Source organism: Rana temporaria, chromosome 4 (assembly GCF_905171775.1).
Source record: "Rana temporaria chromosome 4, aRanTem1.1, whole genome shotgun sequence".
NCBI lineage: Eukaryota > Metazoa > Chordata > Amphibia > Anura > Ranidae > Rana > Rana temporaria.
The window spans coordinates 273,117,533-273,261,711 of record NC_053492.1 but is presented as its reverse complement, the minus strand read 5'-3'; the positions used below and the strand labels follow the sequence as shown (position 1 = coordinate 273,261,711).

Genomic DNA, 144,179 nt, shown 5'->3' with positions numbered 1-144,179 from the left:
AAGTACATTAAGAAAACATTGCTAAAGCTGCAATTAAATCTAAGTGCTTGTGTTTCCCAGGTAAACTGTCACTTTGTCAGAGGATGTTGATTTGCACATGTACGGTCTGCCCTCATATTGTAAAGTGCTGCACAAACTGTTAGCGCTATATAAATCCTGTATAATAATAATATGCAAGGTTTTCTTTCATGATTGTATTAGGAAGCTCTCTGTTCTCCACTTTGTATGGAGGAGCATATGACTCTCACATGACTTGAGATTACATAGGGCTTCCCCTTTACACTCCCAGTCGCTGAACAAAGCAGTATGGAGTACAAGGAACATATGCGCTGTTCTTGTAGCTTCTCCTTTCCCTGTATATGAAAAGGCACAGGTTCACTTCAGCTATTTTTGATCCACTGCAGATTTGTTAGTTTGCCACTTACAAAGAAATGAAGGGTCTATATTTTTTTTTTATCATAGGTGTATTTTAAATGATAGAGACAGAATATGGACCAAAAATCCAAAAAAAAAAAAAAAAAAAAAACCCACACACCACGATACAAATGTTATAAATTGAGTTGCAGGTCAGTGAGTAAAATAAAGTACTTGACCCTCAAGAAAAACACAACTTAGTACTTGGTGGAGAAACCCTTGTTGGCAAGCACAAAGGTAACGCGTTTCTTGAAGTTGGTGAACAGGTTTGCACACATCTCAGGAAGGATTTTGGCTCACTGCTTTTTACAGATCCTATCTAAATCCTTAAAGCAGAGTTTTGGAATCTACGCTTAATAGACTGCTCAACCCCCCCCCGCACCACATTTGGGGGGTGGACAGGTACCTGTCCTCACTTCCCTTCCAGGAGATGGTGCCATCCCTCGGAAGTTTGGCCCACCCTCTTCTGCCACAGGCCAATTAGAAACTGTAGCGCACTTGGCACATGCACAGTAGGGAACCAGCTGTGAAGCTTAAAGGCTTTACTGCTGGGTTCCCTTACTACAAATGGCAGCCGCAGCACCCGAGAGCTGATCTGAAAATCGGTGGGCTGCCAACATCGTGGGAATCCTGGACAGGTAAGTGTCCTAATATTTAAAGTCAGCAGCTACAGTATTTGTAATTTAGTGGGGGCCCAGAGCTCCTCTTTAAGGCGTCTTGGCTGTCGCTTGGCAACTCAAATTTTCAGCTCCCTCAATACATTCTTAATAGGATTAAAGTCTGGAGACTGGTTAGGGCACTCCAGAAGTTTAATGTGCTTCTTCTTGAGCAACTACTTTGTTGCCTTGATGGTATGTTTTGGGTCATGGAAGACCCATCTTCAGTGTTCTGGCTGAGGGAAGAGGGTTCTCATTCAAGATTTTACAATACATGGTCCTGTCCATTGGCACCCCAGTGTGGCAAAGTCTGCCTGTACCTTTAGCAGGGAAACAGCCTCAAAACATCATGTTTTTTACCTCCGTGCTTCACTGTAGGAATGGTGTTCTTAGAGTCATAGTCAGCATTTTTCTTCCTCCAAATACGGTGAGTGGAGTTAAAGTCAAAGAGCTTAATTTAAGGCCCCGTACACACGAGAGGATTTATCCGCGGATACGGTCCACCGGACCGTTTCCGCGGATAAATCCTCTCGAGGATTTGCGAGGATTTTGATCCGATGGAGTGTACTCACCATCGGATCGAAATCCGCGCCGAAATCCCATCGCGATGACGTGTCGCTCCGTCGCGGCGACGCTGTCATATAAGGAATTCCACGCATGCGTCGAATCATTACGACGCATGCGGGGGATTCATTCGGACGGATTGATCCGGTGAGTCTGTACAGACCAGCGGATCAATCCGTTGGGATGGATTCAAGCGGATAGATTTGAGAGCATGTCTTCAAATTTTTATCCGCTGGAAATCCATCCCATAAAAATCCGCGGAAACAGATCCGCTGGATTGTACACACCAGGGGATCTATCCGCTGGAGCCGGTCCGCGGATCAATTCCAGCGGATGGATCCTCTCGTGTGTACGGGGCCTTAGTCTCATCTGACCACAGCACTTTCTCCCAATTCTTCTCTGAATCATTTAGATGTTCATTGGCAAACTTCAGATGGACCTGTATATGTGCCTTCTTGCTTAGGGGAACCTTGTGGGAGCTGCAGGATTTCACTCCATGGTGGCGTATTGTGTTCCAACGGTTTGTTTGAGGACTGTGGCCCCAACTGCCTTGAGATCATCAACAAGCTCCTCCTGTGTAGTTCTGTGCTCATCCCTCACTTTTCTCATGATCATTCTTACCCCATGAGGCAAAATCTTGCATGGAGCTCCAGATCAAGGGTGATTGATGGCCATTTTGTATTTCTTCTATTTGCGAAAAATCACTCCAAATGTTGTCTCCTTCCAAGCTTCTTCTTGTTGATGGTCTTGTAGCCAATTCCAGCCTTTTGCAGGTCTACAATCTTGTCCCTGGCACACTTTGACAGCTCTTTGAGATAGATAGATAGATAGATAGATAGATAGATAGATGTTGTCGTTAGGAGCACCTTCTTAAATTGATAGGACAAATCTATGTACCGCATTTTGTAGCCAGTCTGTGGGAGCCAGAATTATTTTTGGTTGTTAGACCCCTTTCACACTGAGCCGTCCATAGCGTCGGTGGTAAAACTCAGCTATTTTTACCGCCGACGCTATGGGCGGATTTGGGGCGCATTTCGTGCGCTAGAGGGGGTTGTTTTACCCCCAGCTAGCGGGCCGAGAAAGGATTAAGCAGCGGTAAACACACCGTTCCTTCACCGCTCCAAAGATGCGGCTAGCAGGATTTTTTTTACCGTCCTGCTAGCGCAACGCTCCAGTGTGAAAGCCCTCGGGCTTTCACACTGGAGACAACGGAGCAGCTGTTTGAGGGTGGATTGCAGGCGCTATTTTTAACGCTATAGTGCCTGCATTTTTACTCACTGAACTGCAACTCAATTTAGAACATTTGTATTGTGTGTTTTTTATGGATATTGTGTCTCTATCATTTTAAAAATACACCCAAGATAAAAAAAAAAAAAAAAAAATGTATAGAATATGTTTTTTTTTTGTAAGTGGGAAAACTTGCAAGATCTGTAGAATTTACCCCACTGTATATGATCTTTAATACTTGGTTTAGAAAGTAGAACACTATACTGGGAAAAGTGACATCCAGTAGGTACATGCTCCTGCACACTTTGGGCTTTCTGCTTTGATATCATTTTCTTCATTATAAATGTATGTTAAACTTCTCACAATGAGAATGACCAACAACCTGTTCACTTAATCCTTCTACAATTCAATCATTGCTGGAGCAATTAGAGGGAAAAAAAATGAATCCTTCCAAAAAGCCAATTAGAGGTCAGTTATAGAAATAAACAGGCTTATAACATAAATGGCAAAATACACAAAACACAGAGGCTAGGCTCCCAGTCTAAACACAGAATACATACAGCAAGGTATTAACATGGGATTACCTATTCCCATCTTTAGAAATCTATTCTGCAAGAAGAAACATGACCGCTTTATGTAAATGGATACAGATATGTGCCAACACCGTCATCACATCCATACAATCTGGCACCAGTCAGGTGGGCCCTTGCCAGTTACAGACATTAATAGGAGATGCCAACACTATAGATGGGTTCACACATCCAGTGCGGGTCATTAACACACATTTATCTAAGCGTTAAATGTAAGTAAACCCTCCATTACAACTTTCACCTACAGGTAAGCCTGGATTAAGTCTTACCTGTAGGCGTTTGCAATATCTCCTAAACCGTCACGGTTTAGGAGATATTTGCCAAAAATAATGCACTGTTGTCTACGGTGCATAAGCGCCGTAGACAACACCGCAGGTGCACTAAGAATGATGGCTTTCTGAATGAATGCCGGCTCCCGCGCGCATGCACTTCCGGGAGATATGTCTGCGGCTAGAGGGGAAGACGAGGACGGCTTCGATCTAAGGTAAGTAAATGCATAATGAGCTAGTATGCTAGTCATACTAGCTCATTATGCCTTTGTCTTGCAGGTTTTTATTTATTTAAAAACATTCTTGGGGTTTACAACCGCTTTAAGGCAGCACATCCAAATGAATTGCAGTTTTTGGTAATGCCACAACCAATGGGAGTGCATTACTGTGTGTTGAGGTGCGCTATAATGCATGGGTGTTGGTGCTGCATTGCCTCAGCACATTGGGGTGTCATTCATAATGAAAGGCAAGGTACTGCAGCCTAAAGGCTTTTTCACACTTAAAGGGATATTAAACAAAAAACAAAAAAGGATTTTTAACACCTGCTGTATTGGAGCACCCCCACTCTGGACAAATGAGTCACCATTGGACGGGAGCATTGTCTGTGGGGGGAGGGGGGGTTGTGTGTACAAGCAGATTTAGATATACTAACAAACTGAAAGTAGTTCTAAAGTCTAAACTTTTTTTTTTTACCTTAATGCATTTGCTGCATTAAGGTAAAACATGTCCCACTAGCTGCTTTTCCTCCCCCCCAGCACTGACCTTGTCTGCAGCACTATTGTTCTCTCTTCCTCTTCTCATAGGAAAAACCAGGGTTGATTTACTAAAAATAGAGTGTAAAATCAGGTGCAGCTCTGCAGAGAAACCAATCAGTTTCCAGGTTTTATTCTCAAAGACTAAATTGAACAAGCTGAAGTTAGAAGCCGATTGGCCATCATGCAGAGCTGCACCAGATTGTGCACTATCCAGTTTTAGTAAATCAACCCCACTGAAAGCAGCGGAAGCTATTGGTTCTTGCTGCTGTAAGTCAATTACTGTAAGCAAGGAGCAGGGAGATCCCATGTGCGGTAAACACTCAGGGATGCCAGCCATAAAGATGGACAATACCCTCCCATTCTGCCTATTGATCAGACACTGAATTAAGAAAGGCCATCATTTAGCGATTACAACCATATGGACTGACACTATCCTCCCATTTTGCCTAAGGTCGGGGTGTACCGTGCACATCATAGACACTGACATAGGAGACGTCACCATTTAGTGATCACAACCATACAGGCTTACACCAAGCTGCTATCTTGCCTAAGGTCAGGGTGTACCTTGCTAATAACAAACACTGACATATACAGGTCAGGTGTCAGCATTTCAATTTTTTCCTTGGCTACAAATCTTTCCATTCGGTCTAGATTTAGGCGACAACTTTCTCTTCATATACACAGACCTAGGAGATTCCACGATTTAGAAATCACCCCTATTTACAGGCTGACCCCCCATGTTCTAACATTAACTAGGTTAGAGATATGCAATTAGCGGACCTCCCGCTGTTGCAGAACTACAAGTCCCATGAGGCATAGTGAGACTCTGACAGCCACATGCATGACACCCAGAGGCATGATGGGACTTGTTTTGCCACAGCTGGAAGTCCGCAAAGATAAGGCCACCATTCAGCGATCACATCCATCCAGTCTGACACTGTCCTCCCATTCTATCTATATTCAGGCAACACCTTCCTCCTCATATACACCGAGGGTCAGCAACCTTATCCTCCACTGCACATTAATCCTCACAGCGAGCGCAGGGGAAATTGGGAGGCAGCACAGCTCAGAGTAGTGGGTGGGAGCTGGCCAAGCTAACCTTTCAAGTTAACTGGCAGGTGATTGGTTGCTAGGCGGTCCTAGCAACCAATCACCAGCTTGGTAATATGGAAAGTTATCTCTGGCAAATTCGGATGCAGAGCTGTCAAGTGTTCCACTTCTGTTCTGTGTACACCTGTATCAGTAGGAAAATTATTCCACTGCTGCACTGGCATCGAAACTGCGGTGTGTTGGGAGGGGTAGTGGGTGATGTAAAGAGGCAGAGCACGGGGGGGGGGGGGGGGGTGGGCACTACCATCCACTACACTACTGCCACCTATCCTACTGAAACCAGCCACTGCCCTATTGACACCCTCCACTTTTAAGGTAGGCAAAGCTTATATTTTTACTGTGACTTTTATTATATCTTTTATAGTTATAGTTGTCCTTCCTATTTAGTTAGGCCTTGCACAATCTTCCTTCACCCGCAACTTTTCTTTTTTTGGGGGGGTTCCATTTTCTTTTGCAATGGTAATTCTAGGCAATATATAACGGGGTTTGGATTTCGAATATATATGTGCCAGGGTTGCCAACTGTCAGGAAATTCACAGACCGTATATAAAATCTGGGACTTTTACATCTGTCTGTGAAGGTCTAAGAATTTCATGATGGTTGGCAAACCTGGTATGTGCCGTACGTGAAGGTAGAGGGTAGGTTGTTGGCAACCCACCCAAATGACACCCCCCCCCCCCCCGAGATACAGCAAAATGACAATTACTTGCCCGGCGCGATTGTGAGTCACTGCTGCTATTACAAACTCGGCAGCCAGCATCCCCTTATAGATGCTTGTGCCTGGATTCGAATTGAAGGCCACTGTGGCTGCTATACTTCCACGGCATCCCTCCACACGTGCACATCTTGTCCCCGTCCACTGAGGTGGCTTCTATGCTTGCACCGCGTGCTGCACTCTCCTGGTCCATAGGCTGGACATCCCTGGCCTAGAGTAAGAGGGTATCTTGCTCATTACGGACACTAACATAGGTAGAAGTCACCATTCAGGGATCGCATCTATCCATTCTGACACTAACCACCCCTCCATTCTGTCTAGGGTCAGCTGACACCTTCCTCTTTGCATACACAGACCTGGGAGATGCTACCATTTATCACACCTCCTTACTGGCTGACCCCATGCTCTAATACTGGCTAGGGTAAGGGGGTACCTTGTTCATCATGGACATAAGAGACCACCATTCAGTGATCACACATCCTCACAGGCTGAACCCCATGCTCTAATACAGGCTAGGGTAAGTGAGTACCTTGCTAGTCATAGATAAAGCTGAAGCCACCATTCGGATAACATCCTCCCATTCTGTCTAGGCTCAGGTGACACCTTCCCCATCATATACACAGACCTAGAAGAGATTACCATTCAGCGATCACCCCTTCCCCATCATATACACAGACCAAGGAGATATCACCATTCAGTGATCACCCCTTCATCCATCCAGACACCATCCTCCCATTCTGTCTAGGCTCAGGTGACACATTCCCCATCATATACACAGACCAAGGAAATATCACCATTTAGTGATCACCCCTTCATCCATCCGGACACCATCCTCCCATTCTGTCTAGGCTCAGGTAACACCTTCCTCTTCGCACACACACACAAATCTAGCAGATGCCACCAATCAGCATCACTTCTCCGTCCAGGATAGCTCCCCCCAATCCTGCCCATGGTCAGAGGTGTACCTCTCTGGTCGTAGACACTGACATAGGAGATGCCCAGGGCCATACACCACACCACCAGGCTAGCCACGTCCGTGAAGCTGTGTTGTTCCTCTGCGAAGAGCAGTGCCAGGTGGACGGGCATCTTGTGGAGCTTAGCTCGGTCTCTCCGATGTTGGAGGAGATCCCGGTGCAGGTAAGAGCAGTCACAGCGCCGCCTCAGAGAAGAGCTGTCCGCGGTGTCCCCCAGGCATTGGCACCAGTTCTCCTCCTGTCGCAGGTGGCAGTCCCCGTGCGGGCCTTTCCTCCTCTGGAAGGCGATGTCCGGCGGTAGGAGAAGAGCGCCCGCCGCCCTCCATACTCTCCACTGCCAGAGCTGGAGCCAGGCCAGCAGAGCCCGCTGTGCCCCCAACACCACGTGTACGAGGCGCCAGGCCAGCGCGTACAGAACAGACATGTCTGCCGCTCACTGACACCGGCACCTCACTCTGCTACCATCCGTCAGCCATACAACTGAAGCACACAGCACCTCCGGCGCCGCAATTGGCCGGAGTAATGTGTCGTCACTTCCGCGGGACAAAAAGCTGAGTGACGTGGCCTGCGCAGGTTGGATCCGGAAACGGTGTAGATGTAGAACAAACGAGTATGCGAGTATGAGTGAACTGTGTACAACCGAGCCACACTGACACCTGCTGGTGTGTGCAGGAACTAACTATAGGGTGTATGGGAGACTTGTAAAATTCACTGGGAAGTAAAGCCATACCTCCCAACCTTTTGAGTTGGGAATGAGGGACACCTATTAGCAAAATGCAAATTACATAAACCCCTGCCACACCCTCTTAAAGAAGAATTATACAAAAAAAAGATTAGTTTAACCCACGCAGGTTTTTTTTTGTTTTTTTTTACATCTATTATTCCTTTATATTGGCTTTTGGAATTTGTAAATGCAGCAATTCAGAAATAAGATGAAATGGTTAGCAATGGGAAAAACTTTTTGAAAGCTAAATAGTGCATTTTATATACAACTACAGTTAGTTCTATATATCTTTGGACACAGGCACAATTTTCATACTTTTGGCTCTGTATGGCACCAGAATAAAATGAAAATGAATTTGAAGTGGACACTTTCAGCTTTAATTGAAGGGGTTAAACATAAATATCTAATGCAAATTTTAGAAACTGCAACCATTTTTAGTCCCCCAATTTCAGGGGCTCAAATGTAACTGGACAAAATGAATATAATCATGAATAAAATGGTAATTTTTAATATTTTGTTGAGAATCTTTTACTGGCAATGACTACCTGAAGTCTGGAACCCATGGACTTTACCAAAGACTGGGTTCCCTCCTTTCTGATGCTTTGAGAGGCTCTAACTGCAGATGTCTTTGGTTGTTCTTTGTTTGTGGGTCTTTCTGCCTTTAGTTTTGCCTTCAGCAAGAGAAATGCATGCTCAATTCGGTTGAGATCAGGTGATTTACTTGGCCATTGCAGAATATTCCACTTCTTTTCCTTCAAAAGCTCCTGGGTTGCTTTTGCAGTGTGTTTTGGATCAATGTCCATCTGCACTGTCCAATCAACTTTGCTGCACTTGGCTGAATCTGGGCTGAGAGCATATTTCTAAACATTGGAGAATTCATCCGGCTGCTTCTGTCTTCAGTTACATCCCTTTAACACAAGCCGGTTATCGGTTTTCTTCTTCTGTCGTCACGCTGACAGTGCAAGGAGAAAAAAGTCGATAACCGACTTGTGTTGACATCCAGGATCAGCTGTCATTGGACACAGCTGATCACGTGGTAAAGGGCCTCTGCGATCACAAAGTGCACTGCCCTCTCGCAGGGGGCGAGCGGGAAGCATGATCATGGGAGGACATCAATAGATGCCCTCCTGGCAAAGTAAGCCTGCGCTGTAGCCATCATTCAGCTATAGCGCGGGCAGTAACAGGTTAAAACTCAACTCCAGTCAAAATGGTTTATTACATTTTGGACAGAGCGGGGGAAAGGGCTGGAACCCCTGGCAGGCTTTTACTGTCTGTCCTTATCGGGAATGTTTCTCCTCACCTGCAACTAGGAAAATAAAATTTAAGAATTCTCTCCAACATGGACAAATAAAAAAAGCTAAAAAAGCTTTTTAGTAAAGTGATTAAGGGTTAGAACTCCTGGCGTTGTTTCATTGCTGTCTGTGCCTTCCTGCCCCAGTTATTATCTCAATTTAAAGGCATCACATGGACAAGGAGTGAGATGACATCTACTCTATTAGGTTGCAGATGGAAATATAAACTGACATTATAAACCTATCTGTACCTTGTATTTTCCACCTGCATAAGATATGCATTAATCAAGTAATTTTTAGGCTGTTTTTTTGTCCTGTATGTATACCCTATAGTAGAGTAAATCTTCACATTTCTATGTCAGAGGTTTCTGTTTGTGTTCAAACATGGGGCATACGGCATTGCACTGCGCAGGTCGTGTATGATCTCTGTATTTTAAAGCGGAGGTTCACACAAAAAGTGAACCTCCTCTTTTTGGCACCTTTCAGGGGGAGGGGGGTGCAGATACCTGTCTGAGACCAGTATTTGCACCACTTCCAGGTTCTGAACCTCGCCGGGAATCCAGACTGTCAGCCCACCCCCCCACCCCCGCCCGCTGTCTTCTGGGAAACACTGTTCCCAGGAGAGAGCGGGGACCAGTGACGGCGCGCCGCGATCCTAGCGCATGCGCAGTAGGGAATCGGGCAGTGAAGCCGCATGGCTTCACTTCCTAATTCCCTCACCGAGGATGGCGGCGGAAGCAGCCGAGGACCGAGCGATTGCTCAGCCTTGGCTGCTGACATCGCGGGCACGCTGGACAGGTAAGTGTCCATTTTTTAAAAGTCAGCAGCTGCTGTATTTGTAGCTGCTGGCTTTTAAAAAAAAATCGCCCGAGCCTCCGCTTTAAATACTGACACTTTCTGTGAAGAAACTATTTATCCCACAATCCCTGAGTCTAGTGCTCTGCAGGTGAGGGCTAAGTAGTAATTTAATCTGACATAGGCACAAACCGGCAGAGTAATAACAGAGAGATTACCATACAGTCTTTCATCGCATTAGTACTCTCACATTTGTGATGCAACTCAGAGGAAATGGTAAGGCCTGTTCCTTAAGTGAACAGGAACAAGCTAGGTGAATGAATACATGGACATAGGGAAATGTCAGCCCTGACACTACAAACTTTAGCCACAACATGTAAGCCCATCATTACAAGGTAAAATAAACAAACAGCATGGGAAATACAACTACGCTAATATCTAGTCAAAACAACAAGGACATTTGTAAGTGTACAATGTTTTTAACTCTTCCTAATTTTATTAAAAACTAAACCAAATAAAAAAATGGTTGTACTTAAAAATAATTTGTCCGGGATACCAGATTTCATTATTATATATGTATTTTGTTAATTTTACTTACAAACATAAACATGTTCAAAATGATTACTTTATCTCATTAAATAAAGAAAAAAGGAACATTCCAAAACTAAGTGAGGTGGGCCTTCAAAGTATAAAACCCATCAGTGTATCAGGTCATAATCATAGTCTTCATCATTTTCCATGTCAAGCAGTTCATTAAATTTGAGCTTTTTCTTGTGTTCTTTACTTCTGTCAAAGGTGTAGCTGCTCCCACAATGCCGTAACATAGTTTCAGAGGACATCCATCTTTCACCACGGGAGTAACTTGGTTCGATACAATGTCCTTCTTTTATATCAGTTCCTTTATCAACTAATAAACTTCTGACCTTCAGAAGTTTGCAGGTGCAGTTCCAGGGGTTGCCATCTAAATAAAGGTGTTGCAAACGTGGCAAGCACTCCAAAACCTGGTGATCGAGGGAAGTGATTTTGTTATTTCGAAGGTTGAGAACCTGAAGCTGTTTCAAATTATTTACATCATGAACTCCAATGTGTTCAATTTTGTTCCCCTTGAGGTCTAACCGGGTAAGGGTCATCGGAAGCCTAAAAAAAATAAGAGTAGGAACATAATTATTATGATTTTAGCCAGCTGAGCCCCAAAAACAAACTGCATTGGATGCGCTATAACAGCATGAGCCTTATTTATTAATTTGAGGTATTTTTACTGTACAGCATTAACAATTTACTCAGCACTTTAAATACTGTACATCCATGTCAGTCCCTGCCCTGAAGAAGCTTACAATTCAAGGTTCCCACCTCACATACATACATACACATACTAGGACCAGTTAAGACAGGAACTCATTAACCTCCCAACATGTCTTTGTAGGGTAGGAGGAAACCAGAGTAGCTGAAGGGAATTCATGCAAGGACAGGGAGAACATGCAAACTCCATTTCCTGGATGGGGTTCAAATTGAGGACTTTAGCCCTCTTGCTGTCACCAGCCACTATTGCAGACAACACCCAGCTGTCAAAAATGACAACAGAGACTTGCTCTGCATTACAGCAGTGGCTGCAATCATTGATATGTAAAACAAAGCTTCTGAACAGGGTTACAGATCTTGTTTGGACATTTTAATGAGAAATATGATGTAAAAGTCATCTATTTACTTATATTGTTTCATACATGGGCAAAGGTGACCTTTGATCTGCATGTCAGTTAAAGTAAATCTATGGTCAAAATGTAAAATCATATATTTCCTAGTTATTTCCAGCCTATTCCTATTTTGGGAATTCTATGACACATATTCACTATGCCCTGAAAGTAGCAAGTAAGTGACTGCTGTGTCACAGATTTTATAGAGCCTGTCCTCTGAAGTACAGAGGTGTTCTGAGCATGAGCAGTAGTTTCAGGGGGAAGCTGCAAAGCATGCAGGGAGTCCAGGAAGTTGTGGAAAGAGATGGCCAGCAGACAGGAAGCACCCACAACATGTCATAAAAGGAGATTTTTCGAGTAAGCGTATATTGGTTTGTCAAAAAACACTTTTGTATGCATTGTTATTACAATGCTGATGTTAAAAAATGAAAGTGTATGCTGTGACCAAAGATTTTCTTTGAAGCCTAAAATTACTTAAAAAAAAAATAGAAAATCAGCACAAGGAATACATTACCTTCAACATGAAATGTCCCTTATGCTGCTGTGTCCTGGTTTAGCAGAAATATTCCTCCTCCTAGGTACCCCTTTCTCATCCTAACTTTCGTAATCTTCTGGTGGGACTGGGATTTAAGTGGATGTAAACCCTCCCCTATACCCAGTGAAGTGAACAGCCCAGATGATACACTGGGAAGAAAAACATCCTCCTACATAAGTTTTACTTGTATATCTGTTGTCTTTCTCTTTCTACATTCTTTAGAAAGTGCACATCATGTAACAAATATTTCTTCCTCTTCCAGCAGTGGTTGTGGAGTCCGGGAATATACTGTATGAGAGCTGATTGGAAAAAAGGCACACATCCCCCCTCCACATAGGCAGAGGAAGAAAGAAACATGCAGAGCTCTACTGTGAATAAACCAGCTCTCTGCTAATCTATCTTTAAGCACCCTCCCCAACACAAATTTCCAGCTGCCATTATCTTGTGTGTCGGAGAGCTGGTCCGAAGTGACTACTGATAACAGAGGAACGGAGCAGCAGAAAAACAAGGCACTCAGAGCTTTGGAGAGAGATAAGTAAACACTACAGATATATGTGCTTAGGTGAGATTTGATGAATGGGGTTTACAACGACTTTTAAGAAAGAAAAGCAGTCCATAGATTATGCGATTTTCTTACCACAGTCATTGTTGATAGGGGAATCCCTCCTGCTATAGTCGCTGGCAACAATAGCATGCAAGAAATCTGACATGCTGGTTGTACCCAAATTGATTTATGGATTGACAATCAGCCTGCCACTATATCAAATCTTAAGTTCCTGCGAAACCGGCTGAGATTTGAACCACCTATGGCTGGCTTATGGGAGCTGAGCTCATCAAGAGTGCCAAACTATGCCCACCCTTGGTTTTCACTGTTTGAAATGGTCCCTGGCCAACCAGGGGAACTAAACAAGTGCAATATCCTACTCGCCCACTACCCTTTTGTAGACACTTTATGCATGTGCTCTGTAGACTTGATTAATATAGCTACTGGCTCTTAATTTATGAAGAAGAGCAGTAGTTTAATTAATTTTATTATATTATATATTTGCCAATTTGACATCATTCACTGTCTTGTAGGTAACAAACTTACCCTTGTGGAATTGAGGCCAGCAGGTTTTGTTCCATGGCCAAGTTGGACAAATGAATACACCCTTGGAGTATTTTCTCTTCAAAATGAATCATTCCATTATTGTCCAGGAACAAATGTTTAAGGTTTGATAGTCCCTTTATGTCTTGTGCGGTCACTCTTGAAATCTGGTTATCACTGCAGTCAAGTCTCTGTAATTTGGTTGGTAGTTTATTTGGGAGAGATGAGAGGTGGTTCTTGGACAGATCTAAAGAGGTAAGATTGACAATAGACTGGATTCCATCTACCAAGGAAAGTTGGTTCCCAGAAAGGTTAAGTTCAGATAGATTTTCCAACTGTTTAACATCTCTGACTCGAACATTTTTTATGTTATTCCTCTCAAGCCTTAAAGAAAGCAGTGATCGTGGAAGTTGCGTTGGAATTTTAGTCAGTTGGTTTCCTCCCAGCTTAAGAAATTGCAAGCTTGGAAAGTGTGAAAAGAAATTTTCATGAAAGAAGAGAATCTTGTTGTTCTCTAAGCTTAGGTATCTTAGTTGTGTCAGCTTAGCTGTTCCAGATATGCTTTGCATTCCGTTACTGTCCAGGACCAGGCGCTGTATATTTGTCAACGTAGAGAACGTGTCAAAGGACAATGTCACCAGTATGTTGTTCTGTATTTCAAGCACCTTTAGCTTGGTTAATCCATCAAAATCATAGTGATGAACAGAACGAATGGAATTGTCTCCAAGTTTCAAAACTTCCATACTTGGTGGAAGTGAACTGGGAATAGTTGTTAACTTATTCTTCCATACTTCCAACACTATCAAGTTACTCAGTGCTTTAAAAGTGTTATTTTCAGTTGTCTCTGTGCCACTGGAAAAGAGCACCAACTCTTGCAGACCAGACATGCCAGCGAAGTCTGAAACCTGGGGAAAAAAGGAATTATAATATTAAATGCTATTAAATGACTTTTATGCCTTTTTATGTATTAAATTCAAAATGTTTGCCATATAAATAGCTGACTTTAAAGTGTATCTTTGCCTACAAGTAGGACCATAAACTAAGATTTGCCCTGTGCACTGTATTAATTCAGCTTCAAATTTCTGCTCAACGCAGGTGCAGTCTACTTTCTCAACTGCAGGTGGTGCTCTTTTGCAGCAGCACTGTAGTTGAAGAGGAAATCAAGTGTAAAATAGTTCCTCTATGGTTTCCTCTGTCACTGGAGAAGCGATCCAATTGGATGTTGCCACCCCATGTGACTCTAGCAGCCATCTTGGGTCAGGCAGAGCCTATTTAAGGCTCTTTCTCTCAGGGTTGACATGCATTTTGCGAATTGGTAGAGCAGGGACAGGTACCTTACCTGGTAGGGACAGTAATAGCCGCAGGGAAACGAGGGAAAGTGTAGAGCTTGCAAATTCCCTGGACATGTTCCTGCATGGGCACAAAATGGCCAGGCCACATCCTGCCTCTCTCAACAGGTTCTGTCAGTTTGGCTCAATCCTGATCTCTACATGCTGTTGGACCTGTGAGCGTTCCCAGCTGGGCTGCCTTCTCACTGGATTATTTGTGAACTGTCATTGTATTATTTCAATACAAGTTTGTTCTTTCATCGCACTGTGACGGTGTGTGTTATTGCCACCACACCATGCTGTACCCTACCTACATGTTACTTCAGCAAGTTAAAGGATAAATTCACTTTTTAGAAAAAAATAACAAACGCACATTTTTTTTTCGAGAACAAACACATTTCCAACAGTAAATGTGGTTTTCATTTTAAAATTGAATGTTACAAGCAAACAAAATTTTAAAGAACGTGCAAATAACATTTATCAGTTCATTGAATGTAACCTGACTTTTTGTAAAATCTACTTATGGATGACTTATTTATTATTATTTATTGTAAAAGCTTTTAGTCTGTTTCTAGATAAAAATACATCACTGGATTGCTTTGTATGGGTTACAGCTTTGAGAAAAGAAACAGAGAGACAATAAACTGAATTATCAGTCTAGGTGTGTTTACTGGTACTTTGTGGTACTAAAGATGGATACAGATGCAAATTAATAAAAGCATAAGAGGTCAGCACATCTAATACAATTTTTTTAACAGAACTGGTGATTTGCTGAAAAATTAGAAAGGGAGTAAAGGGGAAGCAGGTACAAGGCAGCAGAATACAGGGTACAGCGAACAGGGTAGGAACAGGATAACAGCTAGTACTGTAGTTTCTGGCAGCAAGCAAAACATTGGAGCAAGAGGCACTTAGAAGGGGAGGACCTAAATACCCTTTCAGCAGCCAGCATCAGGTGAAAACTGATTACAGTGGAACCTTGGATTACGAACATAATCCGTTCCAGGAGAATGCTTGTAATCCAAAGCACTCCCATATCAAAGCGAGTCTCCCTATAGAAGTCAATGGAAACAAGTATTTACGAATGTTTTCATGTATTTACGAACGGCTCCGAACCGTACCGAGTGTCTCCGGCACCCCTGCACCTCTTGTAAAATGCAGTACTGCACACCGCAGAGGCTTGAACCCTGCTAGTTTTGAGAGACAACACTCGCAAACCGAGACAAGGTTTAAAAAAAAAGTTGCTTGTCTTTCAAAATGCTCGTAAACCGCGTTACTCGTAAACCAAGGTTCCACTGTACTGGGGCCTTCTGGAAGACACCTGCTGGTGGACACTGGAATTACAACCCTCTGCCCAGGGAACCACAGTGCCACCAGCATGTGATTCAGGTCCTGACACAGCATTCCTCTCAGTGAAGTTCAGGGTAGATCTGGTAAGGCAGATGAACAGCTGGATGGATTCAAGGACTTAGGATACGAGTGTAGCACCCTCTAGTTAGTGAGTGCTAGAAGTGAGGATTTTTGACAGGGTAGATAAATTTAGGCAGGCATAGCTAATGGCTAGGCCTGTTTGTTTTGATTCTGGGCTAGTGACAGGTGGCATCACCTCCCTCTTCCTTCTAGAAGGTCCTGGAAGGAGGGGAGGAGAGATGGAGCTCCCTGAGGTATCTGGGGAGCCTTGACCAATACCCAACTTGGATTGGCAGGGGGCAGGCCTCCTTAAATACATGTGGTCAGCCCAGCTGAGGAGGAGACGTTGGGTGGAGGAGCTGGAGTGAGAGGGTGTGGCGGCTGTCGGGCCCACAGGGTGCTCCCTAGTCTTGGGGGGGGCTGACCCTGGACTGGGGCTTGGGTGCATCCAGGAAGAGATCCCAGAATTAGAGGCACATGAGAGAGCAGGAGAGAGGACAAGGGGAGAGAACACTCTAAGAGTCTCCAGGAGGACTACAGGTCGCAGCCAGAGGGACTGGGGAGGGATGCCTGAGAGAACAGGAAGATTGCAGTTTGAGAGATGGGTGCAGAACCAGTGGAGAGAGGACTGTGGAAAAGGGCAGTGGAAGGGGGTCTTTGCAACCAGGCTGGCTGGTAGGGCCTGAAGAGAGCTATCTGGAAGTGGTGAACAGAGGACAGCTAGCACCTGAACTATTCTACACCACAGGGCCCAGTGGTCCATGTCTGCAAAAGGCAGTTTAGTGAGGCCTGGCAGAAGAAGCATCAGGCCTACCCATGTGGTGCTAGCTGGTCTGTAGGAATGATACAGACCAGCAAGGGAAGTGCTGGTGGAGGAATAGTCTGCAACAAGTGAAGTGCTGGAGGAGGAGCAGTGTGCAGCAAGTGAAGTGCTGGAGAGAAGATTGAGTTGTATGTACAGGGAGTGTACACAGTAGTCCAAATTGATGGATCTACAATTCACAATTGATTGTTCTGCAATTCACAATTGATTGATCTACAATTCACAATTGATTGATCTACAATTCACAATTGTTTGCTCTGAAATCCTGGGCATTCCGTAATTCTCTAATACCCATCCAAGTTTCATGCCCTCAATAAAACAAAAAAAAAATAAGCTATAGACTGGTAAGTGTTACTGAGTGACTGTAAGATGGATGTTGTGCTGGGCAGGCCGACGGGTGAACCACAACTTTTAGCAACCCCCAAGGGGGCATGGCTACATGGGGGGGGTACCTCACTGGAACTAGATCACTCTAGCGATTAGAGAGGGGGTCCCATGTGTAGATATGTCTTCTAGAAAACCTGGATATAGGCTTTGGCCAAGTTGCCTGCACACTAGTTCTGACAATGGAGGGCTACTCACCTGGCTGCAGACCACTTACCCAGTGTAACGCCCTCGGCGTTACTCCATGCAGAACGAGCGCAGCTGTCCCTGTTTCTAACAGCTGCGCTCCGTTCTGTAAGACGTCCGCGTCACTTCCGGTGCGCGGACGTCTGCGTTCCACGCTGGAACGCGGAAGCGCGTCCCAGCGTGTCACGCTCGGCGCTCGGCACCCGGGCTATTTAAACCCCCCAGGATCGGCGGCAGGGTGTTCGGTTATTCTTGTTGGACCCTGCCGCCACCTGGAACCCGGTACCGTGCTGTAGCACCTTTAGAGAACCACTGCCCACTGGACTCGGCTTCCTGCTCCCTGCAGCCTGGACCCTGCTCCCTGGATCTCTCCTCCCTGGGCTCTCATCCCCAGTGGACCTCAGCTGAAACCCCACCAGGAATCTCTTTTATTGGGACTCATCCTCTTTGCCTCTGCATGTCACAGAACCCCTGCTGGATCATCTGCCTGCATATTATATATATATCTTTTAGGAGCACCAGCATCAACTCTCCTCTCACAAAACAACCAATTACAGAAGAGATCTCCTAACCGCAAGTATTCACTATCAATAGATGTATTGCTTATAGTTTGTGCTGAACTATACAGGACTGTATTCAACCCCATACTAACTGTCTAAAGGATATTAGTATACTTCTGTGAGCGTTGCCAGTCTCTTACTTTCTCAATTAAGTGTGCAGTTAACCTGAAACAATACCTACGCCAGCTTGTACTAATTAGTAAGACTGTGATTATGCTGCACTAGACAACAAGCTTATGAGTTAATAAGCTATCTATATTATACGTTTGTTCTCTGGAGGTTGTGATGACCTAACCCCAAACTCTCTATATCACTTTGAGAGTGAACCGGTGGTTGAGAGCTGAGTAGCCTCCGCAATTGAGATCCAAACTTATAGTCTAGTATCTTGAGTATTGCAGAGTCATAACATAATAACCGAACCCCTAAAACTTTTTTGAAATGGATCCAGCGGAGCTTGCGAATCATTTAGTGGGACTTTCACAGAGGGTAGATACCCTTACCGCCTCCATGAATGAATTGCGTTTAGACAATGACGCCTTACGCAATCAAAATTTTGAGCAAGCCAGAGAGAGACCTGAACCTAAAGTCTGCCCTCCAGAGGTCTTCTCTGGAGATAGGAAACAATACCGCCAATTTATTAGCTCATGCCGACTAATGTTTGAGTTGCGCCCCCGCACATATTATTCTGACAGGATTAGAATCCTCACCCTAATTTCTTATCTTAAGGGCGAACCCAGAGTTTGGGCTGATACTTACGTTGAGGAACTTGGGGACCTTCTTGGTGCTTTCGACACTTTTTTGGATGAGATGTCATTATTATATGAAGATCCTAATAAACAGTTGACTGCAGAGAATTCAATTAGGAACCTTAAACAGGGGAAAAGACATGTGGAAGACTACATCTCTGAATTCAAATGCTGGAGCAGAGAGACCCAATGGTCAGAGATTGCTCTTAGGAACCAATTTCGTTTAGGCTTAGCGGAAGCAATGAAGGATGAACTTGCCCGTATTGAGCTCCCAACATCTTTAGAGGATCTTATGCATCTTTCTGTTGCCATTGATCGTCGTCTTCGGGAAAGGAAGGCTGAACGTGGTAACACATATCTTCAAACACCTTTCAAAAGATCTAGATCTCCTCCCAAGGATGTTCCCATGGATATCGGTACTATCAAAGGTCCTTTATCCCCAGCCGAGAAACAACGCCGTAGAACCAATAATCTTTGTTTGTATTGCTCAGCTCCGGATCACATGGTATCCAGTTGTCCGCTTCTAAAGAGGAACTCTGAAGGTAAAATTTCCCACATTAGTAAGCCTAATTCAAATGGTACTACCTCTAACCGTTACATTTTTATCACTCTTACTTTACAGTGGGATCAAGAAAGGATTACCCTTGAAGCGATGGTCGACAGCGGAGCCTGTGGCAATTTCAATGATTCAAAAATTGTAGAATCCAATAAAATCCCCTGTGTGTTTAAGCAAATTCCTGTGTCACTCACTTTTATTGATGGGTCTAGTTCTTCCTCAGGTCCAGTCTCTTCCCAAACCTCTCCTCTCTTGGTTACCTGTGGAACTGGTCATACTGAGACCCTTGTTTTCGATATTATTTCATCTCCTGTATTTCCTATAGTTCTCGGTTTACCATGGTTACTTCTTCATCAACCTAGTTTCTTATGGGCCACAAACTCTATTTCCTTACAGTCTACCTACTGTAAAGAATTCTGTTACCCTTCTTGCACCATCTCCTGTACAGAAGTTCACCCGGTTAATCTGCCCGATTATTTACTTGAATTTGCGGATGTCTTCAGCAAGACCAACGCAGACATACTTCCCCCACATAGGACTTATGACTGTCCTATAGACCTTATGTCTGACAGGCCTATCCCTACCGCTCGGATTTATCCCTTATCACAACCAGAGCTGGTACATTTGAAAAAATACCTGGATGAGAATCTCGAGAAAGGATTTATTAGGCCCTCCACTTCTCCAGCAAGTGCAGCATTGTTCTTTATTAAAAAGAAAGATGGTTCGCTTCGGCCAGTAATTGACTATCGCTCTCTTAACAATATTACTATAAAGAATAGATATCCGCTGCCACTTATTCCAGAACTCATCGAACGTCTCCAGACCTCCAAGATCTACACGAAACTAGATCTCAGAGGGGCCTACAACTTGATAAGAATCCGTTCGGGTGACGAATGGAAGACCGCTTTCAAGACACGATATAGTCTTTTCGAGAGTGTGGTCATGCCCTTCGGGCTATGTAATGCCCCAGCAACCTTTCAGAGATTCATTAATGATATTTTTCACGATCTGCTAGACATTTGTGTTGTAGTTTACCTGGATGACATTTTAATTTATTCGGACACTCCGGAGGAACATAATAAACACGTGCGTTGGGTTTTGGCTAGACTCAGAACACACTCCTTATACGCTAAACTTGAGAAGTGTGTTTTCAGTCAAACTAGTATCTCCTTCCTCGGGTACCAGATCACCCCTAACGGAATTCAGATGGATCGTTCCAAAGTGGATTGCATCTTATCTTGGCCGATTCCCCAAACTAGGAAGGCCCTCCAGCGATTCCTTGGATTTTCGAATTACTATAGAAAATTCATCAAGAACTTTTCAACGATTGTAAAACCGCTAACTAGTTTAACTAGTTCAAAGACACCTTTCTCCTGGACCGAGGAAGCACAAAGATCCTTTGATACACTCAAGGTCAGTTATACTACCGCTCCCATTCTTCAGCTACCTAACCCACTATACCATTTCACACTGGAAGTTGATGCCTCACACTTTGCCTTGGGGGCTGTACTCTCTCAACAATCAACATTATCAGAACCATTGCATCCAGTTGCCTTCTATTCCAGAACACTTTCACCAGCTGAAAAGAATTATCCCATTGGGGAAAAGGAACTACTTGCTATAAGGGATGCTTTAGCTAATTGGAGACATTTATTGGAGGGTTCCACACACCCAATTACCATTCTTACTGACCATCGCAATTTGCAACATTTAAAGACATGTAAGACCCTCTCAGCTCGTCAAGTTAGGTGGAGTTTGTTTTTTGATAGATTCGATTTCCTCATCTCCTACCTCCCGGGATCACAAAATATTAAGGCCGATTCATTGTCCCGTATGCACGAAGACCAGACGTTGGAGGTTCCTCCTCTCTCCATTATTCCCTCCAATCGATTCATTGGGATTACGACCTCCTTCAAACATTTGCTTATTCAGACTCTTTCTAAAGAAGCTTCTCAATTACCTAAGGATCTAAAAAGACATTCAAATGGGGTGTATACTTTCAACAATAAGATTTACGTTCCACCCAAATTACAACTTATACTTCTCAAACAACTCCACGATTCTCCACTTGCGGGTCATCTTGGTGTCAGTAAAACCATCCATCTTCTTAAAAGAGACTACTGGTGGCCTCAGTTAACAAAGACAGTACAGGATTATGTCCGTTCCTGTGACATTTGTGCCACCAACAAACATTCAAGGAAGCCTCCCTATGGTCTTCTAACTTCCATCCCTATACCAAATAGACCCTGGGATGTCCTTTCTATGGATTTCATAGTTGATCTCCCTAGGTCACAAGGCGCTAATACCATCATGGTCACAGTTGATGTATTAACTAAAATGGCTCACTTCATTCCCTTAAAAGATTTGCCAACATCTCAACAAACAGCAAAGGTTTTCATCTCCAACGTTATTAAACTTCATGGATTACCTTCCCAGATCATTTCCGACCGTGGCTCTCAGTTCATTTCTAGATTTTGGAGAGGCCTCTGCCAAACCTTACAAATTGATCACCGTATGTCCACTGCCTATCACCCTCAAACAAACGGGCAAACAGAGCGTGTCAACCAAACACTTGAACAATATCTACGTTGTTATTGCACCCATTTACAAGATGATTGGTTCCATCTGCTTCCGCATGCAGAATTTGCATATAACAACGCCACCAGTTCATCTTCTCAATTTTCACCATTCTACGCCAACTACGGATTCCATCCCAACAGTTTGCCGTCCTCTTTTCTCCCTAACAATGTTCCCGCGGTGGAACACTATTTGTCAACCATAAAAAAGACTCTGAGTATATTGCGCTCCAATCTTGAAACTGCTCAACAAAAACAAAAAAGATATTACGACACTCATAGAACAATACCTCCCATTTACAAGGTTGGCGATTTAGTTTGGTTGTCCACTCGGAACTTACGCCTCAAAATACCTTCAAAAAAACTTGGCCGTCAATTCACTGGACCTTTTCCAATTTCTCATGTGATCAACACCAACGCGGTTAGACTTCTTTTACCTCCCGATTGGAAGATTCATCCGTCCTTCCATGTTTCACTTATCAAACCATACGTACCTAATCCATTTCCTAACAGACATCCTCAACCTCCTCCTCCAGTTGATGTCCTTGGCGAGGCTGAATTTGAAGTAGAGAAGATTCTCAATTCAAGAAAGAAAGGTTCTTCTCTCCAGTATTTAATCCGTTGGAAGGGTTATAGTCATCTTGATGACTCCTGGGAGGATTCCACAGACATTCATGCTCCCCGACTCATTAAACAGTTTCATCGCAGGTATCCTGATAGGCCGTCTCCTTCAGGGCGCACTATAGGTGCCCCCTTGAGGAGGGGAGTATGTAACGCCCTCGGCGTTACTCCATGCAGAACGAGCGCAGCTGTCCCTGTTTCTAACAGCTGCGCTCCGTTCTGTAAGACGTCCGCGTCACTTCCGGTGCGCGGACGTCTGCGTTCCACGCTGGAACGCGGAAGCGCGTCCCAGCGTGTCACGCTCGGCGCTCGGCACCCGGGCTATTTAAACCCCCCAGGATCGGCGGCAGGGTGTTCGGTTATTCTTGTTGGACCCTGCCGCCACCTGGAACCCGGTACCGTGCTGTAGCACCTTTAGAGAACCACTGCCCACTGGACTCGGCTTCCTGCTCCCTGCAGCCTGGACCCTGCTCCCTGGATCTCTCCTCCCTGGGCTCTCATCCCCAGTGGACCTCAGCTGAAACCCCACCAGGAATCTCTTTTATTGGGACTCATCCTCTTTGCCTCTGCATGTCACAGAACCCCTGCTGGATCATCTGCCTGCATATTATATATATCTTTTAGGAGCACCAGCATCAACTCTCCTCTCACAAAACAACCAATTACAGAAGAGATCTCCTAACCGCAAGTATTCACTATCAATAGATGTATTGCTTATAGTTTGTGCTGAACTATACAGAACTGTATTCAACCCCATACTAACTGTCTAAAGGATATTAGTATACTTCTGTGAGCGTTGCCAGTCTCTTACTTTCTCAATTAAGTGTGCAGTTAACCTGAAACAATACCTACGCCAGCTTGTACTAATTAGTAAGACTGTGATTATGCTGCACTAGACAACAAGCTTATGAGTTAATAAGCTATCTATATTATACGTTTGTTCTCTGGAGGTTGTGATGACCTAACCCCAAACTCTCTATATCACTTTGAGAGTGAACCGGTGGTTGAGAGCTGAGTAGCCTCCGCAATTGAGATCCAAACTTATAGTCTAGTATCTTGAGTATTGCAGAGTCATAACACCCAGCTACTTCTGCAACATCATGTGTGGCTGCTATGAGCTGCCGTCCAATAACCTAGGGAGTTTTGGGAAATAGAAGCTAAAAGCGCCTGCAAATGCATCTAAACATAGAGTAAATGAAACTCTGCTGCAATAGCTTCATACATGGTAATTTTTAGGCAATTTCAACCAGCTTACCACCAACAGTTTTTGTGAATACCATGGTAAAGTGTTGTCTTGTTTTGTTCAGTTGTTCTAGGATCATGGTTATATGTGTGTGTCCACCTTTAAACTGGCCATACACAACGCAACCTGAATGAACAATCTTTTTTTAGATTGACCATAAATGATGTAGTACAAATTACGTAGTACAAAGTGCGTTGTTTATAAAATGTTGTATTATCAGAAACAACTTGTCACTGGCAGCAGTCAGCATGTTTAAACTTTCTCTAGATGTAAATAGCCCCCAGCCATTGTTATAGTCAGGAGACTCTCCTGTGACTGTGAATATCAGGTAAGCAAAGAATATTGACAACAAATGAATGACAGTACAAAAGGTGCATGTTTATATGTAGGAAATTGTGATATTTCAACCTAAGGCTAATGTCTGATGGTGGCTCTGCCGCTAGCAATCCTGCCACTGACAATTTTTTTTTAAATCGCCAGGGGCAGGATCGTTAACAAGCTACCCGTTTGTTCTCATAGAATGGTTCCTTCTGTAGCTGAGGCAACACGATGTTGCTCCCAATGCTAGCGATCAAGATTCAGCAGTGTTCGGGGCAACGATAGAGGGACATCACATTGCATCTGGCTACTGAGGGAAAGATTTCATATGGACAGACAGGCAGTCATTTTAGTGATTCTGCCGCTGGTGACTTGTCTGTAGCAGTAGAATCATCTGTCTTATATCAGCCTTAGTTTAACAGAGTTTATTTTAATTTGTTATTTTCCTTAAAGTAGAAGTTCAGCCAAAAACAAACTCTAAACATACTAGCAGCCACATTCTAAAACAAATCTATCTAAACCTGTAAAGCAACAATCGCTATACATACCTTTTCTGCAGCCTATCCAAGCCGGTCTCCAGCGGCAGTAGCTGTGTACAGGAGACAGCCGACAACGACTGTAAAATGCCTGGGAAGTGATGTCATCCATAGAGTTACTATGAGGCTTCCTTCCGTTCTTGGCTGCCTCTCCTGCACATGCCTACACTGAGAAGCCACCCCTGACAGCTCATTGTGGAGCGCCTCACTGGAGCGGAGCGCCTGCAGAAAATGTATGTATAGAGATTTTGCTTTACAGGGCTAGATAGATTTGTTTTAGAATGTCTCAGGGAAGACGCCACATGACGAAACACGTAGGGTGGGGCTAGGTCGCTGTCACTGTGGTCGGAAGCGATAGAAACAAGAACAAGTGCAGTTTCCCTAGTGTTGGGAATGACACTTGTAAAATGTGTTTTTAAAATAAAGCCTGATTTTTAGACATATTCACACTATGGAAGCCTCCTTTGTTCTATCCTCCTTCCATGTACAATACATATAAGTTCTTTGTGAGGAATCGTGTCTTGAGCAGGGGATTTGGAGCCATTAGATGAGGATAACATAATTTCCTGGCCAGTCCTCCCGTCAGCACATCATGGGTTAATCCCCTCCTCCGGTCCACCAGTACCACCTTCTTTTAGCTAATAAGTAGGGGGCCCCTCCTCCCAGTCCTTGTTCCTTTTTTTTGGTCGGACGATCAGACCACCTAAGACTCTTCCAGACAATCAAGCTACAAATGAAGAGGAAGAAAGAAAACCCCCCTGCCGAACCATCCCCACCCAGGTTCAGCCTCTCCTAGGGTTGGAAGGTCCAGAAGTAATAAAGGTATGCCCCTTTATGACACTGGACGCTCAGGTGCATGAGCTGCGGGCGTTTTTAGCTTATAGGAAGCTTACTGTGATCATAGAGGCTGTGGTGTGTCTCCTGTCCTCTGCTAGGACATGCTGTGGCTCCTTCTCCTTACTCAGATCTGAGCTCCGTAGGAGCGCGCCGCCCCTCCTTCCTTCACTTTATGTTAGTCGGCGGTGACCTCACAGGGGAGGCGGGCCGGGGGCGCGCCGTGGGCGTGCCCAAATCAGCTTTAAAAGACTCTCCAGGACAGGAGGCTCAGTGCGGTCTGCCACTGTCTGGGAGAGGAAGCACTAGGTAAGCCTCCAGCTGAGGAGGATTGTGTGAGATTGTGTCAGCGCTGCACTATGCTTTCAGGTCCTCATTGTTTGTTTTTGCTTTGAAGTAGCTTTTCACGATGGGCTAGGCTGTCATTACAGTGTGTCTAAAACTCCTCAGAACCAATCAGATTCATTTTAAAAACAAAACACTGCCCTGGATTTGTTTGTTTTTGTTCTGTGTGTCTTCCCGACTCACCTCTCACCCGGAACTTCATGTATGTACCTTTGAAACCAAAAGTGAAACTAGAGGCACATTATATGATTGAATTTAATCTATTCTTAATCATTTTTAAAAGGAATCAGTTAACTTGTATGTCTCTATACCCTGTAAACAGTCATTTCAGCAAAAATAAAAAAATAAATAAATAAATAAAATAAAATTAGGTATCAATTGCTACACCGCCTGATGTGCGTATCCTGCTTCTTTACACAGCATGAGCTCACCACAGCCTCAGGATGCACCAAAGTCACTGGACAGGTAGGAGGGGTCAACGGGGGCCACAACGTAAAAGAGTGCAATACCAAGAGCTAAAGGTAGTGTTTCTTGGTTGTCTTTTTAGGAGCAGAAGCCCTAAGATAAGACAGGAACGGAGAAAAAAGTCCCGCCACCGTTCAAAATCTCCGCAAGCGTCTGGCTCTCGGGCAACGCATAAGTCCCATTCTAGTCCAGCACGCAAATCCAGTCACTCTGCGACTGTAGCAGAGCCAAATGCATCAAGACTCCGCCCAGACGATGGTCTTTGTTGGGCATGTTCGGCACCATCCGAACCTGGCAAACTTCTATGCACCGGCTGCATTAAGGACGTGGCTACAGGTGGCAGAGGGTATTCAGTCAGCCGCAGCCACCAAAACACCTAGAAGATCTAAAGTTAGTAGCGCCAATCAATCAGTGGGCGATGAATCACCTGCCCGGGAGACGCTATCACTAGGCTCATCGGACTCTGAAGAGCCCTCAGAATATATATTGAATCATTTGTCACAGCCGTGAGGGACACCATTGACTGGGATCAAGATGTTCAGCCAAGCTGAAGGGAAAAAAAAAAAAAAATTAAGGATTTTTTCCTAGCCGGAAAAGGCAAGGGGTTACTTTCTCCCTCTTGCCGGAAATCCGAGAATGGTTCGAGGAGGAACGGGAAAAGCCGGAAAAGAGGGCAAACATACAGAATCGTTTCTCAAGGTTGTACCCTTTTAAAACCCCAGAAGCAGACCTTTGGGACTCCCCATTGGGCATAGATGTGGCCTTACAGCGCCTGGCCCGTCAGGTCGCATTGCCATTGTAAGACCCAATGGACAGATGTGCAGACACAGACCTAAAAAAGGTCTACTCAGCTGCAGGTGCAGCGTGCCGCCCGGCTATTGCCCTAACCTCAGTCTCCAAAGCACTCAAGGTTTGGACCACGAGAACCCAAGCAGCCCTAAAAGCAGATACAGGGTCAGAATCAGTCATACAGACAATGGAGGAATTCGATCTTGCCGCCGATTTCATAGCGGAAGCCTCTATGGACCTGACAAAGTTACTCGCAAAAATCATGGCTTTTGCAGTGACGGCAAAGAGAGCCCTCTGGTTGCGACATTGGGGAGCAGACAGCACCTCAAAACTGGGTCTCTGCAATATTCCGTTTAATGGCAAGGTGCTGTTTGGAAAGACCCTAGAAGAAGCTATTAGTCGAGCTACAGGGGGAAAGTCGGGTCTAATGCCACAGAGACCTAGGAAGACACAGCAGGCCACCCGGCCAGCCCAACCAGACTACAAAAGGGCGTATGACGCCAGGTCATACAGGCCAGGACGGGAATATACAAGGCCCTACTGGAAAAATCCACAAGATTCTTTTCGGCGGAAGGTAAAGTCTAGAGCGGCACAGACCGCGAAAAAACCCCAAAAATCTTTTTGACGGGATAACCGCCCATCCCCCCCAGGTGGGCGCCAGGTTAATGTCCTTTGTGGAAGTATGGGCGGAAAAGGTCAAGGACCAGTGGGTCCGCAAGACGGTCAGATACGGTTCCAAAATATCCTTTCAGAAGAAACCACCCAATACGGTGGTCCACACAAAATAACCGACAGATCAGAGGAAACGGAACTGCTTACAAGAATATTTAGACGGCTTACAGCAAAAGAATGCAATTTCGCCGGTGCCCCTATCCCAACAAGGAAAAGGGGTATACTCTCCAATCTTTCTAGTTCCCAAAGCATCGGGGGATCTCAGACCAGTTCTGGACCTGAGAATTCTAAACCACTTCATAGAACCCAAGACGTTCAAGATGGAGTCTGTGTTGCAACCAGGAGACTGGTTGATATCAGTCGATCTAACGGATGCATATTTGCACGTCCCAATCAACGAGAGCCACCAAAGATATCTAAGATTCTTGGTAGGGGAAGATCACTTCCAGTTCAGGTGTCTGCCGTTCGGCATCAGCACAGCTCCGCGAGTGTTTTCCAAAATCTTACTGGCCGTTATTGCCGTCATTCGCCTGAAATTCATAAAAATATTTCACTACCTAGACGACATCCTGGTAGTAGCACATTCGAGCGGAGAACTGGCGTCTCAACGCGAGATGGTTCTAGAAATCCTATCAAAATTTGGCCGGATCATCAACAGGCAAAAGAGCCAATTGATTCCCTCACAACAGATGGAATATCTGGGACTGTTTTTCAATACAAACAGAGGCCTTGTCCTCCTACCCGAACGAAAGAAGGCAGAATTGGTATCCTGCGTCAGCAGCGTGATGAAGTCAACATCGCTAACGGCAAGAGATTGTATGACCCTACTCGGGATGTTTACTGCAGCAAGCCCAACCATTCCTTGGGCAAGATTCCACACAAGAGCCTTCCAGGCAACCTTCCTGAACCAATAGGACGGTACCTCTCTTCACCAGAGAATTCTCATACCAAGCCGGATTCGACAGAACCTAGCTTGGTGGAAGTCATCAGAGAACCTGTCGCGGGGCATGCCCCTCAGCCCCGGGCACTGGGTTCCGATAACTTCGGGTGCCGGTCTTCGGGGCTGGGGTGCTCACTGCCTCGGCAGGCAGGTGCAAGGAGTTTGGAGCAAGACGGAATCCCGACACTCCAACCTTTTGGAGCTGCAAGCAGCATACATGGCCCTGCAGGCCTTCGAGAAACTGGTACAGGGAGCTCGAGTTAAACTAATGTTGGACAACAAGACAGCAGTAGCATATATAGCCAGACAGGGCGGAACCAAGAGCTTGCCACTTCTGCAGGTGGCAACCAAAATATTTGTGTAGGCCGAAGCACATCTGGAAGCCCTAACAGCAGCCTACATTCCGGGCAGCCAGAATTCCATCGTGGATCATCTGAGTTGGGAGTTCCCCGACAAGAACGAATGGGCCTTGAACAAGAAGTTCCTAGAACCAATCTTTTCAGAGTGGGGGACACCCTCAGTGGATCTAATGGCGACCCGAGTCAATACAAAGACACCCCAATTTGTGTCCAGGTTCCGTTGCGAACAGGTTGCAAACTGACGGCCTGGCTGCTGAATCAACCAGACTCCAGGCACAAGGCATTTCAAAGGAAGTAATCTCAACACTGTTAAAGTCTAGAAAGGCCTCGACCAATGTCACCTACAACAGGATTTGGGCAAAGTTTACAACTTTTGCGTTACAGAAAATTTTTGCTTCGGTGGATCCGAATGTGGCACAAGTACTGGACTTGTTGCAATCTGCTCTAAACAAAGGCTTAGCCTATGGTACATTGAAGGTACAAATTTCAGCTTTGTCGTGTTTTACAGGATACAGGTGGGCAGACGAACCACTGGTAAAACAATTCTTAAAAGCGACCTTGAAAATTAATCCTCCAAGGAAGTCTTTATTTCCGGCCTGGGTCTTAGGCACAGTGCTAAGAGCACTACTTCTGCATCCTTTTGTACCGGCAGAATCTTGTCCATTCTGGTCAGTGGCGGCTGGTGAAGTTTTAGGATGGGGGGGCGCAATACCCCGCCCTTCCACGTTTGGTCCCTCCCACTTCTCATAAGCCACACCCCTTATAGAATCCACCGCTCCGTCCCCTGTATTCCACTTGCTTCCACTGAATGTCAGGAGTATACAGCTCAGCGTCACAGCACAGAGTATACAGCCCCAGCATCACAAATCATGGTATATAGCGCAGCCTTACAGATCGGTGCAAACAAACTAAAATATGACACTGTTAGTAATGAAGGACTCAAAATGGGCAAGAGATTACTAGAGACTGCGGACATACTGCACAAGATTACCAGAGACTGCGGACATATTGCACGAGATTATCATAAACTGCGGACATACTGCAAAAGATTAACAGAGACTGCGGACATACTGCAGGAGATTATCAGAAACTGCGGACATACTGCAGGAGATTATCAGAAACTGCGGACATACTGCAGGAGATTATCAAAAACTGCGGACATACTGCAGGAGATTATCAGAAACTGCGGACATACTGCAGGAGATTATCAGAAATTGCGGACATACTGCACGAGATTATCAGAAACTGCAGACATACTGCAGGAGATTACCAGAGACTGCAGACATACTGCAGGAGATTACCAAAGACTGCAGACATACTGCAGGAGATTACCAGAGACTGCGGACATACTGCAGGAGATTATCAGAAACTGCGGACATACTGCAGGAGATTATCAGAAACTGCGGACATACTGCAGGAGATTATTAGAAACTGCGGACATACTGCAGGAGGTTACCAGAGACTGCAGACATACTGCAGAAGATTACAGAGACTGCAGACATACTGCAGGAGATTACCAGAGACTGCGGACATACTGCAGGAGATTACCAGAGACTGCGGACATACTGCAGGAGATTACCAGAGACTGCGGACATACTGCACAAGATTACCAGAGACTGCGGACATACTGCACAAGATTACCAGAGACTACGGACATACTGCACAAGATTACCAGACTGCGGACATACTGCACAAGATTACCAGAGACTGCGGACATACTGCACAAGATTACCAGAGACTGCGGACATACTGCACAAGATTACCAGAGACTGCGGACATACTGCACAAGATTACCAGACTGCAGACATACTGCACAAGATTACCAGAGACTGCGGACATACTGCACAAGATTACCAGAGACTACGGACATACTGCACAAGATTACCAGAGACTGCGGACATACTGCACAAGATTACCAGAGACTACGGATATACTGCACAAGATTACCAGACTGCGGACATACTGCACAAGATTACCAGAGACTGCGGACATACTGCACAAGATTACCAGAGACTACGGACATACTGCACAAGATTACCAGACTGCGGACATACTGCACAAGATTACCAGAGACTGCGGACATACTGCACAAGATTACCAGAGACTGCGGACATACTGCACAAGATTACCAGAGACTGTGGACATACTGCACAAGATTACCAGACTGCGGACATACTGCACAAGATTACCAGAGACTGCAGGCATTACTTGTCCTGCGACTTGGGACTTAAACGTTGCATGACAAGTCGTACCCCATGATTTCCAATGAGAACCGTTCATATCTGTGCGACTTCAAAGTAGTCCCTGCATTACTTTGGTCCCACTTTGATGCAACTTGAGGTCCATAGACCTCCAGAATACACAGGCATTGCTTTAAATCGCATCAAAATTGCAGTAGAATTGTGCAACTTTCAGACTGCATTAGCCTGAAAGTCGCAAGATTCTGCCACAATTTTTTGGTGCGATTTTGCAGCGACTTGAAGCAATGCCTATGTATTCTGGAGGTCTATGGACCTCAAGTCACATCAAAGTGGGACAAAAGTAATGCAGGAACTACTTCAAAGTTGCACAGATATGAACAGTTCTCATTGGAAATCATCGGGTCCAACTTATCCTGCAACTTTCCAGTCCCAAGTCGCAGGACATTTTGCAAGCGGGGGGTGGTGTGGTGTTGACGGCGTATTTTTTTTAATAACTGGGGGGGGGGGGGTGGTCTGGTGGGGTAGTGTTACCGGCCGCTATTTGTGCTGTAATTAATTTTTACATAGAAAATAAGTGTTGTTAATAAATGGGTAAATAATTTATAAAAAGTTTTTTTTAATAACCGGGGGGGGGGGGGTTATTGAAAAAAACTTTTTTTATAATTAATTTACCCATTTATTAACGACACTTATTTTCTATGTAAAAATTCATAACAGCACAAATAGCGGCCGGTAACACTACCCCACCAGACCAACACCCCCCCCCCCCCCCCCAGTTATTAAAAAACATTTTTTTTATTACAGCACAAATAGCGGCGGTTGTTGCCTGGCATTATTTTCTCTGAATATTTAAAAAAAATTGGATTAAGCAGGGGGGGGGGGTGGAGGTTGGATGCCAGTAGCCGAATATTACATGCAAAAACGTTTGCATGTAACGTTTGCGGTTGGATGCTGTCACCAACGCTGGTGTTGTGTGGGGTGTTTTTTTGTTCCATACGAGATGTCTGGCAGGCAGGCATAGCTCAGCTTACCTGCTCCTCTCCTCGGTCGGGTGCACTGAGCTCAAGCAGTCCCGACGTCACTTCCTGTTTTGCCAGTGACGTCGGAACGAGCACAGAATCGAGCGGGTGCACACTGAAAGCGGGTTTGATTGCACAGACGTGGCGCTACTCTTTCTGCACTGTGCCCGGCGCGCGGACACAGTGCACATATGAGGCCCTTTTTTGGATTTTTTTTTTTTTTTTAAAGGGACAGGTTTAAAAAATTTTTTTTTTTTTTTTTTTTACTGACTGGGGGATGGGGGGCGGCACCTGGGCGCCCCTATGGACGGGCCGCCACTGATTCTGGTTCCTAACACTTAAACTGTTTTTTTATCACCGCCGTAACATTGGCAAGAAGGATATCCGAGCTAGCGGCCCTGTCCAGTAAGGAACCGTACTGTATCATCCTTCCAGACAAAGTAATTAAGATTTCACCTTAACTGGGAGGCAGTGCTACCTAGCTTTACATTACCTCCTAGGCAGGAAGAAAAACTGGACCTCAGACCTCTGGACATGGTCAACCTTTTCTCAATTTACCTGCACCGTTCTCAACAAGTGCGCAAAACGGATTCCCTTTTCATCTTACCATCTGGGCCTAAAAAAGGACAAGCCGTTTCAACAAAAATAATCTCGACCTGGATCACCAAAGTAAGAAAGCTCACGTACGAGAAACAAGGGCTGACGCCTCCTCAGGCAACTAGAGCTCACTCTACCAGAGGGGTGGCAGCCTCCTGGGCAGCATTTGACAAAATACCAGTTGAGGAAATATGCAAGACGGCCAGTTAGAGTTCCTGCAAGACCTTCGCAAAGCATTAGAAATCTAGACGTGACGTCATCTAAGGCGTCTAGTTTCAGAAATACCATGGTATTGGCACCTCCCATGATGTGCTGACGGGAGGACTGGCCAGGAAAACGGAAAATTGTTATTCTTACCTTCGGTAATTTTCCTTTCCTGGCCTGTCCTCACGTCAGCACAGCCTTTCCCTCCCTATAGTCTGTCGTCCGCCAAATTAGTGGAACAAGGACTGGGAGGAGGGGCCCCCTACTTATTAGCTAAAAGAAGGTGGTACTGGTGGACCGGAGGAGGGGATTAACCCATGATGTGCTGACGTGAGAACAGGCCAGGAAAGGAAAACTACCGAAGGTAAGAATAACAATTTTGCGTTTTTGCTTAAAAGCTGATTTATAATTTGACAGGCCATTCCCTTTGGTGAGTCGTTTTAGTGTAACCAGTGGTGGATTCACAGAGTTGGCATGTGACATGCACTGAAGGACTACACTTTTAAATATTTGGTCACAATATCATTTTATACTATTGATTTTATGCACAGGATATTGATTGCACTTTATTGCATGCTGCCACTATTTTTGGATATAGATTGTCTATATGCACGGCAGCACTTTTTTTCTCTGTTTTTCTTGATAATGTTTTTTATTGGATATACAATGTATTAATTTGTCTAGTGCTAGCACTTTGGATAATTTTTTCGTTCACAGTCAAAAAGATGTATGTAGATCAGCGCTAACCATTTTTTTATCTTTGCACTTTAATTGATTTATCAAGTTTGGGTGAGCAGCTGTCTAACATTAGTGACACCCCCTTTTCTCTGTGGCACTGCTTTCTTAATTTATTGATAGTTTTAGAATGTGACTGTGAGTAGGTTTAGAGTTAGTTTTTGGCTGAACTTCTACTTTAAGAATCAAATCTTGGCCGGTTCAAGCCGGTTGAGATTTGATCCATCTATGGGCAGGCTGGTTGTACTGAAGTTGAATCATCGATCGACTTTAGTACAACCAGCCTGTTTTTTTTTTTTTTTGCATGTGATTACTGCCGGCAGCTATAGCAGCCAGCAGTGATTATTGTGTCAGAAGGGAAGGCTTCCTGCTGGCAAAACACAATAATGCAGCGGGAGGGATTCCCCCATCAACACAGTCAGTGAGTGAGAAGTGAGCGATATTCTTTCCTTCCACAAGTGGAATGAAATCTATGGCTTGCTTTAGTAAATTTCTGCAGATTGTTTTTACATTTCATTATTAAATTGAGTATGTGCATTCCTGTGTGTCAGGCCTCGTACACACGACCGAACATGTCTGCTGAAACTGGTCCGCGGACCAGTTTCCGCGGACATGTTCGGTCGTCTGTACGGCTGACCGGACCGGATTCCCGGCCTAGCGGACAGGTTTCCAGCGGACAAATGTTTCTTAGCATGCTAAGAAACATGTCCGCTGGAAGCCTGTCTGTCGGACATGTTCAGTCGTCTGTACGACTCACCAGACATGTCCGCTCGGCCGAAAGCCCTCGCATGCATCGAAGTGATTCGACGCATTCGTGGAAGCATTGACCTTCCAGGGTCGCGCACGTCGCCGCGTCATCGTCACGCCCACGTCGCGACCACGTCACCGCGTTCGCAGTCCGCGGGGATTTTGGTCTGATGGTGTGTACACACATCAGACCAAAATCCGGCAGCGGACATGTCCGATGAAAACGGTCCGGCGGACCGTTTTCATCGGACCGTCCGACCGTATGTATGCGGCCTCATTGTCATGGCCTCTGTATGGCTGATTGGTGATGGGTGATTCTGCCACTAGCAACAAATCTCCAGGGGCAGGATGATGGATCACTAGAGGTTGCCTGTCTGTCCCTACTGAACGGCTGACTCCCTGTGCAGCCAGATGCAGTGAGATGTTGCTGGCCTGAATACTGCTTAATCTTGATTGTTACGTTAGTAATGTGAGCAAGATCTCACTGACCCAGCTACAGAGGGGCTATTCCATAGGGAAAAACAGGCAACCTCTTAGCGATCCTGTTGCTGGCTTTAGTGATCCTGTAGCTAGCCAATTTTTTCTAGCAGCAGAATCACCCATCTGATATCAGCCCACATAGTCTATATAACCTTGTAAAAGATGGTGTGGCTTTATAAACGATTATAATTATTATTACTAAGACCCCTTTCACACTGGGTCGCTTTGCAGGCGCTATAACGCTAAAAATAGCGCCTGCAAAGTGACCTGAAATATCCGCTGCTGTCTTTCCAGTGTGAAAGCCCCGAGGGCTTCCACCAAGGTAAGTATAAATGAATATATATATATATATATATATATATATATATATATATATATATGTATATATATTGCCTCTCTTTTAATCTCTAGTGTGAATGTATCCTAATACAATACCAGTTCCTGCAGTGTGAATAAGCTGAGGTCACCTGCTATCATCAAACATACATCCTAAACCCACAGATGCCTCTCTAGGAAAATCTAATAATAATAATAAAAAAAAATGTTTTATAGCTGTTAGAATAACTACAAGAGCTCTGTATTTGCCTGAATGTGTAAAAGTTTGTCATGCAGAACATGCATAGCATAGCATTGTTGATCAGTAGATGTGGTTGCAGTGACATTTCATTGCAGTACCTGCACTCACCTGTAGATGTCGTATCCTGCTATGGCTGATGTAGAGCTTTCTGGTGGATGCAGGGATCCCTCCTGGGATGTCAGAGATCCTAAAACATTGCATTGTCCTGGGGGAGTCACAGCTACATCGCCGGGGGCAAAAAGACAGACAATTGTATAGGCAGGAGAGCAGGCACAGGAGAGTAATGAGCAACATATTCAGCTAACCCTAGTGTAAGATGTGTCTGACAATATATAGTATGATCAGATCTGATTATGGAGTGCAATCACTGTCTGTGTATTTATCTAATCTAAGAGGTGACAGCCAACAATAGAGTCCCTGACAGTCCTGATGAATTATGAGTAAACAGAGGTGATCAGTACAGTGTTATGGAATGTGACCATCTGGGGGCTGTGTGTGTGGTCTGATAAACACATCTAGTTACCTTTATCACAAATCAGAGCCTGAAGGGAAGGGAATGAATGGGCCAGGTCTGTGAATAAAAATGGATGCAGTGTTTGATGCCTTCATGGTTGTTTTATTGCAATATAAAATACAAAATATATAATAAATAGACTAGATGTTAGAGAATAAATGCATATGTAGCACCCTGCTCCTGTTGAACGGGCGCTGCTGTAAATTTAGAGGGGGTCTGAGTTGGTATTTGGCTCAGACAAGTGTAATTATGGGCAATTTAGCCTCTGTTTCAGCCGTGGATGTGCTGGAAGTAACCACCATTGTTCGCCTGGGGGTGTTATTATCATCCCAGGCCAAGGGTGGCAGCAGCAAAGTCAGGGTGTATTGGGTGTTTTCCCCCTCGGGGGCAAATGAGAGGGAGTGATCTCCCCGCTGTGCATGCTGAGGAGGGGTACTTAAGGGACAGACGCCATTGGAGAGGGGTCTGTCATCCCACGCGCCTCGTGGCCCACCTGGCTGGGGGTGCATGTTCCTGAATCCTGACTCCGGGGCCACGTTGGTACGGGGTTGCGGCTTTGCCTGGTAGGCCCAGTAGTCAGACTGAGTCTGCATTTGCAAGGTGATCCTGTGCTGTCTGTCCTATGGGAGTAAGCCACTTGATGAAGGAAGCCAGGGGAGGACCTATCCTGGAGAGGACCATGCAAGAGGCTGGTATCTTGGGAGAATTCCTGGAGACTTCATCGAAGGATGCACCATATACTGAGAGGCTTGATGGTGATCGCCTGTCAGATCTAAGTTCTACAGAAGTTAATCTGGAGAGATTCGGGTGCTGAATCCTGTGGCAGGGAATTCTGGACCAAAAATGTCTCCTCATAAAGGAAGGTCTGTGGCAGAGACTGTACTTTATTCCGTGTGTCATCCCGGCTGCTAGGCCAGTGAGAGGGACCTATCCGGGTGAGCAAAACCCACTCTGACTAGAGTGGCGACGAGAACTGTGCATGCTGGAAGCAGGAGTGTTTCCTATTTGTGATTATACACCTCAACCTACCTACCTATTTACCCTTCCAACTTCTTTTCTACTAAGTTCTACAAATAAATCCTAGAAAAAGAGTGTATTGTGTGGACATTGGAATTCTTCAAACTCTCTTTACCACCCTGGACAGCGAGAAGATAGAGGTAATGTGCCACCCAAAATTACTCCTTCGGGGGTAGTGCTACTAGGGTGACCACATTTCCAAACTGCCATTCCCCTTCCTAAAAAAAAAAGACCTGCAGAATGCGGGACTGTCCCGGGCAATCCGGGACATGTGGTCACCCTAAGTGCTACACATACATTACAGCAGTGGTGCCCAACCTTTTGTGGGCCACAATAAACCGAGCGGGTGGCTGGCAGGTCCATGTCTGCTCTGCATATGCGGATCAGATTGGAGGTAGGACACAAGTCGGTTTACATCTGCCACTCCTTAGAGGTAAATGAAGGGTCCAACTGGGTCAGACTGACCGTGTAAAAGGGGCCCAATGCTGCTTTCACACTGATGCACTGTGATTTACCAACACGGTGTTCCTTACAATAGACATCTATTATATTCTGCATGTTTGGTGCATTTTCAAAATGTGTATGGCTCAGAGCAGGTAATATCAGAAGTCTGTGGCTCAGTGCAGGTAACCTGCAGGTGCGTTGCTCTGCATCTTTGGGTCAGTTTGAAAGCAGCCCAGTAACCACTGCAGAACAGATATGCCCATATGTACACTGTGATTTTAGTAATAAACTTACCTTTAATAAGAGTATTCTACTCCATCCCAGAGCAGGCGGTCGTGGGCCACATCAGAGGGCTCTGCGGGCCACATGCGGCCCCCGGGCCACAGATTGAGCACTCCTGCATTACAGCATTTGCAGTATTAAATATACTCTGTATGCCATTGCAAGTGTGAGGGGGTATAGCTCAGTGGTAGAGCATTTGACTGCAGATCAAGAGGTCCCCGGTTCAAATCCGGGTGCCCCCTTCTTTTGTGAATTCATTCATCTTGACACATATTCATTTGCAGAATTTTTTTCATTCTAACAAATAAATGCAATTTATGTTACTTATATTTTATTTGCGTTTATGTTCTATAGCAAATAAAATCTCTCTATATACACAAAAGTATGCAACACAAAGCACTGTGTGCGATGAACCATCTTTACTGACACCTAGCGGCCAATACTAGGAACTTTTTCTTTCTCTTTTTGCCTGCAGTTTACACAGATTTGTTCTTTATTAAAGCGGGGTTCCAACCACATTTATCATTTTTTAAAAGTATGTCCTTTCATCTGTCTGTATAGTTGCACACATAGGGTCACTTACTGGGTAAAAATGTGCCCCCGTCCCGCAGACTTCTAGCGAACGAACACTTTTTATTCCAGTCTCCAGACGGTTGTCATTTTGCTTGTGGGCATTGTGAAGCCCACAAGCAATTACTTCCGGGATTCCTCTGGTGACGAGCCTGAACTGACCGCCCGTCCCGCCCCATTCTCGTGCATGTGCAAAATAGCAGCAGCGCCGCGCCGTCAACCGCTTGGGTTGCCATCACAACGAGCGGTGGCAGCGGAAGTGAACGCCGTTGTGATGGCAACCCATAAACAAAAAACATGCATTCAATGAATCGCGTCACTTCCGGTATCGAAGTAACGCGATTCTTGCCCTAGGGGAAGCGCACGGCATCCTGGGAAATGCATCAGTGTTCGGAGGAGCCGAGGGAGCCGACGTCAGGATCCTCGGTGAATCCGAGGGCAGATTACGTGGGACCGCATAGCAAAAGGCATTTCGAGGTGAGTAAAACATTTTATTTTATTTTTTAGGTCTCATGTCAACTATAAAGCAAAAATGTTTTTTAGATGGAAACTCCACTTTAAGCATTTCACTAATCATAGACCCCACACACACTATACAACCTTTTGTTTTTGGATTTCCTTTAGATTTACCAAAACCATTTAGTGCAAGGGCCTGACTGATTGCATACAAATTTAAACTCTTAAAGCGGTTGTATAGTCGTTTTTTTTTTTACTTTTACCTACAGGTAAACCTATAATAACCCTGCATGCTGACCCCATTTGATCTCCGTGACAGAGATCCAACTGATCTGGTAAGCGGCCTCTCTATATTTTTCTTCACCTGCCGAGTGGAAGCATAGGATGAAGATTTGCATTTCTGCCCCTTTGATTTCAGCAAAACATTGGTAGCTGATTTAAATGGACACTTTGTTGCCTGTTCTATGGTGACTTTTTTTCACTTCTACATTGCCATATTGTATTTGTATATATATTGTATTGTATATAGTGTTTATACATCACCCAAGTATTTGCACTTTGTTTGCTATTTTATGGTTGCGCATCTATTTTCATTTTTAAACAAGCCTATAATAAGGCTTACCTGTAGGTAAAAAAAATATCTCCTAAACCTGTATGGTATTCCGCGCACAGGGGACTCTCGGCTGAAAGCACGGCTGGCCCTGGACCTTGCCGGAAAGACGGCTTCAGCCACTCATAGCGCTGGTGCCGCGATACCCGGAAGACACGCCGAGGCAAGATGTCAGCTACCTCGGCGTGCACCAGGTGAGTTACCGACGCCTCGTTCTAAGGTAGGTATTTCATAATGAGCTAGTATGCGGTGCATACTAGCTCATTATGCTTTTTTTCCTTACAGGGGTAAAAAAAAAAAAATAATCTTCCGAGGGTATACAACCGCTTTAACCACTTGGAGCCACGCCATAGACAAAAGACAGCCACAGGGTGGATCTAAAATTCCGGGAGGACGTCTATTGATGTTCTCGGCTCCTCCGGAAACACTGGAGGGCGTGCGCTGCGTCACTGAGGTGCTGATGTGCGTGCCTGGCGTCCGCGATGTCCACTAGTTACCCGCGATCGGCCGTTACACAGACAAGGACGTGGATCTGTGTGTGTACACAGATCCACGTCCTGTCAGGGAGAGGAGACCAATGCTGTGTCCCTTGTACATAGGGACACAGATCGGTCACCTCCCCCAGTCAGTCCCCTCCCCCCACAGTTAGAATCACTCCCTAGGGAACACATTTAACCCCTTCCTCGCCCCCTAGTGTTAACCCCTTCAGTGCATACTGTATTTATAGCACTGATCGCTGTATAAATGTCAATGGTCCCAAAAATGTGTCAAAAGTGTCCGATGTGTCCGCCATAAGGTCGCAGTCCCAATAAAAATCGTCAGATCGCCGCCATTACTAGTAAAAAAAAATAAAAAAAATTAAAATGTCATAATTCTGTCCCCTGTTTTGTAGGCGCTATAACTTTTGCGCAAACCAATCAATATACGCTTATTGCGATTTTTTTTTTACCAAAAATATGTTGAAAAATACATATTGGCCTAAACTGAAAAAAAATAGTTTTTTTTAAAAAAAATGTACTGTCGATCTTTTTGGTGATCAAATACCACCAAAAGAAAACTCTATTTGTGGGGGAAAAAAGATGTCAATTTTGTTTGGGAGCCACGTCGCACGACCGCGCAATTGTCAGTTAAAGCGACACAGTGCCGAAAGCTGAAATTTCGCCTGGGCGGGAAGGGGGTATATGTGCCCAGTAAGCAAATGGTTACAGGTGTTGTAAAGGTTCGTTTTTTTATTTTCTAAATAGGTTCCTTTAATCTAGTGCATTGTTGGTTCACTTACCTTTTCCTTAAATTTCCTTTCTAAATGTTTTTTTTCTTTGTTTTCTTTGTCTGAATTTCTCACTTCCTGTTCCTCCTCAGTAAGGTGTTCAGTAAGCTGTTCTAAATTACTTTCCACCGCTCGGATGATGGTGGAAAGCTTAGTGAGGAGAAACAGGAAGTGAGAAATTAAAAAAAAAAAACATTTATAAGGGAAATGGAAGGAAAAGGTAAGTGAACCAACAATGCACTAGCTTAAAGGAACCAATTTAGAAAATAAAAGACAAACCTTTACAACCCCTTTAAGGTTTATCCTCATATTATATGGTTTTGGCAAATTTTGGCAAATTGTAACGTGTATCCAGCTATAGTCTTGTGCTTAGAATATGTCTAATAAAATACAGCTAAGGGTTAACTCCACTTTAGTTATAATATTGTGTATACAATTGGGACACAAGTTGTAATTGAAAATGATTAGGGCTGGGTTCACACTGATGCGGCCGCAGGGAGTCCAGTGTGTCCCCGTTCACTTCAGGTGCGAATCAGGTCCGAATTTTTGCCTGAATTCACACCTGAAACGGAGCCAAAGACGCACAGGACCCTTTCCCAATGCAGACCGCGGCCGCCCCGGAGCTGTGTGAACAATAGAACAACAAAAGGTAGGAATAGGCAACAAATTTTGTTAAAAATCCCTCCGATGTACGTAGATAACCCAGAGGGCAATGTTTTTTTTTCCGCAACAAAAGTGGAATTACTCTTTAAAGCAACTGGTTTAGCCTGCCCTATAGCGAAATATTTCATCACCATTCACTGGCAGTTATCTTAACATTGATGTAAAGCCTAACTGGATCACATTTAGTTTGCTAATGCACTGTGTATTATAAATAAAAACAAAATCATAATATACACTTTACATTTTTCATATTTTGTTTGTATTTCAGTGCTGCTGCTCTCCTACAATGATTTTCAGTCACTTCCTGTCTATTTACACAGCGTCAGCTGTTTTCCACTAGCTGAAAAATTGTGGATCATGACGCCATATTTTGTGTCAGCTTGGCTACTTGTAGCCTCCACCAGGGGAACAAGTGGCAGGATGACAACACAGCAGCACAACTGGGAGACAGTTGTCACCTGGTAACATAAAGTACCAAAACTAAGAACTTTGTTGCAGAATCACTAGGTATTATTTAAACATAAGCTGCAGATTTAAACTTTTTCAAGATTTTAACGACTGGGTTTAATGCACACAAGGCACTTGTTTTTCTCCTCTAAATGCCATAACCCTTGGCAGGAGAAAAACGACCTAAAAAAAGCCTCATATTCACACGCACAGGGCCGTTTTTAATGCGGGACAAAAGGGTCAGCTGTCCCAAGCACCCTGTCATTGTTGTGGGGCCGAAAGCAGTTGCCCCTTGAGCCCCACAAATATTTTTTTGGGTGTAGCGGTGCAGTCGATCCCCCTCGCTTTCTCTGCCGGCTTCAAGCGGCCATGCTGTGACAGGGGAGAGGCACAGCTGTGGACTGTATCTGCTGGAGCCTGCAAGTCGCACTTCTCCCTCTGTCAGGACTGGAGCTGCTCTGACAAGAAGTGAGGCAGAGCACTCTGTGTTCCCCTGCTAATCAACCTACCTTCTCCGGTCAGCAGCGTGGAGATCAGCGGAGGGGCAGATTAACCACTTCAATACCGGGCACTTACGCACCTTCCTGCCCAGGCCAATTTTCAGCTTTCAGCGCTGTCGCAATTTGAAAGACAATTGTGCGGTCATGCTACACTGTACCCAAACAATTTTTGATCATTTTGTTTCCACAAATAGAGCTTTCTTTTGGTGGTATTTTGGTGGCATTCACTACTGCGATTTTTATTTTTTGCGCAACGTATAAAAAAAAGACAGAAAGTTTTGAAAAATAAATATGTTTTTATTTGTTTCTGTTAATTTTTTTGTAAATAAATACATTTTCTTCTTCAATGACGGGAACTGATATGGCTGCACTCATGGGCACTGATAAGGCGGCACCGATGAGGTGGCACTGATGATGGGCACTGATAGGTAGCACTGGTATGTGGCACTGATAGGCACTCATAGGCGGCACTGATGGGTACTTATGGGTGGCACTGATGGGTACTGATAGGTAAGCACTGAGGGACACTGATGAGTGACACTGATTACTATGGTGGTGGTATTGCTGGGCATCACTTTTTTTATGTACTATTATGGTGCCAGTCAGTGCCCATTTGTGGGCACATTTTGAAACATGTGGATGGCCATGGGGGATGTACCTGCCCATCCACATGTTAAAGGCTTCCCTGGTGGTCCTGGCGGCTTCCCTGGTGGTCCAGTGTGGGCATCCGAGGGGGAGCTGTGCTGATGAACAATTAGTAACGTTTTTGAGCCATAGACAGTTTGAATCATGTATAGGCTATTAGGCAGGCTGAATGTACCCAAGCTCATAGATCGATCAACTTGGGTACAACCAGCCTGCCAGATTTTAATTGTGATTATCACTAACAATAATCACTGTGTTCTCCTGACAGGGATGGCTTCCCCTGCCGGTAGAACACAATGGTTTCGCAGGAGGGAATCCCCTGTCAACGCTGAATGAGTGTTGATGGGAGAATCAAGCTATTTTTTTTTCTCCAAACCTTGGCTGCAGGAAAGAAAATCGCTCTGTCTAGGGCTGGCTTAAAGGGGTTGTAAAGGTAAAAGTTTTTTTACCTTAATGCATCCTATGCATTAAGGTAAAAAAACATCTGACAGCACCGCCCCCCCCCCCCCCCGAGCCCCCGTTTTACTTACCTCACCGTTCGAAAGTCCCGGGTGCGTGCTTGTCATCTTGCTCGGTTCCCAGCCTGGCCGTTGATTGGCTAGGCTGGGCGGATTGATAGCAGTGCAGCCATTGGCTGGCGCTGCTGTCAATCACAGCGGATGACGCGGCGCGCCGGGGGGCGGGGCCGAGTGATACAGTCGGCGGCTATGGCCGCTGCTGTATCATGGGAGCGCGCTCGCAAAAGCTTTCCACCATGCGAGGGAGCTCGCATGAACGTGGAAAGCTTTTGCGAGGAGGAGCCGAGACAGCCGCCGAGGGACCCCAGAAGACACAGATCCGGGTCACTCTGTGCAAAACGATCTGCACAATGGAGGTAAGTATAACATGTATGTTATTTTTTTTTTTTTTAAATTGTACCTTTAGTGTTCCTTTAAGTATGTGTGTGGGAGGGCCCAAGAAATGTTTGAATATAGTGTCCGATCAATATTAAAGATGGCTCTGCACATGCATATAGGTGTGTTTAGATGCATCAAGAATTTTAATTTATGTATGTATTAATTTATTCTGGCTATTGGAATGCATCAATACTCAAATGCACCTACTGGAAAACACATCTAAGCATGTTCAGTGTTTTTTTTTGGTCCTTGGCACCTCTCCTGAATGCGTTTTTTTTTTTTAATACCAGTAAATGCCTGTGTGTGCATGGACACATAGGCTACCATATAGGTGCTTTAACAGGCTAAAAATAAATGTTAAACGCCTGAAAAAACAATGTCGGACTGTTATTGGGTCTATGGTTTTTCCCTAAGCTCATTACAGTGGCTGACTGGCAACTTTTGGGGCAGATGACAGGGGGCACAGTGACAGCGCATGGGGCACAGTGGCAGCACATGGGGCACAGTGGAAGCACATGGGGCACAGTGGAAACATTTGGGGCACATGGGGCACAAGGGCAGCACTTGGGGCACAGTGGCTACTTTTGTGAGGCACAGTGGCTGCGTTTGATGTTTTTTTTCCAGAATTTTTCAGTTTGTTTGCGCCCCCGCCACTGCTGGACAGCACCTGCTGAACCGTCTCTGAGTTCCTGAACTGGCCAGAAGGGGGCGACTGGGTGCTGCTGGGGGGAGCTGGGCAGCTTTGTTGGAGCTGGCTAGGTAGGAGAGCCTCCGGTGGGGCACAGAACCGACCCCTGTTCGTATACTGCATACACCATCCATGCCGAGTGTGTGGACTGTGTTCTATCCTAGTCTTCACCCCGCACTTGGTAGGACACCGGCAGGGACTTTTACTCCTCTTTACCAGGAAGCCTTTAGGCATGTCTGTGGTGGAAGCAGTGTTGCTTTTTTAAGGGGCATCAGAGTGGCCCAGTCGGCCCTTGGCTCAGAACATTGTTTACTCCTGTTTGTTGCTGGATTATGAATATTACATTTACCTTGGCTATACTAGAAGGTTTAGTGCCAGTGATGTTGGCAGGGGAAGGGGATCCATTTTCAGGGAGCCCCCTAGAGGCTGCGATGCTTGGAAACGTGCTTTCCATGACAGTTTCATTAACGTATGACAGGCTGATAACATTGTATTACGTGGCTGCTCCATTATCTTATCACTGTTTTCCAGTAATTGTCTCAAAGTCACTGATGAATTGATCGCTCTTCAACCTCAGTTGTTGGCTTTCCCCCTATGATGTTAAATGCAGATATGTTATCCCGTTGGGAACATTTTTAAGGAGACATAGAATGTACACATATGTAAGGATAATTTTGCTTTGTGGGTATTTAAAGTATAACTAAAGGCAAAACTTTATTTTTTTGGGATAGAGTGAAGAGGAATTAGAACATCTGTCAGTTTTTAATGGTGTCTGTGCCCCCGTTAAGGAGCTTCACCCTCTCCATTTTTCCTGTTTACAATAATCATTTAAAGTGAAAGTAAAAGAAAATCGCACATTTTGAGTTGTCCCCAGAAAAGTGATAGAGGGAAAATCTTCCAATGGAGACTCTAGTTTTGGTGTCCTGGGGGTTCCAAATGAATTCCCTTTATTTGCAATGATTTCCTCTCACTTCCTGTTTGGCTATGGGACAGGAAGTGAAGGGAAATCTCCCCAATGCGACACAAATGGCAAAAAAATAAATCTGACAGGGGTTATAACTCTCCCTTGCTCTATCCAAAATGAAAAGAAAGTGATTTAACTTTTCATCCACCAAAAAAATATAGGTTTTAGGAGCAAGCGGCTAGCTATGAGGGCAGAAAAGAAAGGGAAGAGTCACGAGCGCTGGCGGGACTCAGTGAGATATCCAACACAGCTGGCTCCTAAACTTCTGCAAAGATCTCCTTCTTAGTATGTGGACATGCATATGGGGGATGTGATCAGTGCTAGCAGCTGGACTTTGAATACCCTTCACACTCTGTTTTTCTAGTACATATATATTATTATTATTTGTTTTGTTTTTTGTGTAGCTGGCAAAACTTAGGCAAGTATGACTGGTTTGTTATTTTCATAAAAAAAAAACCTTTACAAACACTATATTACATGAAAAATGATGCCTGATTAAGCTGTGTTAAAGTACCCATGCTATAGTGGAAAGACATCTACACCACGGCTCTTTTGTTCTAGGAGGGCATCCATGGATGTATTCCCGGAACCCCCCTTCGGACACAGAAAATCACAAATCACGATAAAAGGCCAATCACTGCGTCCTTTACCATGTGATCAGCTGTGTCCAATTACAGCTGATCACATGTAAACAAACTTGCTGGTTATCGGCATTCCTTTCCTCACATGGTGTCACATCGTGGGGAGAGGAGAGCCAGTAACTGGCAAATGTGACTAATAAGTTGCAGCCCAATCAGTATGGCCCATCAGAGCCTCCTCATAAGTTATTTATTAGAGCCCATTAGTGCTGCCTATAAGTGCCTTCTCAGTGCAGCCTATCAATGCCCATCAGAGCAGCCTCATCAGCGCACATCAGTTAAAGAGAAAAATTACTTATGTGCAAAATTTTATAACTGAAATTAACAAAAACTTTTTTTTCCTCCAAATTTTCAGTCTTTCTTCATTTGTTTAGGACAAAAAAAAGATAAAAATTTCATATGGGTACAGTATTGCATGACCGCGCAATTGCCATTCAATTTGCGACAGGACTGAAAGCTGAGCATTGGCCTGGACAGGAAGGGGGTGAAAGTGCCCTGTATTGAAGTGGTTACATAGAACTTAATACTTTCCCATTGCCTATATACTGCTGCTTCATCGAAGTGAAATCGTCTCATGAAGTCTCTTTTGAGATTGACACCTCTAGGAGTGATGATCACCCGATCCTCCGCTGTGCTCAGTGTTTTCTCCTTCTAGCTCCTACAGGACAGAGTAGTGACATGGGGACAATGAGGGGACCACTTAGGGCAGCGGAAAGTGTTTTATTGTCCCTCAAGTCTCCCCCCCCCCCCCAATAAATATATTTTTAAGCATATTATATACTTTAATTTGAGGAGTATTTCAATTGGTCATAAGTCAAATGTTGCCTTAATCCTCTTCTTTAGTATTAGGTGGCGTTCAATGCTGTACAGAACAACACTTATGTTGAGATATGTAAGCACTGTTCTTTCCTGCATTACACTGTAGGTCCAAGGCTGGTAGGCACCCCAATAGGAAAAAAGATGGATATTGCAGCCATGGGCGTCCGCTGAAATTTTTTCAGGGGGGGGCGCTTCGACAGCAGCGATACAGTCGCATTTAACCCTTTCTTCGACCGCTAGCGGGGATTAAACGTGTCCCCCCTCCTGCATCACTGGACCCCTTTACATTACACAGCACCCTGCATCACTGGACCCCTTTACATTACACAGCACCTTGCACCTCTGGACCCCTTTACATTACACAGCACCCTGCATCACTGGACCCCTTTACATTACACAGCACCCTGCATCACCGGACCCCTTTACATTACACAGCACCCTGCATCACTGGACCCCTTTACATTACACAGCACCCTGCACCGCTGGACCCTTTACATTACACAGCACCCTGCATCACTGGACCCTTTACATTACACAGCACCCTGCACCGCTGGACCCTTTACATTACACAGCACCCTGCACCTCTGGACCCTTTACATTACACAGCACCCTGCATCACTGGACCCTTTACATTACACAGCACCCTGCATCACCGGACCCCTTTACATTACACAGCACCCTGCATCACTGGACCCTTTACATTACACAGCACCCTGCACCGCTGGACCCTTTACATTACACAGCACCCTGCACCTCTGGACCCTTTACATTACACAGCACCCTGCATCACTGGACCCTTTACATTACACAGCACCCTGCATCACCGGACCCCTTTACATTACACAGCAACCTGCACTGTGCAGGACATTTACCCCCCCCCCCCTCCATGCTGCATATTAAAAAAATCACAGAAAGTCATCACTGTTAATCTTCAGACTGCATGCATGCAATCTGAAGATTATTAACTGTGAATGTGATGACTGTCTGTGATTTTTTTTAATATGCAGCATGGGGGGAGGGGGTAAATGTCCTGCACTGGTCATGGTAACTCATGTATTAATGTCCTGCACAGTGCAGGACATTAATACATGAGTTACTATGACCAGTGCAACTGTGTAGGACATTTACCCCCTCCTCCCCCCCGCCGTCATGCTGAATATTAAAAAAATCACAGACAGTCATCACAGTTAATAATCTTCAGACTGCATACAGAATGATGCAGTCTGAAGATTATTAACTTTGATGACTATCTGTGATTTTTTTAATATGCAGCATAGCGGCGGGGGGAGGGGGGTAAATGTCCTACACAGTGCACAGGACATTAATACATAAGTTACCATGACCAGTGCAGGACATTTACCCCCCACCCCGCCATGCTGCATATTAAAAAGATCACAGTCTTCATATTCACATAAAATAATGATTTTACTGGTCACTGATGAATTTTCAGAAGGAGAAAGGCCTCAGAGGCTCAACACACTAGAAGCCTAAAAACATTTACAGAACAGGTTTTCAATAAGTGAACTGGCAAACATCTGTCTACATCCTAAAAGCTTGAAGTTTTATCTATTTGCACCAATGCTAACTCCCAATGGACCTAGTACATACACGATTAGCTCAATTAGATTTTTACTATGTGAAATTGTGATTGTGTTATTATTCCAGCCAAGTGTTATGGTGCCCTGTGTGAGGAGAGTTAACTTTTCAGAACTTAACCTTTTATTTTTTGTCTATGCGAATGTGTTTATGAGACTGATTTTGAATAATGTAGATATATATATAGAATGAAATTGCAGCCGTGGGTCCTAATCCGAGCCGTCGTATCTATGCGCCTGATTCTTAGAATCGTTCACGCATAGATATCCATTAGATCCGACAGGCGTAGGTCTCTTACACCGTCGGATCGTAACTGCATATTTTTATTTTATTTTTTTCTGACCACTTGGTGGCGCTTCCGTCGAATTCCGCGTTGAGTGTGCAGATTGGCTGGATACGCGAATTCCCGAGCGTACGCCCGGCCGACGCATTAAAGTTACGTTAGGCTTTTCCCGGCGTATAGTTGCCCCTGGTATATGAAGCATAAGTATGGCTGTCGTTCCCGCGTCGAAATTTGAAAAAGTTACGTAGTTTGCGTAAGTCGTCCGTGAATGGGGCTGGACGTCATCTACGTTCACGTCAAAATCAATGACGTCCTTGCGGCATACTTTGGAGCAATGTACACTGGGAAATTCCACGGACGGCGCATGCGCCGTTCAGCAAAAACGTCTATCACGTCGAGTCACAGTAGATTTACAAAAAACACGCCCCTGATCCAAATTTGAATTAGGCGGGCTTGCGCCGGCTGATTTGCGCTACACCGCCGCAACTTACGGAGCTAGTGCTTTGAGAATACAGCGCTTGCCCGTCTGGGTTGCAGAGGCGTAGCGTAGAGCGGATACGTTACACCCGCACAAATTTACCCCGCTGACTGTGAATCTGGGCCTGTGTGCGTCTATGCAGTTGACCCTTTGAATGAGATTAGGCCAATCTTTGTGAGTGAAACACACCTATGCTTTTGTAAATAAACAGTGGGGCGATGGCGCCGCTATAATGATTAATATTCAATAAGGTGTGGGTGTAGTGGTTATTAAACCTATGTGACTCAGTTGGTGAACCTACACCAATAGTTGGTGTCCAAGAAACCTCCACGTTAGTAGGAGAAATAGATGAATGAATAAAGTCAGGACCCTGTGCAGGCCAGCAAAGAGAAGTGACTTGTGATAAAAAAAACATTTAAAATTAGAAATAAAGCAGTTCAAATGAATATCCAGGTTGAGGCCTCTAGGAACTAGAGACCCCAACCTGTGTATCCAACGGGTCTCATTTTGTGAGACCTGGATCTTTTTGTTGCCCCCCGCCAGTGGTCTTTAATAATGTCAACCCCATAGAACGTGAGGCAAGATGGATCCTTATGATGTTTTTCCTCAAAATGTCTAGAGAGACTATGTTTTGGGAATCCATTACGTATGTTTTGGATGTGCTCACGTGTTCTTACACGTAAGGGTCTGGTGGTACGGCCCACATACTGGAGTCAGCAGCGGCACTCTATGACGTAGGTCACATGGGTGCTATTACAAGTAATACGTTATTCTATCTGGAATTCTCTATTATGTACAGGGGACTTGAATGTTGTTTTTCTCAGAGGCTGGGGTTTATTTGTTTTGCACGGTGGGCATCTCTGGCATCCGTGGAGTCCTTCAGGTTCTGGACAGGTGTTCGCTTCCCTGGGGGGATCGAGTGCATTGTGGACGGGGTGTGTTAGTGGTGTTGGTGCTCTGCGGTGGGTGAGTCTGGGTCGTGATGGCAATACCGCTACTAAAGTTCTGTGCTCTTTGAAAATGGGCCAATACTTTTTGAAGATCTTTTCCAATTGTTGGTATTGGTTGCTGTATACTGTGATAAAGGCCAGATCCATAGTAGGTGCTTAAGGAAGCTTTTTCTTGTTGAGCAAAGCTTCCCTATCCATCTCACAAATGTTAATTTTCAGTTGTTGTCAGCACCTATGCTTTTGGGCTGCGTTTCCACTGGTGCAACTCCAATGTGGCCTGATTCAAGGTGCGATTTGGAAATGCAGCTTTAGTGCGACTGTGGTGTGGCTTTGAATGCATTTTTTTGATCCAGAAGTCGCATCAAAATGGTGCAGGTACCTTTATCGGTCTTTGGGTCCAAAGTCGCATGGCAAATCACATCAGTGGAAACGGAGACTAAAATCACACTGAATTATCTGGATGTATGTGAATCTATTCCTCTGTTTAAACAAATAACTGGGGATGGTAAGCGGTGTAATAAGATCTGTAAACACTGACTATATTGTAACTGCTAAAAATCATTATTAGGTAAGCGTCAGTTAAATTAGTGCAATTAGGTGCCTCTTGCACTGCAAGCAATCATAACAATCTAATAAGTAAGCATTTCTTTTAGAATATTGCAGAAAAGTTCACGGGAGGACAACTAATTTAGTTGGGAAAATCCCCGGGCTAATTTTTTGAAGGACTATAGTCAGTCATTGTTCTGACAAGTAGTGAAAAAAGATCAGCAGAGGGGCAGTACCGGTCAACTCAATCAGGGGTCAAAGCGTAGCTAGCTTTGGGAAAAAGCGACCTTTAAGGGTTTGCGGGATCAGCTCAAAGTCCTTCGTCCGCAAAAAGGATGGGAAATCAAATCGCTTCAAAACGGATGTCGAACCGTGGGGAGCCTTACCACTGGACTCCGAAGGAAGAAATGATAGATGAATATGGACCTTGGGTTGTGAAATATATAAAAGATTGGGATCAGTGGACAGGAAAGCAATATTCGAAAAAGGGTACTTTCAAGCCAAGCGCTTGGGAAGCCCTGTGGTACAGTCACCACGGGAAGATGATACTAACAAATGAAAAAGATGCTTGGAGGGCAGGGATGGTAGGATATCAGAACTGATGAGGTGAGTATTTTTAATAGTGAATCCACATCCCCAGAGAAGTGATGATGAACAGAGGTTATGGGTTTAAGTAGGATATAGAACATGTGGATCTGTGTAAGGTTGTGAGGTCATATTTGACCTAGCTAAACAGGTTTTGCGGAAAGGTGTGAGATCCTTCTATTCTGTGAGAGTGTGTGACGTGTGTTCTCTGCTGCTGACAGCCCAAACTACCCCCCCTCCTTTTTTTCTCTAGGTCTGGGAGAGTGGAAAAAGAGATCTTATTGACTTGCAAATGACCTGCATTCTGTAATGGTGAATTGAAATGGGCAATTACAAAAAAATTTGTTTGTTTTTCTTTACAGAAGGTTCTGCGAAAACGTTGTGATGAAGTAGGACTGTCTTGCAAGACAAAAGGGAAACTTATAAAAAATGTGTTTGTTTTAAAACTGCTCATTTTTAACCATGGTGAATACATTTTTTAGGGGGGAATTATTGGTATACCATAGAACGAAAATCCATATGGCATTAATATGTAATTTAGTAATACATATTAATGAAACGTTGAGCTCAACAATTTTTGGTATGTTAAAAGAAAGTGCACGGTTTATGTAATATATAGTAATGAATATTTGTGTTTTATATGCTAATGTCTAGTTGCAGATATATAACCATTGTTTTTTTGTTTCCAGGTTAAGAAAAAATTGAATGTTTATTACTAACTTTTATTCTGTGTTTAATCCCTCAGAATCGATAACTGGGTTTTCAGGACTTCAAAATAAGAGGAAATCTTTATGTTGGTCAGTCGGTCGGGTTTCACAAGGTTTAGGTTTTCATGACCATTATCTAGTTAGAACGTCTAGTGATCAGTCCATGTTTTTGGACCACCTAGTGGGGGTTACATGTGCTGATCCACTGAATAGCAGAACCAACTAACTGAGGTCCGCATATTAGTTTTTACGAAAAATTGAGTAAGACTGCAAGGGATAATTGGCACTCTAACACATATATTAGGCTAAGTAGCATTCAGAGGTACCACACTTAGTGTTACAAGGGTTTTGGGGTATTCTCCAGCGGTTGAAATGGATCGGCCATAGATCCGTGGCATATCTCTTTTCTTATTTACCGAAGATCAGCCATGCTGACACGTGTAGTTCCATAGATCTAATAGGTAAAATCCTGATGTTACTTTGGCCAGACTTGTGTTTTTAGGACTTCTTAAACTCCCCCCCGCTGTTAAGCCTGGCTGTACAAGGTTGCATTGCCTCAGTGCTACAAGGAATTTTTTTCTTAGTCTATTGGTCAGTTGTGTCTGGTAGCACCCGTTCCCTTGAGCTGGATACACTATATGCAATTCTTGTTTTCCAATTTCTTTTAGATTTACCGGCAGACATATAGTACGAGGGCCTGCCTGGTGGCATACGAGTTGAAAGTGCATAGGTATGGCCTCGTATTGTATAGTTTTAGGGTTGAGTCTGGAGAAAAGGCGCGCAGGAAGATTGTATGGGGTGATACCAGCTCTTGGCTGTTCCAGGGGCCCTCACTTCCGATATATATGTGGACATGCAGTATTCTCCTCGGTTAATATCCATAGGTGTCCTTTCTATCCTAGATTACTTGTGTACCTTAACTGGTGGTCTGTGACTTGCATGCCAAGAAGATCAGTGCCCCAGGGTGGCAGTAGACTCCTGTCTTTCATGGGAGTCCTGTCTGAATGGTGAAGGCAGCTTGTTTTGTAGGGGTGAAGGACAACATAGTCTAATTACTGAATTGATAGAGGAGGGAGAAGGTGTGCAGCCTCTATGAGGGATTGGGTGTACCTGGTGGCAGGTGGTTTTCAATCCGGGTATCCAGACTATTTCCCATACTTAAAAGAGGCTCAATGGCGCCTGTCTTTGGAGCGGGAGGTGGGTAATTGGATACCGTAATCACTATAGAGCTGGAGATAATCAAGAACACATTGGGAGGCCCTGGGCTACATATCAGGGAAGGGTTAGAAAAATCTAACTCATTCTATTCTCATCCCTAAGGGCAGGGAAGGAACTTTGGGCATGGACGGAACTTTGTGCATATATCACGGTCAATTTGGGTACTATCCTATCTGACTCTACTGGGTTATACCCTGGAGTCCATTCCTGTTCTGAGGGTCGTGAGTCCAGACAGGAATTGAAAGAAATATTGGAATGGGTGACTAGTATGACATAAATGTATGTGGTGCAGGTACCCAGGAGACTGGCATCTATGCATAATAGGGTGTCTGTTGGCCAAACTAGAGGGTGCCAGGTGATACATCAATGGGGTGAAAACTTCTTTGTAGAGACAGTGTCTAAAGCTCAGCAGTCCTATAAAGAAGCTTTCGCTTACTGGACATGGGAGAGGTACACCTAGTTGATGTCTCACCTGAGAGGTTGAATCCCTGCACAAGTAATGACAGTAACTACATACAGGAACATGCCCTGTTAAATAAAGGGAATACACGTGGGCTAACAGGGTACAGAGTGGTTGATAAGACTATTACCCTGTATGTGCTGAGTATACACTGAATCAAGTGATTGTCAAGTGACCAGTGGCTTTCTCCCAGAGATGTGCAGACACAGCATAAGGTTCACGCAGGACGCTTATTTCTGAGGAGTAACCCAACAGAGGAGGGGTGTATTCAGCACTATATAGGGGGAATAGGAGCTGGGATGGGTGTTAGTAATAGAGTGGACAGCGGTCTCCTGAGGAACAGACCCGCAGCCATGGCTTCAGACAATAAGCACGGCTTTGTTGCTCAGAGAGATTGGTGACAGTTGTGACAGCATGCAACAAAGTTACATAATTACCCAGTTTAATATGGCTCACGATTTTATCGACCATGTTAAGAGGTTGGAAGAGAGTGTGATAGGGTATAGGACGAAAATATGTCAGTGGCTCTGGCGTACATGCAGGGGCAGGCGGAGTTATTGACCAGTATCAGGCTGAGTGTACAAATCTCTGTATGATGGGCGGTAGCCTGAGGAGTTAGCATCACCACTCAGTAAGACTTTGACAAAACTCGTCGCGTACACTAATCCAAAATGGTAGTCAAATGCCGGGATGGGCTGTACTGGGTTGGATTGTGAGAGATGAGGTGCTGTATGATCCCATATACGGAAGTGCAGACTCGGTCTGTAGATATGTTAGCATCAATGAGCTTACTGACTGGGGATTCTATCTTGGTGCATTTGGGGCTAAGTGACCCACATGTGATCAGAGGGTACGGAAGCTGAGAGCAGGTTGATATTTCCCCCTGTCAGAAGGGTGACCACGATGTCTTTGGCATTCCAGGTCAATACCCGGTGGTGAAGGAGGAATGTTGGGAAGGTATTTCACGGTGGGTTCTGGATGGGGAGATCATTACGGGTAAGGAAACACCTAGGTATAGTTTAGGACATAGGTGAGTTTTGTTTCTTTGTCCTAGAGGATACCGATGGGGTGTTAGTCATGGAACTAGGGTGTTCCTTGGACCTACCTGGTGGTAGTGGGGCATGGTCACTGAAATCAAGTCACAGGGATGGAGTTTTTGTGGGTTTTGTCATTGTTTCAATGGTATATGTGCTGTTGGACTCAATACCGAATGATGGTATCACATGTCTAATGATGCACGGTTATCAGCACTAGGTTGAATTGTACCAAGCTGGGCACGCTACCTCGGGGAGTCTATTGTACCTATTCTCTTGTCCTTGGGATGGATATAGACGGAACCCCGGGTTACACCCCGAGTTGCCCTGAAGAAAGGTTTATAAGCAAACCTGACATCCCCTTTGCACTTACTGAAACTTCCGTTGGGATTCGGGGAGGTAGTCAAAGATAGGTAGTTAAACTTTGGGCAACAGGATTTAAATGGTGCCAACAGTTTGTGAAAGGCGTGAATAAAAAGGCCTGTCTCAAGGGGTTTGTAAGCTAAGGGGAGGGGGCGGAACAAATGTAATAACTGCTGGGAATTATCGGACATGGAGCTGGCTGAGAGAACATTTTAGGTGGAGGTGGGGTAGGCTTCCTGGAAAGGGTAGCGCCTGGCTGGACATATGGGGGGGGCTAGAATATTCCCCCATTAGAGCAAAGAGAGACCTAATAGATACTGCCTTAGGAGCAGGAGGTGTTGTCCTGAGTAGCCTAAACACAAGGGAAACAGGATAGGATCATGAGACAACAATGCTGGCACAAGGGAGGATCGTGTCTCCTGGATGCCGAGGAATTGTCCCAACCTTATGTAAAATACTTGGGGCAAGGGTATTGGTGCTGGTATCAAAGGTCCAATGATGCCCTATATTCTGCCTACGGGTTGAACTGTACTCAACGGGGTACATTACCTCAGGGAGTTTACTGTACATCTTCCCCGGTCCTGGGAATAGATATAGCCGGGACACAAGGACGTACCCCTGTTACCCCAGAGAAAAGGCTTGATATCAAACCTGACACCCCCATACATCTACAGAAACTTCCTCGGGGATTTGGGGGCTGAGTTAAAGGCTTGGCTGGTAGAGTTTGAACAACAGGATGAAATATTAAATGTGCTAAGAGATGCTGAGGAACAAACCACTATACGACTCACCCATGATCAAAATAAGTTGATCCAAGTATCCCACGCTTTAGAGGCAGACGCTAAGATTTCCTGGTGGGAGAGTATAGTTGGGTATAGTCCTACCGCTTCAGCTTTCCTAAACATTTTGCTCCACCCTGTTGTTGTTCTAATCTGTGTAGCTTTATTGCTCTCCCTGATGCAAGTAATGATGTGCATTACTATCAGGAGAATGAACGCCAAAACTATGAGAATGTGCACCTCAACGAGGTATCTTCTCTCAAGAAACAGAAAAGCCACTAACTCAGAAACAAATTTCTGAAGAAGCCTGTTCCAATCCAGACCAATACAAATGTACCGTTTTTTAATACTCCTCGGTTAAATTTTTATCACGTTCGTGTAATCTTTTAGTAATTTTTTATTTCTATTTTTTTTTTTATTCATTTTTTTTCCATTACAATTTTTTTTCACTTTTCCTTTTTATACGTTTTTTTAATTTTTTTTTTTAAAGTTATTTTGTTATTCATTTTTTCTCTCTCAGTTTTATTTCAATTGTTATTCATTTTTTTAATCAATTTTCTCATTTCTCATTTTTTTTTTCCTCTCATTTTTCTCCCTGAAGTGTTATGGTTATAATTTTTTGCTTTTAATTTTTTTGAAGTTTTTTCATTGTTATTGTTTTTCTTCCCTCTCATTCCATTCAGGTGAGAAAAGTTCCAAAAGGTTTGAACTTTTTCCACCTGAAGGGGGGAGTAGTACATAGACCTGGAGGGAAAAGAATAAATAATGCATTGTTTTTAATTGCCCTTTTGTTGGAGAATTTATTATTATTCTTTGGTTTGGGGAAGAGCCTCTAAAAATTTTTTTAGTAAGAAGTACAGTCGGGTTTGACTAAATTCTAAAAAGTTTGTTGGCAACCATTGTTTAGTCGCTCCTTTTTAATATTTTAATTTTTTATGTTTTTAAACCGACTTGTACATTGTTAAGTGACCATGATCATGTTCACCTGTTGATCACCAATAGGGCAGAAAAGTCTATTTTTTTTGTTTTGTTTTGTTCTTGTTTTTTTTTTAGAGAGGACCCTAGAACTGTATTTTTTTCCTGTTGATCTAGGAATAAGCCTCTTCAATTTGTAATAATAAAGTGCGGTCAGGTTTACCCAAATTCTACAAATTTAAATCATATCTCTCTTATTGTACCTGACCAGCAAAAATACTACCAATTACTAGTATGAGAGAGGAGTCGTTTTTTAAACGGAACAATGTTTTATTTTTTATCTCGCTGTCAGCTAAAATTGACAGGGCAACTAGGTATTAGGTTTTTTGAATACCGATTCAATGCTCTTTAACAATCTAAAGTGGAATGTAAACTGGAGATCTTGGTTGGAGCAGCATTAAATCTGTAGTTTTTATTTTTTTTTTCTATTTTCCTTATTCTTTTTCATTACTCACCTCTCTTCCTTTCCTCCTTTAGTATTATGCTCTCTAAGTTTTTATTTTTGGCTGCTATCATACATCTTCTCAGGATAACGTAACTAGGACATCAATCATATCATTTTGTTTTAAGGCTCGTGAGCATTAATTCTACCTCCCCTAGTCTACCTACTGCTTTAAAGTCGTAAAAGTCACCCCACTGCTCCTGTCTGACATTCCTCCAATAACTGTACACTGACGTTCTCCTTTCTCCTTTTATATTCATACATGGCTGTCCGGAGGCCCACCCAACCACCACCTGAAGAAGCAACAACAACCAAGTCATTCTTTTTGAGACAAACGTGCTACGAAGAAGACTCTCCTGAACTTTCCTTCATCCTGCTGTCTCGCGGTCCGATCCAATTGTGACAATCATAACACCATGTTTCCAGGATACAGGACTAAATATGTAAGGATCCCGCCATCAATGTTGGAGTTCCACTCCTCCAATGCAGAGGGGTGATGAAACATTGCAGTACAGACACTCATGGTTCGGATCTGAAGTCTCAAAGGCACCAGGACTGTCTCAAGTCTACATTGATGAGTTACGGCGAGTTCAAGAAATGAAGAAGCCGCAGTGGTGGTGGGGGGAAGGGTCAGGGCTTCTGGGCCGTTGTGAGGGGGTACCGGATCCTCGAAGGAGGACATAAGTTCAAGAATGAACTTCAGGGGGGACTGTGGTGGAAAGTTTGAACTTCATATTTTATACCAGTGCAAAAGATGAATGTATGTTTTACTATGACAGGGCCAGGCTTGTATTGTAGAAGGCATCTCCTGTCGTGGGAATCAGTAAAAGGTGTCAGGTATTAATTAAGTGAGCTAAATCATCCTTTTGTCTTGAAAGGAAGCTCTGATAGTCTAAAAGGCCCCATCACAGTAGGGGCCCTTAGCATGCTAATGGAGCAAATGGTCAAACCACGCATCAAAGGAACGTTTGACATACCCTAGACTGATAGTTTTTTTAGATTAGTGCATGCTACAAACATCTTTAGGAGGCTTGGAAGGCAACCAATCAGGATTCGGATGGAACTTGGAACCAATGAATATCTAAGTTTGAGATTCAACCAATCCGCTCGTAAGGCAATGTTACACCAATAGCATCCTGAGGATTTTGAATCCTGGAGGGAGGGGGGGAGAGGAGGGCAAGGGAGCATAAAGGTCAGAGAGAAAACTCTGAGAGCTCTCTCTTGCCCTGCAGATGTGGACCTGAACAGTGGTGATGTAAACCCTTGTCCTCTCTCTCTCTCTCTCTCTCTCTCTCTCTCTCTCTCTCTCTCTCTCTCCTTACCTCTATCTCTCTCTTCCTAAACTTAATCTCTGTAACTTTTCCTTTCCTATGAATTGTCTTGAGATATTGATGTATCCATTTTAGCAATCATATTGTTTGTATAATTGTGTGCCTGGGATATCATCTAGGTTTTGAAGGTGATATCCTTTATGTTATGGTTTGTAAATATTGGATTAATACAAGTGTCTTCTCGGTATCAATAAATGTAATCCTTTTTCTCTTTTTCGCAGCCCTATTCTTTGTTTTAATTTTTATATAGACAAAAAGGTTTTTATAGCTTATTTTAATTATTTACGTGCGATATTAATATTTCTCTGATTATTAATTAGGTACGTACGTTATTAATTATTCTATGACAGTGTGTGCTAGCCTAGTGCTGAACGTGCCTAAACAGCAGCGCTGGCTCCTCTTGGTGCAGGCAGTAGAGCAGCTCTATGCTCCTCCCATCCATTCCACGATGATCCCCTCCCGCGTGAATGACGTCACGCCGCCAGGACGAGCGCCGGGCGGGGCTGTAAAGTTAGAAGGAGCGCGATCATCTATTGGCTGGCGGCAAACAGGGGCGGGAGCGGAGCGGAACAAGTGCAGGACTGTGCAGACAACACGAGCGCACAGACACATGACATGCCACTCACAGAGACAGTGACAATCGCGGCGCAGGCGGCCCTGGACCAGCGATGTGCGAGAGGCGGCCGCGGCTCCAGGGGGGGGCGAACGCCCTCCCTTGCCCTATGGAGCGGACGCCCATGATTGCAGCAACAACTGAATTTTTTTATTTTAGAAGGTTTTAGTGGTCTTTCTTCAGTCTTTCTTCGGTCATACAGCATCCATGCCGAGTGTGCGGACTGTGTTCTGTCCTAGTCTTCACCCCGCACTTGGTAGGACACCGGCAGGGACTTTTACTCCTCTTTACCAGGAAGCCTTTAGGCATGTCTGTGGTGGAAGCAGTGTGGCTTTTTTAAGGGGCATCAGAGTGGCCCAGTCGGCTCATGCACAAGGACATCATTAATTACTGATACCTATGCAGGATCATGCTGGCATAAAGGCTCTACAGTATATAAAAAAAATGATGTAATGGTAAGTGCTTTAATCTACATACGTTTAGACACATTAAAAGTCTGTAAACCATTAACATTCATAAAATAATTTTTGCATTCCTCTTTGACTCCCAGAATATTACATTATATGTGTTTACATGCCTAAATTGACTGTGAACTCAGAATTTTGTACCTCCTGTATGCATGAGGCCTTAGTTGGGTTTAAAAACTCCAATGTGGCTTAAAAAAAACCCTGTTAGACTTACTGGTAACGATATTTCCAGGAACCTTCCAGGACAGCTACTTGAGAGATGATTGGCTCCACCCTCTATAGGAAACACAAATCAGATACAATTTAAAAGGCCCCTCCCTTTCCTCTGACCTTCAGTTGTTTAGAAGATCAAGTAAACCTCCACCAAAGTGCACTCGGCAGAGGAAAAAACATAAAAAAACACACCACCATCAGGTGAAAAGAAAAAAAAGGGTGGGAAGATAGACGCTGTCCTGGAAATACCGTTACCAGTAAGTCTAACAGGGGTTTTCCCCCCTCACCTTCCAGGACAGCTACTTGAGAGGATAAGCAAGATACTATACCTTAGAGAGGGACAACAGCCTGAAGCACTTTCCTACTAAAGGAGAGGTTCTGGCTGGAAAGCATCTGAACTCTATAATGTTTGACAAATGCATGAGAGGATGACCAGACTGCAGCTTTAGAAATTTCTTCCCATGATGCTCCCGCTCTTTCTGCCCATGACGTAGCCATGGATCTTGTTGAATGAGCCCTAATTCTAGAAAGAGGACTACGACCTGACGCTTTGTAAGCGTCACAAATAGCTTCCCTAATCCATCTACCGAAAGAGCTTGTGGACGCTTTGGATCCCTTTTTGGGGCCACTGAACAGTACTAACAGTTGGGAGGAACTCCTAAACCCACTGGATTTCTCTAAGTAAAAGCAGAAGACACCTCTTTACATCTAAAAAACAAAATCTTTCCTCTTCCTAGTTTTTGTTCCTCTCCCAAAAATGCGGAAGGACTACTTCCTGGGACCTATGAAAGTTAGAAGAAACTTTGGGCAAATAGAAAGGATCAGGCTTGGTCACTACCCTGTCCTCTAAAATCCTCAGGAAGGGATCTTTAGAGGAAAGGGACTGCAGATCAGAAATCCTTCTCCCTGACATAATAGCCAAAAGGAAGTCTTCAAGGAAATACATTTCAGGGAAGCTTCATGCAAAGGCTCAAAACGGAGCCCTTGTTAGAGCATTAAAGGGGCTGTAAAAGGTAAAATGTTTTTTCCTAAATAGCTTCCTTTACCTTAGTGCAGTTCTCCTTCACTTACCTCATCCTTCGATTTTGCTTTTAAATGTCCTTATTTCTTCTGAGAATTCCTTACTTCCTGTTCTTCTGTCTGTAACTCCACACAGTAATGCAAGGCTTTCTCCCTGGTGTGGAGTGTCGTGCTGGAGCCCTTCCCTGGAATACAGGAGAGTCAGGACGCTCTCTATGTTGCAGATAGAGAAAGGACCTGTGTGTTAGTGGGCATCCTGACTCTCCTGTAGTCCAAGGGAGGGGGCGAGCACGACACTCCACACCAGGGAGAAAGCCTCACATTACTGTGTGGAGTTACAGGCTGAAGAACAGGAAGTGAGGATTTCTCAGAAGAAATAAGGACATTTAAAAGCTAAATTGAAGGATGAGGTAAGTGAAGGAGGACTGCATTAAGGTAAAGGAAGCTATTTAGGAATATTTTGTTTTACCTTTACAACCCCTTGAAGCACCAATGACAGATCCCAAGGAGGTACATGTTTGACGATCCTGGGAGCATGTCTAGATCAAGCTGAAAAGGAACCTCCTGACTAAAAGGATCCTCAGCTAGCCTCTTGTCTAAAAATACAGACAGGGCCGCAACCTGAACCCTAAGGGTGCTTACAGAAAGACCTTTCTCCACTTCCTTGTGTAAAAAATCTTGAACACAGGGAGTAGAAAAAGAATCTAAACCAGATTTTCTTTGCCAGGAATTAAAAGTTTTCCAAACTTTCCCATAGATTCTTCTAGTTACCAACTTACGGCTGTCTAGGATAGTTTGAATAACTGTCTCTGAACACCCTTTCAACTGTAAGATGCGCCGCTCAGCCTCCAGGCCATCAAATGGAAGGTCTGAGGGTTTGGATGCAATACTGGTCCCTGATGGAGTAGATCTTTCCACTCTGGCAGGGGTCAGGGAAGATCCACAGAGAGTATCTTCAGAGAGGAGAACCAACTCCTCCTGGGCCACCAGGGGGCTATCAGGACCACTTCTGCCCGATCCTGAATAATTTTCCGAACTACCAGAGGCAAGAGGGGAAAAGGAGGGAAGGTGTAGGCCAGAGCGAAATCCCACGGGAAGGAGAGAGCATCCGTCCCTAAGGACTCTGTCTCTCTCTCCAGTGAGTAAAAGCCAGCAGTTTCCTGTAGAGACTGGAGGCAAAAAGATCCACTGCAGGAAGACCCCATCTTAGCACAATCTCCTGGAACGTGCTTTGATGCAACTCTTAACAGCTGGAACTTACGCTTACCCTGCTCAGATAGTCCGCCAGTGTGTTCCCCGAACCTCTGATGTGGACTGCCCTGATCGAGGTGACATTGATTTCCGCTAGGGAAAGAATCTGCTGTGATAACATTAGGAGTGACTCCGAACGAGTGCCCCCTTGCTTGTTCAGGTATGCCACTGTCGTGGCATTGTCTGAAAACACTAACAGGTCTTTTGAACTGAGCTTCTCCTGCAGAGCCAAGAGCTTTCCCTGCAGCTAGTAGTTCCCTGAAATTCGAGGAGCGGTATGCCTCCTCCAGCGACCACTCCTTGGGCCTGCCAGCCCTGAGAATATGCACCCCAGCCCCAAAGACTGTCGTCTGTGGTAACCTTCACTGGAGCATGTTGCGCCCAGTTCTTCCCTCCCTGCAGGTGTTCTCGCTGCTCCCACTAGGAGAGATTGAGAGAATCCTCCCTTGGAAGTTGAACTAGTTGATCCAGAGAATCCTTTCTGCGATCCCAATGATGTAAGAGAAACGCCTGAAGGGGTCTGGAGTGCAATTGGGCCCAGGGAACTCCTGGGATAGCTGCTGTCATTAAACCTAATAACTGCATGAGGCCTGCACTGCGTGAAGAAGTTTCAAAACTTTCTCTTCGGGAAGAAAAAATTTATGAGCAACAGAGTCTATTAGATAACCCAGAAAAAGTATGTTCTGGGAGGGTACCAGACAAGACTTCCGTTGGTTGACTTTCCACCCTAGATCTTGAAAGGTCCGCAGAACCAACTGCAGATCTCGGATAAGGGATTCTTTGTCTCGGGCAAAGATCAGAAAATCATGCAGATATGGGACGATTGATACACTTTGAATCCGAAAAAAAGGCCATGACTTCAGCCATGATCTTTGTAAAAATGTTGGCCGCTGCCAAAGAGACCGAAAGGGAGGGCATTGAATGGCCAATGACTCATCCCGTTGTCCATGAGAATCGCAAATCTGAGGAACGTTCGGCGGTTCTGGCAGATTGGAACATGAAGATAAGCGTCCTGAAGATCCAGGGTAACCATGAATACATCTGGCCATAATAGATAATAATGTTTTCTATCCGGAAACGTCTGTCGAGAATATACTTGTTCAGGACGCTCAAATTGATGACCATCCGGAAAGCCGCCGGAGGCTTTCTGAACCAGAAAGACATGGGAATAAAATCTGCAGAATTTTTGATTTTTCGGGACAGGGGAAATTACCGCTTCTGTTTCCCACATGGAGACTAGATTCAACATGGCTTGCCGTCTCTCTTGGTTTCTCGGCAGATGAGTAAGAAAAAAATCTCTGGGGTGGAAGATTTTTTTAATTCCAACCTGTAACCCCTTTCCAATGTTTGAAGGCTAAAGGAATTGTTGAAAATCTTTTTCCATTCCTTGACGAAGTGAGACAACCATCCCCCTACTCTGGCGTCACTGGGGAGTTTTGGAAGGGGCTGAAGCAGTAAAGAGAATTCCCTTCTTCTGCTTATCTTTGTTAAAAGACCACTTTTTCTTCAACTGTTGTCTGTTGGTTCCAAAATTAGCTTTGTTTTGGAAACCACGAAAAGTCTTCTTATTCTGTGGCTTATTCTTTTGAGAAGAAGGAAGACTTTTACTCTTCTCAGAGGAGCAAGCTAGGACCTCCTCCAAGGAGGAACCAAATAAGAGCTTGCCTTCAAAGGGAATGCTGCAGAGCTTGTTCTTGGAGACCAGGTCCCCCTCCTAAGCCTTAAGCCAGATTGCTCGTCTGGCTGAATTAATGAGAGCAGAAGACCTTGCTGAAGCTTTCACAGAAGCTGCAGCCGCATCAGCCAAGAAGGCTGCTGCTTTAGCAATGAGTGGGAGGGACTCCCTAATCTCCTCTTTGGGGGTGTCAGACGAAAGGAGCTCGCCCAGATGCTGAACCCATACATCTAGATTCCTAGCCACACAGGTGTGTGCTACAGCTGGACCAAAAGATAAAGCTGAAGCATCCCAGGCCTTACGTAGCAAAGACTCGGCCTTCGTATCCATACGCTTCTTCAGGACCCCTGGATCCTCAAAGGACAGGTCTGACTTTTTAGAAACCTGAGACATAGGGGCATCTAGTTTAGGACATTTGAAGAAAGTTCTTCTTCTTTTGTGCCCTTTAGATTGGAACATACCCCTTTACGGATTTTTCCATTTTGACAGAATAATATCCTTAAGAGACTGGTGGACCGTAAAAGTCCTTGACTTCCGCCCCTGAAGCCCCCTATACATTTTATCCTGCACAGATTGGATTTGCTGCGGCATTTCTAAATCTGCTCAGAGGCATAAATTGATTTCAAAAGCTCATCAATTTCCTCAGCTGGAAAAAGAAACTTAGGGTTACCTGCCTCCCCCACTGATGTAGAATCCCCATCAGATGAGGAGCTTGGGTTCTCCCCTTCTACTGGATCTGAGTCATGGTGAGAATCACTGATCTTGGACCGAGGAGAGGGTCTAACTGACAGTTCTAGGGTCCCGGGCCCAGAGGAAGAAGGTCCCAGACCCACTGCCCTGTCACTGAAAGACTGGAAGGAGGCTACTACTTCCTTCATAGAAGACAATAGCTCTTTAAAAGAGGAAGTCTCTAAACTAGCCGTAGATGGAAAACAATCTTCACAAAAAAGTTTTTTATATCCATCAGGCAGCCTGGCTCTACAGTTTCCGCATTTCTTTTTCATCTGTCTATCCTAGAAAAAGAACAGAAACAAGCCATAAGAAAAAGGCAGGCCCATACCCAAAAAAAGTACCCCTGCTGCACAAACACAGACAAGGGCTTACCTTGGAGGCAGTATGGGAACCGCAGGCTGCCGCTGGCGGGTGATCCCTCCTCAGGCCTATCTTCAAGTTCCATTGGTGAGTGGTGAACGGCCGAAGAGAAAAGGCTGCTGTCCCAGGAAGCATTTCTTCAGTGTACTGCGCCATTGAACACGGCGCCAGAAGATGAATCACGTGACTTCTGGTTTCCGCGCCATTTTGCCGCAACACCGGAAGTCCTCCGACGCCATCTTGGTACACCTCGGTGAAGCCGAGGAAGACAAGGTTTCCACCAGCAGATAGGGAGAACATGAAGGAAGTTGCCATTTTACCCTGCAGGTGAGGCAAGGAACCTTCAACAACGGGGAACACTTCTGGCCAGAAACGGGGACTGAATGCATCCAGGACTCAGCCACAACCAGTACTGGATGCTACCAAAAAAGGGGGGTCCGCCAACCACAGTTACCAGACCTAAGGAAAAACAAAAAACGCGTCGGTGCTCCTGGAGCGTCTGGAAACACATAACAACTGAAGGTCAGATGAAAGGGAGGGGCCTTTTAAATTGTATCTGATTTGTGTTTCCTGTAGAGGGCGGAGCCAATCATCTCTCAAGTAGCTGTCCTGGAAGGTGAGGGGGAAAAATTTATATTTTGTTTATCTGCTATACAAACCATTTTGTGATTTATTATTGTTGTTATTTCCATTTCCAATTTGCAGCCAGCTGTGATTCTGTAAAATATATGGCATATATGGCAACATGGGGACTTTCTGGGCACCTTACCTGGCAACATTTATTACATTGTATAGCCTCGTACACAGGTACGGGATTCCCGAAAGTAAAAAGTCTGCCGAGAACCTGCTCAGTAACTTTTTCCCCCTACACACGACCAGGTTTCCCGACAGGAAAACTGCCGTGAGAGCTTTGGTCGGGAATCCCGGCCGTGTGTATGCTCCATCGCAATGTTTCCCATAGGAATACTGCCGGGTTAAAAACCGCCAGGAATCCCGGTGGGAAAAAAAGAGAGCAAGTTCTCTTTCTTTTTCGGCAGTTTTCCTGTCGGGAAAACTGCGATGGAGCATACACACGTCCGGGATTCCCGGCCAAAAGCTCTCATGCCAGTTTTCCCCACAGGAAAACCGGTCGTGTGTACGAGGCTTATGAAGTACATCTTCATCCTGGAAGTGCAGCAGTAGAACTGTTACATGTGTAACATCATAAAAAAAAAAGTGCACAGTTTGGAGCCGATTATTTTTTTAAAGGCCTAGTTCCATTGCCAGCGACTATGACGTTCCTTGCTGATTAGTTTATGTGTGAGGTTAAGTGGTTGTCTGAAGACCAGAATTGGGAGCAAATGCAAGATGTCTTTTAAAGATTTATCCTTTATAATTATGGATTTAAAGAGGAACTCCAGTCAAAAATCTAAAAATGAAAAACTGTAGCTGCTGACTGTTAATAAACAGATACTTTCCTGACCCACAATCCAGCAATGTGCTCACCTGAGCTCTTTGTTCCTCTGATCCTCAGCCCCCAGCGGCGGCATCTTATCTGTGGGCACTTGGCTGTGACAGCTTGAGACTTCACTTCATAAGCCACACTGCGCATTGTGAATGGTCTTGCAGTCTTCTGGGACCTGTAACATGTCCCAGAAGACTGCAGGAAGGGAGAGGGGAAGTGAGAGCGAGTACTTGTCAAAACTAGGTACCCTCTTCCCTCCCAAAAAGAGTGCCATTTGTTAATGAGGAGGGGAAGGAGGCCTTAAAGCGGAACTTCTCCTTTTGGGTGAAGCTAAGCTTTAATGATCTGTGCATCTTTTAGTGCTGGATAGTATGGAATTTCACAGTATATGACCATGAGAGGAATTTACTAAAACTGGAGCAAACAATCTGGAGCAGCTGTACATGGCAACCAATCAGTTTCTATATTATTAGGTAGATTCAGGTAGAGTTAGGCCGGCTTATCAGTAGATAAGCCGACCTAACTCAGAATCTACGCCGACCTATGTTTAAGCGTATGCTCAAACAGAGATACGCTTAAACATATCTAAGATACGATGGCTTGCGCCGTCCTATCTTAGATTGCAATATTTTGGATGGCCGCTAGGTGGCGCTTCCATTGCGGTCGGCGTAGAATATGTAAATGAGGGGATACGCCGATTCACGAACGTACGCCCGGCCGCCGCAGTCGATTTACGCCGTTTCCGTAAGGCATTAGTAGGCCTAAAGTTATTCCACCTATTAGGTGGAATAACAATGTTAAAGTATGGGCGCCGTTCCCGCCGCGAGATTCAAATTTTTTACGTCGTTTGCGTAAGTCGTCCGCGAATCGGGATTTACGTCGTTTACGTCCACGTCAAAATCAATAGGCCCGTGCGGCGTACGTAGCCACAATGCACAATGGGAAATGTAGGCGCCCGGCGCATGCGCAGTTAAAAAAAAATGTAAAAAACGTGAGGTCAAGCCTCATTACCATCAAACACGCCCCCCTCCAACACATTTGAATTCGGCGCCCTTACGCCCGCCCGCTTTAGGCTACGCCGCCGTATATTAGCAGGCAAGTATATTGAGAATCATTACTAGCCTAGCTAATTTACGGCGGCGTAGCCTAAACACGCTAAGCTACGCCGCCGTAACTTTAATCCAATGTACCTGAATCTACCTATTAGTTTGTTTAGTTGGGCCTCATTGTCACTGGTGCTAAGGGCATGTACACTGTAAACAGGACATTTGTTTATGTGTCCCTAGCTAGAAGGTGCTGTGTGCAGGCAGGTCATTCATGTCTATGAAGACACAGATGCTCATCCTAAGGTTCACAGTCTCGAATGTAGACAGTACAGGGCTTGTTCAGAAGCATTCAGAATAGGTGTGGGAGGGCCATTCTAGCTGTCATAACTGCAGTATTTTTTATTACTATGGCTGATACTCTTTCCGATAAAAGTGGTTCTGTGAGTGCAATCGCCACACGATCACTTTAGGAAACTGCTGGAGGGGGGGTGATCTCCCCTCCCGCCACTTCCCGGTCTTACTTAACAGATCAGTTAAGCCTGCGAGTCATCTGATGCTGTCAGTAGCTGGGTATGGAGAAGAGTGAGGCCAAGATGGCCACCACTCCTCTCTATGCCCTTGGAGGACCGGAGTGACGTCTAACGTAACTTCTGGTTCCAGGGCAAAAGTAAATATTTTTTTTTCTTCTAAAAGGTAAATGAGAGATTTGGGGTCTTTTTGATCCCAGTTCTCTCAATAAAGAGGACCTGTCATCCTTATTTCTATAACAAGGGATGTTTACATAAAAATAAAATAAAGGGACAGTGTAAAAAAAAGAAGATTATTTTTTTTCAAAGCACCCCATTCCTCCGTGCTCGTACCCAGAAACGAACGCACACACACGTTGCGCAAGCATATGTAAACGGCGTTAAAACAACATATGTGAGGTTAGACAAAAGGAAATACGAAAACTGCGCTATAAACCAACATGTGAAATAATAAACTGTGGAAAGTATCTTGAATGAAAAAATATGTAACGATATGAATACCACACTAAGTGCATAAGTGGGAATATAGAACATATAATATATAACATAAAGAGTCCAGTTGCCAACAATAGAAATGACAGCAAAAAGTCCTAATAGGTATCAGACAAAAATTAGTCCATAGTGGTGGAAACATGAAAGGAAGCCAGTGATGACACCAATATCAAACGTGCACCTACACCAGATATACAAGCCTGCTTACCAGAACACAGGCTATGCAAGCCTGGAAATCAACCACACTCTCGGCTGGTATGGATATGTTCAGACTTGATCTGAAGAAGGGCGGTAGCATGTAAGCCCGAAACAGACATCCATGTCTGAATATTTTGTATACTTCTTTGGTACTGTACGAGACATCTGTCGCGATTGAGGTGATCGTTTCCACTCGCTCGGATTACTTCCATCCACCTTCCAACCGCGGAGATCGAGGTGACCGGTCTGCATCTGTTCGGATTACCAGTGTCCATCTCCCTGTCGTACGACCAATACCAGCCGAGAGTGTGGTTGATTTCCAGGCTTGCATAGCCTGTGTTCTGGTAAGCAGGCTTGTATATCTGGTGTAGGTGCACGTTTGATATTGGTGTCTTCACTGGCTTCCTTTCACGTTTCCACCACTATGGACTAATTTTTGTCTGATACCTATTAGGACTTTTTGCTGCCATTTCTATTGTCGGCAACTGGACTCTTTATGTTATATATTATGGCCCGGATTCACAAAGCACTTACGCCGACGTATCTCGATATACGCCGCTTAAGTGCAACTTTGCCCTGTCGTATCTGTGCGCCGTGCCCACAGTACTAGATACGCCTGAAAATAGGCTTCATCCGACCGACGTAACTTTCCTACGCCGGCGTATCATGGGCGCATATTTACGCTGGCCGCCTCATTGCAAATATGCAAATGAGGGAGATACGTCGATTCACAAACGTAGTTGCGCCCGGCGCATAATATATGCGGTTTGCGTAAGGCTTACGTCCGGCGTATAGTTATTCCCCATCTATGAGGCGCAACTCATGCAAAAGGTATGGACCAGGGAACAGCTGTCGTATTTTACGTTGTTTACATAGTAGTACGTGAATAGGGCTGGGCGTAGGTTACGTTCACGTCATAGGCAGTGATTCGACGTATCTTAGGCAGTTGTTTCAACATGATTCTGAGCATGCGCACTGGGATGCGGCCACAGGACGGCGCATGCGCCGTACCTTATTCGTATCTTTATGACACTCAGTCCATCATTTACATGGGGTCACGCCTCATTAGCATGGCTCACGCCCACTTCCACCTACGCTGGCTTACGCCGAGGAAACCCAGCGTAGATTTGGGGGCGAGTGCTTTGTGAATACTGTGCTAGGCGCTCTGCGATACACCGGCGTAGCCTAAAAAAGATACGCTACGCCGGCATAAATATGCGCCAATGTATGTGAATCCGGGCCTATATGTTCTATATTCCCACTTACGAACGTAGTGTGGTATTCATATCGTTACATATTTTTTCATTCAAGATACTTTCCACGGTTTCTTTTTTCACATGTTGGTTTATAGCGCAGTTTTCGGATTTCCTTTTGTCTAACCATTTGTGTTGTCACACATTTTTTACCTGCTGCTTCATATTTCTATTATTGCACTTGCTGGTAGGCCAGATACATTTTCATTATTATATATACATCATTGGAATTTTTTTATTGTGTTTAGTCACCATTAGGGAGAACGGTATTTTTCCTTTTTTCTGTTTTGACATATGTGAGGTATCGCTGCGAGCGTTAGAGCAAGAGCAATAATTCTAGCACTAGACCTACTCTGTAACTCTAAAAAGGTAACCTGTAAAGGTGTTTAAAGCGTTGCCTATGTAGATTTATAAGTACCAAAGCTTATCACCATTCAACGGGCATGCACAATTTTAAAGCATGACATGTTAGGTATCTATTTACTCAGTCTTTCACATTATGCAAACTTTGGGTAATATTTATTTATTTTTTCATTCATTAAATTGTATTTTTGCATTTTAAAGACTGACAAATACTGTGTGACATAAAATATTGCAATGGTCGCCATTTTATTCTCTAGGGTCTCTGCTAAAAGAAAACAATATATAATGTTTGGGGTTTCTAAGTAATTTTCTAGCAAAAAAATTGGCCTGGTCTTCAAGTTGTTAAATTATAGACTCAGTTTACACCAATCAAGATGGCTGAAGACCGGCACCCAGGAGAAACTGGTCTAGAAGATGCTGGTGCTGACATCAGCCCGTTGGAGAAAGTATTGCTTTAAAGGGGAACTAAAACTGTTTTTTTACTATATGTCTTCTGCAGTAAAGATATTTTACCTTCCTGTTCCCTTTCTTCTTTTGTGTGAACACTCAGCTGTGCATGGGCAGCTCAATGTAAAATCCCGATGCCAGGATAAACTAGTGTGCATGCATGGGAGTTACGACATCCTGGGTCAGCCAGTCAAGATGAATGAACATTCTGAACCAGGAAGAATAATCTGGGTTCTAGGGGCCAGATCCACGTACCCTGGCGCATGTTTCCGTCGGGCGTAGCGTATCTCTGTTACACTACGCCGCCGTAACTTACATTTTTTTTGTATCCTCAAAGAATGCGCGCCGTAAGTTACGACGGCGTAGTGTAACTTTGGCGGCGTAAGGGCGCGCAATTCAAATGGATGTGATGGGGGTGTGTTTTATGTAAATACGTCTTGACCCGACGTAAATTACGTTTTTTTTCAACTGCGCATGCGCCGTCCGTGGGGGTATCCCAGTGCGCATGCTCGAAATTAAACCGGAACAAGCCAATGTTTACGACGGTGAGGTCATTCTACGCAAAGCCCTATTCGCAAACGACTTACGCAAACAATGTAACATTTTCAAAATCCGACGCGGGAACGACGGCCATACTTAACATAGGATACGCCTCATATAGCAGGGGTAACTATATGCCGGAAAAAGCCGAACGCAAACAACGTAAAAAAATGCGCCGGCCGGTCGTACGTTCGTGGATCGCCGTATCTAGCTAATTTGCATACTCGACGCGGAATTCAACAGAAACGCCACCTAGCGGCCAGCGTAAATATGCACCTACGATCCAACGGCGTACTAAGACGTACGCCTGTCGGATCGATCCCTCATTCAGTCGTATCTTGTTTTGTGGATACAAAACAAAGAGACGACGCGGGAAATTTGAAATTATGCGGCGTATCAATAGATACGCCGGCGTAATTCGTTTGTGGATCTGGCCCTAGATGTCAGCAATGACAAAGATGCGCTTGGACATTGCATTGCTGGAGCCTAGATGAGTATAATTCCGCTTGCAGCAGAGCCAAACCCACTGATGTACCTGTTTCCCAAAAGAAAGCTTAAGTTAGAAATTTTAATAATTAATAAATATTATTAAAGTGGTAGAAATCTTGAAAAATGCAAAATTCACTGACATGCAGGGCTTTTATAACAGAAAATGTCCCCCCTGTCTGTCAGTGGGTAATGTGACCTGAGCCGCACATGTGCAGTTCAGACCACATTAATGGCACACTCTGCGCTGTGACTCCCATACACATGCGTGGGAGTGACATCATTGCTGCCTGTCCTTTCAAGCGGCCGAAGATTCCAAACTCAGAAGGAAGACCGGGGAGCCATGACAGTGCAGCGCTGGAGGGCTCAATTTGTACTCAAACCTGCCATAATGTACTAGTATGCAGTGCATACTAGTACATTATGACTCAAACCTGCAGAGGGGCCCATTATTTTACATTGAATAAGAGATTTTACCACTGCTTTAATGATGAATTCCAGGCAGTGTCGGCCACTCCATTAGGGGCGCTGCCCCCCTAATCCATGTGCCTGGCCCCTAATCTACATGCAGGGTGCCAGACGCGTGGATTTCAATGTTTTTTTTTATGCACATGATTTGAGCCTCAGGCTCTAATTCGCTTTAAAAAAAGGGTGTGTTTGTAGTGCAAAAAACAAACAAACAAAAAATAAAATAAAAAAACGCAGAGGTGATCATATACCACCAAAAGAAAGCTCTATTTGTGTGGGAAAAAAAGGACGCAAATGTTATTTGGGTACAGCATCGCACAACCGCGCAATTGTCAATAACGGCTTGCCGACTGCCTCACGTCGGCAGAATGGCAAGGGCAGGCAAAGCAATGTGTATACATACGTTGCTTTGAATCCTGCCCCCTAGAGGGTGTGCGCGCACTCACCGCGGTCTCCGTGATCATGCCTGGGGACTCGATGTCCTCCGATCGGGTCATGGAACGGCAGAACAGGGGGCGCCTTTGTAAATAAGGCATCTCCCTGTTCTGCCTGGTGACATGTCACTGATCATCTGCTTCCTCTCATTGGAAGCAGCAATCAGTGACGTGTCACAGTAAGCCACGCCCCCTAACAGTTAGAATCACTCCCTAGGACACACTTAACCCCCTAGTGGTTAACCCCTACACTGCCAGTCACATTTATACAGTAATCAGTGCATTTTTATAGCACTGATCACTGTATAAATGTGAATGGACCCAAAATAGTGTCAAAAGTATCCGATATGTCCGCCATAATGTCGCAGTCACAAAAAAATAAAAAATAATCGCAGATCACCGCCATAACAAGTAAAACAAAATGAATAATAAAAATGCCATAAAACTACCTCGTATTTTGTAGACACTATAAACTGTGTGCAAAACAATCGATTTACGATTATTGCGTTTTTTTTTACCGAAAATATGTAGAAGAATAACGTATTGGCCTAAACTGAGAAAAAAATATATATTTTTTTTTTTTAAAAATTGGGGATATTTATCATAGCAAAAAGTACAAAATATTGCTTTTGAAAGGTGCCAAATGTGGCACCGTAGGGAGGGGGAGGCACATTTACCTCATGGCTCCCCCGAATTCCTAGGGGTGAATGATGCGTATTGCATTTGGTAGAAGTAAAGGAATGTCCGCAACAGGTGTTCTTTGCTGTGCTCTTTATTACCCAGCCGGGCCAACATGGTCCCAGGAACATCGCGTGGCACGCACGCCCCAGCCAGGTTAGGCCATATCGCCGGGGCGCCGTGATGTGGTCACCCTAAAGGTGGGTGCCACACTCGAAGAAGAAGACCCAGAACCAATGGCGTCTGCCTCATAAATACATCTCCCCAGCATGCACAGCGAGGACAAACCCTCCTAATTGGCTGCTGGGAAAGAGCACCCAAACCTTGACTCCACTGCTGCCACCTGCAGCACCGGGGTTGGAAGAATACCCCAGCGCAACAGAATAGCCCACAGCACAGCCCAGCTGAGACAGAGACCCTGTTTTGCACTTAACAATCTGGATCAGAGTTTAACTACACTCTGATCTACCTTTAAATTTAACTAGCACCGGTACCATAAAGTACACAGGCGCTACACAACCAAAACGTAAATGTATTTTATTGAGACAAAGTGGTACATAAATTGTGAAGTGGAAGGAAAATGATAAATGGTTTTCCAAATTTTTTACAAAAAAATTGAAAAGTGGGCGTTCAGCCCCCTTTAAAATCTGGTGGAACCAATTGCATTCAGAAGTCACCTAATTAGTAAATAGAGTCCACCTGTGTGTAATTTAATCTTGGTATAACTGCAACTGTTCTGTAAAGCCCTTAGAAGTTTGTGAGAGAACCTTAGTGAACAAACAGCATCATGAAGGCCAAAGAACACACCAGACAGGTCAGGGATAAGGTTGTGGAGAAGTTTAAAGCAGGGTTATGTTATAAAAAAATATCCCAAGCTTTGAACATCTCACGGAGCACTGTTCAATCCATCATCTGAAAATGAAAAAGTATGCAAACCTACAAAGATATGGTCGTCCACCTAAATTGGCAGGCCAGGGAAGGAGAGGTTTAATCAGAGAAGCAGCCAAGAGGCCCATGGTAACTCTGGAGGAGCTGCAGAGACCCACAGCTCAGGTGGAAGAATCTGTCCACAGAACACCACAAATCTGGCTTTTATGGAACAGTGGCAAGGAGAAAGCCATTGTTGAAAGAAAGGCATAAGAAGTCCTGTTTGCAGTTTGTGAGAAGCCATGTGGGGGAAACAGCAAACATGTGGAAGAATGTGCTCTGGTCAGATCAGACCAAAATTGAAGTAAAATGCTATGTGTGGTGGAAAACTAACACTGCACATCACCCTGAACACACAATCCCCACCGTGAAACATGGTGGTGGCAGCATCATGTTGTGGGGATACTTTTCTTCAGCAGGGATAGGGAAGCTGGTCAGAATTGATGGAACCAAATACAGGGCAATCTCAGAAGAAAACCTGTTAAGCGTCTGCAAAAGACTTGATAATGGGGTGAAGGTTCACTTTCCAGCAGGACAACGACCCTCAACATACAGCCAGAGAGACAATGGAATGGTTTAGATCAGGGATCTTCAAACTACGGCCCTCCAGATGTTCAGGAACTACAATTTCCATCATGCCTAGTCATATCTGTGAATGTCAGAGTCTTACAATGCCTCATGGGATGTGTAGTTTCCCAACAGCTGGAGGGCCATAGTTTGAAAACCCCTGGTATAGATCAAAGAATATTCATGTGTTAGAATGGTCCAGTCAAAGTCCAATTGAGAATCTGTGGCAAGACCTGAAAATTGCTGTTTACAGACGCTCTCCGTCCAATCTGACAGAGCGTGAGCTTTGCATAGAAGAATGGGCAAAAAAGTCACTCTCTGGATGTGCAAAGCTGGTAGCGACAAAAAGACTTGCAGCTGTAATTGCAGCGAAAGGTTGTTCTACAAAGTATTGACTCAGGAGGGCTGAATACAAATGCACACCACACTTTTCACATATTTATTTGTAAAAAAATTGAAAACCATTTATTATTTTCCTTCCACTTCACAATTATGTGCCACTTTGTGTTGGTCCATCACTTAAAATCCCAATAAAATACATTTACGTTTTTGGTTGTAACATGACAAAATGTGGAAAATTTCAAGGGGGTATGAATACTTTTTCAAGGCATTGTAAACTCATCGATTTCACGGTTTAAATAAACTGTTAAATTTCAGCCTGCCAGGAATGCTTTCACATTTGCTTGTGTTCACAACCAAACTGTCAAAAAACATAAAATGCCCGGTGTCATACCTGATCACATGTGCGGCACTATGGCAGTTGCAAATCAAACAGAAGCTAAGCTTACTTGAGTGAAAAGAATAGGTTTTAGTTCTGCTTTAGGGCTAGTTTACACTTGCTTCAAAACATGGTCAAAACATGGACATGCATTGTTAAAACTCTCTGAACGCCAGTCAAAGCTCTTGTCACTAAATAAAATGGTTAGCTTACAGTCCTGTTTACGCCTTGTTTTTGCTTGGTGCTTTGATGAGGTTTTTGGTGGAGCTTCAATGCAGCTTCAAGTGAGCTTTGCCATAGACTTCTACAGAGGCTTTGAAGACACTTTAAAGCCCCACATGGGGTATAATTTCTGAAGCAAAGCAAAAGCAAGGTGTAAACAGGATTGTAAGCTAACCATTTTATTAACAGGAGCTTTGACTAGCGTTCAGAGAGCTTTAACAAAGCCTGTCCGAAGCCTTTTTTTGAAGCAAGTGTAAACTAGCTAATAACAGTGTTGGCTGGTGCTCCATTTTATTGGGGGGGCTCAAACAACCCCCCCCCCCCGCAATAGGGCCTACAGACAGACAGGCAAATAGATAAACAGATAGATAGATAGATATGCAGATAGATAAACAGACATGTAGATAGATAGATATGCAGATAGATAAATAAACAAACAGACATGCAGATAAATAGATAGATAGAGATAGAGAGATATCACTGTCCTCCCCCCAGGGATTCAGTAGTGACAGAAGAAGCACTCGATCGGAACCAGTCCCCCATGGCCCCCCTCCTCTTCCCTCTCCTGCCAGGCACATACTTTGGCTCTGACACAGCACAATGTCGGGTGAATGGCTCTGGCTGAAGGTTGATTCTAGGGCAGAGTTGAAGCAGGGTGCCCTCCACCTTCAGTCCCGATGACTGCGATCACAGGATGCTGCTGTAAAGGGACAGACAGTAGTTTCAGATAACACAGTAATGTAACTTGCTTTTCTTCTCCATCCATGGAGCCGCAGGTCAGGGGCACTTCTGACACAGATAAACCGGAAGTGACCCTTGGGGAAAGCACCGCCCATGTGCGAATAGAAAACCCCACAGCAAGAGGAATGCCTGGAAAATGGAAGCCTTACGGCACACTGCTTTGCGCCACAAGCACTCAAAAAACCCTGCAAATGGGTCATCTCACATGCTATCACATGATTGCATAGGCATCATGCTTCCCCATAAAGCACTGTGTCTGGCGCCCGTACACAGTGCACTTAAAGAACTTATTTTTAATATAAGTTCCCCCTATTAGTGTGTGCTGTAAATTGCCTCCAGCTTTGCTTCTTTTTCTTCTTGCCGGAGGCTGCCATTTTGCTGAAGCCCAGAGCCTGAACAGAAGTAAATTATGAAGTGGAAATAACCCCCATTGATTTAACAGTTTAAAGAAAAGTTACATTCTTGGAATGTCGGGATTTCTAAACTGTCACATTTGCTTGTTTTTCTCAACCAATCTGTCAAACCATCAAATGTCTGGTGTCATAACTGATCACGTTTCAGGAGAGAGTGCCAATAATGGGCAGAATACTTGGGTGGTGACATCACCCCATAGGCTTACTCTGGGGCATCGGCTGTCATTCTTCTGTCCTGAAGCTGGCTGCTGGAATCTGATCACGTGGCCAGACTAGAGCACCCTGAAAATAGGTAAGCATTAGAAGGGTGGTTACAATAGGAGTTAGAAGGGGGTGGGAGCAGGTTTAAGCTTAGTTCTAGACTGGAATGTCACTTTACCTGTTTTTAAGGCATGTAGTAAACGATAACTGTCACCTTTGCTTGGTGTTCCTAACCAAACTGTCAAACCATCAGATGGCTGATGTCATAACTGATCACAAGTGCAGCACCATAGAAACTGCATATCAAACAGCGGACAAGATGGCAACCCTCTTCTTGACAGTAAAGGGTCTATAACTACATTTAGGTCCCTTTTCACACTACTGCGACTTCAAAGTCGCGCAATTTTACCACGATTCGTGGGCTCCTTTCACACTCGTACGACTTGTCCCATGATTTGGGAAAGCAAAGTAGCATGACAAGTCGTTTCCAATGACAACCATTCATATCAGTACGACTTTAAGTCACTCCAACTTCAAAGTAGTCCCTGCACAACTTTGGTCCGATTTTGATGCCACTTACACAGGCATTCCCTGAAACCGTGGGCGCAAATCGCAGCAAAATCATGCGACTTTGAAGTCGCACAAGTGTGAAAGAGGCCTTAGTCTACTAGCACATGTGCAGTGTAGTCTACATTCAGGGCTTGTTCACACTAGTTTGGTCACTGCCATTTTTCCGTACTGGAAGAACGCCAGTCACTGCTACAGCACATACATTTTTTTTTTTCTACGTGCCCTGTTCTCACTGCAACGCAGCCTGCGGGTGCAGAGCAGTGAGCTGCGATAAAATGCAGACATGCTCCATTTTAATCGCAGTATACAGGGGGGCACCACACAGTGGCGGAAATGCACAGTGCTGCTGTGCAGTGACATGAATGATGTGTCACTCTGTGCCCTTCAAAAACAGTTGCCAAAAAGAAAGGAAAAAAAACAAAAAGGTAACTGTGTGATGTGGTAAAACATTTGCAGCCAAAGCAAACAGCTGCCTGCTCCAGCTCAGTGTGTGGGCAGTGTGAAAGAGATGTCAAGGCATTGTATCTGGTGATCACTGTCAGTTTCCAGTGTGTTTACCTCAGGTCTCAACAGAAAGTGGTATTTAGGATTATAGAAGTCCTGTCAAAAGTAAGTACACCCCTTACATTTTTGTAAATATTGTATTATATCTTTTCATGTGACAACATGATTCCAGAGATCCATGCTACAAACTTCGAGCGAGCAAGAGGAGGGCATGGAACCAGATTGCCAGCCAAGTTTTCACAAACTGGGCAGACCTAACTGGCAGTGTGAAGGATGATAAAGGTAAACCCCTGCAAACATAACTAACCACCAAAATGACCATAGGGAGATAATAGGATGATTGTTATTTAGTACATCAACCACTTAAGACCCAGACCAATATGCAGGTTAAAGCGGGAGTTCCGCGGGAAGACGTTTGTAAGGCTGATGGTACAACGAAAATTGTACTCAGTCTCCTACTCGCAGCCGCTACCAAGACGATTTCCCCCAAAATAATATTTTATAAAAATTGATGGACATTGCCATCTTAACTGCAGGCACTCTGAAGCCCTCCTGTATTATCTTCCGGGATGCGGTGAATGCTGTCCCAGCATTCACCGCTCTATCCCGCGCAGTCTGACGGCGAGCAGCGCCGTCAACACTGCGCCGTTGCTAGGACAACGGCCGGCAGCGTCCTGAAAAGGACACTCCCCGCTGTGACTAGCAGACAAGTTACTAGTCACGTGACCCGCGAGATATCGTGGGATTTCGAACACAGCGCGTCTCCTGGGATTCTCAGGACTAACTCCCAGGAGACATAGCGCTGATGGGGGATTTTGAAAACCACGCCCACTCCTGCGGTGAAAAGTGAGTGACAGTTCAAAGGTAAGGCGGCCGATTTAAAAAAAAAACGGATACAGACCGTACTATGGCAGCTGGTTTTAAACAGGAAAAGTTGTCAATTAAGGTGAACCTCCGCTTTAAGGACCTTGCCCCTTTTTGCCATTCGGCACTGCGTCGCTTTAACAATTGCGCAGTAATGCGATGTGGCTCCCAAACATAATTGGCGGCCTTTTTCCCCACAAATAGAGCTTTCTGTTGGTGGTATTTGATCATCTCTGCGGTTTTTAGTGACAATTTGGAAAAAAATGCAATATTTTTTACTTTTTGCTATAATAAATATCCCCAAAAAAGATAACATTTTTTTTTTCCTCAGTTTAGGCCGATACGTATTCTTCTACATATTTTTGGTTCTAAAAAAATCGCAATAATCGTTTAACAATTGGTTTGCACAAAATTTATTGCGTTTACAAAATAGGGGATAGTTTTATGGCATTTCTAGAAAAAAAAAAAATTATACTACTAATGGTGCCGATCAGCGATTTTTTTCGTGACTGCGACATTATGGCGGACACATCAAACAATTTTGACACATTTTTGGGACCATTGTCATTTTTACAGCGAAAAGTGCTATAAAAAAAATTGATTACTGTGAAAATGACAATTGCAGTTCAATATGGTCACATATGTGTACACACAAATTGCATGTGTGTAGGAATGTGGCCAGGATGAACTGGAATGGCACATCTATTGCCTCCTTGTGTAAGCACCTAATGTAGAGGTCTCCAAACTGCGGCCCGAGGGCCAGATGTGGCCCTTTGCTAGCCTTTATCCGGCCCTTGGGGCACAATTCCTCCCACTGACATGAGGCACTATTCCTCCCATTGACACCAACAATGGGGCACTATATTATCAACTGATACCAATGATGGGATACTATTCCTCCTACTAATAGGGGGAATACTCCTCTTCCTATTGACCACCAACCCTGAGGCCATATATGTTCTCACTGATGCCGGGCCTGTGACTTTTTCTTCCCTTGCTGACCCCAATCCGGCCCTCCTAAAGTCTGAAGGGCAATAAAGTGGCCCTTTGTTTGTAAAGTTTGGAGACCGCTGACCTAATGCATAAGAGTATAAGTATAGAATTGTCAGCATGTCACTAATACATAATGGCACACTCTGACCCCTAGTGAATATTGTACCCAAAGATAAATATATATATAAAAACAAAAAACATGAGACTTCTCAATACATCAATCATTTTTATAAATTCTTCAGTACAGCATAGTATATGGTTGTTAAGAAAAAACTGAAAAGGTGAAATTATTCAATTGCATCAAGCTGCCATGGGACCTGTCCTGCTGGAGACATAAAGTATGACGCAAATTGATCCCGGACATGTGTACCTTGTCTGCTTTCACGTACACCAGTCCAATGAGCTCTTTCAATGTTCTCATGCACTTGGTCCTCAAAGTCGAATCCATCCCGCTGCCTTACGAAGTTATGCAAGGCACATGCAGCTTTAACAGCACAGACTGCATTTTGCATATTTAGAACAATGGGAGTGTGTAGGACCCGCCATTTGTTTGCCAAAATGCCAAAAGCACATTTGACAACTCCACGTGCTCTTGTTAGCCGATAATTGAACACACTCTCCTGTTCAGTTAGATTGTGCCCTGAATAAGGCTGTAGAAGATGCTCACTCAGAGAAAAGGCCTCATCCCCCACAAAAACACTGGGTAGGGGAGGGCCATTTGTGCCCGGGAGTGGACTGTTTTCTGGAAGGTCCAGACTATTGGTACGCAGCATGTGTTCAAAAGATGAATTACCAAATATAGTAGAGTCAGCGCTGCTGCCATATGACCCAATATCAATGTAACGGAAGCAATAATTAGCATCAGCCACAGCCATTAAAACAAAAGAAAAATATTTTTTGTAATTCAAATACTGGCTTCCGCTACCCATGGGCTTTACGATCCGAATATGTTTCCCATCGATCGCTCCAACGCAATTGGGGAAGTTGCAGCGTTGCCAGAAAACTTCGGAGATCTGTGACCATTCCTCTGCTGTAGGTTTCTTAAATACAATATCCTTCAACACTTCCCAAATAGCAGAGCAGGTGTCACGGACGATGTAACTTGCAGTCGATTTTCCAACACGAAAGGCATAGTGTAGACTTGCGAACGATTGTCCGGTTGATAGATACCTACAAAGAAATAAATATATATATATTTTTATTTGTGTTTGTTGACAGTTAAAATGCTTAAAAAAAAGTGGAAGAGTATACATGACGCCTTCACTCGACATCTAAGACTGCAAAGGGAATTTAGGAGTGGATCGGCGGCATGTGCCCCAAAAGATTACATGTTTGCTAGAGAATTGGAGTTCCTTCGGCCATTGCTGGCTTTGGGGAGGCAAGCTATCATCTGTACTAATGTCATTAAACAAAATGTAATAAGTAAGTTATATTAATTCATTTTTATTTTCAGTACTGAAAACTGCTGGGAGGAAAGTACTCCAAACAACGATTTGGACACAGATACTAACAGTCAGCAAGCAAGCCAAGCATCAGGTGATCAAGCGTGCCAAGAGCCGGAGAGTCAATTGTCGACTCCATCACGATCTGCCACACCTGTGTAAGACGAGGAGTCCACGCCACCAGTTTGTGCTTGTGTACCTGCTAGAGCAACAAGAATGAGGGCTCCAGAACCCGATTTCAATCGTATGTTAGACATCATGGCCTCTATGTCTGAAAGAATGACCAGCAACAGGTCGCACGTTCAGGTTTCTGCGAGATGTCTGGAGGGGCTGATGGAGAAGGTACCATCAGAACTCCAGGCAGACATGTTGGTAGGTACCATACGTTACATCGCAACTTTCATTCCACCAACCACAACATATAAATCCTCTGAACCTCCACCACCCTATGGTCCCTATGCAACCCCCCCCCCCCCCCGCCAGCACCACCCCTTCCTCGGTTGTCATCACCACATATTGCCACCCACCTTCCTTGGCCAACACCACCACCTTCTACTTACCTTCCTCTGCCAACACCACCACCTTCTACTTACCTTCCTCTGCCAACACCACCACCTTCTACTTACCTTCCTCTGCCAACACCACCACCTTCTAATTACCCTCCTCTTCCAACACCACCACCTTCTAGTTACCTTCCTCAGCCAACACCACCACCACCTTCTTCTAATTGGCAGCATAATGAGAATCCCTCCACCTCCAGCTGGTCACATTTTGGCCATGCTATGAATGTGGTGATGTCACCTGATGAGCGAGAGAACTCCTCCCAAACATTCCATCAGCTTTAAAAAACAAAATTTGTTCTATGAGCAACGTTAGCTCGATTTCTTTTTCTATATTGTTGAGTTGTATATGTGAAGAACGAACAAAAGAACGTAAAAAGTTATATTTCAAAAATATTAAAAAAAAAAGAAAAGTTTATGTTTGGCTTTAAAAACGTGTGTTTGGTGTTTATTTGATGCATATACAAAAATATTAAAGTGGAGTTCCACCCATTTTTGTATGTTTGTCTGTGCTGCATGCTCTAATCTCATAGTGTTCAGAATGGACAATTTTTATTTAATTTGTTGCTTGTAAATGCCTTTATTTTGTAGTCCTTCATTACTTCCTCCTCCTTATTTGCCTAGGCTATTTGCAAGGGTTTCTGGGATAGGCATCATGTTTCCCAGTAGTCCTTGCAAACCTGACTGAAACCTATTACATTGCTTGTGCACTGAGCATGTGCGAGATATGCAAAGCTGAAATCCAGGAAGTCATACAGTCTGGCTTCATGATGCCCACGCTTAAGATGGCCACGGTCTATTTCTAGATTATAAACTATCTAAATGCTGTAACAACCTAACAAAACTGACCTTAGTTTACAGACTAACTTTACTAGAATACATTAAAGCTTGTGTATTACTGGGGTATTTATATTTAAAAAGTGAAATTGTGGGTGGAACTCCCCTTTAATATTGGGTTCTACATGTAAAAGAGTCATTAAAAAAATTAGACAAAAAATAAATAAAAAAAATTACCTCAGTGTGATGATTAGTCGCTCCACAGGTGGTATACGGTTACGAAAATATGTGTCCATTCGCTGCAACCGACTACTGAGTAAACCCAATAACTCATCAAAGCTGTTATTAAAAAAAAAAAGTGGGGTTTTTAGTGGACATAAGAAAGGAACAATGTCAAACATCATGAATCCAAGTAATTTTGACTAACCTTTTTATGGACATCCTAGTGTAGTCCAAAAATGTATCCTCGTGATCACGTAGGTCACTGTACATGACCCAAAATTGGCCTCTCTCTTCTCGATCAGCAATTACGGGCTGGATACAGTATCTGCGAGCCCTCTTCTTTCTCTTCTCTCTTTTTTTATATAGAAAATATGACGCAACAGTGGCTGCTGCCAAAAAACACGCCATCTCATCATCACTCATCTTTGCAGATCTCAATACAAACAAATGGAGTAGGAAGCACAAGGATGACCCGGAAGAAGAATATTCACCCAGGAAGAAGATAAAAAAAAATCTAAAAACAGCAAAAAATGATGAAAGAGATAATAGTTTTTCCTATTGGCCAAAATAAAAAAACTACAAAGTTCAAAAACGTCGGAAAACGCTGTATGCAAACGCGCGACAAAACGCCGGAAAAAAACGACCGAAAACGCTACGCTCAGGTGTGAATGCAGCCTAAGAGTTTCAATTTGTATGCAATTGGGCAGGCCCTTGCACTACATGGTTTGGTAAAATCTAAAGGAAATCTGACAACAAAAGTTAGGACAGTTAGGAGCTGTGGAAATCAGGGACAGTTAGGGAGCTATGGAAATCAGGGACAGTTAGGGAGCTATGGAAATCAGGGACAGTTAGGGAGCTATGGAAATCAGGGACAGTTAGGGAGCTATGGAAATCAGGGACAGTTAGGGAGCTATGGAAATCAGGGACAGTTAGGGAGCTATGGAAATCAGGGACAGTTAGGGAGCTATGGAAATCAGGGACAGTTAGGGAGCTACGGTAATCAGGGACAGTTAGGGAGCTACGGTAATCAGGGACAGTTAGGGAGCTACGGTAATCAGAGACAGTTAGGGAGCTACGGTAATCAGAGACAGTTAGGGAGCTACGGTAATCAGGGACAGTTAGGGAGCTATGGAAATCAGGGACAGTTAGGGAGCTATGGAAATCAGGGACAGTTAGGGAGTTATGGAAATCTGGGACAATGGAAATCAGGGACAGTTAGGGAGCTATGGAAATCTGGGACAATGGAAATCAGGGACAGTTAGGGAGCTATGGAAATCAGGGACAGTTAGGGAGCTATGGAAATCAGGGACAATGGAAATCAGGGACAGTTAGGGAGCTATGGAAATCAGGGACAATGGAAATCAGGGACAGTTAGGGAGCTATGGAAATCAGGGACAGTTAGACGCCATGGTATGGCACTGCTAATATCCTGGATGGGTGTGTCTCTCCTCACGAGGCTTACAGTACAGGGCGATCTCTCGGCGATCGCTTGCTTCGGTCTTTAGCCTGTCAGTTGTGGCAGACAAAAATAAGGATTACCTATATACACAAAACGTAAATATAAAAAAAAAAGCCTTGTGAATAAAGAGAGGTGCGGCGCGGTAATAACGGGTTAAGCACAGAGTACTCCAATGACTTCACCGACTATTACAGTAAACGAGTATTACGGCCAGTAAAAAACATATTACAGACAACTACCAGGTCTAGCCAGTAGACAGGGCAAAACAATTCCCCCCCGCCCCAGTAGCCGCTTTATCCAATCAGACATTAGAGTTGGAGCACCTGGTTGTAGCTGGACCAATCAGAATGCGTCGCACACTTCCAGGTCTTAGCTTCCCATCGTCTCCTACCCGTAATGGGCCAATGAGAAAGCACCGTGTATTGTGAGTAGCCAATCAGCCGGCAAGTGACCGTAACGCCTGGTTTGAGTGACACTCTCCATCTTCCCGTCTCCGTTGCGCCGTCATGTCGGCAGTACCGTGTTCAGGGGCTTCGTCCTCGGGCCCGGTGCCCGGGATGTCCATGTTCCGCTGGATGGAGGTCCTGGAGAAGGAGTTTGATAAAGCCTTCGTCGATGTGGATCTGTTGCTGGGAGAGATAGACCCTGACCAGGCCGACATTACCTATGAGGGACGCCAGAAGATGACCAGTCTGAGTTCGTGCTTCGCTCAGCTGTGTCATAAAGCGCAGACCGTCAGTCAGATCAATCACAAGCTGGAGGTGAGTGGGGGGCAGATAACATGGTCCTGGTGGGCTGGCCCTCATCACATGGAGAACACATGAGCCACACCAACCTAGCAATAGCCCTGTGTCTGGAGGGGAGCAGGTCGTCACAAGGTCTTTATACCTCACACACCTGGGGTCTTATCACTGTGGGTCACCAGTGCAGCCATCTTTGATATGGGCTGTGGCTTCCTGAGAAGCTGCTGCGGATGCGCAAGCTTGCCTGTCGCTTTTCAAATGGGCTTGTAACATGTGATGTGTCCCCAAAGGGGGCGGAGCAATTTAAATCATCCTCGCGGGTACTGATAAAAATGTATGCGCTTGGCTTGCTCCCCCCTGAAAAAACAGTAACCCATCAGCTATGAGTAAACACTAAAGTTATTGTGAAACGCGTCAGCTGTCCTAGGTTCCGTTGCTGTGACTTGTAGTGCCATTTTTTTTTTACATTAACCACTTCCCGATGGCCGTACGACTTTATACGGCCGCAGGGTGGTTCTAAATCTCTGAGCCGCCGTGTTTTTACGGCCTCCGCTCCTCTTGGCCACTGGGGGGCACGCCGGCCCGCCACATCACTGGAATGCCGATGCGCGTGCCTGGCGGCCGCGATGTCCTCCAGGCTCCCGCGATCGGCGGTTACAGAGACAAGGACATGGATCTGTGTGTGTAAACGCACAGATCCACGTCCTGTCAGGGAGAGAGGAGACCGATCTGTGTCCCTTGTTCATAGGGACACAGATCAGTCACCCCCCTCCCCCCACACAGTTAGTAACACTCACTAAGGTACACATTTAACCCCTCCCTCACCCCCTAGTGTTAACCCCTTCAATGCCAGTCACATTTATACAGTAATTAGTGCATATTTATAGCACTGATCGCAGTATAAATGTGAATGGTGCCAAAAATGTGTCAAAAGTGTCCGATGTGTCCGCCATAATGTCGCAGTACCGATAAAAATCGCAGATCGCCGCCATTACTAGTAAAAAAAAATAATAATAATTAGGGTTGTCCCGATACCACTTTTTTAGGACCGAGTACAAGTACCGATACTTTTTTTCAAGTAGTCGCCGATACCGAATACCGATACTTTTTTTTAATGTCATGTGACCGTTTTCAAACCACAATACAGACCAAAGATATTTTCTTTAGAATTATGAAGAACTGGTACATCATGGTGTGGGGCTGTTTTTTAGCATACGGTACTGGAAAACTACATATCATTGAAGGAGTGATCACTGTCAGTGCAGCTCATCGGTGCCAGTGCCCAAAAGTGCAGCTAGCCAGTGCCACCTATCAGTGCAGATCAGTGCCCATTAGTGCATCAGTGCAGGGAGGCAGCTTATTAGTGCATCTCATCAGTGCCACCCAATCAATGCCAGTGCCACCTATCAGTGCCATCCATTTATGAGTGCCATTCAATCAATGCCAGTGCCACCTATCAGTGCCATCCAATGGTGCCATCCAATTTGTGTTCGATGTCACAAAAAAAAAAAAAGTATTCTATTTTGGTATCGGGAGTATTTGCGCGAGTACGAGTACTAGCGCAAATACTCGGTATCGGTCCCGATACCGATACTGGTATCGGTATCTGGACAACCCTAATAATAATTCTGTCCCCTATTTTGTAGGCGCTAAAACTTTTGCGCAAACCAGTCGCTTATTGCGATTTTTTTTTTTTTTTTTAACCAAAAATATGTATCGGCCTACACTGAGAAATTTTTTTTTTTTAGCTATTTATTACAGCAACAAGTAAAAAATATATATATTTTTTTTCAAAATTGTCGCTCTATTTTTGTTCATAGCGCAAAAAGTAAAAAACGCAGAGGTGATCAAATACCACCAAAAGAAAGCTCTATTTGTGGGGAAAAAAGGACGCCAATTTTGTTTGGGAGCCACGTCGCACGACCGCGCAATTGTCAGTTAAATCGACGCAGTGCCGAATCGCAAAAAGTCCTCTGGTCAGAAAGGGGGTATATGTGCCCAGTAAGCAAGTGGTTAAAGACACGTTGGATTTGAGTGCGGCTGTGTTGATCATCTTTTGTTCTTAGTAACTCACGGGTAGGTGGAGGAGCAAACTAGTGGGACTTCACTTTTTTGAATGAAGTTCAGCTTACTTCACTCTGTCAATAAACGCAAAGTATTTTTAAAGTTGTTGCAAAGGCGCATGAAGGTAAAAAACCTTCTGTGTGCAGCAGTCCCTCCTAAAACTTACCTAAGCCCCATGTTGATCCAGTGATGTTCACAACAGCCTTGGCTCTCCAGGGACTCACACTCCTGATTGGCTATTGGCAGAAGCAGGAGCCATTGGCTTCTGCTGCTGTCAATCACACCCAGTGAGCAAATCAGGAGACAGAGGGGGTGACAGAGGAGGAATCTATGCCACATCCGGCCCCTCATTCGCGCCCCCCCCCGTCATCTGACACACAGGTCCCAGAGAATAGCAGGGACCAGTGAGGACATGCAGTGCAACTTGCGCATGCGCAGTAGGGAACCAGACTGTGAAGCCGCAAGGCTTTACTTCCTGATTCCCTTACTAAAGACTCTGGCGCCTCCACCTGGGAGCCGAGGGACGGGGCAGCTTCGGGTGCCGACATTGTGGGCGCCCAGGACAGGTAAGTATCCTAATATTAAAAGTCAGCAGCTGCAGTATTTGTAGCTTCTGACTTTTTAACCACTTAACGACCGCCGCACGACGATATACGTCGGCAGAATGGCACGGCTGGGCAGATGGACGTAATGGTACAATGGTTACATCTACCCAGCCCGGTCCGAAGCTCCGGGACCGCGAGACCCGCGGACCCGATCGCCGCTGGGGTCCCGCGATCGGTCCCCGGAACTGAAGAACGGGGAGAGCCGCGTGTAAACACGGCTTCCCCGTGCTTCACTGTGGCGGCTGCATTGATCGTGTCATCCCTTTTATAGGGAGACACAATCGATGACGTCACTCCTACAGCCACACCCCCCTACAGTTGTAAACACACACTAGGTGAAACATAACCCCTTCAGCGCCCCCTGTGGTTAACTCCCAAACTGCAACTGTCATTTCCACAATAAAGAATGCATTTTAAATGCATTTTTTGCTGTGAAAATGACAACGGTCCCAAAAATGTGTAAAAATTGTCCCATGTGTCTGCCATAATGTCGCAGTCACGAAAAAAATCGCTGATCGCCGCCATTAGTAGTAAAAAAAAAAAAAAATAATAATAATAAAAATGCAATAAAACTATCCCCTATTTTGTAAATGCTATAAATTTTGCGCAAACCAACCGATAAACGCTTATTGCGTGTTTGTTTTTTGTTTTTTTTACCAAACATATGTAGAATAATATGTATCGGCCTAAACTGAGGAAAAAAAAAATGTTTTATATATTTTTGGGGGATATTTATTATAGCAAAAAGTTAAAAATATTGATTTATTTTTCAAAATTGTCGCTCTATTTTTGTTTATAGCACAAAAAATAAAAATCGCAGAGGCAATCAAATACCATCAAAAGAAATCTCTATTTGTGGGAAGAAAAGGACGCAAATTTTGTTTCGGTACAACATTGCATGACTGCGCAATTACCAGTTAAAGCAGCGCAGTGCCAAATTGTAAAAACACCTCTGGGCATTTAGCTGCATATTGGTCCGGGGCTTAAGTGGTTAAATACTAATTTTTTTTTTTTTTTTGGCGGAACTCCCCTTAAATGTCCCTTTTTTTCTTTCATCTCATAAACGTACTCCCCCACTCCACTCCCCCCTGCTTGTTCCTGTCACTTTACCACACACTTGATACAGATGGCACTGGTTGGCTCTGGCAGGTGGCACTGCTTGGCTCTGGCAGGTGGCACTGGCAGATGACATTGGTTGTCCTGTCAACCAAACTTTCAAACCATTCAATGGCTGGTGTCATAACTGATCATGTGTGCAGCATCATGGCAGTTGCAGATCAAACGGAGGCCAAGATGGCAGCTTCCTTGGCTATAAAGGGTAGGAGGGTTTAGTTCCACTTTAGGCCTCATTCATGCCATGGTACAGAGACAGTTTTTCTGCATGTGTTCTACAAGGGCACAACAAAAACAAACAACCTGCAGACTTTTTCTGTGCAGGAATCTGCAACGTGAATGCAATTTTTTGCATGGGGAAAAAACTGACAGGATATCAACATTGGTGTGAATAGGGCACATAACTAAAAAAAGTAGATATTTGCCAGCACGCCATGGATTGACACAAAGTAGCGTCCAAACAGATAGTTTATTGCATGATCACAACAACACAAGGAGAGTGCAACATTTCGCAGTCACGCAGGACCCCTTCATCAGGCATGTGCAATTCTGCCCATGATCCCAAAACGCTGTGTAAAATGGAAGAATCGCACCGCGCTTGTTCAGGTGCCATTCATTTTAAATGGCACGTAAACGCTGGTGCGATTCTGCCACAGTTGTCACACGATAAATCATGGCAAACCTCTGCACGAATCTTGATGCCCAAAAGAAGCTCCTGCTCCTTTTTGAGTGGCAAGCTTTGCGCAATGTGGTTTGCAGCATGATTGAGCACGCTAGAATTGCACCTGTGTTTAGGTGCCGTTGAAAATGAAAGACACCTGAACGAGCATGGCGCTCTTTGTAAGTTTTACAGCCTGTTTTGATTCTGCCCGTGACCGCAAATGCCCAGGTGTGAACGGGTTCTCTAGGCTTTACTACCAGTTTAATCAATTTGTCATCCGATCAAAAGAAGAAATTGTATCCTTCAATGGGGCACTGGTCTCTGGTGGGAATTATTTGGATACTAGTGTCAGCTCTGAGCTTCAATGAAGATATTTGCAAGCACACCACGGATCTTCATGTCACTATACACATTACATCTTTGGAGCAGCTTTTGGGCGCTGAAAAAAAACCCCCCTCTCCATTAAAAAGAATTGAACGCGCTGTAAAAATGCCTTACCTTTTCACACTGAGGCAACGCAAAAACGCCCTAAAACGTTAGGGTCTTAGCGGTGCTTTACCAGCACATTGGGATTGCAGATGAGGCTTCGCTCGAATAATGCTCGAAAAATGCCCAGTGTGAAAGGGGCCTCATGGTTAGTGTTCCTGTTTAAAAGTTTACATACCCCAGTTCTTAAAGGGGTGTTCCAGCCTGTTTTTAAGTTTATTAAAAGTCAGCAGCTTCAAAAAGTGTAGCTGCTGGCTTTTAATAAAAAGACACTTACCTGCTCCACGGTTCCAGCGAAACACGCCGGCCGGGGCTCCGCTCCTCGCCCCCCCTCGCCGGCCGGTGTCTTCATTCCTAGTGTGGGCACCCGGCTGTGACCGCTTTCGGCTTCACGGCCGGGCACCCACTGCTCATGCGCGAGCGGCGCAAGCCGTCCGATTGGACAGGCGCTCGCCTACAGGGAGGGGCTGCAATAAGGCGATTAAGCTATTCGCCTTACCAGCCCCTCGGCGGAAGGAGGAAGTGGGACAGGAAGTCCCACTGCTCCTGAAGCCCCCACTCCCCCCCCCCCAAAAAAATGGCATGTAAGGGGGCGAGGAGTGGATTAAGCGGAAGTTCCATTTTTAGGTGGAACTCCGCTTTAATACCGTGTATTGCCCCTTTAACATCAATGACAGCTTGAAGTCTTTTGTGGTATTTGTGAATGAGGCTCTTTATCTTCTCAGATGGTAAAGCTGCCTATTCCTCTTGGCAAAAAGTCTCCAGTTCCTGTAAATTCTTGGGCTGTCTTGCATGTACTGCACGTTTGAGATCTCCCCAGAGGGGCTCAATGATATTGAGATCAGGAGACTGAGATGGCCACTCCAGAACCTTCACTTTATTCTGCTGTAGCCAATGACAGGTCGACTTGGCCTTGTGTTTTAGATCATTGTCATGTTGGAATGTCCAAGTACGTCCCATGCGCAGCTTCCTGGCTGATGAATACAAATGTTCCTCCAGTATTTTTTGATAACGTACTGCATTCATCTTGCCATCAATTTTGACCAATTTTCCTGTGCCTTTGTAACTCACAAATCCCCAAACCATAAGCGATCCACCTCCGTGTTTCACAGTAGGAATGGTGTACCTTTTATCATAGGCCTTGTTGACTACTCTCTAAACGTAGCTTTATGGTTGTGGCCAAAAAGCTCAATTTTGGTCTCATCACTCCAAATGACTTTGTACCAGAAGGTTTGAGGTCTGTCTCTGTGCTGTTTGGCGTACTGTAAGTGGGGTATTTTAAGGCATTACCGTAGCAATGGCTTTCTTCTGGCGACTTGACCATGCAGCCCATCATTCTTCAAGTGCCTCCACTTGTTTTCTGAGAGTCCTGTATTTCACCTGAAGTTATTTGTGGGTTTTTCTGTGCATCCCAAACAATTTTCCTGGCAGTTGTGGCTGAAATTTTAGTTGGCCTGGCTGTGGTTTGGTTTCAACAGAATCCATAGTTTTTCACTTCTTGATTAGAGTTTGAACACTGCTGATTGGCATTCTTAATTCCTTGGATATCTTTTTTTATATCCCTTTCCTTTTTTATACAGTTCAACTACCTTTTCCTGCAGATCCTTTGACAATTATTTTGCTTTCCCCATGACTCAGAATCCAGAAATGTAAGTGCAGCACTGGATGAAAGATACAAAGGTCTGTCAGGAGTCTAGAAACTAGGGTTGTCCCGATACCGATACTAGTATCGGTATCGGGACCGATTCCGAGTTTTTTCGGCGGTACTCAGACGCCGATACCCCGCCCCGATACACAAATAGAATACTTGCCACCCCCCGTCGCCTGCCGCCACCGAAGCCGCAATCCGCCGCGATTCGCCGCATCCCCGCTGCCGCCGACTGTGTAATACGCCGGGAACATTACAGCTTTGAATAGCTGTAATGATTCGCATCGCGCATAGACACTCCCCCTTGCTCGGGTGAACTGTCCAATCCCGAGCAAGGGGGAGTGTCTATACGTAGCGCGAATCATTACAGCTTTAGCTGTTATGTTCCCGCGCGTATTACCAGTCGGCGCTCGGCGGCAGCGGCACACAGGTAAGGGGGACATCGCTGCATATGGGGGACGATGGCTGCATATGGGGGATGATGGCTGCATATGGGGGACAATGTCTGCATATGGGGGAGACGATGGCTGTATATGGGAGACAATGGCTGTATATGGGGGAGACGATGGCTTCATATGGGGGAGACAATGGCTGTATATGGGAGACAATGGCTGTATATGGGGGAGACGATGGCTGTATATGGGGGAGACGATGGCTGTATATGGGGGAGACGATGGCTGTATATGGGGGGGACAATGGCTGTATATGGGGGGGACAATGGCTGTATATGGGGGGGACAATGGCTGTATATGGGGGGGACAATGGCTGGATATGGGGGAGACAATGGCTGGATATGGGGGACATGGCTGCATATGGGGGACAATGGCTGGATATGGGGGAGACAATGGCTGCATATATGTGGGGGGACAATGGCTGTATATGGGGGAGACAATGGCTGCATATGGGGGACAATGGCTGTATATGGGGGAGACAATGGCTGTATATGGGGGACAATGTCTGCATATGGGAGACAATGGCTGGATATGGGGGAGACAATGGCTGCATTTGGGGACACATTTAAAAAAAGTATCGGTATTCGGTATCGGCGACTACTTGAAAAAAAGTATCGGTACTTGTACTCAGTCCTAAAAAAGTGGTATCGGGACAACCCTACTAGAAACTTATTGACATTTTACACACACACACACACACACACACACACACACACACACACACACACACACACACACACACACACACACTAATTACAAGCAAACAGATCACAGGTGATGGTTACCTTTTTAATACCCATTCAAACCCCTTTGTGTCAACTTGTGTGCATGTTATCAGGCCAAAATCAACAGGGTATAAACGCAGTTGATTGATAATAAATGGCTTCAGCCAAACACTAACCATAAGAGAAAGAAGTGAAAGAAATGTTTTTTGTGTTGTTATTGACGTTCTCTGAAAAATGACAAAGAAATCAAAAATTCTGCCAGGGTATGTAAACTTATGAGCACAACTGTAAAGTGATTCTAAAGGAAAGAATTAAAAAAAAAAAAACAAACCTGTTATACTTACCTGCTCTGTGCAACAGTTTGCACGGAGCAGTCCCGATTCTCTTCTTTTTGGGTCTTCCCTCCTGCCAAGTGCCCCCAATAGCAAGCCTCACAAGCTGTGCTCTGTGTGTCCATTCTCATTGTTCCGCACCTTTTTGGCTGTGATTTGATAACAGCAGGAGAGCCAATGGCTGCTATGTGAGCTAATGAGAAAAAAGAGACCTGGGAGAGCCGCTGCTCTTATGCACATCACTGGATCTAACAGGGGCTCAGGTAAGGGAAAGCTGGGGGTTAAAGTGGAGTTCCACCAATTTTTATTAGTTTATTTAAAGTCAGCAGCTACAAAAAGCATAGCTGTTGACTTTTAATAAACCGACACTTTCCTGCCCCAAGGTCCAGCGATGTGGCCGCCCGGAGGCTCACTCCTCTCCCCCTCCTCTGTGCCATAATCGTAACTGTGGGCACCTGGCCATGACAGCTTACGGCTTCACGGCCGGGCGCGCACTGCACATGTTGTGCTGCGCTCACCTATTAGCCATCCGATCTTCTGGGACCTGAGTTGTTTCCCAGAAGATCGCTGGCAAGGAGGGGCCACCTAGGGCGAGAGGAGGAGTCTAGGTGGCCCAAAAAAGGAAGCAGGAAGTGCCACTAAAAGTAAGGTAAGCACCCCCCCCAAAAAAAAGTCATGCCAAATTACAAGAGCTGCATCCAGAAGGTAAAAAAAAATTGCTTTTATAACCAATTTTAAGATGACCAAAAGGAAAGCAGCACGAGGGGCACTTTGGACTAATAGTCACATCCCCTGATCTGATTTTAATCTGGTTCAGCATAGGGATTGACCAATATTTTTTTTTTGGTGCCGATACAATACCGATATTTTAGCTATCTCTCCTACTGAGAGCTGATATTTTGTACATTTTAAACTTTTCAAAAATAACAATTTTATGCGCAAATCTGGTATAAACTGAACATGTTAATTTTTATCAAAATTAAACATTAAGGGCTCGTTTTTCACACCATACATGCTGGCACCTTGCTGTGGGTGGGTGGCTGCTGGCACCTTGCTGTGGGTGGGTTGCTGCTGGCTGGCACCTTGCTGTGGGTGGGTGGCTTATGGCGGGCTGGCCTCAGTGGCCTGGCACCTTGCTGTGGGTGGGTGGCTGCTGGCACCTTGCTGTGGGTGGGTTGCTGCTGGCTGGCACCTTGCTGTGGGTGGGTGGCTTATGGCGGGCTGGCCTCAGTGGCCTGGCACCTTGCTGTGGGTGGGTGGCTGCTGGCACCTTGCTGTGGGTGGGTGGCTGCTGGCTGGCACCTTGCTGTGGGTGGGTGGCTTATGGCGGGGTGGCCTGGCACCTTGCTGTGGGTGGGTGGCTGCTGGCACCTTGCTGTGGGTGGGTTGCTGCTGGCTGGCACCTTGCTGTGGGTGGGTGGCTTATGGCGGGCTGGCCTCAGTGGCCTGGCACCTTGCTGTGGGTGGCTGACCGGCTGGCGTGTCAGTCTGAGAGGCGAGGGAGGCCTGTTAGACTCAGAACGTTAGGCCCAGTGCGCGGAGGCATAATGATGTGTGCCCTGCACACTGGGTCTGCAGGCTTCTGGGCCCCAAAAAAGATTGGTAATGTGGGTCTAGTTTGTGACTGATACAGATTTTTCATAAAATGCTTATATCGGCTCGCAATAATCAGCCATCTCGATAATCGGTCGATCCCTTGAAATTTCAATCCATGTTTGGGCAGGGTGCTTGTACCTGTCAGATTTTTGCTGTTCAATCAGCTCTGCCAGTTATATCCGGCACCACTGATCAATGTTCTCTGACAGCGGGGAAGCCCCACTGTCAAAATACAAAGGCGGGATGGAAGGATTCCTCCATCCATCTCAAGTGTGTGGAATGGATGGGGGAGTTAAATCTCTTACCTTAACTACTTCCCACCTGGCCACTGCATATATAAGGCCGGGTGGGCACTTCCTCCTTCTGAGTGGACATTCAGGAACGTCCCTCAGGAGGGGGATCGTGCGTGCGCAGCAGCGTGATCCCGATGTCACCTGGACACGCCACATCTCTGATCGGCAGGAGGGCTCTGTGATTGGCACTCCTGATCACATGATGGCTGTGTCTAATCGCAGCCATCATGTGATGTAAATAGAGAGCTGGTTGCTAGGCGATTGGCTCTCCTCTCCTCACACGGAAGTTGTCAGTGGGGAGAGCGGATCTCTGCAGCCGGCCAGTGAGTATGAGCTGTTTTTTACAGCTTTTTACACACTAATCACCGGCCCAGTTTTCCCACTCAATGTAAACACACAAGTCCCCAAAATAGTGTCCCCCAAAACACTGTCCCCACACAGTAAAAACACCTGTCCCCCCACATATGTAACATGTGCCAATGATCATCTGCACACATATGTCCGTGATCACCTGCGCACATCTGTACATGATTATCTGCGTACATCTATCTGTGATCCCACAAACCAATTATTATACACTTAACAGGATTTTTTTTTTTTACCAAAGACATGTAGCAGAATAAATTTTGGCTTAAATTTTATGACAAAATTTGATTTGATTGGATTTCTTTTAAAATCGAAAGAAGAAAATAAATTTTTTTTTTTTTTCAAAATGTCCGCTCTTTTTTTCGCTTATATCGCAAAAAATAAAAAATGGAGTCGTGAACAAAATGATAAAAATCTCATGTGGGTACAGCGTAACATGACCGCGCAATTGTCATTTAAAGTGCGAGAGCGATGAAAGCTGAAAATTGGCCTAGGAAGGAAGAAAGTGCCCAGTATTTAAGTAGTTAACCAAAAAAAGAATCATCCTTGGGCCTTAATAAATCATGTCTTTACATACTCGGTGGCAGACATGTCACATGGAAACATACTGTCAGTGGGAGAACAAGTCGCCTTCAGAGACTGAAGATGGAATCCTACATGACTACGTAAACAAAAAGATGACAGCTTGGAGATAGAACTTTAGCTGCTTTGGATAGCTTTGCACATTTCATTTACAAGTATATTCTTTTATTGGGGCAGTTGGTGGTGGTGACAGGAGGATCGGCAGGATGTTTGATGGTCGGATAGTTTGCTACCATCCACTGTTTATGGCTAATACAAAGTGAATTCTCTTCAACTTTCACACAATACTCTTTGATCCTCTGAACCTACAACAAACACACCTGTGCTTTTGTATGAATTGTACAGAAGACATTCTCTCTAGTTACCTTCCTGATAGTATTTTTACATGAACCTTTAAATTGCTATAGGTTTCTAATTCATAAGGGTAAATATCTTAAGCTGGATATAAACTAGTAGATTTGTAAACAAATGTTTGCATAAATATTCTCAGTACATTTAACAGCTTAATAAATGTAATTTAACGACTTTAACCCTGGAAGATTTTGCTGCTCAATAACCGGGCCATTTCCTCTTCCGTTCATGGACGTACATAGCAGCAATTGACCTTAGGTTTATATATCCTTCCTTTCAGGAGAGACTAGGCAGAAAAAACAGCACTTCAAGTGTTAAAACACTTCTGTCAGTACAGCACCTCCCAGGGGGCGGGTACATCCCACTCTCTGCCTCATGCAGCTCCAGTTTTTTTTCTGCCTAGCATTAGGGAGAATACATGGCCTTTCTGGAGTCCATGTGCTCTGGAGTTTTTTTTTTGCAATTTTAGATTTTTTTTTTTTTACTTTTTTTTTCGCTTTTTATTGATTTTTTTTTTTCCTGCATTTTTAGATCCTGTGATCTACAATCAACTGCCGACTGGGTGACAGGTTGGATCCTCGATCCTCGTAGTCCCCCCATGTTCGGCCATCGAGTGTGTGCCGGTCTTTAGCTAGGCCGTCCACGACATGCCCCGTTGCTCCAGGGGTGGCCGGGGAGCTACATGTTCCAGGGCACACATATGACCGGTCTCTATGGCCGTGTCACAGCGATCCTGTTACTGTCAATGTTGTCACAATTGCAGCACGATGTTTGCCACAATTATTGCCCGACAAATCGTGCAAAAAAAATTGTGGGAAGCCTGTCGCCCAAAAAATGTTCTGGAAACTTTTAGGCTACAGATTTCCCGTGGCGATTTGGGAATCGCGAGCTGAATTGCGGCGATTCTACCCACGATCCGTAACGCCTAGGTGTGAATGGAGTATTAGGGATACTCTGGCTGATACCAGTGAACTTCAGTTCACTTTGCAAGGGAAGCTATTTAAACACAGAAGACAGTCAGATACAGAGCTGATGTCCACCTTCACATTTTTAAAACGGCACAGCTGTGGATCTGGAATGAGAAATCTGAATGGGGGGGAAAAAAAAATAAATGCAAACACAGCCAGTGAGCCAATGAGGAGGGAGCGGGGTTGAGCAATGACTGTGTCTTATGGATGCATAAAGCAGGTGTGGGAGCGGGCAAGCACGTCCCCTTATGGCACGTGGCTTGCTATTGGGGCATTGGTTAAAGGGGAGGGGCCAGGACTGCTGGAAAGTATAACTTGTTTGTTTTTTATTTTCTAACCTTCACTTTTAAGCTTGTATACATTTAATTTTCAGTTTTTAAAAGCATTTCAGAGATTGGCTTTTTTTTTTTTTTTTTTTGTGATCTCAGGCATTTTATTAGGACCATTACTTCTGAATGGTGAAAATAACTAAGTGCTAACGTATTTTACAACTTTAATATTTCATGTTGGTGGGAAAAAAATGTATTCTGGATTTGAATTAACATAAACCTACCAAAATCCAACTAAGGTTGGTTCTTTTAAATGAGATATATATATATATATATATATATATATATATATATATATATATATATATATATATATATATATATATATATTCTTTATCGCCAGTTTTTCTCTGGCATGCCAATCTACATTCAGTGTGAAATGCTGATTGCACATGGCAGGCTCTGTTCTCGCTGTATTTTAATTGGGACATGTTTTTCATCAAAGCCAGTAGTACTGTGGATTTTTCGGGGGCCATTTGGAAAGCATAGTAACTATATTGGCAAAAGCTCATTATATCATAGGTGCGTGGTTGTAACATATATTTTCTTCTGATTTGGATTCCAGATGTCTAACTAAAGTAGGTAAAGGGAACCTATCAGTAACCTTTCAGGTTTGCGTTAATCATTTCTTGACATGTATGCAACTACAATAGAGCGGTATCTTTTTTTTATAATAAGAACTCCCAGGATTCAAGTGATGTCGCCTAGGCTGTGAGGTTCAGTCTAGGTAAATGACATCAGTTTTCTGTAGGCAGATGAAAGCACACGCTGATTTAGGGCCCGATCACGCACTGCCCTCATTTAGATGCATGTGGGTGCCAATAATTAATGGCACCCTAACCGCATCTAGCAAGTGTTTGTATTGGGCAGCCCATTGAAATGATAAAAAAAAGTGCTGCGTGTAAATGTGCTCTTTCTGGTGTGAACCAACCATGAAATTTGCCCTGTTCAGCAGGGAATGGCTGAATTTCAACCCGAACATGGTTTTCTGGGGTCCCTCGGTGGCTGTCTCGGCTCGCCCCAGCAAGGACTCAACACCTTCATGCGAGCGTGCTCGCATGGGGTTGAGTTCTTGCATGCACACTCCTGTTATATAGCCGCTCACTGTATCACTCGGCCCGCCCACATGTATAACACTAAACATATTTTTATTTATTACAGGATACAGTGCCGTCAGTTTGCGCAGTGCTTCACTTATATACGTATTGTACGTTCACATCAGTCCCTGCCCTCAGGGATCTTACAATCTAAGGTCCCTAACATTCATACATACACATACTAGGGCCAATTTAGACAGCATGTCTAAATGGGTAAATGTATTACACATTTTCACCAATCACTGTGAGATAAAGGAGTTAATCAAATAATAATGGTTTCCTGGCCAATCCCCACTGTGCCTTCAGTATAAGGTAAATTTACACTGATGGTTGTCAAAGCCTGTTGATATAACTGCTGGAAAATGGTTGTTGGATTTATCATGAATCTCCCAAAGCAGACATTTCAATACATTTTATTAAATGCCACATTATATTCTAGGGGCTGTCCTGTCCTCCAGTCCAGGGCACAAGCTGGACAAAGGCCTTTTTCTCTTATTAATGCAAAACTATAGTCTCCTTGCTGGAACATCATGACCTTGACTTCATCCGGGTAGCTCGGTGTACAATGGTAAAGGAGATTGTGAACAGGCAGGTAAGAATCCTTTATTGTAGGTCAGGGATGCCCAACCAGTGGCCCGGGGGTCACATGTGGCCCACTGAGCCCTCTGATGTGGCCCGTGACGTCCTCCTGCTCTGGGGTGGAATAAAATAGAATACTGTTATTAAAGGTAAGTTTATTACTAAAATCACAGGATATATATGGGCATATCTGTTCTGCAGTGGTTACTGAGCCACTTTCAAACAGATCCACAGATGCAGAGCAGTGCACCTGGGGGTTACCTACACTGAGCCATAGACTTCCATTACCTGCGAGTTTTGTGTGCTGAGAGTAGAGTGGGCTCTATAGAGCCGAGTGGGCTGCCATCCACCCGCTCCACTCATAGTGACCCAAAACCGGTTACCAAGTCGCTTAAGTGGCCCTTGCTCTTTAAAAGGTTGGGCACCCCTGTTGTATGAGATAGATGGTGAGGAGGATTTACTAAAACTGGAGAGTGCAAAATCTGGTGCAGCTCTGCATAGAAACCAATCCGCTTCCAGGATTTAGGGTGCGTTCACACTGAATGCGAGTTTGAAATTGTTCGAGTTCAGCTGAACTTGCTCGATTTTTGAAAGGCACCTGTGCGGGTTCATGCACAGATGTTTATTGAAATCGCCCCCGAAGTCGCCAAAAGTAGTGCAGGAACTACTTTTGGAAATCGGTGCAGTGCCGCAAAGTCGGCAATAGGCTGCGATTTGGCATGTACATTTACATGTCCAATCGCATGTCAAATCACGCTGATGTGAACATGGGCTTATTGTCAAAGCTTCTTTGAAGCAGTTGATTAGAAGCTAATTTTCTACCATACACATCTGCACCAGGTTTTTCACTCTCCGGTTTTAGTAAATCAGCCCCAATGCCTCTTCTGCAGCTATAATACATCAATTTCACACTCTTTGATTCTTATTTATTTATTCCACATTGAAGCTCTTCTCTAGGCAAATGACTATTCCCCACACCATCCTTCCTTCCCCATTGCTAGTGTAATTTTAAATAAATAAATAATTATTTTAACCACTTGCCTACCAGGCACTTACACCCCCTTCCTGCCCAAAGCAATTTTCAGCGCTGACGCACTTTGAGAATTTCGCGGTCATGTAACGCTGTACCCAAACATTTTTTTTTATAACTTTCTTCACACAAATAGAGCTTTCTTTTGGTGGTATTTAATCACTGCTGGGTTTTTTATAAAAAAAAATATATATATATAAGTAATTTTTCGGCTTCACTGATGTGCGCTGATGAGGCAGCACTGATGGGCACTGATAGGCTGAGCTGGTGGGCATTGATGGGGTGGCACTTATGAGCACTGATTAGGTAGCATTAATATGCCACACTTATGGGCACTGATAGTCGGCACTGATGGGTGACACAGCCTGCACTGACTGGCATTGCTGATGGGCACTGATTGGTGGCAGTGGTGGGCACTGATTGCTGGCAATGGTGGGCACTGATTGGTGACACTTAATTGATATACTGTAATCAGGGCACTGATCAGTGCTTTGATTACATTCCTACATCTCCTCCTGTCAGGAGATGCCGCTGATCGGCTCTCCTTGCTACACACTCTGTGTGAGACGAAGAGAGCCAATTACCGGCATCTCCGTGTTTACATGTGACCGTCTGTGATTGGACATAGCCGATCACATGGTAAAAGAGCTGCGGACGCTGCTCTTCACAGAGATCATACGAGAGCGGCCATTCTGGAACGCTGTCATATGACATTCCCCCAGAACGAGAGCCGTGCCGTCATTTGACAGGCGGGCGGCAAGCAGTTAATAAAGTAACTCTTGGTTCTTCCTTTGTTTACTCCCTGTGCATATCTTCTGTTGTCCACATCACTGTACACGTGATGTTGACATTTCCTATTGGCTGTCCACTTGCTGGGTCTCTCGGGACTCGGGACAGGAGCGACAATGGCACAAGTGGACTACGTGGTGATGAACCATCTGCATCACTGAAATAGTGGTCACATGCTCCTGGCAGTGGTGGTGAGTGGCAACTGGATGGGGGGGGGGGTAAATATATCTTCATTCACCAGGTAAGATTGGGGGGGGGGGGGGGGGTGGCAAATTGCAGTATAGGGTAGGGTGGGGGGGGGGGGGGGGGGGGTTGTTTTGACATTGGCCATATTCTTTCAATATACCACATAGAAGTGTAATCTGGTGAAGCTATAAGGATATACAGAATGAATTGGTGTACATATTTGTTATCACTTTTAAGAAGTCTGTTGTTGCCGTACAACCCTTTTTACTACTAAAATAACAAACTGACAGTACAAACTGATTTCTGGTATGTGCTGGTTAAATTGGTAGTAAACCTCCCACAATTTTGATTATATGAGCTTACCTGTAAGTAAAATGAATGTCTTCTAAACGTGCACCATTTTAGGAGACATTTGCTTGGTTGGCAGCCGGTGACATCACTGGCGCTTACGTTTTTGAAGGAACGGGCATACCAATGCCGTTCCTTGAGAGCTCTGTGCTGTCGCCATGACCTTCACACGCATGAGCCATAGTGACGTCATTGTAGCTCATCCATTCAAGCAGCTGCAGTCTATGAAACCGGAATGAAGACTGAGGGAAGATGGGAGCGTCTGCAGCAGTGACTGCTCGCTGCTGGATGGCTTGGTTTCAAGGCGAGGGTCTCATAATGTGCTAGTATGCGATGCATACTAGCACATAATGCCTTTACCTTGCAGGGAGTGTGTGTGTGTGTGTGTGTGTGTGTGTTTTTTTTTTCTAGAGTTTTATTAATGCTTTAAGCTTCCAACACAAACTCATGCAACAAAAAAAACACTAAAAGGAATACAAAATGCAATAGGGCTATACTGCTAGGACTTAATTACCATAGCACCTAGTATATCTGCATGTGTATTTCAGTTTCAGTGCTCCCATTTTATTATTTTTAATGGATAAATGCTGGGTACTAAAACGCTGCATGTAGAACTTTTTCTCATCCATTACAGCACTGTTTACTGGTGAAAACTGGTTCTAAAGAAAAATGTATTTTTCTTTTGGCAATGTTTTTTCTGTGCTGAAAACACGTCCGAAAGAATGAACTGGTATTTAGAGAACAAGCTCTGACACAATAGATGATAACCTGAAAAGCTACATTCTACAGATAATGCCTTTTTAGTTATCCAAGAGGGCATTCAATTATTTATATAAATAGAGTAGAACGCCTTTAATACTTGTTTTAAGCTATTTCTGTTTTAATTTCCGAGTTTGAGTCCTGACTTCGCTGGACAGGTTTTTCTGTGGGTTAATGTTTCACAATTGTTTGAACACACCTAGTAGATTATAATCATTAAGCCTGGGTTCACACTATTGTGAACACAGACATTGCATGTGATTTCCACCGCATTGCTGTGCCAATCACATGCGATGTCTGTGCAATGCGAATTTAGCCATACAGTTGTATGGCTGAACTCACATTGGATTTGCATGAAAAAGGTGCAGGAACCAATTTTTTCCCCCCACACTGGAATCGGATTACATGGGTTCACACCAAGCGGCTGCGAACCAGTATGGGAGAGTCATTACTTTTGTATTGACACCTGCAGCGGTTCGCAGGGGGCAGTGTGAACTGCCTGCGAGGGAGATGCGCTGGCTCCTGCATCGCAACAGTGTGAGCCCAGGCCTAATCTTAAGATCCTATTTCATCGTGGCTCTGGCCATTCAGTGTTGAAGCCCACAAACCCAGAAGAAATGCAAAGGGAACATGTCAGCGCCCTCAGCAGTGCCCAGTGATACCAATTTAGCTACCCTGAGAATGATTACATCGAAAACCATTATTTTTTTTTTTTTTTAGTGGCTAGAACGACAGCTCGAAGAATTAGTGAGCTTCAAGCCTTGTTAATCAGGCAGCCCCCTTTTTTCTTTTTCAGACAGAATTGTTCTGAAGACAGATATATCTTCATTTTTTTTTTTACCGACAGTCGCTTCGGTCCAAAATCAAGCTCAGGAGATTATACTGCCTACGTTTTGCTCTAATCCATCGGGAAAGGAAGAAAGAGAATTCCATACCTTGGATGTTAAAAGAGCAGTCTTAAGTTACATTGAAGCCACTAAAGACTTTAGGAGTTCAGGCGCATTATTTGTTTCATATGCTGCTAGTAAGAAAGGAAAACAAGCTACCAGAGGAACCATTGCCAGATGGTTGAAAATGGTTATCGCAAAGGCCTATTCCCTTTCAGTCCAAGGCCCAGATTCTCGTAGAATGGCGTAAAACTTGGCGGGCGTAACGTATCTGATTTACGTTACGCTGCCGCAAGTTTTACAGGCAAGTGCTTTATTCACAAAGAACTTGCCTGTAACGTTGCAGCGGCGTAGTGTAAATCACCCGGCGCAAGCCCGCCTAATTCAAATTAGGCGGGTAGGGGGTGTGTAGTATTTAAAGCGGGGGTTCACCCTGTTAAAAAAAAAAAAAATGTTTTTTTTTATTAGACCATTACATTCGGCATCGTAGCGCGAGCTACGGTATGCCGGTCTTACATTTTTTATCCCCGTACTCACTGTGCTATGGCTCATTGAAGATTCCGGGGAATGGGCGTTCCTATGGTGAGAGAAGGTGATTGACGGCCGGCCCTGGCACGTCACGCTTCTCCGGAAATAGCCGAAATAGGCTTGGCTATTCACGGCGCCTGCGCATAGCCTGTGCGCAGGCGCCGTGAAGAGCCGAGACCTACTCCGGCTGTCTTCGGGGAGCGTGACGTGCCAGAGCCGGCCGTCAATCATCCTCCCTCTCCATAGGCACGCCCATTCCCCGCGGGAGTCGGATTCTTCAATGATCGATAGCACAGTGAGTACGGGGATTAAAAATTTAAGACCGGCATACCGTAGCTCGCGCTACGATGCCGAATGTAATGGTATAATGATGTGAAGGAGGGTGAACCACCGCTTTAAATTAAGTGCGTTCCAGCACCGAACGTACTGCGCATGCGCCGTCCGAAGAATATCCCAGGGTGCATTGCTCCAAATGACGTCGCAAGGACGTCATTGGTTTTGACGTGAACGTAAATGGTGTCCAGCCCCATTCACGGACTACTTGCGCAAACGACGTATATTTTTTAATTTCGACGCGGGAACGACGGCCATACTTAACATATAACATAACATATATAGCAGGGGCAACTTTCGCTGGAAAAACGTAAACGTCACTGCGTCGGCCGAGCGTACGTTCGGGAATTCGCGTATCTAGCTAATTTGCATACTCAACGGGGAAAACGACAGAGGCGACACCTAGCGGCAAAAAAAAAATTGCATTTAAGATCGGACGGCGTAAGAGCCTTACGCCTGTCGGATCTAATGGATATCTATGCGTAACTGATTCTAAGAATCAGTGGCATAGATACGACGGCCCAGATTAGGACTTACGACGGCATACATGGCGTTGCGCCGTCGTAAGCCCTTTGAGAATCTGGGCCCAAGAGTCCAGTTGGTATTCAGGCTCATTCTACAATAGCTTTGGCGGGAGTTGGGCAGAAAAAGCTGGTGCCACCGCCAAACAGATCTGTAAAGCAGCTACGTGGATGAGCCTGATGACTTTTGCCCGTCATGGCTGGGGACCAGGCTTTCGGAAGGAAAGTCTTACAGGCTGTTGTCCCACCCTAAATGGAGTAAGTCTCGATTATCCTCTCGGGTGCTGTCCTGAAAGACGTTTTGGGGAAATTCAAGTTAGGCTTGCCAGTAACTTGTTTTCCAGTAGTCTTTCAGGACATCAATAACCTACAGCCCCCCCCCCCCCTAATTTTTTTATTTTTTATTGCTGTGTACTATGGTATAACTGTCACACATGTTTCAGCCGATGCTGGAGGTTCTCTACAAACAGAAGGAGGCTATGTGGAGGTCTCCTGTTAAAGTTTTGCTTGATGAGGCCTTGCCTGTTGGGGGAGGGGCCATGATCTCTCGGGTGCTGTCCTTAAATGCGATTTGAAAAAACAGTTACTGTAAGCATAACTCAAATTTTTTTATTTATTTATTTTTTCCCTCTGTGACAATTTCAATTTTATGTGCATTCTTCATTACCATGCGCTGTCACCAGACCATTCACCTAACCTACAGTTGAGTTGATTAACTAAAGGCAAATCCGCTTTGCACTACAAGTGCACTTGGAAGTGCAGTCACTGTAGATCTGAGGGGAAGATCTGCCGATTTTTATCATATGCAAGCTAAAATGCTGTTTTTTTTTATTTTCCTTGCATGTCCCCCTCAGATCTACAGTGACTGCACTTCCAAGTGCATTTGTAGTGCAATGTGGATTTGCCTTTGGTAAATAAACCCCAGTGTGTGTGTGTGGTGTGTGTGTGTGTGTGTGTGTGTGTGTGTACATATTAGGTTAAATGGACTATTTGTTGCTGTCATCCTTTTAATTGCAGACGTTTCTTTAATTTTTCAGGCTCAACTTCTAGATTTTAAATCGGAGTTGACGGAGGTTCAAGCAGAGAAGGCGGTGCTGGAGAGAGAGGTGCATGATCAGTTGCTTCAGCTCCATGCAGTACAATTACAGCTGCATTCCAAGACGGGACAAAATGTGGACTCGGGAGCCATCAAAGCCAAACTGGTAAGATGTAAACACACACTACAGTTTTTTGAACAACCCTATTTTAAGGAAAATAAAAATGAAAGGTCAATTCAACTTACAATGATATTTAAACTTCATATGCTGGCAGTGTAAATTTTATACTACACACTATCTGACTTTCCATATTTTCTGAAGATTACTATGCTTATTGCACTGCTCCCATGGTTAAAGGTAAAACGAGGTGCCACTTTCACCAAATTCATCTTAAAGTGTACACAATGCCATTTTGTTCATGGATAGATTGGGGAAGCGTTAAGCGTTTTTTTTTTTTTGCATGTGTGCCCTATTGGGGAAATTTCTCTTCACTTTTAGTTCTGTAGATACAACAGGAAGTAACAGGAAATCTTTAGGAATTTTAGGCCATACCCTAACTGAAACAATTGTCCTTGCTGGGATATGTACTATCTATTTTCTCTTGTGGTCACTCCGACGGATCGCATATATGCGTCCTCGGCTTTCAGGGGTTATACCGGGATGATGCCTGCAGCCGCAGGCATCATCCCGGTACCGTTGTTTAGAGCGGGCGATCGGCTTTCCAAACATAACAACCGATGCGGCTAAAAGCCGCTCAGTTGTTATGCCGGAGGAGCGGGAGGGGACATCCCCCCCTCCCGCCGCCTCTCGCTGCTCTGACTGGGCCTCCCGTCCCACCGGGAGACCCGATCCACGATCCGGCGCCTCCAGCGTCTCGGCGAGCTCTGAAACAAAGCCGTAAACGGCTTTGATTCAGTGTCCGCATTGAAACCACGGAAGCGGCGTCATGACGTCACTTCCGGGTTTCTCAGATACCAATGGCGCCGAATTTAAAAAAGTACACCGTATTCAGAATCGCCGTTTTCGGCGATCTGAATACTTTGAAGTGCAAAGGAGGGCTCGGGGGTCTTTTAGACCCCCGATCCCTCCATAAAGAGTACCTGTCACCACCTATTGCTGTCACAAGGGATGTTTACATTCCTTGTGACAGCAATAAAAGTGATCAAAATGTAAAAAAAAAAAAAAAAAAAATGTAATATTAGAAAAAATAAATAAATAAATAAGAAAACAAAAAAATTTTTTTTTAAAGCGCCCCCCTCCCCGCGAGCTTGCGCAGCAAAGAAAGCGCATACGGAAGTCGCGCCCGCATATGAAAATGGTGTTCAAATAACACATGTGAGGTATCGCCGCGATCGTAAGAGCGAGAGCAATAATTATAGCACTAGGCCTACTCTGTAACTCTAACCTGGTAACCGTAAAAAAAGTTTAAAGCGTCGCCTATGGAGATTTTTAGTTACCGTAGTTTGTCGCCATTCCACGAGTGCGTGCAATTATAAAGCGTGTCCATGCTTGGTATCTATTACTCGGCATAACATCATCTTTCACATTATGCAAAAAAAATTGGGCTAATTTTACTTTTTCATTTTTTAAAATTCATGAAAGTACATTTTTTCCCAAAAAGTTGTGTTTAAAACACCGCCGCACAAATACCGTATGACATAAAATATTGCAACAATCGCCATTTTATTCTCTAGATTCTCTGCTAAAAATATATATATAATGTTTGGGGGTTCTAAGTAATTTTCTAGCCAAAAATATGGATTTTAACTTGTAAACACCAAATGTCATACATAGGCATAGGCATGAAAGGGTTAAGTGATAATGGTCACCAGAACAAAGAGTAAATTTTCCGAACAGGGACAAAGACAGCAAGAAAAACCTTACAGGGGCTCTATCCCCTCTCTATCTAAAACTGGAAAAAACAACACATTTGGGTTTTAAATTCACTTGTATAGAAGATGGTGCTTTTAAAGTGATACTAAACAAACACTATATAATTTATATTGCCCTTTCTATTTCTGTATGTTGATGATGGCACTGTTTATATTTTAATAATTTTCTAATTGATATACTGCTGTCATCTGAAATCCTTCCCAGCCTGTCTGCAGGAAAACAAAGGCAGGAGGAGCTTCTAGTCCTCTGCTTCTGGTCACATGTAAAATAAATGAACAGCCTTTTGGAATGCAGAGTAAAAATAATTTATATCAAACTGTTTTAAATAGTCAAACCAATAAACATCTGAAATCAAATCTGTATTATTGGCAATAACATGGTGTGTGGGCGGATTTCTGTCACAGGCTGAGTCACGCCTCTCCATTAATCTTAAAATAAGAGGGAGGTGAAGCCTCCATTCATCTACATGTAATATCCCACCACCATTGTGTTTAGCTGGTTATTGGGCATGGAAGAGGGAGGGAGTCTGTCATTTTCCACTGTGTATACGCTCATGTGTGTGACTCTATAGTCACACACATGCTCAAATGTGATTGAGAGGAAGTGCTCCGCATAGAAACCCACTGAAAACTGATCATGTGCAGAGTTACCACCACAGCTGCAGAATCCCTATCTGAATTGGGGACATGAACAGAAGGTGGAAATAGAGCAGCAGGATCAGCCTGTTTTTTTTGCAGAAAACTCATCTCAGCCACTCAGCATGTAATACAGCATATTTTTTGATGATGTGGTTTTAGTGATCCTTTAAGTGTATATAAAGCCATTGTTTTAAAATTTTAGTTTAGGATAGAGTGTTTTTTGAGTCTTTTGTCTGTTTTTTATTGCTGTCTGCTTACCTGTCAGATTCACCCTCCTCTCTCTGTCCTGGTGACCATCATCAAGAGGATGGAAAGTGACAGAAAATCGGCAAAGAGGGGAATTCTTCCAATAAAGAGGCATTCTCTTTTTTTTTTTTTTTTTTTTTTTTTTCAGATTTTCTGTTATTTTGGACAGATATATTCTTTCTATTGTCTTCAGGACAAGGAATTAATGCAATTCTCCCTAGTGGGATACAGATTGTCATTTAGTTGTGTTCTCTTGGAACAGAGTTGTGGTCCTATGGGGAATGATGGAAATACAAGCTGTTGGATGACTTCTTGCCAGGCTCCAAGAGATATAACAAGCTAGCTTTAGTGGTGAAATTTACATTTTTAGGTAGGTTATCGGCCTTCTTTGCATGGGCAATTACCTGCATACACCGGATTCCTGCTGCAAGAATCAGCAGATTTTAACGGCTGGAATAGCAGGACTATGTGAATATGGGACCAGTCTTGGATATCCATCCCTAACTGTAGGTGGAGCTACATGCAAACAGCGATGGCTGCTGTCAGCCTGTCATTGCTTTGAATGACAAGAATTTTGCAACAAATTATCGGATTATTTCATTAATAAAATTTACAAAATTCGTGAAACTATTCAGCAAAATATAACCTCTGTCGACCCCCCCCCCCCCCCCTCTAAATCACAAAGCCAATACCCATATAAATTCGCTGCAATCAACTAATTTCACTCTAAAGCCCATCTCCATCGATACCACTAAAATTATCATCGGTACTCTGCGAAACAGTACAGCGCCCAATGATATCGTCCCCACTAAACTGCTGAAAGAATGTGCCGATATTTTGGCACCAGCTATCACGCAGCTCATAAACCAGTCATTCAAGGAAGGCACGGTGCCAACCTTGCTGAAACAAGACATAATTAAACCAATTCTAAAAAAAATCACCCTTGACCCCAAAGACCCTAACCATCGCCGACCTATAACAGGCCTAAATGTTTTCTCCAAGATAATGGAAAAATAAGTTGTACAACAGCTACAACCTCATTTAGACACCCATAAATTACTCGATCTGTTTCAATCAGGTTTCTGTCCTGGTCACGTGACGGAAACAGCACTGGTCAAAATATGGGATGACGCTCTCGAAGCAGCAGACGAAGGAGAATCTTGTCTTCTGGTACTGTTGGATCTAAGCGCAGCATTTGACACTGTAGATCACAAATTATTACTGACTCGCCTAGCTGAAGTAGCTAGAGTCGCGGAATGTGATTTACCCTGGTTCTCCTCCTTGGAAAACCGATCACAAACAGTGAAACTTGGTCCTTTCACAAAACGCACGGTGTCATGTGGAGTCCCTCAGGGATCCCCTCTGTTCACCCCCATTGACAACGTCCAATCGCGACGAAACGCGTCTGGGAAGGATCACGCAGTGACGCCACCACGACTAGGAGTAGGGCTCCTGTATGCCGGCCGGCAATTTACCTTTTAATGCTGTTTTAAACACGCTCGCTTGTGAGTATATTTTACTTTTTTAAAATAAAGTGTATGCTGCAGAGTTACGCTATGTGCGCTTGTCTTTCTTTATTTTCATCTCCACGGTGGTACTGAGACATCACGCTCAGGGGACGGAGAGCTTCCTGGGACCCATCAGAGGGATAAAGGCCTGGGCTGGGCTATAGCCACCTGCCTTAAACCGCTTGCCTTCTGGTAAGCGGCTTTCCATATTCCGGTGGAGGGTCACTATATGCATATTTGTCACTGGGTGCTGTGGAACATAGGATCGATCATTGAAAGGACTGTATCTTATTGCCTGTGAACATTGTGAATACTTGTGTCATCTGAATTGCCACGGATTCATCACATCTCCAATGTGTGTGATTTAATTGTTTTTTTGGCGCGGCTTTTCTTTTTTGTTTATCCCCTCTGTTGCCTGTATTTTTTAATATCTATCTCCGCCCTTTTTTTGAACTCATCAGTAACCAGAAGTTACTTTACCACTCTTATGCAGATGACACACAACTAGATTTTCGCATCTGCAACAAAAAGGATCATTATCTCGGACTAGAGAAATGTCTTACTTTGATAGAAAATTGAATGACGAAGAGTTACCTTAAACTCAACGGTTCAAAAACAGAACTTCTCCTGTTTCACGCCAACCAAAAGAGATGTCCCGCAACAACATGGACGCCCCCGCCCATTCTGGGAAAAACCAGCCCCAAAGTCAAAAGTCTCTGAGTCATTTTTGACACCCACATGACTGGATGCACAAATAGGGTCAGTAGTCAGCGGATCCCACCATCTGCTGCGCCTGCTACGTAGACTCATTCCCTTTATCCCGAAAGAAGACATAGCAGTCGTGGTGGGAACAATTATCAACTCCAGACTCGACTATGCAAATGCCCTCTACCTCGGACTCCCAAAATACCAAATCACTCGTCTTCAAGTCGTTCAAAATACGGCCGCTCGACTTGTGACTGGGAAAAAAACATGTGAATCAATCTCACCTACAATGAGATCCCTTCATTGGTTGCCATTAAAAGACAGAATCACTTTCAAGGCACTCTGTCTGACTCATAAGTGTGTTCAAGGAAATGCCCTCCAATATCTATGCGAAAAATTAAAAGCTCACAACCCCAATCGCGTTCTGCAATCCACCAACCAAAATCTACTCCAGATACCCAAAGTCCAAAGGAGAAAGAATATTTACAGTCCAAGGACCTAGACTATGGAACGCTCTACCAACCAGCATCTGCTCGGAGGTGAATTACCTGGCTTTCAGGAAAATAATCAAAACCCATCTTTTCTGAAGGCAAAAGTTCTGTTAGGGAAAGGATACTAAGCGCCCAGAGGCGATTCAGTTCGCAGGCGTTGCGCTATATACGTTTTTCACTCACTCGCTTACAGGCTGATCAGTCTGTCACTATTTGCATACACCTATTCCATCTGCTGATTCTTGCCACTGGTATCTTGTGTAAAGGAGGCCTAAAAGTTTTATATATTCAGTTATTCTGAATAAAACATTTCACTCCTGTGATTACCAGGATTTGTTGTAAAGTTTATAGTTGGTTTTATCTGTCACTGCTTTGGCATGTTGTATCCTGAAGTGAACTATGTGGCATTATGAATATGTGGTTACAATGTGTTTAGCTTTAATTTTTATGTTGAGCTTAATGGCCATAAACCTGATTTATTTGCTTTTGCTTTAATAATTTGGCTGATGTTAAACAGTTCAACTATTTCGTCAGACTTTTTCAGAGTTCTTTTTCTAATTCTCCATCCTGTTTTTCTAACAATGTCCAGCCTAACCATAAATGTCTTTCTCCTCTTGCCTTAAGTCTGTCCCTACTCTGGAAGTCATGGTGAGTATGACACCATTCTGTCTCCATCTGTAGCACTAACTTCTTGTTTGACTTTTAGAATGTCTTGTATTTCTTATGTTTTTAAGTTTAGCTGTGCTAATCTTAGTAAGGCTATCCTATCTCTATATAGATATATATAATATATATAAATTTGGGCTCATAAGTTTACATATCCCCTGGCAGAATTTGATTTCTTGGCCGTTTTTTCAGAGAATATGAATAACACAAAACCTTTTTCTTTTACTCATGGTTAGTGTTTGGCTGAAGCCATTTATTATCAATCAACTGTGTTTTTACTCTTTTTTTAAATCGTCACAACAAACTACCCAAATGACCCTCTTCAAAAGTTTACATACCCTGGTGATATAAAAAGTATCCGTCCTTACCCGTGATCTGTTTGCTTGTAATTAGTGTGTGTGTATGTGTATAAAAGGTCAATGAATTTCTGGACTCCTGAAAGACCCTTGCATCTTTCATCCAGTGCTGCATTGACATTTCTGGATTCTGAGTCATGGGGAAATAATTGTCAAAGGATCTGCAGGAAAAGGTAGTTGAACTGTATAAAACAGGAAAGGGATATAAAAAGATATGCAAGGAATTGAGAATGCCAATCAGCAGTGTTCAAACTCTAATCAAGAAGTGAAAAATTAGGGGTTCTGTTGAAACCAAACCACGGTCAGGTAGACTAACTAAAATTCTGGCCACAACTGCCAGGAAAATTGTTTGGGATGCAAAGAAAAACCCACAAATAACTTCAGGTGAAATACAAGACTCTGAAAACATGTGGTGATGCACAATAAGGAGGCACTTCAAGAAAGATGAGCTACATGGTCGAGTTGCCAGAAGAAAGCCATTCCTACGCAAATGCCACAAAGTATCCCGCTTACAATACACCAAACAGCACAGAGACAAACCTCAAACCTTCTGGCACAAAGTCATTTGGAGTGAGGAGACCAAATTTTGGCCACAACCATAAATGTTACATTTAGAGGAGTCAACAAGGCCTATGATGAAAGGTACACCATTCCTACTGTGAAACACGGATGTGGATCGCTGATGTTTTAGGGATGTGTGAGCTACAAAGGCACAGGAAATTTGGTCAAACTTTATGGCAAGATGAATGCAGTATGTTATCAAAAAATACTGGAGGAACATTTGCATTCATTAGCCAGGAAGCTGCGCATGGGATGTACTTGGACATTCCAACATGACAATGATCCAAAACACAAGGCCAAGTCGACCTGTCATTAACTACAGCAGAATAAAGTGAAGGTTCTGGAGTGGTCATCTCAGTCTCCTGACCTCAATATCATTGAGCCACTCTGGGGAGATCTCAAATGTGCAGTTCATGCAAGACAGCCCAAGAATTTACAGGAACTGGAGGCTTTTTGCCAAGAGGAATGGGAAGCTTTACCATCTGAGAAGATAAAGAGCCTCATCCACAAATGCCACAAAAGACTTCAAGCTGTCATTAATAATAAAAGGGGCAATACACGGTATTTGGAACTGGGGTATGTAAACTTTTGATCAGGGTCATTTAGGTAGTTTATGTTCTGTCATTATGATTTAAAGAGTAAACGCTGTTAATTGATAATACATGGCTTCAGCCAAACACTAACCATGACAGAAAAGATTTTGTGTTCATTCATATTCTCTGAAAAAATTGTCAAATCATACATTTTGCCAGGGCATGTAAACTTATGAGCACAACTGTATGTGTGTGTGTGTGTGTGTGTGTGTGTATATATATACACACACACACACACACACACACACACACACACACACAATCTCACAAGTGAGTACACCCCTTTTTTTAGTATCTTTTGATGTGACAACACTAAAGAAACGACACTTTGCTACAATGTAAAGTAGTGAGTGTACAGCTTGTATAACAGTGTAAATTTGATGTCTCCTCAAAATAACTCAACACACAGCCATTAATGCCTAAACTGCTGGCAGCAAAAGTGATTACACCCCTAAGTGAAAATGTCCAAATTGGACCCAATTGACCGTTTTTCCCCCTCACCCGGTGTCATGTGACTCGTTGGTGTTACAAGGTCTCAGGTGTGAATGGGGAGCAGGTGTGTTAAATTCGGTGTTATCGCTCATACTGGTCACTGGAAGTTCAACATGGCACCTCATGGCAAAGAACTCTCTGAGGATCTAAAAAAAAGAATTCTTGCTCTACATTCATTATAGCCTAGGCTACAAAACGATTGACAAGACCCTGAAACTGAGCTGCAGCACTGTGGCCAAGACCATACAATGGTTTAACAGGACAGGTTCCACTCAGAACAGGCCTCACCATGGTCGACCAAAGAAGTTGAGTGCACGTGCTCGGGTGTCATATCCAGAGGTTGTCTTTGGGAAATGGACGTATGAGTGCTGCCGGCATTGCTGCGGGGGGGGGGGGGGTCAGCCTGTCAGCGTTTAGACCAATGCTGTATCCTGGCCCAGGGCAGCACTTTGCAGGGGGACAGCACGGAAAGAGTCCCTGCCGGCTTGTGTTACACTGTTAGTGTAACGCAAGCTGCTTCTAATTTTGAATTCTGTCCTATCATCCTGGACCACAAACCTTCCTCACTGTGCTATGTTTTTTGCTGCACCATTGGCATGGTTATATCTTCTTGGTCCTCTCCATAAAATTATCAGAAATTTGTACTTACAGTAGAACTATAGGTAACAATTTTGTTTTGTTTTTTCATTTTGTATAGAGTATAGGGAGGGTAATAGCCCCTGTCAGTTTATTTTTTTTACCATCCCCGTCCCATTGCAGAGATTTCCCTTCATTTTCTGCCCCATAGTTAAACAGGAAGTGAAAGGAAATCTTTGCAAATTAAGGAAATCCAATGACCCCCCAGGCCCTAAAAACTAGTGTCCCCACTTGAAAAATTCAGGGTGGGTCTTAAACAGAAAGGGGTGTGGCCTTGACAGGTTAGGGTGGGTCATATTTAAATTAGTGGGTTCATGAGTTTATTCAGGCCTAGGGCAGCACAAAACCTAAATACACTCCTGGCTCAGACCATACACCACACACTGCATCAAATTGGTCTGCATGGCTGTCGTCCCAGAAGGAAGCCTCTTCTAAAGCTGATGCACAAGGAAGCCTGCAAACATTTTTAGCTAGATTCAGGTAGAGTTAGGTCGGCGTATCAGTAGATACGCCAGCCTAACTCAGAATCTGCGCCGACTTATGTTTAAGTGTATTCTCAAACAGAGATACGCTTAAACATATCTAAGATACGACGGCTTGCTCCGTCCTATCTTAGGTTGCAATATTTAGGCTGGACGCTAGGTGGCGCTTCCATTGTGGTCGGCGTAGAATATGTAAATCAGTAGATACGCCTATTCACGAACGTACGCCCAGCCGACGCAGTAAATTTTACATCGTTTCCGTAAGAGATAGGCCGCCTAAAGATGAAGCTGCCCCTAGGAGGCGTAGTCAATTTTAAGTATGGCCGCCGTTCCCGCTTCGAAATTCAAAATGTTTACGTCGTTTGCGTAAGTCGTCCGCGAATAGGGATTTACGTCGTTTACGTCCACGTCGAAATCAATAGGCCCGTGCGGTGGACTTAGCCGCAATGCACACTGGGAAATGTAGGCGTCCGGCGCATGCGCAGTTAAAAAAAAACCTGTCAATCACGTCGGGTCAAGCCTCATTATCATAGAACACGCCCACTCAGACGAATTTGAACTAGGCGCCCTTACGCCCGCCCGCTTTAGGCTACGCCGCCGTAACTTAGCAGGCAAGTACATTGTGAATCATGTACTTGCCTCGCTAACTTACGGCGGCGTAGCTTAAATGCTTTAAGCTACGCCGCCTTAAAGTTGCGGCCATCTATGTGAATCTAGCTATTTGACGAAGACCAGCAGACTGACATGGATTACTGGAACCATGTCTTGTGGTCTGATGAGACCAAGAAAAAATTATTTGATTCAGATGGTGTCAAGCATGGTGGTGGGAGTGTCATGGTCTGGGGTTGCATGAGTGCTGCCAGCACTGGGGAGCTACAGTTCATTGAGGGAACCATGAATCCCAACATGCACTGTGACATACTGAAGCAGAGCATGATCCCCCTCCCTTCAGAGACTGGGCCCGCAGGACACTATTCCAACATAATGACCCCAAACACACCTCCAAGACGACCACTGCCTTGCTAAAGAAGCCGAGGGTAAAAGTGATGGACTGGCCAAGCATGTCCCCAGACCTAAACCCTATTGAGCATCTGTGGGGCATACTCAAATGGAAGTTGGAGGGGCGCAAGGTCTCTAACCCCCATCAGCTCCGTGATGTTGTCATGGAGGAGTGGAAGAGGACTCCACTGGCAACCTGTGAAGCTTTGGTGAACTCCATGCCCAAGAGGGTTAAGGCAGTGTTGGAAAATAATGGTGGCCACACAAAATATTGACACTTTGGGCCCAATTTGGACATTTTCACTTAGGGGTGTACTCACTTTTGTTGCCAGCAGTTTAGACATTACTGACTGTGTGTTGGGGTGTGTTTTTTTTTTTTTCTTAGACCAACGACATGTAGCAGAATACATTGTGGCCTTATGAAGAAGTTGTGTTGTGTTGTGTTGTGTTGTGTTGGCTGGTGAGATTATGTGCCTCTGTCATTGCAAGACACATTGGTGACCTACGGTGCTTCAGAGGGAACAGAGTGCGATGGGTTACCAGGTTACTGCAGCACCAGAAATGGATGCTGAAGATCAATTCGGCAATCTATTTAATGTAGCAGGCAGTGAGACAGATAAATATTTTAAAATGTGGTGTTATTAAAAAATGTAATTAAATAATGACCGAATCGCTTTAAAACTCACAACTGACTAATTGATTGCAGTGGTTTGATGTGATTACACTAATAAGAGTTGTATTAGGTCTGTTGTTTTTGCTGGTTACTTACATCTAATTTCTAAGTCAATCCGGAAAGTTGTTTCCAAAAAAGTCGGTTCAGTTTTACTACAAGGGGTTATTAAAATTTCATATCCTATCTATTCTATATCATGAATAAATGTGCAGCAGTAGACACACACTCACTCCATGTGTTTTTATTTTACCTTGAGTTTTTATATTGTTTTATGCTAACCGGTTTCTTAGTTTGCATTAGCTTAAAGACATGTGTAATTAGTATATTTTAGCCTGCAACCATAGTTTAGTACTTATTTGTTTTTTGTCATATGAATTGTCATCTTGTCATTTTTTTTAGTCACAGCTAATACTGTGGTACTTGGGTGTTTATGGGAAACTGGGATTGAGTAAATATTAGTATTTATTTGATACTGGTATTTATATAGTGCTGATCAATTTATGCAAATCAGTCCTTGCCCTCAAGGAGTTTATAATCTAAAGCTGGCCGTACACTGATCAACATTTTTGGCTGGTGCAGCAGGGACTGGCAGAATGTATATCAGCTTGTGGCCTCCCCCCCCTCTACATAAAAGTCGATTTTGGTTTAATGAACTTCTCCCAGAAACATGCCAGAGAATTGTGAGACGATCAACCACTGATCAATATATTCAGTCACAGGTATAGCTGTCAGGAGGCATTGTCCCTGCAGCTATCCACCTTGGTTGTGTGGATGGAGGAATATGTAAAAAAATTTAGAGACCATAAAGAAAGGGAAATGTTGCCTTTATAAGTTATTGGCTTTGAAAGTTATATCTGTATGATTTTTTAACGCCTGACTTTGGGACAACAGGGGGGGAAAAAAACCCTTTTTGTAAGTGGCCTTCTCGCTGCACTACAAAGGTTAAAATGCTCATTATTACTTTGGTTGCAGAAAAGGCTGTATTAATTACCTGACTCCGCACTCTTCTCTCCCTAAAGCTCTGGACTTTGGGCTTGGTCATCAAGTATAGGGCAGGGCTGTGACTCCTGCATTGTAGGTGGTAGAAGCAGAAGTGTGGCAGTAGCTGGTAGCAGCTTTAGAGGAGACTGGCATAGGCAGTGCATATACCTTCTGTGCACTCCAGCAGGCTCCATAGAGAAGTAATACAGTCCCTTCTGCAACTTCTTAGACTTTAGTGTTTGTTACCCCAGCATTTCATATTCCTGATATGTGCCTTCTGTACCATGTACTTGTATGAAAACGTATCCTGTTCTCTTTGTATTGCTTACTTTTGTGTGAAATCCCTGGTGGTCCTGCCAATTGCTCATTAAAAACTGACCACACTAGACCATGGTCGGTTCAGTCGCTGTGCTGAGAACGCGGGCTTCACTCCTTTAATGATCAGACTTGTCCTGACACCCCCCTGCAAAGCCTTTCAATAGGAAGATCAGTGTGCTGGCAGCTTCTCCTCCCCAGCCGAGAACAGAGGGAATGTGCTCCCTTATAATAAAAAAAGGGGGGGGGAGGTGTGTGTGGTGTGTTTTTTTTTTTTTTTGTTGCTTGTTTGGGTGTTTTTAATATCGACACACAAATGTTTTTTTGTCTTTCATTAAAATTTTAAGCTGAATAGATTGTTTTACAAGGTGATTGATCACAATCACTTTAATTTGCATGTAGCCCTTGCTGTGTGTTAGGAATTATTGGTAGGGTTTTTTTTTTTTTTTGTACCCAGTTATGTGGCACTGGTAGACTGATAAGTAAGGCTCAGGCAATTACTTACAATTTAGCAAGATAAAAATGTAGACGGGAGACTACAAAGACTTATTTCCGATCCCATCTAACTTTTTCTACCAATGTGTTTATTTTGCGTCATTGGGAAAAAAATGTCATTAAAGAAAAACTGAGGCTATTGATGCTATCTGAAAATGCTTGATTCTGATTTAAGAACAGGCATTCAGATGAAGAAACTCAGGAGTCCTTACTTGCATTGTAGTCCACTGAATCAGAATGCTAGTCATACAAGAATAGGTCAGCAGCGCAGCCATCATACTTCTAATCATATTGCTTTTCATGATGGCTCATTGTAACATTAAATGTGGTGATGCAGGAAAAAGAACTGGAGGCCAACAAGAAGGATAAGGTACAGGAAGCCCAGCTGGAGGCAGAAGTAAAATTGCTTAGAAAAGAAAATGAAGCTCTTCGCAGACATATCGCTGTACTCCAGGCAGAGGTGTATGGAGCAAGGCTGGCTGCGAAGTACTTGGATAAAGAACTGGCTGGAAGGTAAGAGCATCACCCCCCCCCGCCTAGCATGGTACTAGGGTTGTGCTACAACTGTATGTGGCTACTTTTTGTTCACTGTACTCAAAATACTGGGAACCCCAAGCAGAAATGTGTGCGACCGCATCACCCTCATTTTTCTTGCATTATGACTGAATTTCTAGCTCATGTAAAGGAAGGTAACGCCACTAATATTTAATTTTGGCTTCTTGTGTCTCCTGCCTGTGCGTTGGACAGTGAACTGGCAAAATCACCTTTTGCCATTGTTCATTGTCTTTTGAACAGACAGATGAAAGGGAAAGCTGCATAGATGTAATAGGATAATATGCACGTGAATCATTTTACCTGTCAAAGTATTTGTGATTCTGTTCAGCAGTCTCCCGTGTTTTTCATGATTTATTTTAAAAATAAAATTGAAGCGAAAATATAGTCCTAAATTAAACTAATTAAACTAATCAAACTTCATTTTTATTTTTGTGTACATTTGAAGGATTGCTGTAAAAAAATTAAGGCATGTGTCAATATCTTGGGGTATTTGGAGTATAAAACCTCAGTACGTACTGTTGGGCATGTCCACCATGATGCTATTTCTCTACAGGGGTCATTGTAATATATCTAGTCAGTGATGTCTGGTCCTGGTCATCTGGGGTACCAGTAGCACAGATTTTTTTGCATATCTTTCAAAACACAAATGAGAATTTTTTCTTTTCTTTTTAAGAATGTCCTACACAATTAGAAAATGAGCTTAAAGTGTATCTATACCCCAAAACAAAAATGTATTATATTTCAGTTTATCAATCTTTAAAGTGATTGTGCAGGAAAACATTTTATTAAAAAAAAAAATTACACGTTCTACTCGCCTGTTCTGTGCAGTGAGAGCTGTATAGGGGGACTCCTGACAGCAAGTTCAGTCTGTGTGTAGTAAGGTGGCAAACTCCTGGGGTCTGCAAAGTGGCAAATACACAGCGGAGGATGGAGATGTGGACGGCAGTAGACCGGCAAGGGGGGAGGAATATGAGGGGGAGATGGGTCCACTATTGTGGGCAGTGGATCGTGCTCTAGCGGCAACTGTTCAGTGTAGGGAGGTTGTGGAGATGAGGTCATACTGGGGGTGGAGGGGGCTTTAAAGCCGATCCTTGGAGGTGATGGAGAGAAAAGCTCAGGCCAGCCGGGCAAGCTCATGCTGTGCCCTGCCATGTGGTCAGTGTCCCCATTCATCACCTACTGCCTTGGGGTCAGCTCCGGGGCTACCCACTGACATCTTCCTATCAGCAGATAATGGGGATCCTCTGAATATATTAGGGGGGGGGGGGGGGAGAGTTCTGCCGAGCAGTGACAATCTGTAGACAGTGTAACTGAAGATGGGCAACAATGTACAGACTTGATGCTGTTGTCATCGCACTGACTTCTCCTGCCATCTGCTTCATTCATCCTGTAAAAAATGCCATCAAAGTTGTTATGCAGTCAAGCTGCAATGTAATAAAACACAGTTGCACAGGAGCGCAGACCGCACAGCGCAGGTTTACACACCGTTATGCCTATTAACCTTCTTAGGATTCCTAAGAACGTATTCACAAGCTGTTTACAGGCGTTTCAAATGCCTCTGAACATCCGTCCCAAATGCATTTTTTTTTATTTATTTTTTTCCTTTGCTTTCCAAAAAAAAAGCTTCTAAACGCAACTACCTAGAAACAACTATAAGACCCCTTTCACACTGAGATTGTATTGCAGGCGCTATAGCGTTAAAAATAGCGTCTGCAATTCACCCTCAAACAGCTGCTCCGTTGTCTCCAGTGTGAATGCCCGAGGGCTTTCACACTGGAGCGTTGCGCTAGCAGGACGGTAAAAAAAAGTCCTGCTAGCCACATCTTTGGAGCGGTATGTTTACCGGTCCTCCACCGCTGCTGCCCATTGAAATCAGTTCAGCAGCGCATTGCGGGTGGTTTTAACCCTTTCTCAGCCGCTAGCGGGGGCTAAATGCACCCCGCTAGCAGTCGAAAAGCGCTGCAAATCCGCCCATAGCATCGGCGGTAAAAATAGCGGCATTTTACCGCCAAAGCTATGGGCAGCTCAGTGTGAAAGGGGTCTAAACGACCCTGTGTACATGGACTGATAAGATAACATGGAGAATTCGGGGGCAGCTGAAAAAAACGCCCAACTGCTCCCAAACGTCCATTTACCAGCAACAGTGTACAGGAAGCCTTAGACTAAACCTTTTTCTTACACTTGCTGCTCACAAGTTAAAATCAGTATTTTTTGCTAGAAAATTTCTTGGAATCCCCTAAGAGAATAAAATGGCAGTTGTTGCAATATTTTATATCACACTGTATTTGCGCAGAAGTATTTTAAATGCAATTTTTGGGCATAAGATACACTTTAATGTATAAAAAAAATTATTTTAGTTGGCCCAATTTTTTTGTATAATGTGAAAGATGTTGCGCTGTGAGAATCGTGAGGGAATTATTATCTTTATTCTAAGCAAAAAAAATTATTCTCATTTTAGCCAGAATCGTGCAGCTGTAACTTTTACCCTCTTCCTACACTGATGATGCGTTTTGTTGATCTGACGGATTAGATTTATAGCAGAATCTGATGGTGTGGCCAGTATTGCACAACATATTTATTATAGCAGTGCCTCTATATATTTTATACTTGGCTTTTTATACCAGCTCTGAATCTCCTCTTTGGTCACCTGCCAGCGCATTTGGCTCCTCCTGTGTCCCCTATAGTAAGCCGCTTACTATGGAGGTACTTGTGTGACCTCACTCCTAAGCCAGGCTATGTGTGTCAATTGACACATGCAGTGTGGCTTGGCCTTGTCCCCTGCTCCCTCCTCACAGGATTTGATTTAGCGGCCAATGGCTCCTGCAGCTGCCTCCGTGTCCAGTGAGGGGAGCGAGAGAGAGAGCAGTGCTGGATTGAGATCAGGCCTGGTTAAGTATTTGGGGGGGATGAACTAATCACAGGCATTTATTTATTTATTTATTTTAACCATAATGCAGAAAATTAAACCAATTATGGCCACTTTTAAAAGTCTAACTGAAAATGTTATTTACCTGCTGTAATTAAATTCTATTTCTCTATGTACATCAAGGGTCCAGCAAATTCAGTTGCTTGGTCGAGATATGAAGGGTCCTGCGCATGACAAGCTATGGAATCAGCTTGAGGCTGAAATTCACTTACACAGACATAAAACCGTTATCAGAGCCTGCCGAGGGCGAAATGATTTGAAGCGCCCCCTGCCAACTCCTCCAGGACATGTAAGTTTGCCATTTTCTATAAAATAAAATATAGATATATCTATTGTATACTATCCTTTTTTGTTTACTAATACTTTTAAAGCTGCCTTGCTATACACACAACTGGAGCACTAAACTAATCTTAAAGGATAAGTTCACGTTTTTAGGATGCACCTGCCTCCTGCCGACAGCGCTCCCTGCATTGTGACAACAGGTGGGGGTTCTTTTCCCCGCACCCACTGTCCTTCTTTAAAAACAGTTCTGTGAATGAAAGACTACAAGTACTGTCTTCCACTGTGGCAGACATACTCGTAGTTTGAATGGGCTGCGAGCGTGCTGCTCAGCATGCTCATAGTTTATTCATTCATTCTTCCTCCAGCTTTGTAACTGAAAGTCTGTATGGGGATACCAGCATAAAGCTAGAGTAATTTTTTTTTTTTAACCTGCATGACAGGGGTCTCCGAACATTCTAAACTAAGGGTATTTTAGGGTAGGGGGGGGGGGGGCAGACTTTGCCTATGCCCCATCATTTGTATTAGGTGGTGCCCCGTTGTTGGTATCAGTGGGAGTAATCATGCCTCGTCATTGGGGGTAAAATTACTCAATCATTGGTGTCAGTGGGATGATTAATGTCCCATCATTGGTGTCAGTGGGAGTAATGGTGCCCCATCATTGGTGTTAGTGGGAGGAATGGTGCCCCATTATTAGTGGGAGGAATGGTGCCCCATTATTAGTGGGAGGAATGGTGCCCCATTATTAGTGGGAGGAATGGTGCCCCATTGTCAGTGGGAGGAATGGTGCCCCATTGTCAGTGGGAGGAATGGTGCCCCATTGTCAGTGGGAGGAATGGTGCCCCATTGTCAGTGGGAGGAATGGTGCCCCATTGTCAGTGGGAGGAATGGTGCCCCATTGTCAGTGGGAGGAATGGTGCCCCATTGTCAGTGGGAGGAATGGTTCCCCAGTGTCAGTGGGAGGAATGGTGCCCCAGTGTCAGTGGGAGGAATGGTGCCCCAGTGTCAGTGGGAGGAATGGTGCCCCAGTGTCAGTGGGAGGAATGGTGCCCCAGTGTCAGTGGGAGGAATGGTGCCCCATTGTCAGTGGGAGGAATGGTGCCCCATTGTCAGTGGGAGGAATGGTGCCCCATTGTCAGTGGGAGGTATGGTTCCCCATTGTCAGTGGGAGGAATGGTGCCCCATTGTCAGTGGGAGGAATGGTGCCCCATTGTCAGTGGGAGGAATGGTGCCCCAGTGTCAGTGGGAGGAATGGTGCCCCAGTGTCAGTGGGAGAAATGGTGCCCCAGTGTCAGTGGGAGGAATGGTGCCCCAGTGTCAGTGGGAGGAATGGTGCCCCAGTGTCAGTGGGAGGAATGGTGCCCCAGTGTCAGTGGGAGGAATGGTGCCCCATTGTCAGTGGGAGGAATGGTGCCCCATTGTCAGTGGGAGGTATGGTTCCCCATTGTCAGTGGGAGGTATGGTGCCCCATTGTCAGTGGGAGGAATAGTGCCCCATTGTCAGTGGGAGGAATGGTGCCCCATTGTCAGTGGGAGGTATGGTTCCCCATTGTCAGTGGGAGGAATGGTTCCCCAGTGTCAGTGGGAGGAATGGTGCCCCAGTGTCAGTGGGAGGTATGGTTCCCCATTGTCAGTGGGAGGAATGGTGCCCCAGTGTCAGTGGGAGGAATGGTGCCCCAGTGTCAGTGGGAGGAATGGTTCCCCAGTGTCAGTGGGAGGAATGGTTCCCCAGTGTCAGTGGGAGGAATGGTTCCCCAGTGTCAGTGGGAGGAATGGTTCCCCAGTGTCAGTGGGAGGAATGGTTCCCCATTGTCAGTGGGAGGAATGGTTCCCCATTGTCAGTGGGAGGAATGGTTCCCCATTGTCAGTGGGAGGAATGGTGCCCCAGTGTCAGTGGGAGGAATGGTGCCCCATTGTCAGTGGGAGGAATGGTGCCCCATTGTCAGTGGGAGGTATGGTTCCCCATTGTCAGTGGGAGGAATGGTTCCCCAGTGTCAGTGGGAGGAATGGTTCCCCAGTGTCAGTGGGAGGAATGGTTCCCCAGTGTCAGTGGGAGGAATGGTTCCCCAGTGTCAGTGGGAGGAATGGTGCCCCAGTGTCAGTGGGAGGTATGGTTCCCCATTGTCAGTGGGAGGAATGGTGCCCCAGTGTCAGTGGGAGGAATGGTGCCCCAGTGTCAGTGGGAGGAATGGTTCCCCAGTGTCAGTGGGAGGAATGGTTCCCCAGTGTCAGTGGGAGGAATGGTTCCCCAGTGTCAGTGGGAGGAATGGTTCCCCAGTGTCAGTGGGAGGAATGGTTCCCCAGTGTCAGTGGGAGGAATGGTTCCCCAGTGTCAGTGGGAGGAATGGTGCCCCATTGTCAGTGGGAGGAATGGTGCCCCATTGTCAGTGGGAGGAATGGTTCCCCAGTGTCAGTGGGAGGAATGGTGCCCCAGTGTCAGTGGGAGGAATGGTGCCCCAGTGTCAGTGGGAGGAATGGTGCCCCAGTGTCAGTGGGGGGAATGGTGCCCCATTGTCAGTGGGAGGAATGGTGCCCCATTGTCAGTGGGAGGTATGGTTCCCCATTGTCAGTGGGAGGTATGGTGCCCCATTGTCAGTGGGAGGAATGGTGCCCCATTGTCAGTGGGAGGAATGGTGCCCCATTGTCAGTGGGAGGTATGGTTCCCCATTGTCAGTGGGAGGAATGGTGCCCCAGTGTCAGTGGGAGGAATGGTGCCCCAGTGTCAGTGGGAGGAATGGTGCCCCAGTGTCAGTGGGAGGAATGGTGCCCCAGTATCAGTGGGAGGAATGGTGCCCCAGTGTCAGTGGGAGGAATGGTGCCCCAGTGTCAGTGGGAGGAATGGTGCCCCAGTGTCAGTGGGAGGAATGGTGCCCCATTGTCAGTGGGAGGTATGGTTCCCCATTGTCAGTGGGAGGAATGGTGCCCCAGTGTCAGTGGGAGGAATGGTTCCCCAGTGTCAGTGGGAGGAATGGTTCCCCAGTGTCAGTGGGAGGAATGGTTCCCCAGTGTCAGTGGGAGGAATGGTTCCCCATTGTCAGTGGGAGGAATGGTTCCCCATTGTCAGTGGGAGGAATGGTTCCCCATTGTCAGTGGGAGGAATGGTGCCCCAGTGTCAGTGGGAGGAATGGTGCCCCAGTGTCAGTGGGAGGAATGGTGCCCCAGTGTCAGTGGGAGGAATGGTGCCCCATTGTCAGTGGGAGATATGGTTCCCCATTGTCAGTGGGAGGAATGGTGCCCCAGTGTCAGTGGGAGGAATGGTTCCCCAGTGTCAGTGGGAGGAATGGTTCCCCAGTGTCAGTGGGAGGAATGGTTCCCCAGTGTCAGTGGGAGGAATGGTTCCCCAGTGTCAGTGGGAGGAATGGTTCCCCAGTGTCAGTGGGAGGAATGGTGCCCCATTGTCAGTGGGAGGAATGGTGCCCCATTGTCAGTGGGAGGAATGGTGCCCCATTGTCAGTGGGAGGAATGGTTCCCCAGTGTCAGTGGGAGGAATGGTGCCCCAGTGTCAGTGGGAGGAATGGTTCCCCAGTGTCAGTGGGAGGAATGGTTCCCCATTGTCAGTGGGAGGAATGGTTCCCCAGTGTCAGTGGGAGGAATGGTTCCCCAGTGTCAGTGGGAGGAATGGTGCCCCCTTGTCAGTGGGAGGAATGGTGCCCCAGTGTCAGTGGGAGGAATGGTGCCCCAGTGTCAGTGGGAGGAATGGTTCCCCAGTGTCAGTGGGAGGAATGGTGCCCCAGTGTCAGTGGGAGGAATGGTTCCCCAGTGTCAGTGGGAGGAATGGTTCCCCAGTGTCAGTGGGAGGAATGGTTCCCCAGTGTCAGTGGGAGGAATGGTTCCCCAGTGTCAGTGGGAGGAATGGTGCCCCAGTGTCAGTGGGAGGAATGGTGCCCCATTGTTGGTGTTAATGTGGGAGGAATAATGCTTCAAGGGCCAGATAAAGTCAAGCAAAGAGCCACGTTTGGAGGTCATTGTTTTAGGAGGATGCAGCATGAAACATACAGAAGTGGTTCAGACCAAGTAGTCCTTAAGCATTTACTTATTTACTGCGTTGTAGATCCACTGTTTAATGCTGAGTATTTTTCTCAGATGCACTTTAAAACTAGAGTAAGGAAAAATTTGAATGCATGTTCCTGCTTGAATCTACTATAAAATATATAGTGCACATATTTCATTTTTAATTCTTTTTGCTATGTTCAAAGATGGATGGGTGGGGTTTGTGCTGGGCCATTATTTCCAATGATCCATATCTTGGCTCTAGGAGAGCTAATGCTTTTATTAAAAGTAAAAACCAATTACACCTGTAGTCAAAATGGTCTCAGACCAACGTAGTGTGCCTGCAGTATTGAAGTATAAGGCTGCTTTCACACTGAGGCACTATTGCGCTAAAAATAGCGCCTGCAATGCACCCAGAAAGAGCCGCTCCTTTCTATTCCTGTGTGAAAGCCTCATGGCTTTTACACTGGAGCGTTGCGCTGGCGAGATGCTTAAAGTCCTGCTAGCCGCATCTTTGAGGCGCGGTAGGAGCTGTAAAAATACCGCTCCTATAGCCGCCCTGCCCATTGAAAGCAATGGGGTCGTGCCTCCACCCCGCCCGCAAAACGCTGCAAAGCTGTGTTTTTTTTACCCTTTTTCGGCTGCTAGTGGGGGTTAAAACCGCAACGCTAGCGGCGGAAAATCGCAGCAAACACAACCGTAAAACGCAGCTAAAAATAGCGGCGCTTTACCACCAGCGTCTCGGTGTGAATGTAGCCCAAGGGTAAAGGTTTGTTGGCAAGCAACTTGCATTTTCAGAAGGTAAACAATTGCAGACTCTGTTTCTCATGGCAGATGTCTTGTGAAGTTAATTTGTGCCTTACCATAGTAAACAATGCAACAGCTTTACTTTAACTGCAAGCTCACCGACAGGTTATAATTGCCTTTCTTTTACATCCCTTGCTGTTGGTATTTTTGTCTGCCCTAAAAGGCTAAATTCAAGTTATTCTAGACATGGGAGAGCATGTGTTTCGCTTTTCCCCCTCCTTCAAAGTGACAATGATTGATGCGTGGTCTCTTAGATTCCCAGTGCTGTCACATTAGTGTGGAATAGGAGTACTTACTGTGTAAACTCCAAATTGCACTCTGGTTCCAGAGTGACCAGATTCCCTCTATTACTTTCCTGGGGACAACCCCATTTTTTTTTTTTTACTCTTTTACTTTTCACTTTTGATGATAATGGGTAAACGGCCAAAGAACACACTACGAATCGGCAGGAGCAAAATAAAGCTACCGGTAAAAAAACAGTCAAACAAACCGTGTAACCAAAAAAATTTAAAAAAATTGCTGCTCCATTCGTGTTGTGAATACGTAATCAAAAGAAACATAAACAATGCAGTCTAAAGGAACAACAAAAAGTAATCCAGTGACAAATCTAAAAAGGGAAATGTGTACAAATATTGTGATATTCCAAGTTATTTATAGAATTCCTGCTGTGCTATTAGAAATGTATTGATCCAGGACTCATCACCACCATTAAAGGGTCACTAAAGGAATTTTTTTTTTTAGCTAAATAGCTTCCTTTACCTTGCTGCAGTCCTGGTTTCATGTGCTCTTGGTTCGTTTTTGCTTTGATGTTGCTGTAAATCCTCTCTGTTCTGGACACTTCCTGGTTGCCTGTTTCCTGATAACCACAGTACTGGGAGATTTCTCACGGTGGTCACTAATCAAGGAGCTGTGTGTAAAACGAAACTGGATTGGTGCTGAGGAGTTTTAGACAAAGTATCACTGCTCTCTATTGGCTGACTGCCCTCTAGTGGCTCTCTGTACATCAGAGAACCAGCAAACAACAGCAAAAACGAAACTACACGGCAGGCACATTATATGATTGTTTTTTTATCTATTTTTAATCATTTTTAAAAGGAATCAGTTAACTATTATGTCTCTGTGCCCTGTAAACAGTCATTTCAGCTAAAAAAATTTTTTCCTTTAGTGACCCTTTAAGAATGGACTCTTACCGGACCAAATGGACCCTATTACAGAGTCAAATTAGCCCGTACATAGTAATCTCATCATATAGGCTTTAACACAAACACAACTTGGTTGGAATCTTAGAAGATCTCCAATATATGTTCAGTCGATACCATCCATATATTCCACGGAATCCACCATAAAATTAGAATAAGGAGACCCACATAGTGTAAAACCACAGAGCAGCCCTGATCCTCTTCTGGCTTGTCCCCCCCCCTTATTTCCCACCAAGTGCTCGCTATAGGAATATGCTTCTTTTGGGGGCACTCGTGCCTGCTTGACTCCGAGCTGGGCTGTTTGCGTCTGTTCAGACACACAGCCTGGCTCTACCCTGCTTATGCTCTCTGCTTGCAGGTTTTGACTGACAGCAGCAGGATCCAATGGCTCCCACTGCTCTGAGTAGTGAGGGGCTACTATTTAAAGCGGGGGTTCACCCTTAGAGGGCACTTTTCCCCCTTAGAATCCTGCTCGTTATTACTAGGGGAATCGGCTATTTATTTTTTTGACAATTTGATTGACAGGTTTCCGAGAGGCTTCCGACGGTCGCATCCATCGCGTCACGATTTTCCGAAAGAAGCCGAACGTCGGTGCGCAGGCGCAGTATAGAGCCGCACCGACATTCGGCTTCTTTCGGCTACGAGTGACGCGATGGATGCGACCGTCGGAAGCCTCTCGGAAGAATGTCAATCAAGAAGGAACGCCCGCTCCCGAAGACCCATACCCGGAAGCGACGGAAGAAGATGCAGCTCGAAAACGGGTAAGTACTGCACATATTTTAATATAAATAGCCGATTCCCCTAGACCGAACGAGCAGGAAGCTAAGGGGAGATTTATTTTTTTTTTTTTTAAATGGGTGAACTCCCGCTTTAAAAGGTTTTAAAGGGGGGTGGGTGTGTTTTGTTTTTTTATTTTGCCTTTTAATACAGAAAATGCATTAAAGTAAAATATATTTTTAGCTTTACAGCCACTGGAAAGCTGCATTTTAGGCAGTTTATTACCTAGTTTAAAATAAAATACAAATACCGGTATGTGGTCTCTTCTACCTGCGAGCGGATTCTTAATTCAGTTTTGGCAGTCTTTTGATTTGGATGAGACTGCTACACTACATAGCCATGTTTGGGTATCCCCTTACACTGCAGTTTAGCACAAATTACCTTGCTTTTGGTTCAATTATTTATGCAGTACTGAAGGGGAATGGGGCCACAGGAGTACTTCCCATACAGCAGATTATAGCAAACTTAGCACCACCATTTTCTTCGTTCAGCCATTAGAAAGTCTGTCAGGCATGCAAAATGCCGTTGTATTACCCTGGCAGGGCAATCTCCACTCTTCAATCTTCTACAGCTGTAAGTGTACAACTGAGCATGTGCCACAGGTGGTGTGGGAAATAAACTGCTAGTAAATATAGGCATACAAAGAGAAGAACAGTTAATCAGTGGTCGCCTAGAGGCGATTCAGTTCGCATGTGTTGCGCTTTACAAGTTTCTCACTCGCTCACACTCACCTTGCAGACCCGCTAAGCAGAAAGCCTAGTCCTGATCTATTATGGGAAAATATAGCTGCCCCTTTGTAGATACACTTTATTGTCAAAAGTATCGGGACACCTGCCTTTACACGCACATGGCATCCCAATCTTATTCTGTAGGGTTCAATATTGAGTTGGCCCACTCTTTGCAGTTATAACCGCTTCAACTTTTCTGGAAAGGCTGTACACAAGGTTTAGGAGTGTGTCTATGGGAATGTTTGACCATTCTTCCAGAAGCGCATTTGTGAGGTCAGGTACTGATGTTTAACGAGAAGGCCTGGCTCATAATCTCAAACTATAATTCATCCCAAAGGTGTTCTATCGGGTTTAGGACAGTGCTCTGTGCAGGCCAGTCAAGTTCCTCCACCCCAAACTCGCTCATCCAAGCGATGGACCTTGCTTTGTGCACTCTTCCAAATCATTTGGTGGAGGGAAAATTATGATGTGTTTTTTTTTTTTTTTTTCGGGTTTGGGCTTGACCCCTTAGTGCCAGTGAAGGGAACTCTTAAACTGATACCATAATTCTCTCTTCTTTTGTCTTTTTAAAAAAAAGTCATACCCGATCCTCTTCTGTCCTTGTCCTGTGCTCCTGGCCCCTCCCTCCTGTCGAGTTGAAGCTGTTAAGCTGTTATAGTTGCAAAGGGTGGGCCAATTCAATATTGAACCCTATGGACTAAGGTGCCATTAAAGTTCATGTGCGTGCAAAGGCAGGTGTCCTAATACTTTTGACAATATAGTGTATATAATTGCAAAGCACATATATTTGCAAACTACACTAAACAAACCCTTTAAAACATTAACATTCATTGATGAGACTTGTTGCATAAAGCTAATTGCATTAATTGGTATGTATCACATATTTGTACAAGGTTATAGATGTTTTCTTATGCATTAGCAGGACCCAGAATGCCTAAAGAAAAGTCAAGGAGTTGGGCCAATCAGAAAAGTTATTCTGGTTAAAGAAGATCATGAAGGACTTGGTATATCTATTACAGTAAGTAGTATGGATCTTGCATATATACTATTTATTTAAAAAAATGTATTCCCACCTTTGCAAAAACAAAAAAAAGGGGTAGACATAGTGGGGTTTATTCGCTAAAACTGGAGCGTGCGAAATCTGGTGCAGCTGTGCATGGTAGCCAATCGGCTTCAAACTTGAGCCTGTTCAATTAAAGTGCTTCTAAAGCCTTAAGGTTTTGCATGAAGGTGAAAAAACTTCTGTGCTGCAGCCCCAACCCCCCCCCCCTTTTTTGTTTTTTTGCCTAAGCCCGATCTGATCCATCTCGCCTCTGTCTCGCCCCTCATTGGGCAGATTGTCAATCAAATGCTGTGAGGCGGGGGGATGTCCGTGAATGCAGCAGCAGGACCCTGGAGTGAGCATGCACGAAAAGTCGCTTTCCATGAGGGCACCCGCCGAAGTGGAGAGGCCTAGAGCGTATGTGGGGGACGCCAGAAGAAGAGGATTGGGGCTGCTCTGTGCAAAAGCACTGCCCAGAGCAGGTAAGTATACCATGTTTGTTATTTTATTAATATAAAAAAGATGAAGGTTTAGAACCACTTTAAGTTTTGACAATAAAACCTGGAAGCTGATTGCGTAGTTAGCCACACAAAGCATAAAAACCAATGTCTGCCCCCTTTCGCAGTCTTCTGGGAGACATAGGTCCCAGAAGACAGCAGGGACCATTCAGATCGCGCAGCACGTCTTGCGCATGCAAAGTAGGAAACAGGCTGTGAAGCCATAAGGTAAGGATGTCGGTGTCTGCACCCAGAGCCAAGGGACAGGTCGGCTTTGGGTGAGGACATTGCCGGTTCCCTGGGCAGATAAGTGTCTTTATATTAAAAGTCAGAAGCTGCAGTATTTGTAGCTGCTGACTTAAAAAAAAAAAAAATTTACCCTGTTCCCTTAAAGCATGTTGTACAGCACAGCACAGTGCTTGTGCGGTGTCATTTGGCCCCATGTAACACCTAGCTAGTTCTGCCAGTTTCTGCCCTCCCCCCGTAAACTGACCACGGTTTATCATGGCTGCTGAACTCTGACACTGTGGTTAGTTTACATGCCTCTGTCATCCGCAGCTCTCCTGTGTCTCCCTCTGTCATCCTCCTCCCCTCCCTTTCCCTTCCTTGCCTGTCGGCTCTCACTAGCGCTGCGCTGCATCCCTCCCTGCTGCTTCAAAACATCTGATTTTTATATTATTTTATATACAATACATTTCTACCTGTTTTTAACAGCGTCTCCCAGCGATCACATGACTCCAGGCTCTCCTCCCCAGCTGATGTCAGCAGGGGAATCTCTGCCCCACCCACTGGAGCTATCAGACTGGGAGAGCAGAGAGCCTGAAGTCGCATAATTGCTGATAGAAATCGTCTTTTTATTTATAAAGCACAGGCACTAGGATACAGCTATTTATCTGACAGAGGGGATGATGTAAATGAGATGGTAGCTTAATGACCACTTTTAAGTAAATCAATCGCAGTGACCTCAGCTGTGTGAGAGGCCAAAAATACGTCATCTTATACAGCTGTCTGGTCATGGGGGCTGGGGCCTAATTTGGGGAATTCAGGAACAAAATGAAAACGTGCGTTTTTAATAGCAGCTATTTAAGTGTCTGCTCCTTTTATTGCTCTTGCAAGGCTTTTGCAAAAGACGGCACAATAAAAGCACCTCATTTTTGTTTATAATAGTAGGCTACATCCTTTTGTTTTAATGCTTAACTCCAGGCAAGCACTAGGCTACACAGTTGAATTGCATAAATGTGAACTGTCTTGCCCACTGAAAGATCTCTTGGAATCAATCTTATCTAGGATCTGCCAGACAGTGCTGCCCAAGACCTCTTCAGTCTGTTGTGCAGCTGAGCTATTTAACTTGATCCAGGATCCAGTTTGGCCAGGATTGGACAACGAGAGAGCAGTAGCACACTGAGGAGTGCTGTGCAGGGGGTCATAGGAGTGCATTTGCTAATTGTATGTACAAATACAGTTAATTTTCATTTTTTCAATCAAAAACTGGATTAAATGGTTTTCTTCTTTTTTTTTTTTTTTTTTTAAACTAGAATTATCAGTTAATTGGTCAGCTACTGTTATTGCTTTTGTTGCCTTGAACAGAGCTGTGTTCATGAAATTATATTCTTGCTAGGGCAACATGTATTTACATACATTTCCTTACTACTTATTTTGTTATTTGTTTAGGGTGGAAAGGAACATGGAGTACCAATTCTTATATCAGAAATTCACCCGGCACAGCCAGCTGACCGCTGTGGTGGACTTCATGTTGGTGACGCAATTTTGGCAGTAAATGGCATAAATTTGAGAGACGCTAAACACAAGGAAGCAGTTACTATCCTGTCCCAGCAGGTAATTTTGGTTTAAAATCAGTAATTTCAATCCACAGTGTTGTACTGTTGAAAGAATGCAATTGGTGGTAAGTCTATTGCGGTTAGTTTACTATTGCAGGTGTTACCTTGGAGGTGTTTTTGCTTAAAGTGTTAGTAAACCCTCAACCGTAAAGCATGCTTGTTCAGTGTGGAACCTAAGTGGTTAATCCTCTGAATTGTGTAAAAAGGCTGTTTTGATCCTGCCTTCTCTGTCCCTCCTTTTCTGCCACTGTCCCAAATCCATCTTCTGATAAAACAGAGCCTTGGGGGCACTCTGCACAAGATCAGTTTGGTATGTATTGCTAGAGCGTTTTTTTGGGGGAAGGTACATGCGATCAGCACAGGGCCAATCATCGCTGTCCAGACAGAGGGTCAGGGTCATGCAGCCTCATAGGACAACCAGAGGAGAATAAAAACTCCTACAAGCTTCAACCAGACACTGATAGTCATGAATGCTCTATACTGCTGATGAGAAAAGGTATTTAGCTGTTTATATTTACTAATATAATTGCATTTCCATGTACTGTGGGAGACCAGATATAGTGAATGCAGGGTCCTGGGTTTAGTAAACACTTTTTAATATAATATCTTAAAGTTTCCTGCACATATTTGTTTCTGAGATGCTGAATTTTGTTTAAAGAAATACATTTTGGTTTACCACTTGTATTTTTTTTTTTTTTTTTTTTGCCCCTGCCAGTTTGTTGCTAGTGGCAGATTCACCTCTGTGTCGTTGGCTTTAATTTAGGCTGCTCAACTTACACTTACATCTATGTAACTATATAACATTGTTTAGAAGCCATAAAACCATTATAAGCGGTATAAATTGCAGAATTATGATTAATTTGCCATGGAATGTAACTTGTGCATGTTACGAATTTTCAGTCATACGCCCTTTGAAATGCCCTGGTATGTGACAGGTTAACTTGATTAAAAGGAATGTAAAAAGGAAAAAAAAAACTGTCTCATGCACACAGACACTTTGCAGCTTCGGTGTACTAAGGCGTAAAATCACAGGTGCTTTTTGACACCTGGGGTGCAGTGTACACCTTCCAATAAGAGCGAATGACTGTGGCCGTGCTCGAGTAAATGCCAATGGCTTCTACATCAGCATTTACCAACACGTGTGTATGGCTATCCTTCCAGAACATGCCACTTTTGTGTTTGAGGAGAGGTGCAGAAGCCGTCAGCATTTACCTGGGCACAGCGGCATACAACCATTCAATTGTATTAGTGGCTGGATGTGCTCTAGCTCCAGGGATTTTTTTGGTGTAAAAATACTTATGCGCTACTATATGTGGGGATATGTTTGACACTTGTAAAAATTAACGAACGGCTGCAACCATTTGAACTGAACTCAAACACTAAGGGCCAGATCCACAAAAGGGATACGCTGGCGTATCTACTGATACGCCGTCGTATCCCTGTTTCTATCTATGCGACTGATTCACAGAATCAGTTACGCATAGATATTCCTAAGATCCGGCAGGTGTAATAGTTTTACACTGTCGGATCTTAAAATGCAGTACCTCGGGCCGCCGCTGGGGGCATTTCTCGTCGAAATTCCGCGTCGGGTATGCAAATTAGCACTTACGGAGATCCAAAAAGCGGTTTCCCTTCGTGAAGTCTCCGTAAGTTAGTTTGCAAACGCAAAATTAGGGCTACTTTTACAAAGTGTAAAGTTAGTACACCATGTAAAAGTAGACCCTTCTTTCCCGCGACGCTGTCCAATTTTTTTTTTACATTTTTTTTTTTCCCCACCGCATCTCTTTTTTTACCCGGCGCGATTCACAAAACTCGGCGTAACGTAACTTCGCACAAAGCACGTCGGGAAAATCGCGTCGGGAGCATGCGCAGTACATCCGGCAGGGGAGCGCGCCTAATTTAAATGGGACTCGCCCCATTAGATTGGGCACGCCTTGCGCCGGACGGATTTAAGTTACACCGCTGAAAATTTCTAGGTAAGTGCTTTGTGGATCGGGCACTTAGGTAGGGATTTTGCGGCGGTGTAACTTAAATAGGAAAAGTTAAGTTACGGCCGCTCGTTGTGGATCTGGCCCTAAAAAACAGAGTGAAAAGGATGTGAATGGTGCACTTAGTTTACACTTCTTAAATGCATCAAGGTAAATACAAAGAGATGTGATTCTGCCACCTTTTCTTAAATGTAGATGTATGAAGAGAGGACTCAGAATTACATTTCCAATGGAATGTGCATTGCTTAGCATTTTACTTTAGGACAGATAAACATGAAGTAAGAGTTGTGTACTGGATGTAGTCTTACCAGTTGGAGCACATTCTATTTAGCTGCGTATAGGGAAGGTATTCTAGATAAAAGATAGTAATAAAGATATATTTTATGGTTGTTACATCCGTTTCCTTGTTCTGAAGTACAGTGCAAGTAGGTCAAGACGTGTAATTCTTCCTGGAGCACACTGAACTCTGTAATATTTTAACAAGACTTTCATATTGAAACACTGTAAATGCCACAGGCTATTAATGTAAAACCTGCATGGCTTTATGTTATGCAGCATTACAAATGCATACTGGCAGATATAAAAGACATTCATTAATGTGGCTGCGTACTCCTTTAGAAATCATACATTTTATTTTTTATTGCAAATGCTGTAGGTACTTGTTTTATGCCTGGTAAACACCTCTTGAAATCCCCCAAACAGATTTTTTTATTTTTTTTAATATTGCTACTGGAAAAAAAATTGTGAACTATCATTCGCTCTCATTTCTTTCAGAGGGGAGAGATTGAGTTTGAAGTAGTGTATGTTGCTCCAGAAATAGACTCTGATGATGAAAACGTAGAGTATGAAGATGAAAGTGGACACCGTTATCGCTTGTATCTTGATGAGCTAGAGGAAGGAGGAGCTAACCCTGCGGCACCTAACAACAAAGAAGGAAGTGGTGATGCTAAACCCCTACGAGGTAAATAAAATGCATACAGTAATTTGCATAAACCATTAGAGCTGTGTCACGTGTGTCCATTCGCACACACGTGACTGTGGCTTGGCCCTGCCACCTCCATCTCCTGATTGGCTCACTTGCTGTGATTGACAGCAGCTAGAGACAATCAAGAGTGCGATTCCCTGGAGAGGCAAGGCTCTCGTGGACATCACTGGATTTAGAGGGGGGTCAGCTATGTATTAGAGGGGCCCCTGTACACAGGTTTTTTTTTTTAACCATAAAATGCATAAGGGAAAAAATCCTTGTGCCTTTACCACACTTTGACGGCATACCACCAACCCCTTTGAATCTAGCCCAACCTATCCAATGCTTACTTTGTCCCTGTTCCTGGAGGGAAGGGGGGGGGGGGGCTGGTGACAAAATTGTACCAAATCTATAGTTGTCTATTTGAATATTATCAAAAAAAAAGAATGGCTTTTTCAAGCTGCATTGTTCACTGGTCACACTCCGATTAGGATGATAGAAGGCTAAAATCTATTGTGGATTTTTTTTTTTTTTTTTTTTTTAAGCCAATCTGTGTGTCCTTAAACAACATGGATGAGTGGCTATTTGTGTGGCTCATTTGTTGATTTTGAATGACTTCTCATGTAAGCTGAGAAGTGCTTTTACTAGGTAGTTCAGGTGCTGCTGTCATCAGAGTGCTCACACACTCGCAATAATCTAAAATAAAACGGCCCCAAACCCCTCATACAGTCTCCTTTATTAACCTGCAGTAAGTGTACTACACTACCCCTCTTTATTTAAAAAATGGTTTTGTTCTATACCACTGAGACTCTTGTATTGGGAACCCCATTTTGCATGCTGATGTAACAGTGTTATCAACAGGTGCAGAGTTGCTGTGTTTTTTTTTCTTTTGTTTTTTCTTAGGAACGGTACGTCAGTTGTTTGCCATAATCCTCATACAGGATATAAGAGGTTATTTTGAAAAGATGGTTAGGAAGTTGGTAAACAAACTGTAATAAAATAAGATTCTATAGAGAACATCTGGCTTTATTTATTTTAACACATATGTTTTATATAGTTAAACAATATCCGAGGTGGTTCAGAGAGGAGTAGTCGATAAATGCCTTGGTGTTATATTATACATATAAGGATAGAACTCAAAAGATGTGGCTCTTGGCCCTATAGCACCACAATTGCAAAGGATGTAAAGTTTTTGGGAAGGTCTCATTTTTTTTTTAGATCAGGGGTGTCAAACTGGCGGCCCTCCAGCTGTTACAAAACTACAAGTCCCATGAGGCATTGCAAGGCTGACAGTTACAAGCATGACTCTCACAGGCAGAGGCATGATGGGACTTGTAGTTTCGGAACAGCTGGAGGGCCGCCAGTTTGACACCCCTGTTTTAGATGTTTTGAAATGGTGATCCAAAGGATTTGGCAAAACAAACTACTGTATTTTCCGGCGTATAAGACGACTTTTCAACCCCTGAAATTCTTCTTAAAAGTCAGGGGTCGTCTTATACGCCGGTAACCTAACATGCAGCCGCGGCTGTCCATTTTATCAAAAGCCGCGCCTCCTCCTTCTGCTGTTCTGTGATAGGCGGAACACTCAGCTTCCCAGCAGAGCCTCTGTTCAGTGTTCCGCCTATCACGGATGCCCTCTCGTCCTCGGTCTCAGACGAGAGGGCATCCATGATAGGCGGAACACTGAACACAGTGTCTCCTGGGAAGCTGAGTGTTCCGCCTATCACAGATAGGAACAGCATGAGGAGGAGGCGCGGCTTTTGAAAAATGGATGGCCGCGGTCTGACAGATTCTGCATGTCAGGGATAAGGTAAGGGATCGTCGAGACATGCAATGGCACAGTGAGGTATGCAGTGAGGCATGTAATGGTGGCACAGTGAGGCATGTAATGGCACAGTGAGGTGAGGCGAGGCATGACTAGTAGGAAGGGGGTCGTCTTATACAGTGAGTATATCCCAAAACCAACATTTTAGCAGGGAAATTAGGGGGTCGTCTTATACGCTGGCAAATACGGTATAGAAAGGCTTTGCCCCCCCCCCCCCTTTTTTTTTTTTTTTTGTTATATGGACCTGGGTAACCATTGCCATATGTTGAACCAGTCTATGTAGTTGGACATTTTCTCCCTTTTTAAAGTGCACCTGTGTTCAAACTATGGACTATTAAAGTATTTACATATTTGTTGGCAAGCAGTAAAGCGCTTTAAAACAAATCCTTACTGACCTCTGTTGCCACAGGTATTGTTTATAGAGGGCTTTGTTAAAGGGGCTGTAAAGGAAATATTTTTTTTCCTAAATAGCTTCCTTTACCTTAGTGGAGTCCTTCACTTACCTCATCCTTCCATTTTGCTTTTAATTGTCCTTATTTCTTCTGAGAAATCCTCACTTCCTGTTCTTCTGTCTGTAACTACACACAGTAATGCAAGGCTTTCTCCCTGGTGTGGAGAAAGCCTCTTGAGGGGGGAGGGGGCGAGCAGGCAAGTCGGGACACTCTCTACTTTGCAGATAGAGAAAGGAGCTGTGTGTTAGTGGGCGATCTGACACTCCTGCTTGCCCCCTCCCCCCTCAAGAGGCTTTCTCCACGCCAGGGAGAAAGCCTCCCATTACTGTGTGGAATTACAGACAGAAGAACAGGAAGTGAGGATTTCTCAGAAGAAATAAGGACATTTAAAAGCAAAATGGATGGATGAGGTAAGTGAAGGAGGACTGCACTAAGGTAAAGGAAGCTATTTAGGGAAAAACAATGTTTCCTTTACAACTCCTTTTAAGAGTGGTTTTCCCAAATTCCTATTCCTATAACCTTGTAAATGGTTTTGCATGACCCGAGCAAGTGAAAAAGCTAAAATGCACACATGAGTATTTTAGTAGCAGGTGATTTCCAGAGGGGAATTGGGAATAAGATATTTCCTGATTTTTATTAATTAGAAATTTCTGTGTGGGCCATATTAGGAAAGAACACAAGTATGGAGAATAAAGGTCAGATTCAGAAGGATTGCCCACAGGGGCATGGCTGTTGGCATTAACTTGTGGAATTAACACTACTTGGAGGGTATCTAGTACTTAAAGCGGAGGTCCACACAAAAATCCCCCCCCCCCCCCTCCAGTGTCACATTTGGCACCTTTCAGGGGGAGGGGGGTGCAGATACCTGTATAATACAGGTATTTGCATCTACTTCGGGGCATAGACCCCCACGGGGGTAAGATGTGGAACAGAAAGACGACCTAGGTTTTTGTATAATTTTGTTTATTAATCCGCAGCCTTTTACCAACCCAAAATGAAACCTGAAATTTGACATTGAGGATTAATCGGGTCTATCTGTTGCACGGGAAGCTGATGAACTTGACAGTACTAATAGATTTGGAATGAAAAATCATTCTCCTACCCAGGTCTATCACAAAATGTTTTTATAAAGTAGATAGTTTTTCACCACCAGTTTTCATCATAAAACACTCTTCTTTGGCTTTTGTATACTGTGTTCTTGGGGATATTCTTCTTTCAGCATATCTTATGTGTTTTCTTCTAGTATTTGACCAGAAGCATCATGTAGAAGGACATGAAAATGGGGACCTGGAGCCAACAAGTGATTCACTTTCAGGGGACACCGCTTCCAAGCTAGCATATTCTTCAGAGTCCCTGTCGTAGGGCTCATATCTGGTGTCTATGGTGAAAGAGACCGATTATTCACTCTAGTGGACGAGACCAGCTGCAGTCTCACAGGGGGTCAGGATATTAGTACCTCCAATGCGGTTTCCTCAGGGTTTGTCGGAGCAGTTTTACATGTGCATAAATCCTGTCTCGTTTTATCCACTAAGAGCCATACCTTGACACTTGCATGTTTCTTTTCTAGTTTTATTTTATTTTCCCATATTGTAAGCACCAAAGCACGTCTTTCAACATTAAAGGTGTTCTGGTCTGCATGTCAGGCATTAGTAAAATAATGTGACTGACAAAGTAAGGGAATTTCAGCACCGTTACTGAAAGTGCTAGACAAGGTACAATTAATGCAAGTGGCAGAAGGAAGCATTTTATGCAAAATAATGATTAGATCGTTATACATTTCTTTCTTGAACACTTTCAGAGCTACCTTGGCCCAGTACAATCACTCTGGAGTGGTGTTTTTTTTTTATTTTGGTATGTTCCGTCATGCAGTAAAAGAGCTTTCTGCTTTTTACAGCTATTTTTTTTTTATTTAAACGATTTTGTTGACTGTCTTTTTTTTTTGTTTTTTTTCTGTCCCGTACATGCAGTATGAAGATATTGAATTATGTCCACACTTTTTAACAGGTTCACTAGACAGATTTAGTATGTGTTCCAGATATAGGGCTTTATTTAAAAGGTATTGGGTAAAAGATAATGGGAAGAGACTTTTTTTTTTAAATGGCATTATTTAAATGCCTTTGGCATTCACTGGGGCTGACAGACAAATTCTGAGACAGCATCATAACCACAGAGAATGGGGAAAATTACACCAGAGTAAACTTCTGCTTTCAGTAATAATTAACTGGATATTTGCATTTAAAGGTGAACTCCAGGCAAACTAATTTGTTACAAACATTTAGGGAACCCCACAATTTTTAACAAATGTGTTCTTCTTTTTTCCTTCTCTGGCTTGCGGATCCCTTAAATCAAGGGTAGGCAAGATGTGATCTACCTGAACAACACGGGAGAAGTCAAAGATCACTGGGCACCTCTAATTGCCGTACCACTGTGTCGCAAATGCATGCATTGCATGGCAGTCATGGGTTTAAATCGGGTGGTGAGAAGGCAACATATTGCCTACTCACCACCTGTCAAACACACAGGGATCGCTTTTCAGAAGAGTAGCAGTGGCTGCTGCGCCTGTGAATGAGCCGTTAGTTGTATTCGGCAGCGGCACCCTTAGGGCTCGTTAACACAACGTTGGGGGTGGTAAAACAGCAGGATATAACAGAAGTCTATGGCTATACTAATGTCCAGTGTTTTTCTTCACATTGATCTCTTCTCTTCTTTGCTGCTGCTGGCACCACTCTGAAGACCACTAGTGGTGGGATAAGAGGTAGGTTGCTTTTGGTATCACTCCGCATGGGACAGGAGCCACCACTACAGAGGAGGCATTGGCTTATGTGGCTCTTGCTCACTACTACAGCTCCAGCTTTACAAATTGCATTGCACTCTGTTTTGATGCGCTGAAATGGTGGGCCAGCAAGCCCAGACTGAGATCGTCGCCTGTCCACTATATCCTGGTAGATCGCGATCTACAGCTTGCTGACCCCCCGCTTTAAATTAACTATATAGGCCACCTTCTAAAATCCAAAAAGCACATGTTTCCTGTTTTACACATTTGATCAACACTGCCTGCTAGGTGCAGTTGGTGGGGTTTAAGCCGGCCATAGGCGGCACGATTTTCTTTCCTGCGACCACAGGTTGCAGGAAAGAAAATTGCTTGATTCCCCCATCAACACAGTCAGTTCCATCTGACATTCAACTCCTGCGTACGGGGCTTTAAACTGACAACTCTGTAGTTTCTTATCCAGCTTAGTCAATTAGCTGATAAGATTCCCTAATTCCGATTGAGAAACTTGCACATAAATAAAACGACTGTCCACTCCTCTCCTGCAGTGACCACATTCAGATCATATCCTACTACAGCAAATGTTCTTTACGCTCATATAATAATATTTAGCACTGTTTGTGTGAGGTTCGAACTGTGGAAGATTGCTCCAGCTGATGTAAGAAACCTTAGGTTTTTAGAATACAAAAACACTTCGTACAGCAGGATGCGGTAGACATGACAGGGGAGTTTCTTGTTCCCCTGTCATTGACCCTGTAAACGCTCACACTAGCTCTCATAGGGCACCCTACAAGTACCAGAAGACAAGTGGGGTTTTCTGGAAGCCCCTCCTGTTGGCTTTGGCTAGGAATACGTCTAAAGGAGACTCCCTAATGACGTCACAGGCATTTTATCTTACGATATCTCCATAATGGTGTAAGGCAAGGAGAACATCTTCTTTCTTTTTCTTCATTTAATAGGGTAGGAGAGGGGCTTTATATTTATCTGTTGCCTGTAGTTCAGCTTTAAATGTCACTAGACTATTAAAATGTAATTTCTAATTGCTCTTTGCACTGTCATTAAATGAAGCCTCCAGTGTCTCACACTGACCTGATTTTGTCCCATGATGCCTCTTATCTAGATCAGAGGCTCTCAAAAATGTTCTTAAGTCTTGCCAACAGTTCTATGGGTCTCTTGACAAAAGCACATAGAAAAGATATAGAGGTCATTTGGTGATTGACCAAGCTGTGTTAGAGGGAAGGATTCCACAAAACCTGTTTTGTTGGCAAAACCTTTGGATTGGTTTGAGACCCTCTGCTCTAGACTGTTCTTGAAAGCCAAAATGTGAGTGAAAGGACAGTTCTAAAGAAATAGGCACTCCATCAATAAGGACAGGGAGATACTTACAAATAGTCCTTTTTACTGTTTTATGTATGAACAGTTTTGTGAGATAGGTGTCCTTTTTTTTGCAACTGCACTATTATATATTGCTCGATAAAGCTTTGAAAAATGTACATAGTAGCCAAATTGCTATTTATAAATATATAGTTTTTCTTGTTTGTGACATGATCTTTGTGGTGTCACTTCTGTATATGTTCAAACCTTTTTATACTGTATATTTTTAGGTTGAGTTTTTTAGTTTATTACTATATCAGCATCATTAAGGCCGGCCATACACGGCCCAGTATTTGCAAGCGATGCAACCAATTGCAATAAGCTGGCAGTGTAGGGGTGAACTCCCGGGTAACAACAAGCATTCTCTTGCATGAGAAGTACTTATCGGCTCAGAAGATGTTATAACGTGGTGGAAAATCTCTGTAATCATTCAACAATCCACTGATAAAGGAGACCTGTTAATGGGCTTGCATCCAAATGTGGAGGGAAATGTACAGCAATCTGGAAACACCATGGCTGATCTCTTGCTGCCTTGCATTGTTGGTCAGAGATCTGACTTTCCAATTACAGCCAGTACAGTGCCAGCCAGTATGGATATATGTGTTTTAACCATTTAGTCACTGTCATGAGATTCCGTTACTGAAACATTTGCTTCAACAGCAGATGCTATTGGCAATCCATTCATAAGGAGGTTTTTCTATGTGGAAGTCTTATAAACATATGTCAAATTGTTTTGTACCAAGTCTTTTTCTGCACCTACAACATCCAGGCAGATTTCCTCATAAGTGTCCCTTCATGAATGTTTTAATGTTTTTTTTTTTTTTTTTTTTTTTCCTTTTGGTATGCACTGATTCCAAAAGTCATGTATTACAGGTGCCACTAAATTAAATAAATCCACTAAATCGTAAAAATGTTTGTGTTTGCTTAAATACACTTGTATATTTGGTCAAACAAGTTGTTGCCTCTTGAATATTATTGCACTGTTTCAGTTGGTCAGATACCTCAAATTGATGTCTTTAGATGCTTAAAAGATTGTACAGCAGCTTAGCGTGCTTTGTCCATTTTTAAATGTATCTATAGGGAAAACATTTTGAATAAAATATAGGGAGTGCCATTTTCTTAGTCCCTCATGAAGCCTTATTGGATGAAACATGTTGGGTGAGCTTATGCGTCTGATATTATTTCAATGTGCGTATTTTAAACCAGATACTGTTTTGTATGGTGAGAGTATCCTTTTGAATGCTGCCATCTGAGGTTTTGATTGAATATCAGGGTATTTATTGTTTTTAAAGAAAATGTAGGTAATACAATTGGTGGAAAATGATTATTGC

At 44.3% G+C, this 144,179-nt stretch overlaps 4 protein-coding genes and 1 non-coding gene across 8 annotated transcripts in view; 2 read left to right on the top strand and 3 right to left on the bottom strand.

Annotated features, from left to right (window-relative positions):
* NUS1 (NUS1 dehydrodolichyl diphosphate synthase subunit) overlaps nucleotides 1–7,844 on the bottom strand; it is a 32,217-nt gene extending 24,373 nt beyond the window's left edge. Inside the window, exon 1 of the mRNA XM_040350308.1 lies at nucleotides 7,266–7,844. Coding sequence (XP_040206242.1) covers nucleotides 7,266–7,698 — 433 coding nt within the window. The 5' untranslated portion in view covers nucleotides 7,699–7,844. The remainder of the gene's footprint in view (nucleotides 1–7,265) is intronic.
* Nucleotides 7,845–10,668: 2,824 nt separating this feature from the next.
* On the bottom strand, nucleotides 10,669–35,947 carry LOC120937251 (nephrocan-like). Its single transcript, XM_040350306.1, has 3 exons — nucleotides 35,755–35,947; nucleotides 13,402–14,303; nucleotides 10,669–11,222 (listed from the first exon to the last, which is right to left on the bottom strand). Exons 1-3 carry the CDS (start codon nucleotides 35,938–35,940, stop codon nucleotides 10,784–10,786), a joined length of 1,527 nt encoding a protein of 508 aa, XP_040206240.1. The 5' UTR covers nucleotides 35,941–35,947; the 3' UTR covers nucleotides 10,669–10,783.
* Nucleotides 35,948–38,073: 2,126 nt separating this feature from the next.
* Nucleotides 38,074–38,145, top strand: TRNAC-GCA. The gene has a single exon. It is a non-coding gene; the product is annotated as a tRNA-Cys (tRNA).
* A 42,304-nt stretch (nucleotides 38,146–80,449) lies between these two features.
* LOC120937250 (protein ALP1-like) lies at nucleotides 80,450–83,800 on the bottom strand. Its single transcript, XM_040350305.1, has 3 exons — nucleotides 83,447–83,800; nucleotides 83,257–83,358; nucleotides 80,450–81,410 (listed from the first exon to the last, which is right to left on the bottom strand). Exons 1-3 carry the CDS (start codon nucleotides 83,662–83,664, stop codon nucleotides 80,528–80,530), a joined length of 1,203 nt encoding a protein of 400 aa, XP_040206239.1. The 5' UTR covers nucleotides 83,665–83,800; the 3' UTR covers nucleotides 80,450–80,527.
* A 1,312-nt stretch (nucleotides 83,801–85,112) lies between these two features.
* On the top strand, nucleotides 85,113–143,962 carry GOPC (golgi associated PDZ and coiled-coil motif containing). 4 transcript variants are annotated; one of them, XM_040350302.1, is made up of 9 exons: nucleotides 85,113–85,461; nucleotides 106,109–106,273; nucleotides 112,214–112,237; nucleotides 119,176–119,351; nucleotides 122,443–122,608; nucleotides 131,021–131,116; nucleotides 133,309–133,473; nucleotides 136,238–136,424; nucleotides 139,948–143,962. In XM_040350302.1, exons 1-9 carry the CDS (start codon nucleotides 85,207–85,209, stop codon nucleotides 140,064–140,066), a joined length of 1,353 nt encoding a protein of 450 aa, XP_040206236.1. In that variant the 5' UTR covers nucleotides 85,113–85,206; the 3' UTR covers nucleotides 140,067–143,962. The 4 variants fall into 4 exon arrangements, with proteins under 4 accessions (XP_040206236.1, XP_040206235.1, XP_040206238.1 ...); XM_040350301.1 differs by having other exon boundaries at nucleotides 131,018–131,116; XM_040350304.1 differs by lacking the exon at nucleotides 112,214–112,237 and having other exon boundaries at nucleotides 85,116–85,461.
* Nucleotides 143,963–144,179: the final 217 nt, after the last annotated feature.

What these genes read in the sequence shown, in the direction of transcription:
- LOC120937251 (XM_040350306.1), bottom strand. Translation starts at nt 35,940, where the DNA reads ATGTTGCTCATTACTCTCCTGTGCCTGCTCTCCTGCCTATACAATTGT. An exon ending in GCAGGATACGACATCTACAG is followed by an intron (nt 14,304 to 35,754) that starts GTGAGTGCAGGT and finishes TTTTTTCCCCAG; the next exon opens with GTTTCAGACTTCGCTGGCAT. An exon ending in CTGGCCTCAATTCCACAAGG is followed by an intron (nt 11,223 to 13,401) that starts GTAAGTTTGTTA and finishes TATTTTTTTTAG; the next exon opens with GCTTCCGATGACCCTTACCC.
- LOC120937250 (XM_040350305.1), bottom strand. Translation starts at nt 83,664, where the DNA reads ATGAGTGATGATGAGATGGCGTGTTTTTTGGCAGCAGCCACTGTTGCG. An exon ending in ACTAGGATGTCCATAAAAAG is followed by an intron (nt 83,359 to 83,446) that starts GTTAGTCAAAAT and finishes TTTTAATAACAG; the next exon opens with CTTTGATGAGTTATTGGGTT. An exon ending in CGACTAATCATCACACTGAG is followed by an intron (nt 81,411 to 83,256) that starts GTAATTTTTTTT and finishes ATTTCTTTGTAG; the next exon opens with GTATCTATCAACCGGACAAT.
- GOPC (XM_040350301.1), top strand. Translation starts at nt 85,207, where the DNA reads ATGTCGGCAGTACCGTGTTCAGGGGCTTCGTCCTCGGGCCCGGTGCCC. An exon ending in AGATCAATCACAAGCTGGAG is followed by an intron (nt 85,462 to 106,108) that starts GTGAGTGGGGGG and finishes TTAATTTTTCAG; the next exon opens with GCTCAACTTCTAGATTTTAA. An exon ending in TTACTATCCTGTCCCAGCAG is followed by an intron (nt 133,474 to 136,237) that starts GTAATTTTGGTT and finishes CATTTCTTTCAG; the next exon opens with AGGGGAGAGATTGAGTTTGA.